Source organism: Candoia aspera, chromosome 10 (assembly GCF_035149785.1).
Source record: "Candoia aspera isolate rCanAsp1 chromosome 10, rCanAsp1.hap2, whole genome shotgun sequence".
NCBI lineage: Eukaryota > Metazoa > Chordata > Lepidosauria > Squamata > Boidae > Candoia > Candoia aspera.
The window spans coordinates 22788473-22916913 of record NC_086162.1 but is presented as its reverse complement, the minus strand read 5'-3'; the positions used below and the strand labels follow the sequence as shown (position 1 = coordinate 22916913).

The 128441-nt window shown below is 46.3% G+C and overlaps 5 protein-coding genes and 1 long non-coding RNA gene across 7 annotated transcripts; 1 reads left to right on the top strand and 5 right to left on the bottom strand.

Annotated features, from left to right (window-relative positions):
* Nucleotides 1-3734: 3734 nt before the first annotated feature.
* APOC1 (apolipoprotein C1) lies at nucleotides 3735-10277 on the bottom strand. The gene is made up of 4 exons (XM_063312205.1): nucleotides 10143-10277; nucleotides 8278-8346; nucleotides 5916-6066; nucleotides 3735-4006 (listed from the first exon to the last, which is right to left on the bottom strand). Exons 2-4 carry the CDS (start codon nucleotides 8333-8335, stop codon nucleotides 3931-3933), a joined length of 285 nt encoding a protein of 94 aa, XP_063168275.1. The 5' UTR covers nucleotides 8336-8346; nucleotides 10143-10277; the 3' UTR covers nucleotides 3735-3930.
* Nucleotides 10278-12414: 2137 nt separating this feature from the next.
* LOC134503409 (uncharacterized) lies at nucleotides 12415-20861 on the bottom strand. Its single transcript, XR_010068538.1, has 3 exons — nucleotides 20805-20861; nucleotides 20283-20365; nucleotides 12415-12564 (listed from the first exon to the last, which is right to left on the bottom strand). It is a non-coding gene; the product is annotated as an uncharacterized LOC134503409 (long non-coding RNA).
* A 4800-nt stretch (nucleotides 20862-25661) lies between these two features.
* Nucleotides 25662-31170, bottom strand: APOE (apolipoprotein E). Its single transcript, XM_063312533.1, has 4 exons — nucleotides 31150-31170; nucleotides 30676-30734; nucleotides 28831-28981; nucleotides 25662-26772 (listed from the first exon to the last, which is right to left on the bottom strand). The coding sequence occupies exons 2-4, from the start codon at nucleotides 30716-30718 to the stop codon at nucleotides 26142-26144; spliced, it is 825 nt and encodes a 274-aa protein (XP_063168603.1). The 5' UTR covers nucleotides 30719-30734; nucleotides 31150-31170; the 3' UTR covers nucleotides 25662-26141.
* A 12744-nt stretch (nucleotides 31171-43914) lies between these two features.
* LOC134503326 (apolipoprotein A-IV-like) lies at nucleotides 43915-47175 on the top strand. Its single transcript, XM_063312099.1, has 3 exons — nucleotides 43915-43964; nucleotides 45543-45690; nucleotides 46560-47175. The coding sequence occupies exons 1-3, from the start codon at nucleotides 43928-43930 to the stop codon at nucleotides 47113-47115; spliced, it is 741 nt and encodes a 246-aa protein (XP_063168169.1). The 5' UTR covers nucleotides 43915-43927; the 3' UTR covers nucleotides 47116-47175.
* A 9766-nt stretch (nucleotides 47176-56941) lies between these two features.
* On the bottom strand, nucleotides 56942-67230 carry TOMM40 (translocase of outer mitochondrial membrane 40). Its single transcript, XM_063312530.1, has 10 exons — nucleotides 67151-67230; nucleotides 65205-65417; nucleotides 63891-63958; nucleotides 62828-62920; nucleotides 61905-62006; nucleotides 60981-61086; nucleotides 60696-60818; nucleotides 59559-59635; nucleotides 59162-59264; nucleotides 56942-58198 (listed from the first exon to the last, which is right to left on the bottom strand). Exons 2-10 carry the CDS (start codon nucleotides 65407-65409, stop codon nucleotides 58059-58061), a joined length of 1017 nt encoding a protein of 338 aa, XP_063168600.1. The 5' UTR covers nucleotides 65410-65417; nucleotides 67151-67230; the 3' UTR covers nucleotides 56942-58058.
* A 3064-nt stretch (nucleotides 67231-70294) lies between these two features.
* NECTIN2 (nectin cell adhesion molecule 2) lies at nucleotides 70295-125571 on the bottom strand. Of its 2 annotated transcripts, XM_063312290.1 has the most exons (9): nucleotides 125355-125571; nucleotides 97119-97472; nucleotides 95875-96168; nucleotides 93523-93640; nucleotides 91380-91528; nucleotides 73580-73724; nucleotides 72631-72694; nucleotides 71627-71731; nucleotides 70295-70774 (listed from the first exon to the last, which is right to left on the bottom strand). In XM_063312290.1, exons 1-9 carry the CDS (start codon nucleotides 125410-125412, stop codon nucleotides 70571-70573), a joined length of 1491 nt encoding a protein of 496 aa, XP_063168360.1. In that variant the 5' UTR covers nucleotides 125413-125571; the 3' UTR covers nucleotides 70295-70570. The 2 variants fall into 2 exon arrangements, with proteins under 2 accessions (XP_063168360.1, XP_063168361.1); XM_063312291.1 differs by lacking the exons at nucleotides 70295-70774; nucleotides 71627-71731; nucleotides 72631-72694; nucleotides 73580-73724 and adding an exon at nucleotides 89323-90734.
* Nucleotides 125572-128441: the final 2870 nt, after the last annotated feature.

Sequence of the window (128441 nt, the reverse complement as noted above, 5' to 3'; positions counted from 1 at the left end):
GTTCAGACTGTAATGGCATGGGAAAGCCAACCTTGCAGTGACCTTTGTAGCATGATGGAGGAATCTGGAAGAATATCGGTTCTAATTAAAGGTACCCTTTAGGGTCTCATGAGGGTGAAAACTTTGGAACACCCACCAGTTAGGAGTGGTATGAGCCACTTTGATTTGGTTAGTTATGTGCCATCAAGCTGTTGACCCTTAGCAACCACACAGATAGATTTTCTCCATGGTGATCTGTCCCTAACTTGGTCTGTTAGCTCTTCCGATGGTGCACCCATTGCCTCTGTAACTGAGTCCATTCACGTGGTGGCTGGTTGTCCTCTTTGTCTCTTTCCTTCCACCCTTCCCAGCATTAGAGCCTTCTCCAGAGAGCTGGGTCTTCCCATAATGTGTCCAAAGTAAGATAATTTGAGCCTGGTCATTTGTGCCTTGAGTGAGAACTCTGGGCTGATTTGTTTGACGATCCATCACTTGGTTTTCTTGGCTGTCCATGGTATTCTCAGGCATTTTCTCCAACACCCAAGTTCAAAAGCTTCAATACTCTTCCTATCCTGCTTCTTCAAAGTCCAGCATGAACCACTAGGAACTAGGAAGTTCTGCCACCCATGTCACCATATGGGATATGTCCTGTCAAATCACACATTCTATTTCTTTTTATTTACCAAGTTTTTTTGGCTGCCCCATGCATATTATTATTATTATACAGACTCTGGGCAGCATACTTCAAAATAAAACCCAATAAAAGAGCAGCTAAAATAATAGGAAGACTCAACTAACTATGATTGTTACCCAAAGAGAGCGTAGGGGCCAAAAGTTCATTGGAACAGAACTACTTTAACTTGCTCCCTAAAAGCAAAGAGGGTTGAGGCCATCTGTTGTTCAGGGATTGAGGTATTCTGCAGAGTGGGGGCCACCACTGAGAAGGCCTGTTATCTTGTCTACACCCCAAACCAGGACCGCCACTGGATGGTAGCAAAGTCATAGACCTTTTTGCAGTCTCCTTCTTACCATCTACTGGTTTTTTTTTAATATCTTCCATCCAAGATATGGCAACTCTGCCAGCCAGAAGCCAGCCAATCCTATCTTTCAGGGCAGGGAAGGAGGCAGAAGATCAGGAAGGGAGGCAGATAGGAAGATCCGAGGTGGTTGCAATGACCCACACCCTATGCAACGTTGCAGGGAAGTGGAGAAGGCATTCCACCAATAGCATAATCTTGGCTTCTGGGTGCAATTCAAGGATTTTTTTTTTCTGGGATTATCACCTGGAAAGCCCTTCATGGCAGGGGGCCTGGTTATCTGAGGGAGCATCTAGCCCCAGTAGTTTCTGCCCATCCAATTCTACAGGGTCATCTGGTGGGACCCACAAACCAGGCACAACACCTGTGCCTTGGAAGAGCGGTCCCACTGGGCTTTGTATGGCTGTCACCCTGCCCTTATTTAGCCAAGTCCTCAAGACCTGGCTGTTCCCTTAGCCTTGGGTTCAAGTGAGTGATAGACTTCTGCACAGTATTTTCATTACTAGTCAGGGGTCTTTCTCTGGACACTTTCTGTGTAGGACAGGATTCCTCAACCAGGGTTCTGTGGCACCCTCAGGTTCCACGAGAGGTCACCAGCAGTTCCCTGGGAGATCACGGTTTATTTAAAAAATTATTTCACATTTGGGCAACTTCACGTTATAGAGGTAAGTTTCATCTTTTATTTTCATCTTAAGAACACTGTGAATGCATCTATGCAGGCCTACCGTGAAATGAACATAATAATTTTGTAACTTCTGGCCTATCTTTGAGCCTGAATGTGCAGGGGGTCCCTGAGGCCTGGAAAATATTTCAAGGGTTCCTCCAGGGTCCAGAGGTTGAGAAAGCTAGTCTAGGTTATATAGTTCTGTGTTTTTACTGTTTCATTCTGTAAGCTGGCCAGAGTTGTGATAGATTGGAGCGGCATATAAAGTCCATAAATAAATAGATAAATAAATAAACCATCAACCTTGACCACACATGATCCAAGACACTGCTATGCTTGTTTTATTATTCACACCCACTCTGCTTATATCACACAAAAAACTCCCAGACAGAACTTCAATCGCGCCACTGTGGCCACCATCTTGAGGTGTTTTCTGCCCCTTGCTTGTAACAGGACCTTTTATGACATTTTCCAAACCTGGCACCCTTGGCTCCTGGTGATAAAACTTTCTGAAAGTTTTAGGGCAGTGTTTCTGGAGGGCGCCAGATGGAAGAATGTTGAGTTGCATATGCACGATCCCATAGTTATAACTAGCATCCTAGCAGGGGCATCCACATTGTGTGTCTGTGTGTGTCAAAAAATCAAGATGGTGCCCATGACTGCGTGGTTATCATCCATGGAAAAAAAGGACAGGGCTTTGATGTGTGTAATTGCAGCTCCCATCTTGATTTTTTTGACCCCCTCCCCCGGACACTCCTGCATACAGTAATGGCAAATAAGGGTTCTGTTGGAAGATAATATTTCTTCCCAACTTCCATGTTTTTATGACCTCCCCTGAGCTCAGAAGGACCTTGTCTTTGAAAAGTTCCCAACAGCAAAGCTTAATAGCATCTGCAGGTCCAAAGGAGTGTTTACTCAAGGATCCAACATGATGAGTAGACAGAAGTGAGCGAGACAAGGACAGTTTGCTTAGATCTTAAGCAATATTTGCTCCTGGTCACTGATCAACCAATTCTATTCCAAGGAAGCGTTCAAAAATGTCTTGTGAGACCAGCTGAGTTGAGCTGTTACAGATAGCCATGGGCAGTTTCATTTCAGAATGTAAGGCTTGCTTGGAAAGGCCTGTGTGCCTTTAAGGCCAAGAATCAAAGCATAGGGCAAAATGTTTTCCTTCCAGATCACACATTTTTAGGCTTCAGGAGTTAAAGCTTCCAATGGACGTGGCTGCTAAGCATCTTGATTTATATATGTTAAATCAAGCGCATCTATTGCATCCTCTTTGTGGAACTTAGATGCTGTATTCACCCACCATCCTCAGCTTGCTTCGTTTTAGCTTCGGTTATGTGTTTGTGGGCAGAGGTATCCCCAGAATCTACCACTTTTGTCAAAATGATGAAAGCATCAGCACTCGTCCACTTCATGATGCCCGTATAAAAGGGGCAGAATTTGTGTGGTGTCAGTGCAATGCTGCCTGCATCATTCTGCATGATGCTGCACTCTGGGTGTTCATGCGGTTTAGTGCGTGGTGTGAATCCAGGCCATTTGGTTAGGCTGCGGTTTAATATGTTGTGCAAACTCAGGAAACGGGTGACTTTGATATCCAGCTTCTGTGTTACCTGGATGTAGCAGATCAGTATTTGATGCTGTATCACTTTCTGCTAAAAGACCAGAAAGGATAGTGATGTTCTTTCATTCCTTACTCAGTGAAATTTATAGGGAGCTTCTCCAGATGCTCATCTGCAAACCAGGGGTGGGGGTGGGGGGCAATGGGGGAGCTTTGGGTGCCTTGATAGAATGGGGAGGACAGGATTGTGAAGACTGATTTATTAAAGACACAAGAATCTGAGAGAGATCCAGCTCCCTTAGCTTCCAGCCATGAATGCACAGACGTACATTTAAAGGGGGTAGCAGTTAAAATCCTAGTTGTACGGTCCTTAGTGCAGTGTGTCTCAGCCTTGGCAACTTTAAGCTGTGTGGACTTCAACTCCCAGAATTCCCCAGCCAGCCATACTGGCGTTTGGTAGTTTGGAAGGAATGATTAGAAACGATGTTCCTCTTACTAAGATTTTTCTCTTTATTGATGTCTAACAATGGATTGCAAGTAAAAATAGACGGCTGCAGACAAAGAAGGTAGAAAATGAAAGGTTGGGGCATCTGGTCAACACCTCTTTGGATGTTTTTCCACTGCTATGTTGGGATTATATGAGCATCCTCCCTCCCATCACTGATGGACGCAAGGAATTGGGGCATTCAGTCAGACCCCTCACTGGAGGTTATGGCCTCGAATTCGTCCTTCAACTTCTGGAAGGTCTTAGAAAGCCAGTCCCTGTCAAGAACAAGAAAATGGTGAGAGGTCTTGCCACCCCCAAGCCCTCCAAACTCTTGTGTTGATGTAATGGTATGTGGGAAAGACCTTGGGAGACGGGGACAAGAGACGCTGCCTAGGGACCGGTCAGATAAGAGAAAGCATAGCCCGCAGCTGGATAGTGGGTGGAGCAAGAGGCTCAGAAGGGACCCTCCCTAGTTTCTTGGGCTATAAAGGAGATGGCAGGAGATTTGTACTTTCAGACTTGCAAGATTCCGTCAATGTAGCTTTACAGTAAAGTAGAATTAGCTCATCTGGTTGTGATTCCTCTCTGGTTTAGCCTGTGAGGCCAACAGTTAGTCTATGGTAGCCAAAAATCAGGAGTCTGGTATCACCTTTTCCAACCAACTTAGCCACTCCATGAATCTGATGAGCAAACAGCAGCTCACGAAAGCTTCTGCCTATTAATAAACTAGGTTACTCTGAAAAGATGCTACCAGATTCATTCAGATTATATCATCACACATGGTTCTTCTCATTGTCCCATGCTGCCATTGGGTCTGCTACTTCCAAAGGACAATTAAAATATTTTTCATCTTGGACTTATGGGTTCCCCCTCTCCACACCCATTAGTAGGGAGTCCATATTACTTAAGACAACACACCTCTAGAAGACCTTTTCCAAATCACAGACATGCTGATTTCATCCCATTCAGGAACCCAAGTACATTTGACTGTTCCTCCAGAGCCTCCAGCAAGAATCCCAGGTGATCCAGCCACTTCCCAAAAGCTGACTGGCATTCCTTGGCATGAATTTAGAAAACAGCTGCCCTGGGCACCTAGGAAGCCGGCAGTGCGATGTTGCGAAACTTCATGCAAACCAGGCAACACTGGGAAAGTGTGTGTGTGTGTGTGTGTGTCAAAATGGCTGATGGCTTGCTGGAGAAGGTCGGGGAACACATTTCCAAAAGGTGGAAGACATTTGTTCCCAGGTGAAAGGGGACTTTATTTGATTGTCTTTAATAGTTGTATTTGTTTTTGATGTTTCTCTCCATTAGAATCTTCTCAATAGAAGCCTTTTAGCTGCTCTGTGTCTCCATCTAGTGGTGGCTGGTGGATCTGTCTACAAACTCTCTGAGTAAACAGAACTTCGCTCCTTTGGCTAATCTAGACGCCCTTTCTGCTTTCAGTCCTGAAAGATCCGTCCTCTTCTGGTTGATTGAGAAAACAACGCTGAATTCAGGAAAGACAAACCTTGGGCTTGCCTGTCTCTTGCTGAAGCTTTGCACCCTGGGATCCCAGGTTCTTAAAAAGCCTCCGGGTTGATCCAGAATTCATGAAACTCAGTCAACAATGGCAACTCAAAGGAACTTACCCAAAAGGTTTTGCACAATTAGCTCTGCATATGCCTGTTTAATGTCAGCTGTTTAAAATGCTAAGTCTGTGCGGGTTGGGCTCTACTCCACGTGAAAGCAGATTAAAGCTAGTTTTTGTCCTGTCAGCTCTGCAGAGCTTGTGGGCGGCCTGCTCCCGGACTGGCAGGAGATCTTGTCTCATCCTGCCATGAGTTCTTGAACTCAAGACTCCATTACTTCCTTACCACCCACCCTTCAGCCCAGAGTTCCTAAAGCTGGTCATTGATTGCTATTGTCACTGACGTTTTGTAGCTGCCTAATTGTTTTGGAGTTGGGCATCCATAATAAATCTAATGAATGAATAAATACATTTAGAACAAGCCTCCTCCTTTTCCCCAATTGATGGTTGGGACTACTATGGAAAGTGTTTCATCATCATGATCACAGAGATTGTTGTCTTCAATAAAGGAATGGTGGCCTTGCAGGCAGACAACTTCCCACCATATCCATTGCTTGGATTTTTCCACTTCCCTCCTAATAGTTACAGCTGGAAGAATATTAGCTAAAAACATTCACCTGGTTTTGTTGCTGAATTCAGTGTTGTGGAGGTCACGAAAGGCAGCTCTGGTCTTCTCGCCAAGGTTGTCAACAAAAGTCTGGATGTCCTGCTGGAACTTCTCAAACTTCTGGGCCATGGTGGGCTCTTTCCCTCCATTTTCAGTGGAATCTTGGGGATAATAAATTAAAACAGCAAGCATATTGCTTCGTTTTACACAACAGTAAACCTAAACTTAATGTTGTATTCACACAACAGGCACTATGCCCAAACAAATAAACCATGTTATGGCTTAATGTGATAGCCTGGTTCACAGAATATGTTTGGACAATATTTGATGCCTCACAAAACACTGAGCTACAAGCTACCCAACTCTGTTTAGCCTAGTCCAGCATGTTGTGTGAAATTGACCCTAGTGTTAAAAAAACTCAGAACACCCAATGGATATTTTGTGTTGGGGTGCACACATTTTTGCATTGTGTATTCATCTATCTGTGCAACATAGGCCTATTTGAGTATTAAAATGAGGGTAGTATAACTCCCTTCTCCAGATCCAGAGCTTTATTCACTGCCATATTTCACTGCAATACCCTAACAGGGCCGTATGTTGAAGCAAAGAAAATCCAATGAAATCCGGCATTTTAACAACTGCTTTGATTTCTAAGTTTCCAGAAATGACTCAACTTCCTGTAGTATCTGAAAAGCAAATGCATTTGCTGTCACATTTGGTGGATCTAATTGATTAGCCACTGGGCTGCCCAAAGACTCGCTGGTTTTTACCGTGGGGAACCAACCTAATTGCTACCCCCACCCCCAAAACAGAAATCAACCTAGAGACCTTCAGAGGTGTAATTCAGAGCCAGGTGTGGTGTCATTGTGAAACTTTTGGACCGACATGGGAGACACCTGGGGTCTAGTCCACCCTCAACCATGGAAGCTGAGTTGGTGATTTTGGACCAGTCCCTCTCTCTCCACCCAGCCTATCTCACAAGGTTGTGGGGAAAAATGGGAAGGTACATTGCCTTGAGCTCCTGCAGGAAAGGTGGGGTATAAATCTAACCAATAAATGCAGAACACAAATAAATACATAATTCAACGTTCATTGAAATAGAGAGTTCAGCTCTACCTTTCAAACAGGCCGCTCCCCATCCACAGAGACACTCAAGTGACAGCATGCCTGCTAGGGCACCAATTCCATAATTGGCCTCAGTGGCAGAATGACATCATGGCTATGGCTACACCAGCCTCCTCTAGCTTTGTATCCTCCAGATGTGTGAGATGTCAACTCTTACCCAATCCAAGCCAGCTAGAAGTTGAAATCCACCACACCTGGAGAGCATGAGGTTGGAGGAGGCTGAACTACACCTTACTCCAGAGCCTTGGAGAGAAATGAAGGCTGTGACTTCCACTCCTTTCCCCATAACTTCCAGATTGGCCTCTCTTCCATTAGGGGAGGAGGAGGAGGAGGAGGAAGGAGAAAGACCAAGTAGATATGATTCAACCTGGCAGAATGGCTGTATGGAAAGAGGCTGGCAGTGGATTCTGAAGATGGTAGAACTTGCTGAAATGGCTAAATTGACTTGTCTGATAAAGGAAGGAACAATTACTTTTATAAAAGACTGGAAACACTTTATGGGCTTTTTGCTGAAAATGGACAAAAAATGAATTCGTGATTTTGGGATTTACTCATTCAAAAGGGTTGTTTATGGGAAGAAGTAAAGCAAGATATGTAATTTGGGAGAGTGGAAATGGTAATAATCACGCTAGTGATTATTCTGCTGCCAAGAAGATCAGAAGTCACTTCTTTAGATATCTTTCTTTTTCTTTTTCCTTATCTCTAATGGTTTCTTACTGTTTCTTCCATCTTTTTATATCTTTTTCTTTTTTCTACTTTTTCCCCCTAAGCTTCTACAGTTTTTTAAATTCTGTGTAAAATTCTTTTCCAATGATAGATAGATGATAGATAGATAGATAGATAGATAGATAGATAGATAGATAGATAGATAGATATAGATAGATAGATAGATAGATAGATAGATAGATAGAGGCTGGGAGAAACCCAACATCCTGTTCCACGCTCCTGTTCCTGGCAGGGGCTCTGTGCTCTTAGCAATTCTGGAATTCTGGAGCAGTTACATTTCCCAGTGAAAGAAGAAATCCCACTATCTACCTATTGGGGAAACAGTAAAAGAACCAGCATCTTGCAAGGAAACTAACATGCCACTGTTCCCTTCACTCCCACCAGTTTACTGGATTCCCTATCAGTTTTCCAGAGGTGTTGGACTACATCCCCCAGAGTTCCTTGCCAGCAACCCATCATGCTGAAGGAGGGGGGACTGTTTTCCCCACAGTGAAAGCAACCCCTCCTTCCCCAGGTCTTACCTGCCACAGCCACAGACAGAGCCATCAGGACCACTGCAATAGAGACCCCCAGTTTCATGGTTGTACCTCCTGGTGGAACAAAAGAAAATAGGGCTATCGATGGACGAGCGGAAAATAACCCACACTATGTTCAAGTGCTCCTTCGATTACACAGATGAATCAAAGGCTGCAATTTCATTGTAAATTCCCAGAATTTGCAGGTGGCACGGCCAAAGTCATTCTGGGAGTCGATGTCCCAAACATCTCGAAGTACCAGACAAGGTACAGATGCTACGTGCGGCTAATGGTCTTCTGACATGGCCTTTCTTAACAAGGTGTTCCATCCAGATGTCTTGCATAACCATCCCCATCATGCCCAGCTAGCAGAGCTGCAGAATAACAGGATTGGTAGCACACCCAAGCCAAAGGGAGGTCCTGGTTGGGGACAGCTCCCTTAATGGGTGATCTCCTGGATGAACTGTTCACCATTGAAAAAATGGAGAAGGGAAGTCCAGGATACAAGGAACAGAGAAATGCAATAAGAAAATGGAGAAATAGCAAAAAGTGGGTGTGTATCCATCCTATTGGTAATTGCCTCCATTTAGAACAGCCTTTCTCAACCTTTTGACCCTGGAGGAACCCGTGAAATATTTTTCAGGCCTGGGGGAACCCCTGCACATCCAGGCTCAAAGATAGGCCGGAAGTCACAAAATTATTATGTTCGTTTCATGGGTAGGCCTGCATTAACAGTGTTCTTAAACTGAAAATAAAGAATGAAACTTACCTCTTTCGTGTGAAGTTGCCCGAATTTTTAATAGTTTTTTAAATAAATCATGATCTCCCAGGGAACCCCTAGTGGCCTCTCACAGAACCTGAGGGTGCCACGGAACACTGGTTGAGAAACCCCGGTTTAGATCTTCTTTGTAAATAAAGCACATATTGTAAAATCTTCATGAGTTTCTCATTCAAAACCAGAACCATCTGCTGGGGGTGGGGTGGGAGTGTCAAAAATATAAGGAAGAGAACCACAGTCGCCTGGTTGCTATCTGACTTTTTTGACCTCCCTGGAGCCCCCTTGCTTCTTGCAACCTTTCCTTCTATGCCTTTAGCAGCATCTGCTCCTGTTTCTTAAGAAATGTTCATTTATGTTTCAGCAGAGAGAATCATCCTAAATCGGTGGAAAGAACTCTATCCTCCTGATGTTGAGGAAAAGGCTCGAGAAATGTGTTCTTCACTGATTTTTGAAATCTCTTTGTGTTGTTAAAATGAGAAGATGGAGCAAGAAATGGTCTAGATTTAGTCAGATGTTAAAGGACTGAACTAGTTCTACATTAACATTTTATGGGTATATTTTTAGCCTCTTCAAATGTAATTCATGTTAATCGCTGGTCTGTGTATTTTTTTATTTCATTAGCAAAATATATATTGTTGATCAATTGTATTTTAATATATTTATTAAAATGCATTTTGCTTGTACTTCATTACGTTTGGGGGGGTTGTTCTATTTCACTAATATATAAAAAAAATAAATGTAAGCAATCACAGGGGTCAACCAGGCGAAGAACTTCCCAAGATGAAATGCAGCAGAGTTGGAAAACCTTTCTACATTTCCAAGTAACATATGCTGCTACTGTTAAACACGAATGCCCTTTTGCATCGTCCTCATCCTCACCATGATCGTCCACACAACACACAACACATTCTCTGTGAATCCCCAGTGCCATTTCTTTTGCATTAACTAGACCAAAAATCTAGACATTTTAAAATGAAAAAGAAATCATCATAGTTTTTTTCAGCTGAATGGTCTGATTGGAACATTCTTCCCTCTCCAGGCTAACCAAGCTGGCCTTAGGTCTCCCCAACCCCCTTCACTGCCCTTCACTTACTTGTGGCTGGGAGCAGAGACAATATTCCGAGGTGGAATCTGAATTCCCATCCCACTGCTGCTTCCTATAAACCTGCCACTCTGCTTCCGTCATCGGCCCCCGGCAGGCGTAAAACCTGACCCGACGGTTTTTATTCTCCTCCCTGCAATTAGGTTGCTTCATCTCTGCAGGAAATGAAACGGCAGCCAGAGATGATTTTTTTTTTCCCTATGTGTGCGATCCAGTTTCTTCTCCAATAAAGACTGTCCACTGCAGGAAAAGAAAAAGGAAGAAGGGACAAAAAAAAAAAGGAAAGAAAAGAAAAAATATTTCCCCAGTTGTTCACAGCTTAAGGCTGTCTGAGCACGTTTCAAAGAGGGAAACATGAAATCTTTCCGCCTTATCTGTTGGTTAGAGTCAAATACGCTTCAAAGGCCTTTACGTATGGGATAGAAAACTTTGGTCTAAAATCTACTGGATTAGGGTCCTGATGATTAGCTGCAAGGCCTACTTATCCCAGAGTTAATTAACTTTCTTCTCATAATGCTGAGTTTGCAAAACTCTGCTGGAATTTCAGGAGGTGGCATCTCTCCTGACTAACACATTTTATTAAAGGCACCCACTTTTGTGAGCAACGTAGATCATCAGATGCATGAAGTGGGTAAACACAATGTCTTTTTTTAACACATTAAGATTGCTAATTGATGAGGTGCTTATGATAGGTCTCACACTGAACCTGCATCTGCATAACCTTGGGCCAGTCACTTTCTCTTAGCCCTAGGAAGGAGGCAATGGCAAACCACTTCTGAAGAACCTTGCCAAGAAAACCGCAGGGATTTGTCCAGGCAGTCACCAAGGATCGGACATGATTGAACAGCCCCCCCCCAAAAAAGCATCTGTTAAGTGGGCTGCAGCTTACAAAAGCTTCTGCCTTTTAATAAAATTTGTTAGTTGGAAAAGGTGCTGCTAGGCTCCTTCTGATTTTTTTGCCACCATAGATTAACACACTGCTTCTTCTACAGCACTGGAATTTCAGTGGATCTCCTTTGAATGTAATTCAGGGTCAACCATCTATGGTGGTATTTCTCAGCCTCAGGAACTTTAAGATGTGAGGACTTCAACTCCCAGAATTCCCCAGCCAGCCATGCTGGCTGGGGAATTCTGGGAATTGAAATCCTCACATCTTAAAAGTTCCTGAGGCTGAGAAACACTGGTCTATGGAATGAACTTCATCATGTAGGCCAACGTCAGTAACATGCAGAGGTAGATGGCAAAGTAGGTCTCTTAAAAAATAAAAAAGTTTGCATGCTTTGCATCAAATTCCTCATCTCTCCAGTTCAGAAATCCTCCCCCAGCCCCCATGAGATTGGCCCCAACCCTGTTGGCCTTCCAGAAGGCCCTCAAAACTTGGTTTTGCCATCAGACCTGGGGATCCCATGGAAGCATGGAACCTGTTCAATGGCTGGTCTACGTTTAGACTGCATTCTTCCCTATCTTTCTGGTATTATTATAGGTTTTTGAATTGTTTTGAATTGGTTTTAATGGGTGAATTATGTTGATCGTTTATTTTTTTGTTTTAATTGCATAGGCTGCCCAGAGTCGCATACAAGTGAGATGGGCAGCTATATAAATTGAATAAATACATAAATAATATGTAAATAAGGGATGCGGTGGCGCTGCGGGTTAAACCGCTGAGCTGCTGAGCTTGCCGATCGGAAGGTCGGTGGTTTGAATCCGCATGACGGGGTGAGCTCCCGTTGCTAGTCCCAGCTCCTGCCAACTTAGCAGTTCGAAAACATGCCAATGTGAGTCGATTAATAGGTACCGCTTCAGCGGGCAGGTAACGGCATTCCGTTTAGTCATGCCGGCCACATGATCACGGAAGTGTCTACAGACAAACGCCGGCTCTTCGGCTTTGAAACGGAGATGAGCATCGCCCCCTAGAGTCAGACACGACTGGACTTAATGTCAAGGGAAACCTTTACCTACCTACCTACCTACCTACCTACCTAAATAAATAAATATTAGGCCACAAGTAATAAAAAAGAGACGCCTTGTCCTTAAGATTCTGTTGGTCAGATCCAGCTTAAGACTGGACTGTAACTTCCAAACAGAATAACCTGAATTCCAATATAAAACATGTTGGCATTCCTAAGATGCTAACTATTTTCCAGCCAGGGTGCCAGTTGCATATTTTTAGATGTGCAGAAAAGCAAGCAAATTTTTACCTCTGATATATTAAATCTAGCAGATGCTTTTGCATTCCCTGGTTGGGAAAAAAAACCAACCCAAAATAGCTGTTTTGCTTTGGATTTTTGCTCTTGTTTAATAACATTTTGATTCATCATCAAGTGTTTTCACGGCACGTTGGAAAGACAGACGTTCCGGTTCGTTAGCATGAATCCCAGAGCCTGCTAACTGTGCCAAGAACAGAGCCTGGGAGCTGGGAGAAAGAAAAGTAGAAAGCTGTTGTTAGCACCAAGTAAAGGCTGTGAGCTTCTGCATGCTGAGTATCCTGGAAGGGGTTCAGTGGTACAAGAGGCATTTTGCCCACACAACGTCCTGGGTTCAAAACTTTGTATCACCAGCCTTTCTTTTGAAAGGAGCCCTTAGCAAGCAATGAGAAATACCTCTTCTTGATATTGCAGAACATTTTTTCCACTAGATACACTAAGGAGATTCCTGTGTTATTGGAAGAAAAATGCAGTTTCCAGATCTACTTAAGAACTAGTAGATCATGAAAGGATAGAATATTCTCCATTGCATGGCTGCGGTTTCTGACACTCAGCAGTGTATTTCCTCTGAATGTGGAGGATCCACTTATCTATCATAGCTAAAAAGCTTGGAATGGGCAGATTTTAAAATTAATTTCATTTAGCTGCCCCCGTTTTATTTTCCAAGCCATTCAGGTTGTTGTTTATTCGTTTAGTCGCTTCCGACTCTTCGTGACTTCATGGACCAGCCCACGCCAGAGCTTCCTGTCGGTCGTCAACATCCCCAGCTCCCCCAGGGACGAGTCCGTCACCTCTAGAATATCATCCATCCATCTTGCCCTTGGTCGGCCCCTCTTCCTTTTGCCTTCCACTCTCCCTAGCATCAGCATCTTCTCCAGGGTGTCCTGTCTTCTCATTATGTGGCCAAAGTATTTCAGTTTTGCCTTTAATATCATTCCCTCAAGTGAGCAGTCTGGCTTTATTTCCTGGAGGATGGACTGGTTTGATCTTCTTGCAGTCCAAGGCACTCTCAGAATTTTCCTCCAACACCACAGTTCAAAAGCATCGATCTTCCTTCGCTCAGCCTTCCTTATGGTCCAGCTCTCGCAGCCATATGTTACTACAGGGAACACCATTGCTTTAACTATGCGGGCCTTTGTTGTCAGTGTGATGTCTCTGCTCCTAACTATTTTATCGAGATTTGTCATTGCTCTTCTCCCAAGGATTAAGCGTCTTCTGATTTCCTGACTGCAGTCAGCATCTGCAGTAATCTTTGCACCTAGGAATACAAAGTCTTTCACTGCTTCTACATTTTCTCCCTCTATTTGCCAGTTATCAATCAAGCTGGTTGCCATAATCTTGGTTTTTTTGAGGTTTAGCTGCAAGCCAGCTTTTGCACTTTCTTCTTTCACCTTCATCATAAGGCTCCTCAGTTCCTCTTCACTTTCAGCCATTCAGGTAGGCAAGTGCAACTCAAGGAAAAATCTGATTTGAACTGGAACACTGATCCAGTTTTGTACGGATGCAGAAAACCAATCCCGTTAGAGATGGGTATTCTCACTGAACTGTCAGATTAGGTGGATTCAATTTGGATTTCCCAGTCAAGGAAAAGAAAAGTTTGATTTGGAGATCAGATCGAATCCCCTTCAAATTAACTCTGGGAGACAAAAGCGATTTATTGATTTTACTCTTTTAAAGGATAAGCTACCCAGAATGACTTGGGAGTCAGGTGGCCTTTAAATATAAATAAAACCATCTACCTATTCTACCCGGCTAGCAAAAATGTAATTATATATTTTTACAGTTATTTGCATACTACCTACTCAATCAGTTCTAGAGTTCAAGCAGTGAATTCCGTAAGCTATCCATGGGTTGGGTGAATTAGAGTGAATGAATGAATGAATAAATAACTAAATACATGAATGACTTACTGAGATCATGGACCACAACATAACAAAAGAAATCATGGACATTTACAGTCACTAATAATTACTACTCATCTTTGGGCAGACTTGACACACAAAGTTACAGAATGTTGTGACATTTGTGGAAATAAAAATATATTTATCATCTAATAGAATATATCAGAGCCCCCAGGATCAATACTCCCTTTCAACCCATCTAACTGCTGTTGGCCACTCTAATTGGATGACCTGATTTCCTATAGCAAATATGCAGTTTACAATGTTATAATGCTTATTGGGGGTCCCATCACCACTGAGCCCTTAGCGATGGTTTTCATTGATCATGTAAGTTGTGTGTTTGTGTGTACATGTGTGTATTTTTATGTGTATTAACTTGTGTTTATTTCACTCGAGAGGAGGGGGAGGGGGGAGGAGGAGGAGGAGGAGGAAGAAGAGGAGAAGGAGAAAGGGAAGGGGAAGAGGAAGGAGAGGGGGAAGGGAGGGGGAGGGGGGAGGAGGAGGAGGAGGAAAAAGGGAAGGAGAAGGAGAAGGAGAAGAAGGACCTGACCACCTACATGATTTTATGAGGAAGGGAAACCTGGTTCCAGAAAGTCAGAATTCTGCCTAATAAGGAGAAACAATCAGATTAAATGTGTGTAAGTGTCCCGACAGGTTTGATGAGTGTTGCCAAAGACAGATGGGACAAGTCTTCCAACGTTTCAACATTTGTTCTGGCAAGTTTCGGTTCCTGGGAACCAAGGATGTTTGGAAGGTTTCTGGGAAAAGGTGCCTTCTTGCTTTCCTCACCTTCAGCCATGTTCCTCACTTCCCTTTTGAGGTTCCCGCTTGGACAGGATCGCTAATGGCAAGCCATGGGGCTCTAATAATTCATGAGAGTAATGACGATCACTTATTAGACTTTAGGGTGTCTGCGGGAGGATCCAGAAAGTCAGGATGGCACAGAAAGGGAGCTAGGCTCTGATCCTACAAGGTCAGCGTTGACCATAAGCCTAGCAACAGAGGAGAGCCAACAGCGAGCTCTTCAGGTCTGTAGGGCCAGCCCCACCATTAGAGGGAGGCAGCCACTTCAGCTGGCAGGCAGTGGAGTGTGGTCAGAGATGGGGGGGGGGGTTGTGGGGAGGCTGGAGAAGAGCGCTCACAGCTTGCCCTGCCCTCCATGGCTGCTTTTGCTTGGATCAAAGGATTGTGTGGTGTTGGCTCCAGGGTGCAGACCTAGGGTGAAGAGCCATCCTTGGCTTTGCTGCAGGCAAGCAAATGAGTTGGGCCGATCCTGGGAAACTCTGCTTATTCCAAAAACTGCCCCTAGGTTGGAAGAGCTGGTGCTCCCATTTCCACAGGCATTGTGCAACTCCCACAAAGAGAACGGGAGCCCTTTATTTTCCTGTGCATGGAACTCCACGGAACAAACTGTCCGATCCCACAATGCGCCTTTTCTCCTTCGGTTATGCCCTGGCAACCCTGCCTGATGGGAAAGGAGGAGCTGGGAGTTTACTTGCGTTCATTGCAAAGTGTTTGTGCAGAGATCTAAACCTCCTTTCCTTCCCCTTTCCACCCACAGATGCTGAACGAGAGTAACCTTATCCCTTTAGGAATCTTTCAGGATTTGTTTTATCTTGAGGTCTGCATTTTCAGATAAACAGCCTCAGTTAAGAAATCTTTTGTTTTCACTGGGAAACTCAGCTTTCCCCTCCCACAACTCTGCATTGTAGAATTTTTTTTTCTTTCTTTCTTTCTTTCTTTCTTTCTTTCTTTCTTTCTTTCTTTCTTTCTTTCTGCTCCCTCCCTTTTACTGTGGAAACTTCCTCTCTTTCTCTTCTTGAAAGAAAACAAAGAAAAAAAATTTCCACAGTAAAAGGAATGTGGGAGAAATCGGGTTAAGATTTTAGTCTTAAGCACAAGTTATAAAGCACTAAAACCCTCAGGTAAACGCAACTGCATTCCATGGTGTCCTAAACCAGGTTTTTTGTTATGTAGGATGAACAAGTCATGGCTGCCAAGTTCACACGTAGCATTAAACCCAAATAACAAATGAGATTGGGCTGAGTCCGCCCATTGCACTAAGGCATGGCTTTCTTAACTGTGGCTTGTTGACTAAGCCACAGTTAACTGGGTTTGCAGAACAGCCTTAAAATCTATTGGAGCTCAGCTCCCACATTGCTCTGGGCCACAAAGAAGCAAACCATGATGTGTGAAACCAGCATGGAGGATAACGGGTGGAGTCACCTGTTTTTTGGACGTAAGAGTTACTGTAAGATACTAATGTCTCTTCAAACACTTGCTTTCTATTTCCATTTTTCGATATACCGTACATTAAAAAAAAAGACAGATGTGCATGCACATGTGTGTGCACATAAATGTGTCTGTGTGTGGGGGGGGTCAACTATGCACTTCAAAATAAGGAGGGGCTTTGATGGACAACTGTGGCCTCCATCTTGACTGCTTTACATACAAACACCCAAAGCTGATGGATATGCATAAAATATTAGAGGGCACTTCAGCAAAGGATCGTTACCTTGTCGTGGTGCTGGAGCTAAACCGTGAAGGGCCACCCAAGACAGGAAGGTCATGACAGAGAGGTCAGACTAAATGCGATCCCTGGGGAAGGTAATGGCAACCCACCTCAGTATTCTTGCCGTGAAAACTAAATGGATCAGTACAACCAGAGATATGTCGGTATACCATCGGAAGATGAGACCCCCAGGTCGGAAGATGGTCAAAATGCTACTGGGGAGGAACAGAGGATGAGCTCAACTAGCCCCAGACGTGATGACGCAGCTAGCTCAAAGCCGAAAGGACGGCTAGCGGCCGACGGTGCTGGTGGTGAACGGCAAATCCGATGTTCTAAGGATCAACACACCATCGGAACCTGGAATGTAAGATCTATGAGCCAGGGCAAATTGGATGTGGTTATTGGTGAGATGTCAAGATTAAAGATAGACATTCTGGGCGTCAGTGAACTGAAATGGACTGGAATGGGCCACTTCACATCAAATGACCACCAGATCTACTACTGCGGACAAGAGGACCACAGAAGAAATGGAGTAGCCTTCATAATTAATAGTAAAGTGGCTAAAGCAGTGCTTGGATACAACCCAAAAAACGACAGAATGATCTCAATTCGAATTCAGGGCAAGCCATCTAACATCACAGTGATCCAAATATACGCCCCAACAACAAATGCTGAAGAAGCTGAAGTAGAGCAGTTCTATGAGGATCTGCAGCACCTACTGGACAACAGGCCTAAAAGAGATGTTATTTTCATCACAGGAGACTGGAATGCTAAGGTGGGCAGTCAAATGACACCTCGAATTACAGGTAAGTATGGCCTGGGAGAACAAAACGAAGCAGGACACAGGCTGATAGAATTTTGCCAAGACAATTCACTCTGCATAACAAACACTCTCTTCCAACAACCTAAGAGACGGCTTTATACATGGACTTCACCAGATGGACAACACCGAAATCAGATTGATTACATCCTTTGCAGCCAAAGGTGGCGGACATCTGTACAGTCGGTAAAAACAAGGCCTGGAGCTGACTGTAGTTCAGATCACGAACTTCTTCTTGCACAAATTAGGATCAGACTAAAGAGATTAGGGAAGACCCACAGATCAGCTAGATATGAGCTCACTAATATTCCTAAGGAATATGCAGTGGAGGTGAAGAATCGATTTAAGGGACTGGACTTAGTAGATAGGGTCCCGGAAGAACTCTGGACAGAAGTTGGCAGCATTGTTCAGGAGGCGGCAACAAAATACATCCCAAGGAAAGAGAAAACCAAGAAGGCAAAATGGCTGTCTGCTGAGACACTAGAAGTAGCCCAAGAAAGAAGGAAAGCAAAAGGCAACAGTGATAGGGGGAGATATGCCCAATTAAATGCAAAATTCCAGAGGTTAGCCAGAAGAGATAAGGAATTATTTTTAAACAAGCAATGCGCGGAAGTGGAAGAAGACAATAGAATAGGAAGGACAAGAGACCTCTTCCAGAAAATTAGAAACATTGGAGGTAAATTCCAGGCCAAAATGGGTATGATCAAAAACAAAGATGGCAAGGACCTAACAGAAGAAGAAGAGATCAAGAAAAGGTGGCAAGAATATACAGAAGACCTGTATAGGAAGGATAACAATATCGGGGATAGCTTTGACGGTGTGGTCGGTGAGCTAGAGCCAGACATCCTGAAGAGTGAGGTTGAGTGGGCCTTAAGAAGCATTGCTAATAACAAGGCAACAGGAGACGACGGCATCCCAGCTGAACTGTTCAAAATCTTGCAAGATGATGCTGTCAAGGTAATGCATGCTATATGCCAGCAAATTTGGAAAACACAAGAATGGCCATCAGACTGGAAAAAATCAACTTATATCCCCATACCAAAAAAGGGAAACACTAAAGAATGTTCAAACTATCGAACAGTGGCACTCATTTCACATGCCAGTAAGGTAATGCTCAAGATCCTGCAAGGTAGACTTCAGCAGTTCATGGAGCGAGAATTGCCAGATGTACAAGCTGGGTTTAGAAAAGGCAGAGGAACTAGAGACCAAATTGCCAATATCCGCTGGATAATGGAAAAAGCCAGGGAGTTTCAGAAAAACATCTATTTCTGTTTTATTGACTATTCTAAAGCCTTTGACTGTGTGGACCATAACAAATTGTGGCAAGTTCTTAATGGTATGGGGATACCAAGTCATCTTGTATGCCTCCTGAAGAATCTGTATAACGACCAAGTAGCAACAGTAAGAACAGACCACGGAACAACAGACTGGTTTAAGATTGGGAAAGGAGTACGGCAGGGCTGTATACTCTCACCCTACCTATTCAACTTGTATGCAGAACACATCATGCGACATGCTGGCCTTGAGGAATCCAAGGCTGGAGTTAAAATCTCTGGAAGAAACATTAACAATCTCAGATATGCAGATGATACCACTTTGATGGCTGAAAGTGAAGAGGAACTGAGGAGCCTTATGATGAAGGTGAAAGAAGAAAGTGCAAAAGCTGGTTTGCAGCTAAACCTCAAAAAAACCAAGATTATGGCAACCAGCTTGATTGATAACTGGCAAATAGAGGGAGAAAATGTAGAAGCAGTGAAAGACTTTGTATTCCTAGGTGCAAAGATTACTGCAGATGCTGACTGCAGTCAGGAAATCAGAAGACGCTTAATCCTTGGAAGAAGAGCAATGACAAATCTCGATAAAATAGTTAAGAGCAGAGACATCACACTGACAACAAAGGCCCGCATAGTTAAAGCAATGGTGTTCCCTGTAGTAACATATGGCTGCGAGAGCTGGACCATAAGGAAGGCTGAGCGAAGGAAGATCGATGCTTTTGAACTGTGGTGTTGGAGGAAAATTCTGAGAGTGCCTTGGACTGCAAGAAGATCCAACCAGTCCATCCTCCAGGAAATAAAGCCAGACTGCTCACTTGGGGGAATGATATTAAAGGCAAAACTGAAATACTTTGGCCACATCATGAGAAGACAGGACACCCTGGAGAAGGTGCTGATGCTAGGGAGAGTGGAAGGCAAAAGGAAGAGGGGTCGACCAAGGGCAAGATGGATGGATGATATTCTAGAGGTGATGGACTCGTCCCTGGGGGATCTGGGGGTGTTGACGACCGACAGGAAGCTCTGGCGTGGGCTGGTCCATGAAGTCACGAAGAGTCGAGTCGGAAGCGACTAAACGAATAAACAACAAATTAGAGGGCAAGTCATATGCAAAGGTATCCGAGCAGAAGACTTTTTGTTATGCAGCTGAATCTGCCATTTCTTCCATTTCACCGGTAGCAAAAGGGGCATTTTGGTACATGCCAGTGTTAAGCATTTCAAAGGAAGGTAGAGACAGCCTTGGGGAAGGAATGCAGGAGCCATCAAGGGAGGTGAACCGGCAACTGAGACCTGGAAAAGTAGAAAGTTAAAACAACCGTCCCTTGATTCTATGTGGTACAGAAAGAGGAACAGAGAAGCTGACAGGTGTTCAGAATTCTGATATTTCCTTACAACAATAAAGTAGCATTCTGACCTGGCCTACCTCAAAGGGTTGACAGGTGTGGACTTTAGGCTGTTCTTCACCCCCTTCCTCTGGAACTTTAGAAGTTTAACCAGGAAGAGCAGCTGGTGAAATAAAACACACACACACACACACATGTCTCTGGCCTCATCTGTGTGAGCTGAGCACCTCCAGATGTAGCACTATTTTCACCGTGCATTTTCCTCCCTCTGATTTATTCTGGGTTCTCTATTCCAAGAAACGATAAGCACTTTGGGAAGTCCAAGACTGGGAAACATTTGCATTAATTGATGGTGGGAGGAGATGGGTGGGGACAAATTTAATAAATAAATACATACATACATACATACATAAAAATAGCATGTAGGCAAATGAATACATTGCATTAAAAGGTTATTAGATCGGTGTCTTGTCCCCAAATATATTTTCTCTCTCCATCTGCAGTATCCATCCATCCATCCACCCACCCACCCCACCCAGACCTGTCTGGCTCCACTCTTCTGTCTGTCCGTGTTGTGAAACCTTTTGTCCCTCCCCCTGCACCTTGCAGTACAAGCTGAATCACCAATCAGAAAAAAAAAACCCTAGCAAAACAAAAGCGCCTTCAGAAAGTGCCGCATCGCCGCTTTCCGAATCAAAGCCGGCGAAGGACTAGCATTAGAAACAGCTGCAGCTCAGCTGGCACAACAAAAGTCAAGGCCATTTCCAAGGGAGACTTTTGCTCAGGAACAAAGTTCCAACCAAGTGGCCAAGCCAGAGGTGTTGCTTTGCCTGCTGAGAGTCCTCTCACCCCCACAGATGCCTGAGCTCAGCTCTTCTAGAGCCCTGATCCTTGGCTTAGAACGAGATGGATTTCGCCAGGGAAGCATTTTCCATGTCCGGGGAAAAAAATCACGCCGTCACCAGCGATGAAAGGCCTGGCAATACGAGCAAGAGAAACGAGAGGCTGCATGGGAAAACGTGGCTTAACCCATCCCATGGTGTCCCCTGTGTGAGCTGGTTTGCTGGGGGCTTCTTGGGAAAATGTGGACACATCAGAAAGCAAACAAAGAGGTCATCAAACAAATCTGAGTTCTTGCTCGGGGCAGTAATGACCAGGCTGAAATTATCATAGTTTGGACTCGCCAGCAAAGCAAGACCCCGCTCCCTTGAGAAGGCCGTAATGCTGGAAGAGTGGAAGGCAAGAGGAGAAGAGCCAGGCGGAGGGACTCAGTTACAGTAGTGTGGGTGTACTGTTGGAGCACTTGAAGGACCATGTTGGGGACAGGTCATCCCAGAGAATGTCTGCCTACATCAGTGTTTCTCAACCTTGGCAGCTTTCAGATGTGTGGACTCCAACTCCCAGAATTCCCCAGCCATTCCTGGCTGGGGAATTCTGGGAGTTGGAGTCCACACATCTGAAAGCTGCCAAGGTTGAGAAACACTGGTCTACATGATCACTAAGTGTTGACACCAGTTGACACCTAAGCAAGCAAGCAAGCTGGGAATGGAGGTGTCTGCAGGTTATGGTCCAAAAAGTGAGGACGCAATGCACATAAAAAATAGGCAGAACTTCCACTGCAATTGCAGCTGCCATCTTGCCTTCTTTGACCTTACCCTGAAGACACCCCTGGCTGTCACAACTCCCAAAGGGTATAAACAGGTAAATCTTCAGTTCTTCCCCAATTCGGTTCCACTCATGTCGCTCCCAGTCTCTTATTTTTACAAGTGCCTCATGTTCTGCTTGTTTGTTTAAAGCTGATATTCACAGTTAAGTGGTTTGCCATTCGTTTCTCCAGTTTTAAGCCTTTCGGCTAGCAATTTAGCCTAACGTGTGGGTTTTTGTAATGCCAGCTGTTTTGGGGGATGCAATGGATTTCATTCATTATTTTGTTCAAAATACGCCTTTTGGTCTTTTCCCCTAATATTCCGTTTTTAACTGGCAAAGTGCACTGCAAAAATTCAGAGAAATATCAGTTTTGAATGATAGTAAGATTTTTGGTTTACATATTAGTTAAAAAGCAAAACTGGATAAATTAGCCTTTCAAATGTGACCTTCTTCCTTTCGTGAAATTGTATGCACTAATTCACCCTGTGTGTGAAACATTCTCTTGCTCCTTATTTGATCTTGTTTCCATACTTTCAGCCAACCCCCTTGGAAGAATTCTCCACAAAGGACTTGTTTTTCAGCCCCCTCCACAAAGAAATCATCTGCATTTGGACACAAATCCAAAACAGCCAGAACTGTTTTGGAAACACACTGGATGTTGCCCCAGCTGTTTCTGCAATGTTTTTTTTAAGCAATCTTTATTTTATAGAGATTCAGCCCTGCATTCCTTTTGGATCCATTCCACTGCATCAGTACAGTTTGCTTAACCATAGTTCACCTGATAAACCATGATTAGAGCCACACAACAGGCTAAGATCAAATTGTAACATTTTTAGAGCAGGTCACTAAGCCAAAGTGAATAATCTTTTGGCTGTAAACTCAGCCTACAGGCTGGTTCGTGAAACATGCTAAGCTTTTGTGTGATGTGTTTGTTTTGTTAGTTTAGCATCTTGCGGGAACCCAGCAATGGTGGTTTGTAAACCACAGTTTATGGCTTCCTGTGTCTGACCGTGGTTTAGCCAGTAAGCTCTGGTGAAACCCACCTACCTCGTGGAATCAGTCTAAAGATGGAAAAGCCACCCGCAGTTTATAACTTTTGGCCAACCTTCGGTGCCTTGCTGGCCTCCAGGCATGTTGGGCACTCAGCAACTCAATCAGCAGGGCCCCAGCTGGCTGGGAATGAAGGGAATTGTACTCCAATAACATCGGAAGGCTACCAAAATGGGGATGGCTAACTTTAGGCTGTGTCCTAGTTCAACTGTTGGATAAAACACCCTGAGACGTCCTCTGGGTGCGAAGAATGTTCCGAGGTGGCTCTGCTTGGGGGATGCTGAAAGTGAGAAGAGAATTGTGGATAGCCATTGTGGGGAGTGTGTTATGGGAAAGGGGAGAAAGAGAGGAGGCAAAAGTTCTACCTGGACTTGAGCAAGGACCCATGCCTGCACAGGCTCATCTGTGGAGGAAGGTGGGGAGAGGCACTGATTTGTAGCAGCAGGCAGGGTGCTGAAGATTTATCTTTTTCCTCCCTTCTGGTTAGAGCAGTATTTCTTAACCTCAGCAACTTTAAGGTGTGTGAACTTCACAGACCAGAATTCCCCAGCCAGCACACATGGACTTCAACTCAGAATTCCCCAGCAAGCATCTGTGGACATCAACTCCCAGAACTCTGTGAGTTGAAGTCCACACATCTTAAAATTGCTTTGATTGCGAAACACTGGGCTAAAGCAATCAGAACTGGGCTGCTGAAATCCACTGACCACACGAGAGTGGCAAAGGGCTACCAATTTCTGTATCTCTTGGCCACCACCCTAGCCACCTACACTTTTTGCAGCTCAGATCTGGTGGTCCTGCTCCTGATACAGCTCCAGTGCTTTTAATCATAAGGCGCTGTGATGAACTCTGGCAGGAGATATTTTTTACCTTTTTTGCCATCCCTGCCTCTCTCTGCTGGGAAACCCTTCGCTTTCTGCTCAGTTGGTCTGTTGAAGAAGCCATAATTGGCTGGGTTAATCTATGACCTTCAGCCATAAACCATGGTTTCCAAACCACAGCGGCTGGGTTTTCATGACACCCTGATGCAAAACAAACAAACCACAATAGGGGTTAGCCCAGCCACTTATCTGCAACTCAGGACTGAGCTGACCCTGACTCTATTTGAATAGTCAAGACATTAAAGCGATAACAGAACACACCAGATGCTCACCCACTCACACGAACATCTTCAGGGAAGGGTTGAGCAAGTCAAGATGAAGGTCACACCTGCACAGTCAAAGCCCTACTACCCACTTTTTTTCAGGTGTGTCACATGTGCAAGGCTGCAAAAAAGTAGCAGGGGTTCAGTTGCAGTGTTGTGGCTACCGTTTGCACTTTTTTGACACAAAACACCCCAAGGATGCCTCTGTCCATTCGAATATGTGAATTAAAATAGTGAAGAATTCTAAATGAAACCTTTTCTAGCCAGATAACCTGTTTTTAATAGTCTCGCTTGCTTGCTCGCTCCTCCCTTAAAGCACACCTATTCTGCAAGCTTAGATCAGTTTAAAACAGGTTTGATGTCATGCTTTCTCCTCAAATGCCATGGGTATTGTAGCAATATTGAGAAATTCGACAGAAAAGCCAAATCTTGTGAAATTTGGGCTGAGCCTTTGAAAGGCTGGCTTCACCAGTCACACTAAGACAAAGAAATCACATTTCGGATGGCTAAAGATACGCTTGTCGCCATAGCTGATATTTTATTAAACGTGGATCATCATTCAAAATTAAATCAAAAGGAGGAAGCCAGCTGAAAGAAATAAATGAGATTAGCTGCTTTTTGTAGTTTTTTTTTTTTATACTCTGGGCCAGATGTACACAAGTGTGGGTAAAAGCGCATTGCTAGGATCTCTCTTTTTTAATGAAAGCCAGACTTTCAAAGAGTAACATAATCTAGTATCCTGCTTCAGTAAGGCAAAGTAGGGTGAAAGTTTTGTGACCTTAACCCAGAGCATTTGGCAATGAGAATATAAGGTACTTCTAAGGAACTTTTTCTTGGGGTCTGTGGGCCTAGCAAAACATTAAGATAACAGGTTATTTGTTTATTTTATCTGGTGATTTATGGATTTGCCGGTCAGAAAGGGCTGAACGCAGGAAGAAGGGAAACTGGATGTAATCTTTAAGAGGGAGGTGTGTGGATTTGTTTGCTTGTCACTGCTGTAAAGAAAATTGGGAATCACTTCATTATATAATCTTCTTGTTTCTATTTATACCTTTTCTCTCATACTTTTCTTACTTTCTCACTTTGCTTTTTTCTTTTCTTTTCTGATCACTTTATATCACTTTAGGTTTATCTTTTATACCTGTGAAAATTTAAAATAAAAATTATTATTTTAAAAAAAGATTGTTTTAAATAATCAAAGCTGACTTCCTTCCAAATACCAGAATTCTAGATTGTAGGCACTGTTGTTTGTGAGTAAATACACTGTCGCTGGCCAGGTGCAGGAGTAAACCAATGTATTTTTTTCCCCGGCCTCTATCTTGTCGCGGTGTTTCAGTCCTAATATCTGGCTTTAAGTCAGAGTTATTTGCTGGTGACTAGTGGGAGGACAGGCAAGCAAAAACAAGTTGTATCAAGCCCTAATCATCATCAGTAGCCTCTGAAAATTGCACAGCCAGGTAACAAGGCTCAGCCTGCCAGTTGTGCAGAAGGGAAACAATGCTTTTTTAAAAAAATGACCACTGCATGCTTATTTCCCCTGTGCAAAAGTGTCTATGTATAGAAGTATACAGCGTGGTACCATCCCAGGCAGGAAAGAACGCTCTGTGGACAGGAGATGTTCATATCCAAAGTACATTTTATTGTTACAGATCAAAACGGAAAACACCAGTAAAGCTGAGGAATTGTGGTCAAAGGATGAAGGGAAGGGGAAAGGGGACGAGGAAGCATTCCAAGACCTTTCTAGGAATAATTCACAAGTGCAACGGTTGCTAATGCAAGACTTGAAAGGGGTAACCAGCAGAAAGGGCACAGAAGGTTAACAGGCCCGAATGGCAACAATCTGTAGGGGTTGTGCAAAGCAGCATGAGGTTAGTGCAGTCTTCCCCCACCCGGTGCTCTCCAGATGCGTTGGCTTGCAACCCCAATTCTGGATGGTGTTGTGCAACACATCTGGGGGTTTCTCAGCCAGTTGGGAAGGTTGGGTTAATACATGCCTGGCCTCTCAAGACCCATTCAACCAAGAAGCCTGCAGCTCTGAGGTCCCCTTGGCTTCCAAGGACATGAAGCAGGAGCTTTGCTGAAAGTGCAGGCCAATGGCTTATGACATCTCCTCCTCGTTCTGCTCTATCATGGTCTGGTACTGGGAGGTCATGTTCTCCAAGATGGGGTTGAGCCACTGGCGTACTTTCTCAATGGTCTGGTCAAGGGCGTCTTTCAGCTGCTCGAGTTTCTTCTGGAACTGGCCTTGGAGCTCCTGAACACGGCTGCTGAGCTGCTGGTGGACCATCCTTCCTTGCTCTCCTATGGCTTGTTGCAGGGCCTGGAACCGCTGCTCTCCCTTTTCACGGATGTTGGCGATGTAGGGCTCTAGGTTCTGACGCATGGCATTGACCTTCTCGTCAGTGTGGGTCCGCAGCTCTGCTGAGTAGGCCCCCAGCTTCTGGCGCAGCTCCTCGGCATCCTTGCTGAGGCGTTTCTTCAGCTTGCGCATGAACAAGTTGAACTGGGACTTCACCGTATCCAGGTTGTGGTCAAACATCAAACGGGCATCTCTGCTATATTGGATCAACTTGGTCTTGGTCTCCTCCATGTCATTTTTCAGTTTTCCAGTGAGGTTGGACACTTCGGTCTTAAGGCGCTCCTGCAGTTCTTGTGTGTAGGGGCCAAACTTGGAACGCAGATCTTCTGTGTAGAGGTCCACCTCGGCTATGGTGTCCGTGATAAGGCCACTGAGAAGACAGAGAAGTGAGCTGTCAATTTTCTCAGGGGCCTGAGATGATGGTGAACCCACAGAGAAAAGTGAAGGACTTTTTCCTTCATCCTGAACTAGTCTGGGTGCTACCACCAAATTGCTAAATGGTTCAAAGCATGTTTACAAGCCTACACATAAGTATGTTTGTGCTGGTAGTCCTCACTTAACCATTCGTTTAGTGACAGTTCGGACTTACAACAGTGCTGAAAAACTGATGTACAACTGGTTCTCACACTTATGACCATTGCAGTGTCCCATGGTCACATGATCACCATTTTCAACCTTCCCAGCCAGCTTCCGGCAAGCTAAATCAATGGGAAACCATGTGATTTGCTTAACAACTGCTGCAAAAAGGTCGTAACATTGGGTCAGTTTCGCTTAATGACCACTTCGCTTAGCAACCAAAATTCCGGTCCCAATTGTGGTCATTAAGCGAGGACTACCTGTATACACAGCAAAACCCCAACTAATCTCTCAGCAGGGGCTTTGAGGTTGAAAATGCAAAGTTATGGATCTTCCCAGTAAATCACAAAACAATAGACTTAAATAAGCATTTTGATACCCCCATCTCCAAAAATCTGCTGTCTGAAGCAACTTCCTCACGTTCCCTCATAGGATGGAGCTGATTTCCCTAAACGAGTGCCTCCTCTAGATATCTGGCACTACAATTCCCACCAAAGCCAACCTCACCATTAGTCATGCTGAGGCTTATGGGGTTGGTGATCTGATGTACTGGACAGACACAGCAGGGGAGCAGAGAGGTTGACACAGCCTTGCAGAGAAACTGGAGGCAGATGCAATACTGCTTCCCTTTGTGAGGGCCTTCTGATTCCCCCCCCACATCATTTGGAGTCACTGATCGTTTATAGCTGGTTGTATGGGAAGGGAAGGGAAGGGAAGGGAAGGGAAGGGAAGGGAAGGGAAGGGGGTGTGGGAAATGGTTCTAAGACTTGATGATGTTGACAAACCTAAGCCAGACATGACTCTTGTGGGCCCAGCAACCAATGTTATACTTTAAGCCCAAAACAAACTTTTCCTCAAAATTTGGCTCATATTTCAGGTGACTTTCACCGACTGATAAAGGGAAGATCCCTTCAAATCAGGGTTGTTCCCTGTTAATTTGCTTGGCAACAACATGAGAGTAGTTTGCTTCAGGGAAGATTTTTCCACTTCCCAGGCTAGTCCTGTAATCTCCTAGTGGTCTCCCATCCAAACATAGCCAGGTCCACATCAGCAGATCAGCCAAGCTCAGTCACATATTTCTTCATATCTGCCTAGATCTATGCCTATATCTGTACTTATTCCCTACAATGCATTACAGTCATTATCAACTTTACTGACCTGATTTTTAAAGGTTTAATAAAGTTGGTATTTTACATAGCCCTTAAAACCTGTTTTTTATTCCCAGACCTTGGGCTAACCAGTGATGGGGGTCCTCAACAATACTCTTGTTGAATCTCCTGTGTCATTTATTTCTGTGACCCCTGTTGGTATTTTTTATCTGTTTTTAACAATGTCCATGGTCGTTTTGAATTGGATGGCCTTACAAATGTGATCAATTACATTAAATCCAATTCAATCACCCAAGATTGTTGGAAACCCCAGAGCGCTGGCTGAAGCAAACTTTGGTTGGCGAAACGACAATATCTACATTTATTGCTGACTGGAAACCCCTTATGGACTTTTTGCAGAAAACAGGAAAAAAAATTATTTATGATTTCTGGTTTTGAGGATTAGACAGGATGGATGATAGAAAGAAGAGTTGTAACTTTAGAGAGAGAAGTAAATTTATAATTGTACTTATAACTGCTGTAAAGAAGATTGGAAGCCACCTCTTTGTATCTCTTTTTCTTTTATTTCTTTTTCTTTTCCTTTTTTTCCTTTCTTGCACTTTTAGCTGTCTCTTTGGCTTCTTCCTTTTCCTTTTTTCTTTCTTGCCTTATATTAGTTTTCATATTCTTTTTAAAACCTGTATGTATAACATATACAATTTATATTTTATATAAATAAGATAAACGGAAGCAAAGACACTCACTCCAGTTCCCTGCTGAGCTGTGACGTCTTGATCTGGGCGGTGATATCATCTGCCACGTTCCCAGCCTTGGTGACGTAATCCCAAAAGACGTCCATCGTTTCCTCCCATTTGGATTGTGGTTCCTCTTGGAAGATGGGGTTTGCCCAGGAGGCTGCACACAACGAAAAAGGAACAAAACTAAGCCAACGTGTCCTGAGGGGGACTTCCGAGCTAGGGACCCACCAAATGGAAGGCACACTTGGTCACCTTGAAAGGGGAGTCCACAGCTCAGGCCAGGAAGGACAGAGACGGGCAAAAAAACCGAACAAGGGACCCAGCCAGGGTGCATTCTTCATTTCTTTGCAAGATTTGTATGCAAGCTGGCACACGCGCCAGGCCCCTTCAATAGCCACTGGTGGACATTTAAAGGGGCATTTGGAAGGAAGGAGGCAATTGCCCCAATCAGGAGTGGTGTGTGGGACAGTGGTGCTTTGCAGAGGTGAGCAGGTGTGTGTGTGTGTGTGTGTGTGGGTGTATGTGTAAAAGTCAGCCACAACTGCATGATCAAAGCCCCCCCCCTTTTTTTTACATGCATCACATGAGCAATGAACTTTAAAAATTGATGGGTGGCTACACACATTTGTAAAATAAATACATGAGTAAGGAGTGGGGCTTTGATCACTCAGTTGCAGCCAACATCTTGATTTTTTTGACCGCCCCCCCAGATGTCCCTGCCTATTTCTTTGCATCAGAGGCTTTGCTCCATAACATGGATTGATTTTCAACTTTGCAACAAATGCCACCCTCTTCCCCCAACACGGTGCCCTCTAGAAGCACTGGGGCAGCTCCTCCAACCCTCCACCCATCATGACCATACCAGCCTGGGCATTATGGGATCTGAATTCCAACCCAGCTGGAAGGCACCAGCTCAGGGAAACAAGTGCTGAACTAACATTGATAAATGCATCGATAGGGACAGATGATCTAGCTGGCTAAAATATTTCCTCTTCCTTCTCCTAAATCCAAGCCCCCTGCCTAGGCACGCTGGCCTTTCCAAACCATTTCTTACTTTTTATCCCGTTCTCCCCCTGCTCCTTTATCTTCACAACAACCATGCAAGGTAGGATAAGCTGAAATATCATGACCAGCCCCAGATCACCATGGTGCTAACACGGCAAGCCACAAAAATGGTTTTGGTCCCCTTCTTTCTGTGGTTAATTATAGTGGTTGTCTGTTCTTACGCATAATGCTCCCACATATCTGAGAGGTCCAGGTTTGTGGTAGGGAGTACCAGAGGCCAGACGGGAAACAGGAAACAGACAGCTTAGAATGGAGACTAATTCAGCCTGTGTAATTTACTCCCCTCTGATGAAATAGCAGGTTGTTATTCATGTTTCAGCATGGCTAGATTCGTGCAGGACTCAAACCGAGCATGCAGGTCGAGTCACCCTTGGCTGAAAGGGAAGGCCTGCTACACGCAATGCTCTCATTCAATGGCCGGGTTTCCACAAACGACTCAGCCCCATTTTAGCCAAGCCTAGCGTATTGTGGGAATTCCAGTCTCCCTGAATCAAACCAAAGATTCAGCCAGTCCATCCTTCCAGGGTCCCAGTCTCCCCAGAGACACTCATTTTTACCTCCTGTTCGTCCCTGGCTACAGTGTCACCTGCTTTCCAGCTCAGAGGTACACTGCCCCTGTATATGGAAGCTCCATCTCTGTGAAGGAGAGGAATCATCTACATGCCAGCTACATTCAAGGGAATCAGGACAGGGCTGATCAGCAGAATGACTGGCTTATTTTACTATCTTTGTTTCCCCTTTTTCCCCCTGTTTCATAGAATTGTAAGTCCCCGTTTGGTTACTTACCACTGAGCAACGCCGCTGTGAAAAGCAGAGCCAAGAACTTCATGGTGATCAGTCTGTCTCTTTGGGGGAAAAAAAAGCGGCACGTTAGGGTGGGGTGGGGGGGATTGGGGGGAATTGGGGGGGGAGGGGATTTCTCTTTTGCCCCCAGGGGTTTGGCCCCTATCTAAGAGACCCAGATGCCCAGACCCAGGATCAATCATGGTTCAGCTCTATTCCCAGCCCTGAAAGGAAGTTACTGTCCTGCCGAATTCCCTATTGCCATCTCAACAACCCACCAAGACCTTTGGATCACAACTTGTTTCTGCTTTGTTCAAGTTTTTTGTACTGCTTTCACGAGCCAGAACAACCATCCCACTTTGGTTTCCAACTCCGTTTCTAACCCAGATTACAACCCCCAACCACCCCAGGCAAAGGCGCAGAGAACTGAAGCAAGCTGAACCAAATGAGTTGTGGATTAGTTATCCCAGTCTTTACCTCCCCTTCGGCTGACTCTGGGATGTTTTGTCCTGCAAGGCACTCTCGGCAGGCTTTTAAATACCCGGCTCAGCTGGTGGGGGGGGGAGCTGGGGAGGGAGAAAAGAGGCGGGCCTGGCAGAGTCAGCAGTTGGAGTAGCAAAATAGTTTGTCATGGTGGCGTCAGGGACAAAGTTTAATCTCCATCACCACTCACACACACTGTCTTAATCCTGAAATCACCAGCAAAAGAGGGAGAGGAAGCAGGGAAAACAGAGCTGGTTTCTATACCTAGGCGAGGAGGCTTTTTCCTGGATGTCTCACACTTCCCTGGGCACCCTTTCTTCTTCTCCTACCAATGACACATGGGGCGCCCGATTTCTAGTTTATTTATTTATTTATTCAAGTGTTTCTCAACCTTGGCAACTTTAAGATGGGTGGACGACAACTCCCAGCGTTCTGGGAGTTGAAGTCCGCCCATCTTAAAGTTGCTAAGGTTGAGAAACAGTGATGTATTTGGCTGGTATGCCGCCCGGCGCCCGAGTAAAAACAAACCAACAGAATGCAATAAGAAATGAAAATAAGGAATAAGAGATAGCAAGAGGACAGAAACTGGACTGGAACAAGAAAAAAGAAACAGACCTGCACAATGCAGGGGTGCATCGCTCACCCTCGCCAAAGGCCTGGGTGCAGAGCCAGGTCTTCATGGCTCTTCCGAACAACAGCAGAGCGGGGGCCATCTAGATCTCGGGAGGGAACCTTGTTGCAGAGGGCAGGTGCCGCTACAAAGAAGGTGGGTTTGGGCGTCCGGAAAGATGGCATTGTTTAATCAAAGGAACCCGGAGCATGCCAACCCTGCAGGATTGAATTGGCTGGGCAAATACTATTCCTTATTCTATTCTATTCTATTCTATTCTATTCTATTCTATTCTATTCTATTCTATTCTTCTGTTCTATTGTGTTCTATCCCTCTCCCTCTCCCTCTCCCTATTCCATCCATTCATTGAATGGGCGGGTCTCGGTTCCATGGTTTTATGTAACCAGGATCATCACCATTGGATGCAGCTAGTCACAATTAGTGCAAGTTCAAATAGTGCAATATTTGATTTAGTGCAAATTATAAATTGATACCAGGTCGCATCATAAGAGCCAAAGGCTAGCACATGTGCAGTTGCAGTTGGGGTTTTAGAAACCAGTCATTGTTTGTGCAAAACGTAAAAAAGGAAGGTTCGTTTCGAGGAAAGCTCAGAAAAGAAGAGGCTCATTTTGAAGAACGGCAGCAAAACGTAGGAGATAGCAGGTATTTTTTGGATATGGGTTTATCCTCTTTCAGTGTTAATACAGGTTGTCCTTGCTTAACAACCATTTGTTTAGTGACAATTCGGACTTACGACGGTGTTGAAAAAACGACTTATGACCGGTTCTCACACTTATGAGTGTCACAGAGTCCCCTTTGGTTACATGATCATGATTTGGGTGCTTGGCAACCAGTTCATATTTATGACTGTCGCAGCATCATGTGCTCACATGATCGCCATTTTCTACCTTCCTGGCTGGCTTCTGGCAAGCAAAATCAATGGAGAACCGCATGATTCACTTAACAACCACGTGGTTTGCTTAATGCCTGTGGCAATTCACTTAATGACCGCTGCAAAAAGGTCATAAAATCGGGTCAGATTCACATAACAACTGCTTTGCTTAGCAACCAAAATTCCAGTCCCAATTGTGGTTGTTAAACAAGGACCACTTGTACGGTATTTCATCAATAAACATACAAAATGTTATGTTTAAACATTTTCATTGCCTATTTCCATCGAGTAGGAACCAATTACTCTATTTTCCATAGAAAAATCACTTCGAATAGTGCGAATTCAAATAATACGACCATTTCGTGGGATTCACTAACCATACTGACTGAGGCCTACCTGGACCTTAAAAGCAAGGGGAAGGCTCTGCTTCTCCACCACCATCACTGAATTTGCAACTCTTTAGCAAAGACCCATGTCTGCTGCTGACTGTTTGCTTTGACCTGGAACATCTGAAATGTGAAAAAAATCACCAGCGCTCAGAGTGGAACATTCCGCCACCTGCAGCATTTTAGATGGTAGTGAGATGTAAGCCCCTGTAAACATTCCTGAGTTATTTGTACATTTGGGAACACGTTCAGAATTCCTGAGTTTCTTCGAGTGCACTGAAATTCAGCTTTCTCCGACACTGGCTGGGGATTAGGAAAGCTATAGACCAGTGTTTCTCAACCTTGGCTAGGGAATTCTGGGCTGGCTGGGGAATTCTGGGAGTTGAAGTCCACCCATCTTCAAGTGGCCAAGGTTGAAAAACACTAGTCTAGAATCCCTAAGTGGTTGTGTCTGTATGTGTGTGTTTTTAAGTTATTAATCAGAGAGAGAGAGAGAGAGAAGGGGAGGGGAGGGGAGGGGAAAATGATTCTACACATTAGGCCAAATTTTCCAGGAAGACAAATTAGGGTTTAATTCAGTGTTTCTCAACCTTAGCCGCTTTAAGAGGTTGGGACATCAATTCCCAGAATTCCCCAGCCAGCATGGCTGGCTGGGGAATTCTGAGAGTTGAAGTCCAGACCTCCTAAAGCGGCTAAGGTTGAGAAACACTGGTTTAGTCGGTCAAATGTTACAGTCGAACGGTAGCTCAACAAAAGCAGGATCTGAGCTTGGGCTGCTCAGAATAAGCGCCATTCGGTTCTTGTGACTCTGACTAACCACCTGCAGCGGGAACTTTCTAAGGCTCCTTCAGGCAGGCTGCCAAGTCAAGACACGACTTTGGTCTGCAAAACACACCACAATTGCAACACAGGTCATCCGAGCCATCTGATGCTCCCCTTCCAACATTGCTAACTGGGCTGACCATGCAGTGGCAGGAGGGGGGCCCTGGCTTGGCTGAGGCAGCTGTTGCTTCATGTCCAGCTCTGCCCTCCCATGCCTGATTATCCTCCCCCCCCCCACACCCTTATTCCACATGAGATAACAGGCCCAGCACTTTGCCTAATGGTAGGCCCAGCTCTGAGACTTTTTCCTCCAGCCCTCATTGGCTTGAGTGTCTGAGAGAATCAAAAATAATAAAACAACATTTATGTCAGAAAAGGTTCTACTGACCTGTTGGGGCATGTATGAGTGAGAAAGATTGAAAAGACTTTTGTCGCTGTGAGCTGCCCAGAGCTCTGTTTTTGGATGGGCGGCCATACAAATCTTTTCAATAAAACAAATAAAACTAAAGGATCTCAAGGCAAAGGATCAAAGCTGACTTTCAAAAGTTGGCAGCTGCAAAGGCTCTCCAGCTGATTAAAACAAGCTTCATCCAACCATTTGGTGGCAATTAATTCAGAATAACAGAAGGACATTTTAGGAATGTTCTCCCCAAGGACAATACTGCCTCTAGCCACTCTTGATTTCCTGAACATGTTTTTGCCTCCCATTTCAAACTTTGCCCTGAAGTAACCTGCCCTAACACCGAAATCAAAGTTCAGGATGATTTAATCAGAATTTGACAGTGACATGTGAAAAATGGCTTGAAGGTTTATTTTTCTTCTTTCTGAAGATAAGCAAACAGCTGGCTTTGGGCCACCAGTGGCTGGGAACGGCCTGTAGCTACAAGGTTTGTTCTTTGCCATGACAGGGGCCTCGCTTGTCTTCCATTTAATAATTGCTTTGTAGGCTGATGTTTTACAAGCTTCAGCCCAACAAGCCTGTGTAATAAACTCTCTCACTCCAGGCTGAGTTAAAAATAATTGCAAACTTCTTTGAAAGGAGAAACCAGGCAAATGATCCATTTCCTTCCCCGCCCTTCCAATGCAACAATGACATTTCTGCCTTTTTATTCGGTATGCAGTTTCACCCTCTAGGTTAATCTTCTTATCTGGTCTTCAACCCTCAGATTTGTGAAGATGATAGTTCCCAGAATCCCCAGGCAGCATGGCCAAGGGCACTCTGGGAACTGTTGTTCTAGGACATCAGAAAGGCACCTGCTGGGGGTTAATGGTGCACCTCCTATGGCATCTTAGGAAGCGATAGAAAACCGTGTGAAAAGGTAAGTGCTAAATTTCATGCACCATAAAGTAAGAAAACAGCCACTGAGACTGTGACTGGTCCTTCAAATTGGGGGTGGTGGTGGATCAGGATGGAAGAGAGGCTGTGTCCGTTTAAGGGCCTTTCATTAAAAAGACATTTCTAGATATCCCATTCTCCCATTTTTTTAAAAATAATTTATTTTAAAGAAGACATATAGAATTGGGATATACCGTGCCAGGCAATCTACTGCCAAGCCTATGTTTAATCACATAAAGGTTTGCATGTAACCACACCACTTGTCTACTTCTCGAGCAAAATTTGCCCAGATTTGGGTCATTATGCAATGGAGCTACCCACACCAATTCTTATTGTTCAAGCTATTCTTAAATACATCAAATATGAAACATGTACTTCTGAGTAATCCCTGATTTGTGCGTTGGGAGAACGGCTGGGTTGACAGAGACATTCACGACTCCACAGGATTTTCCGTGTCTTAAAAAGCTAGTGTTTTTTGACCTGGACTAAGAAAAATCACATCAAGTCACATCACAGGTTACCTGAGGGACCGTCTCATCCCCATGACATCAGCCCGCCCCACCCGATCATCCAGAGAGGGCATGTTACGGACCCAGTCCATAAGAGAACTTCATCTGGCGGGGTCCAGGAAGCGGGCCTTCTCTGTGGTGGCCCCCGCCCTCTGGAACATCTTGCCCCCGGAGGGGAGGCAGGCCCCCTCACTCCTGACTTTCTGGAAGGCCCTGAAGACCTGGTTCTGCCATCTCGCCTGGGGCGGGGCAGCGGGTAACCATTCTTGGGGGTGGCTTGCACCCTAGAGTCCCTCCCACCAGCCTGGATTTTACATCTTTCTTGCATTTTATTTATTTATTGTATTTTATCATAATTGTTTTATGTGATTTTAATGTTTATGTTTTGTGTGGGATTTTATTGTAAACTGCCCAGAGTCCCTCTTCTGGGAGAGATGGGCAGTGGCTAAATTTGAGTAATCAATCAATCAATCAATCAATCAATCAATCAATCAATCAATCTTTATTACAGGTTAAAGTCTCATGTGCCATTTTGGCCAAAGAGGGGGTAAAATGCACCTCAAAAGTTTATTTATTATATATATTAATTAATTAATTAATTAATTTATCACATTGATTTAGGATGTTACTGCTTTGGGGTAAACCTTTTCACTGGTTTTCAACAAATCTGGCCGAGGAATATAAAACTCCAGCAGGGAGCCGCTTTCAAGGCGCTGGTGCCAAGGAGTCATAAAGCTTTATTGTCTGGCTGGCCCTGACGTGGCATTCTCTTCCTATCTCAGAAAAAGGCTACAGAGTCCAAGCATTTCAACAGCGTGGCTTGAGAGTGCCCTAGTAGGCATAGCCAGTGGAACAGGAGGCCAGGTTGGATCCAGTTCTTAGAAAGGGCAGATCATCACAGATCATCTGTGACCTCTCTGTATCACCCAGGGCTGATGCCTCGCCAATTTAAACTCTCATTCAGCAACTTTTAGGTCCAGGGTCCAAATATGTGGCCCAGGAACCCTGGGGTATGGGGGGGGAGAGCTGTACATCTTCAAAAGTTGTTCTCCTGATGTGGTGCAATGGTGAAGCCAACCCTGGAGAGACCCAGGTTCAAATCCCCAATCAGCCAAGGAAGGTCTGTCTGTCTGTCCAGCCTACCTCATAGTGTTGTTTTTGGATTTGTGGTGGGTAGACCCTCAGCCATGCAAGTTCACTGGGTGTCTTTGGGCCACCACTCTCTCTTACTGGCCTACCTCAGAAGGTTGTTGTTGTAGGGGAAAGTGGGAAGAGGGTGCAGTATATAGGCCACCTTGAGCTCCTGAAGGAAAGATGAGAAATAAATCACAGCAACTGCATTAATTAAATCAGTTCCAAGACACACAGAATCCAGTTGTTATCCTGGCCTCCCCCTCATCTACTATCTACTTCTTGGAGTATAGCCCCAGCCTAGGACTCCAAGCCTTAGACACATTTAACAGATCTTAAAAAGCTACGCAGGGTTCATTTGGGGATGAGAGACCACCAGGTAATGCTGCGGCTGAAGGGTAACCTGGAAAGCTGGCTAAAGATCCTGGAAGAAGCCGAGAACAACCCGCTTTTTTATGGTTGCCAGGGAAACGCCACGGATGTGTCCCTAAAGTCATCTAGCATCATATTCAGCTTGAGGAAGCCTTTATCCTGACCGTGATGTTCAAAACCTTTGAAGAAATGTCACAGGTTCCTTGAAGGGATTAAAGATCAAGATTGTCAACAGTGAAGGGAAGGAATATAAAGTTGGTTTATTTGTTCAAGGTTAAAATAGATGTTGTCATTTCTGGTAACCCTTGATGGACTTTTCCTCACCAAGACTGAATCCCGAGGTTTAAAAGCTTTGTCTATAGATAAGAGATGTGATATGGGATGAAGAGATTGTAGTATTTTAAGAGAAACTGATGTTGTTAAAATTGTTTATACTTGTTGAGACGAAGGGGGAAGTGACTTCTTTATATTTCTTTTTTCTTTTCTTTTTGTTATATTCTTTTATTCTTCTCTATTCTTTCTTATTCTGAACAATGTCTAAAGCTCAGCGGCTTAATCTTTTCCCTTCCTGCCTTTTTTCCTGATTGGGATTAAATTCCCTGAGTTACTTTTGCACAGATGGGACAGAGGTGTCTGCAGCGGCGTCCAAAAGGACAGGATTTATCTTATCCAGTACGGCTGTGCAGGGCTTCAGATTCAGCTGGGAAGAGAAACTATGGAATGTGCAGGAGCACCAACCCAGCGGCTGCCTGTGACTTATTAAAGTAGCTGCATCCTTTTCCAGGACTGTGTTTGAAGCATGAACCAGCATAATTCAAAACATGTGGACTTCAGCTCCTAGAATTCCCCAGCCAGCTTGCTTGAGCCACACTTGGAAATGGGGCTGGTGTGACTCCAGTGTCTTTGCCAGCTGCAGCAGGAGACATCTGGCCGTGCAAATTGCTTTGGATCCTGTTCAGCAAGAACTTGGCGGGTGCTGAGGAAGGCTGGGGAACTCTGGGAGTTGAAGTCCACACCTCTTGAAGTGGCCAAGCCTGGGAGACACTGCCCTAACCCCTGATTAGCAGGGCTGAGCGCTGCCATTTCAGGGAATTGTGATGCATAAACGCAGGCCCTGGGACCTCTTCTTCGCAGCTCCTCCTAACGCATCCTCTTCTATTGGCCTCTTTCTTCCATTTCTCCGAAAGCTGTTCCAAGCTCCCCTGAGGATGAGCTGGATTCCAAAGTTCTTGGGGCAAACCCCATTCCCACCTGCCTGCATCTCACACCTTTAATCCCTTCTCCCCAAAGTGTTTCCCATAAAAAGGAACGGCATTGTTCAGATGCTCCCCTCCTTTCCCCAAAGCCCGGCTGCTCTGGCAGTGGAGCCAATCCACAGGAAAGCAGGGATCAAACCAGATGAAGCTAATCAGACACACAAAGAATTCCCTTTTCCTTCCTGAACGAAAAGGACTTTGATCTTGGGGGACTGAAAACTCGCAGATCTGGGAGAATTACTGGAAGAAGGAGACAACATTGTTTTGGGTTTTTCACTTATAGGAAACCAGAAGGGTGCAATGACTCACTCAGGGTCACACAGTGACTCAGAAATGTCCTAGCTTCACCACCCACTCACCCAAAACATAAATTCTGGTAGCAGAAGTCAAATCAGGAGATTATTCACAGCAACATCTTTATTTTCACTATGCATGGTCTTTCAGAACAGCCTCCCCAACCTGACTCCTTCCAGGAGACTCAGACTCGAACATCCACCACTCTCTACCAAGATGGCCCCTAGTTGTGGGTGTTCTAAGGTTGTCTGGAGCAAACTGTGATGTTGGGAGATTGGGGAGAGCCGTTTTAGAAGGACCCATAATGTTTTAAAGTTTCAGAGGTACATGTATGATGTTGATTACCTTCAGGATGAGAACTTGGTGACAATTTTTGGAGGGAGTCTGGAGGGGCTACGCTCAAAACATCCAGAGGGCCCATGGCCTACAGAAGTGTGTGACCCCTTGGAGTCTGCTGTGCATTCTACCTTGCTGAAATGCAACATTTCACATCTCTCTCTCTCTCTCTCTCTATCTATCTATCTATCTATCTATCTATCATCTATCACCTCTCTCTCTCTTTCTCTATCTTCTATCTACCTATCATCTATCTTCTATCTCTATCATATCTCTATCTATCTATCTATCTATCTATCTATCTATCTATCTATCTATCTATCATAATCTACCTATTATCTATTATCTATCATCTATCTGCCTATCATCTCTCTACCTATCATCCATCCATCCATCCATCCATCCATCCATCCATCCATCCATCCATCTCTATCTCTATCTATCTATCTATCTATCTATCTATCTATCTATCTATCTATCTATCTAGCTATCTTTTATTTAAAAAATTAACAAAACACCAAAGTACACTTAAAAAACAAAATTTAACTTTTCACCTCTCATCCTGTTTCTGTTTTTAACCCACTGTAACCCTGAGTTACATTGCCATCAGTCTAGGCAGTGTGACACTTCCCCAGACAGCTAAATTTGGAAAGCAGAAGCACCGGGGACATATGACTGTCCACATTAACCACAAGGGTTACAACCTCTAACTGGAGGCCTTTGCCTTTGCTGGGGTGGCTAAATAAGCTGATAACAGCAGTCTGGATATATGGCAAGAGTGAAAGGAAGGAGGGAGGGGTTGAGAAAGTGAAATGCGATGACTGATGCAGAATCAGATCCCAGAGTGGGAAAAGTTGGACTCACAGAGGAAATCCACCAAAGATCAGCCAGTGCCAGTTCAAACAGAACTCTCCTCCACGTGAACTGAAAGCATTATAGATGCCCTTTTCTAAGGTTTTACAAGAGGGATGTGATTTTTTTAATACAAGTTCTGCTCTACTCAATCCATTCAAATTAAAATGTTTGAAAAAGCAAAGAGTCCTAGCCGCCTTTCTGGCGATTAATGTTTTCATGCCTCACAATGACCCCACCAGGTTGTCATTCACAAAGACTGTTTCATTTGATTTCTTAATTTGGATTTTTTGGAGCTAAGGATTTGGGCCTAATCTACAAACTGATTCAACTGTTTATAGAACAATTGTTCTCTTTGTAAAACCAATCGATCCGGCGGGGAAAAAAAGAAAAAAATGTTTTGTGGAAGGGCTGTCTAGAATCCCACTGCCTCTTTTTAAGTACTGGGCTGTCCCAACAACCATCTGAAAACCCTCTTCAAATCAAATGGGATCTGCATTAAGCAAAATGCAATGACTGTTGAAGTCATAACTCTTCCGAAAATACTGGAATTTCTTATTGACATCCATTTGGTTATTGTTGGAAATCCTCTGATCTTTCCCAGGAGAAAATAAACTAAATTTAGTCCAGGTTACATATGGGTGACACCGCTAAAGGTTGGCTCAGGCATACTATCACATCATGCTTTATGTGCTAATCATGGTCTGTGTTCCAGATGTAAAGAAAACCAGGGTTGTGTCACTCTCTATCCCAGTGTATCTTAACCTTGGGAACTTTAAGATGTGTGGACTTCAACTCCCAGAATTCCCCAGCCAGCCATGCTGGCTGGGGAATTCTGGGAGTTGAAGTCCACACATCTTAAAGTTCCTAAGGTTGAGAAACACTGGTCTATCCTAAAGAATCCCCAGGCATCCTTAAGAGTTGCTTTGCTGTATAAGTGCTCATGCACACAAACCCTGGCTTGTTGGACAGGGTTACAGTAGATTATCCATTGTTTCACTTGGCAATCTCATTTCTGGATGAGTCCCCAGTCAGACTGCTGGCACAGCACCTACCTTTTCTATCCTAGGGACAAAACAGGTTTTGAAAGCAAAACCCCAAGCAAGATAGGAGTTCTGGTAAACAAGTCAATAAAAGGAGTGATTCATAGTGGTCCTGAAAGGGTTTTAGCTTTTTTTTTTTTAATTTAGAGCTGAGACCTTTCTAGGCTGTGACACTTACTGGCAGATGGAGAAGAAACCACGCTAACAACATCAACACAATCATACTAGGCAGTTTCTACCTTCCGACAGGGAGCAGGGGAGACCAGAACATTTGACTAAGTAAAAAACAGGTTATTTTGGTTGGGGTGACTTGCACTGTATTGTACTGCAGTTATAAGGAAGTCTCATTGCCTCATTCCGAGACAGCTGAGCTGGTGCTGGTGGGTGATCAGGGATCTTCAAAAGCAGAACTGGAAGAGCAATGCAAAAATGTTTTGGGTGTACAGAAAGAGGCCAAAGATTTCTTACAGTTACAATTGCTGTTGTAAAAGATCATGAACATTTCCATCTTTCGGGATTCTGCTGTGTCTAATACGTACATTTCCACCCTCAATTTAGCTCAGTGCAGTGTTGAACATTTGTGCACACTTTCCCTTAGCGGATGTGTTGTACTTTTTTGCTGGAGAACCCCTGCCAGATTTTGAAAACGCACAAATATCGCAGTGCACTGTAACCGTTTCCTTTGGCCGGTCAACATGAGAAATGTAAACCGGCTTGCGTTAAAATGCAAAGCCACAAAGCTCCTCATAGGGTCTCCCTATTGACCATGCTAGCAAGACGACGCCGAGCATGCTGATTGTAGCACTGGCGTCATGGGCAGAAGCATTTTGCACGAGATGGGAAAAGGAAGAATCAGAGTTACTCAAGGACTTAATGATCAGTGAGAAGTGGCTGCCATAAATACAAAGCCCATTGGAGGCAGTGCCATGCTCTAGTTGAGAAGATCCAGCTGGGTAGGGTTAGGGAGATGTGTGGAGGTCCCATTCCCAGAAAAAGTGGTCTTGGGGTGTCCAGACTGCAACAATCATTTTGGGATCAGAAATAGGTAGCAATGGAGCTCAGGCCTCTGGAGCTGTGTTTCTCAACCGTGGCAACTTTAAGATGTGTGGACTTCAACTCCCAGAATTCCCCAGCCAGCATGCATGGACTTCAACTCCCAGAATTCCCCAGCCAGCGTGGGGCTTTAATTGTGCCCCGCAGCTACCATCTTCACTTTTTAACCCCCAGTAATGAGATCATCTCAAATGCTGTCTGATGCAGGCAGAGAAGTCATCACAGCTCCCCCATCTCTTTCCTTGGACTGAACTGGGTCCATCTGGGTGTTAGGGAAGTAACTGTTGCAGCAGATGGTCAATCCAGTGCAGTCACAACCACTTTGGGGTTGGAGGGCTTAAACATGTTTGTAATAAATAGAAATAAATTTTCTATACATAGGCTCATAAAGAAACGCAGGGAGCATGGTGTGCCGAGGAATGATGACCTTAAGCTACTCAGTCTTCAATGCCCTCTAGTGGTGGATGGCTTTTTTTTTTTTAATCCATTCAATTGTGTCTGATTCTCGGAGACTGTCTGGACAAATCCCTGCAGTTTTCTTGGCAAGGGTTTTCAGAAGTGGTTTGCCATTGCTTCCTTCCTGGGGCTGAGAGAGAATGACTGGCCCAAAGTCACCCAGCTGGCTTTGTGCCTAAGGCGGGATTAGAACTCACAGTCTCCCAGTTTCTAGCCTGGTGCCTTAACCACTACACCCACCTGGCTCTTACTTTAACATTGAAATGCTATTTAAACAGTTTTCAGAAGAAATTCTCCTGCTCGCAATATACTTTTTCCTGCTGCCCTCAAGTATCCAGCGACTTCAGCAGTCTGTGTAAAATCAAAGTGGGGTGGGGGTGGGGATCTCATAAGAAGCACCAGGAATGCTATAGAAAATAGGTGGCAATGAAAAATCAAGGGCCCCATTAATTGTCCCCCCCTCCCCAATGCTGATCTGTGATTGCCACCATGTGCCCGTGTCTCCATGATGCCATCAGTTTTTAGGAATGCTTCTGCAGCTCCTTGTGGCTCTGTTGCTGTTCGGGAGGAAATAGTTCAAAGAAAGTTTTCCCTACTTTCTTAATAATAAACCGTCCACAGTAAATAACATAAAAATCCAGAGAGAGAGAGAGAGAGGGAGAGGGAGAGGGAGAGAGAAAGAGAGGCAGAGGCAGAGACAGAGACAGAGACAGAGACAGAGACAGAGACAGAGAGAGAGGAGGGATAGATTAGATATATAGAATACATCCATCCATAAATCAATTTCCCTTGGAGCTATAAGCATTTCTCTTTAGTAAGAACTCTTCCCTCATCCCACCTTCTGCTCCTTGGATCTTCAAGATCTCTCTCCTGGTCCTTCCTTGGACCATTGGACCTTATGCCCATTTCCCCATCCTTATCTGTTGAGCAGAGTGGCCATTTTGCAGCTGTGAGGACACTTGGCCAGCATTAGATGGTTTTCAGAAGGTTGGTTGTGGTGAAGCTAATTGGCATGTGGAAGACATGTTTGGTGGAATTGAATTCCAGAGTTAAGACACAAGGATGCCCACAGCCCATGCTGGTATGTGCAAAGACTGACTCATAGGGCTGGTGCTAAGTATCTCCAAGGTTATCACCTGGTGCAGATAAATCAGAGACAATGAAATCTGCCTTCTATGATGTAGTTTTACTTTCTTTATCAAAGCTTCTTCCTGTTACTGCATCTTCTTTTGTATTCCAGCTGTTTTAAGGACTATGGCGAAAAAGGACCTCTACCCCCTTTCATCCAGAGATACTCAGATCTCTGCCCTGTGTTAATGAATGACAGAAAGTAGAGATGGAAGTGTTCATTTAAACCCCCCCTTGGTGCTCCTGCTACTCATACAGTCCCTGCTATCATCTTGGTAGGTTCTCAAGAAGACACCATGAAATTCCTCCTTCTGGCTTTCACCATCTTCACAGGTGAGTGGAGGATTTAGCTGAGGCTGAAATTCTGAAATTTCTTTTGGTTTGGTTGCCAGTCTCCCTCCTGGGCCTCCCCTTAGGACTTCACCCATGTTCACTTGAAAGGACAAAGAGCCATTCTTCCTTTCTAAATGTTCTACTTACTCCAAGCTAGTTGATGCTTCTCAAAAGATTTGGGTATAATACCAAATCATTCAGAATTAGTTTTACTTGGATGGCCAGTGTAAAGAAAGTTAGCCACATTCTGATAGAGCACTTCTTCCATCAAGGAATCCTTCCAAACATTAAACTTCCAATGTCATGAAGGATCATTGAGATGGAATTATGGGGCAACCTTATATCTATGATAAGTGCTTGTTTGTATGAAACCTTTACTCCAAAGTGGAGGGAGGAGGTCACATTACCTTTTCCAAGTGTCCCTAGAATGTACAGGGGCTAAAAAGACCACATGGATAGCCAATCCCTCCATCACGGCCACACATTTAGAAGAAGCATGCCTGCCAGATGTGGTCATGGATGGTGTGGCTGCTGGGAAGACTTGATACTGCAGATGGACCCACAGGACATTCTTCCATAGCACGCTGGGAGATGTTGGTGGGACCTCTCTACCCAAAGCTGCATCATCACAATATCATGGGATATTGTATTCAGTATGATTCTAATTTACATCAGCTCTACAACATAGATTAGGTCAAGAGATTGCAACTCAGCTAGGATGAGTTCAGTGCCCTTCAGAATTGAGCGCAAGATTTGAAGATTTGGCTAAGATTGTATTTATTATTATTGCTGTCGTTGCTTTTAGTCACTGAGGAATTACACAATACAAAGATAAAACAGAAAGAATCACATCTTTCACTGCGGGTTCTTTGGAAATTTGAGTTCCAGCCAGGAACCCAGGAATTTTCCTGAGTAATATTGTAAGATACAGTAAGTGCTCAGCGAAGATATTTTATTCTTGCAAATCTGCAGTTAATATAGCTGAAATGTTTCATTCTTGCAAAAATGAAACATTTTCTTAGTCTCCCTAATGCACCAATAACTATATGGACGACTTTGAAGATCTTTCATATAATCTACCCATTTCAATAGTTAGATATTTGTGTATTATCACTTCTTCCAATTCTTTTTCTTTGATTTTGCTAGCCCTGGATATTGCCACATCTATGAAAATTACTTTTCTTTTCAGTTATTGTTATACTGAGTGTGTTGTGTTCTAGATGACAGTTGGTTTGTATGTGGAAATCTAATCATAGTAGCAGTAGTGATAATAATATTAAGAATAATAACACTGTGAACTGTCTAAAGCAGGGTTTCTCAACCTTGGCCACTTTAAGATGTGTGGACTTCAACTCCCAGAATTCCCCAGCCAGCCAGGCTAAAGTTGAGAAACACCGGTCAAAAGTCTAATGAGAGTGTGTGTACATTTCAACCCATTTAATTTGTGTAAATTAATTTTTTAAATTTAATTAAATTTAATTTCAACAAACATAAATAAGATGGGGATGTAATACCTCCCCCAAACCCCCTACTTTCTGCAACAGAAACAAGGCTACACTCATTGATTGTCTCCCACAGGGTCCCAAGCATATGTTCTCCGAGATGAGCAGTATCCGCACCTGGCCCAGTTTAACCGTGACATCATAGACTACCTGAAAAATATCACCTTGCTAGTGAATGAAAAAATTGATGACATCCGAAGACTGGAGCTCAGCCAGTCACTGCTGTAAGAAAGGCAACCTTACCCTGCCATGGGGGGAGGGGGGGAGGAGAGAACAAAGCGTGAGGCTGCCCTCATACACCCGTCTTCTCATCTGAACTCAGTCGTTGGTCAAGAGGAGATCTGTGTTTGCTCTCAGGGGTGTCCTTAGCAAAGCAGGGTAAGCTTTTGCATGTCCTGCCTTATGGGGGCATCGCCGCAGAAGCCCCTCCTTACATCCCTGTGCTGTGATGCTGCTGTGGGGTGGGACTTGCAGTAACATCAGTCGACATGCCCAGACTCTGGGAAAGCACATCTTGTTCCTTGCTTGCCAGCAAAAAACAGGCCAGCCAGCCCAGCCAGTTGGTTTTCTGCTGGCAATTGCCAACTACTGGCTGGGGGCAGGCTGATTGTACCCTGCTGCTGACCTGTTCTCCCCCACCCCCCCAGCAAAGGAATAATTAAAGCCCCTACCTCCCTCTTTTTCTTTTCCTTTTCCTTTTCCTTTTTCCTCTCCTCTCCTCTCCTATTCCCTCTCCTCTCCTCTCCTCTCCTCTCTTTTCTTTTTCTTTTTCTATCCCCTTCCCTCCCTCCCTCCCTCCCTCCGATATTAGTTGACTGCCCTGGCTGTAGTGTGGATGTCCACGTGCAGCTTTCTCTTTTTCTCTGAATGAACCCCGTTTCCCCAGCCATCTCGTATCAGGCTGGACTGTCCCTTCTGCCAATCACTCCCAGTTCCACACTGCCCACCACAGGATCATGGCTGAATCTTTGGTGCCAGGTCTGGGGCCTCACGATCCAAAAGACTGCCCTTCCAGGAATTTCTTGCTCTGTAACATAGCTCTTCTATCTTAACTGGGTCTCTCGAACCGCTTTTTCCTCTCTCTCTCTTGCAGAGACCGGCTTCACAACACCTACTTGGAAATCAGCAAGCGCGTGAATTACTTGGAGTCTAAATTGCCTCCTGAGGTTACAAAAACATATGATTTGGCAGTTGGGGTGTCTCTGGGCTTGGTGGAGAAAGGTATTAATGTCTTAAGCCACTTGAAGAGACAAGTGACACCAGTCACAGACAAGGTGGCTGAATCTCTGTACTCCATCATGGCCCCCTTTGCAAACTCAGTCCTGGAAAAGGTGGGTCCCTACACAGAGGCCCTGCGCCGTGCCCTCATCAGCCGAGTTAAAGGGCTGAACCCCAGGCTGTCTGAGAAGCTAAAGAAGCAACTGCAAAGGTTGACCAAAGAGTTGGCTCCATTAGTCCAAACCCTCCAGAATCAGTTGCAAGAATTCCAGGCTTCCTTAGAACCTTGCACCGACCATATCCAGGAGAAATTCAAGGAAGGCATGGAGAGAATCAACCAGCATTTGCAGCCATACGTGGCTCCGATTCTTGAGACCCTTGAAAAATACACCAAAGAGTTTAAGAATTGGGTTGACTCCCCAGATCTGTGACAATCATTTTTCTGCAAGCAAAGGCAAGTAGAACCTTGGTTGATCCCTACTGAGAAATCAGTGTATGACTGTTTTGATCAGAGCTGTTTGTAATTCCCCACTTCTTCAGGTCATATAATAAAGCAATTATTTCCAGTAGTGACCAGGTGGTGCTTTGGTTACTTAAGTCATGCTTCTTACACCATGATGACAACTCAACTACTACAGAGTAGTGAAAGAGTCACCTAAACAAGCTGGAACATTAGCCGAGGGCAGTGGTCCTCAACCTGATGCCTCCTCCCAGATGTGTAAGGACCACAGTACTCAGAATTCTCAGCTAGTTTTAACTCAAACACTTCTGGAGGACATCACCTTGGAAAAGATAGTTCCAAGTTTTTTCTGTACTGAACTACTCACATAATACACAGGTTAACCTCTCTCTTCTTCAGACAGCTGTATATAGTTCTAATGAAGTTTCTTGGTCTTTGCCCATAAAGGCAGAGATCGATAGATGATTGATAGATGATAGATGATAGGGATGTTCATCATTGTAAGTCATATATTGGTGAACACTGAAACTATTTGCAATCTTTTTTCGGAACAGCCAAGGATTATTGTTGATCAGTGCGGATGTCATTCAGCAAACTGGAACTCACTTGCCTTTCACTGTGCCTCCTATTTTTCTGAACTGGTCATTTGGGGCAATGTGGCCATGAATCTGGGGCATGGTAAAGATAACTGTCCACATTACCCACCATTAATGATTGACAGAAGGTAGGCATGGAAGGGACCAGAGTTTATCTTCTTTGGAGCCTTCACAAGTTCAGAGTCCATCCTACCTTCAACCGAGCAGGTTCTTATGAACATCTGTTGGGCCACTCAGCATAGAAAAGAGCATACAGTGAGCTAACGGTACACAATATGATTGTCTAAATAAATCTGTAGACTCACAAACATACCAAAATGCCCACTGCCAGAACACCTTGATACTTTAAACCAGTGTTTCTCAACCTTGGCAACTTCAGGATGTGTGGACTTCAGCTCTCAGAATTCCCAAGGCTGGCTGGGGAATTCTGGGAGTTGAAGTCCACACATCTTAGTTGGCAAGGTTGAGAAACACTGGTTTAAACTGTTGGGATGAGCTGATTTTTACACTAAGCTTGTCCCAGATTGGTCATCTCTCCTGGGCTGCAAATGGCCCTATTTTCCTGTTCTGGATAGGGGCAGTTTTCACCCCCCCAGAAAGAAATTCAGGGGCAATGGAATTTCACTCAGGAACGACACTGAGACAAGCTCCAGGCAGGTCAGACCAGGTTTATTGTTCCAGGAAGTGGAGAATGGCTACAGTGAGGGGCAGGGCTTGATCAGCAGACCCACACCAGGGGTTTTCCCCAGGCCTCCCCACTTGCCACTCTACCTGGCCTGCACCCACTCTCTCAGGGAGCTGTAGGGGTCAGTGGGAGATTTGAGATGGCCGGTTTAGCCTGAGGTTGGCTGATAGGGGAGTTTTGCTCAGTGAACCAGCTAAGGAACATTTTTCCCCTATGGAAGAGTTGCCTCGCAATTTCCTTCGTGTGGTCCTTCAGGTTCTCAGTAATCGGTTGCACCACACTGTTCACTTTGTCCATCGCCGTCTTGATGTCTGAGATCGCAGCTTGGTACCACGGCTCTGCCAAGTTCATCAGCTTCTTGACCTGGGGGGCAGCGTGTGCCTGAATCTGACTGACCCCTTCTTGGACCTTTTGTTTTGCATTCTTGGCGTACCGCTGGAGGTTCTGATTCAACCTCTGCATGTTGCTGGACTGCTTTGAGAGCTGCGTTGGCACCTGCTTCACCAGGTCCTGAGCCCTCTGGAAACCCTCAAAGGAAGCGTCTCTGTGGAAGAGCAGGAAGAGATCAGCAGAGAGGAAAGGGCAAGCACTTGGCCTCAGGGTCCTTCCAAAATGTCTCCTTACAGCAGAACCAGCTGGAGAGTAACTGAGTTTCCCACCTTGGCTGACCTCAGAGAATAAAGCCGTGTCGGACCTGATTTGTCTGTGGATGGAAATACACCAGGAAAAGCCAGGGCTTTATGCTAGATTGGGAAGTCAATAAAACTCCCTGGAAGAAGTCTACAGTCAACGGGGCCTGGGAATTGTACTCTTACCCTTCCAGAGGGTGCATGAGAGCCACATGGAGGCTTAATCAATGCTTCTTTACACTGCCATGGTTGACCCAGGGGGCTTAAACAGTATGATGTGGCCATTGGCTGCAATTCAGCTGTCTTGAAGTAAGCTCAGTGCAAGCCATGCAGAATGAAGCTACTGGAGGCAGTTGATCAAGAAATGGCCACATGCTATCCTCTGATGGTGTGTGTGCTCCTTCCCCGTTCTCCTTCCCTAACCCTAACCCTGCCTGTAGATTTTCAGGAGGACCTGGCCTGCTCTGCCAAATAATAGGCTGGATTAGATAGGCCTTTGGACTAATCTAGAAATGTGCTGGGCTCCCACATCATACGATTTATGAGATGCTTCACTAGATGGTTTCCCCAGCTCACTTAAGTTAGCAACTGAATTAGCCCATTTTCTGGGTTCCTGACCCATAAATTAACCAGATGGGTTGCCTTCATACAACACGCTGAACCGCCAAAACAAACAAGCCCCATGATAATCAAGGATTAAAGCTAACCAATACTATGTGAACATAGCCACAGATGTGTACGTACGCATTTAAAGGATTTATATGGCTACCCATCGGGTGTACAATAATCCTGGGCAACCAGGATTTTGACCATTAGAGTCTTTGGGACAATGTTTTCTTTATTTACTGAGGTTATCACATTGCTGGCTTCCATCCCACATTTCACATTGTAGATTGATTGATTGATTTGATTTATATAGCCACCCATCTCACAGAATTGACTCTTATGTGCCTAGATGGTGTCCAGGAATCCCAAACATTTTGAAAATGAAGGCGATGGTCATGAGACAGGAGACGGGATAGAAACAACAACTGTTGTAACAAGGTTACCATGGCTTTCGGTGATGCCAGATTCACTATGGGTCAGAACAACCTGTGACTTCAAGAGGTGGGTGGATATGAGGAGAGATCTTGCACCATGTTTGGTGAGTTTTGATCACTCACTTGAACTTGTCCAGGAACATATTTATCCTTTCTGCTGTTTGCTCTTGGAGCTGCTCCAGGGTCGATTTGGTAGGCTCATCACCAAGCACTGCTGCCTGAAAACCTAGGAAGGAAAAGGAAGCATGGATGAGGCCAAAAAAGTGATCCATTTTACTGTTCAGGAGCAACATGTAATGTGGCGCAAGTCTCTGTCTATCCCTTGAACAGGAACTGATGATGGCTTGTATCACTTCTGGAAGCTTTTAATTATTAATTGCATAAAGCTAAAATTCCCTTTTGTGAAGCTTGCCTTCTTCCGTTATTGTTTTTCAACCTCCCAGTCTAGTTCATCACCCTGGGATTTCCAGGAATCTCCCATCCAAGTACTAACCAACCCTGTTCCTGCTTAGCTTCAGAGATCAGCCAAGGTGAGCTAGGAGCATTTCCTTCCAAGATCTGCAGAGCAATGGTCTTATCTGTCTATTTGTGAACATCCCTATGGAAAAATGTTTAAAATACACACAAATGTTTTAAGGCAGAGCCCCACTTTAATCTCTTCGGGGAAAGATGGAAAAAAAATCATTGCCTCCCACAGAAACGTGACAAAGAACTGAAATTTATTTATTTATTAAATTTCTTTGCTGCCTATCTTGCATACAAAATAATGTTGAGGTGGTGCATGGGCCTCTGCGGGGCTGTGTGAGTGTGTCAGAAAGGTCAAGATGACAGCTACAACCACACAATCAAAGCCCTACCACAATTTTTTAAAAAAGAATTTTATTAAGGTTAGAACAAAGATAAAAACAACAAAAAAGAAAAAAACTACAAGAAGAAAAAAGGAAAAACTAAAAAAGTGTGAAACACAAGAAAAAATTTTTACAGTAGCATTCCCCTCTTCTTAAATGTTGATTTCATTTTTTTTTTTCCCAATCTTGTTCAGTTCCTTTTAGTACCTGGAGTCCCATTTAGGCATTTCTTATTACAGGCACACCTTGGAGATATTGCAGGTCTGGTTCCAGACCACTGCAATAAAGCAAATATCACATTAAAGTGAGTCACATGAATCATTTGGTTTCCCAGTGCATATAAAAGTTATGTTTACGCTATTCCAGTATTTCTCAACCTTGGGAACTTGAAGATGTGTGGACTTCAACACATGCTGGCTGGGGACTTCTGGCAGTTGAAGTCCACATACATTAAAGTTCCCAAGGTTGAAAAACACTGCTGTAGTCTGTTAAGCCTGCAGAAGCGTTATGTCCAAAAAACAACAACAAACCACAATGTACATACCTTCATTAAAAAATACTTTATTGCTAAAAAATGCTAATCCTCATCCAATAGACTTGCTCGAGGCAGGGTTGCCAGAAACCTCCAATTTGTAAAAAAGATGAAATATCTGCAAAGCGCAATAAAGCAAAGTGCAGTAGAATGAGGTTTGCCTGTATTTGACCTTATAACGGTCAGTGGCTTCGGAAGATCCTGGGTTCCACACTTTGCCAAGAAGGAATTGACAGATCATCCATCCTTTTCGGCTGTGTTCACATCCCATGTTGAACTTTTTAATTATCTCATTTTCTAAACGAGTGGTTCTCAATCCTTTTGGTCTCACGACCCCTTTACATCCTTAAAAACGATGGAGGACCCCAAAGAGCTTTGGTTTATGTGGGTTACATCTGTCAATATTTACTGTATTAGCAATTAAAACCGAGAAGTTTTAAAATACTTATTTATTTGACTTGACTCTCATCCAGCCCCCAGATTTGCAGCTGATCTGGTTATGTGCAAGTGGCATAAAACACAATAAAGCAAAATGACAATAAAAGAAAATGATTAAATCATGCTGGCATAGGGAGTTATTGGATAGCCTAGAAGATTTTTTTAATACAGTATGTGCAGTATAGAACTGCCAAATACTCTATGAACACCTGGGAAATATCCAATTAAGAATTGAGCTCAACCACCAAAAGGAGAAAAAACAACAACTTTTTTTTCCTTCTTCTTCTTCCTAGACTCCTTGCAAGCAAATTTTGCCTCGTGTAGCTATGTCTCCCCTTTCTCCTCCAAAGCTGTCCACGCAAGCTTTGTGTGCAAAGTGCTTTATGGACCCTCACGATTTGCTCCTTAGATTCAGAGACTGTATGCAGCAATGGTTAGTTAAGCCATGCTTTACTGAATAAGGTGGCTAGCCCCAGATGACAGGCTAAATAAAAACCATACAGATTAGAGCAATGTGTGAGCCCAGCCCTATCTTTGATACCTGTGTGGCAGGTGGAAATGCAACAGGTGCAGAGCTTTCCTGAACCCAGTGCCTGGAAAACCGGCTGAGCGTCCTATGAGGTTATCGACAGTCTTGGAGTTTCTGTAAGGTTTAGGGGCTGGGAAAGAATTGGAGGGTTGATCTCTAGGATTCACTGAGGTTGATCATGATTCCTCGAAGAGAGAGTCCTTCTACAACTGTCTGGTAGCACCTGCTTCTGATTTTGAGCTCCCATAGACTAGCACGGCTCTCCTGCTGCAGTGACTGCAGATAGAAAGAGATGGAAGAAGATGGAAAACCACCTCGGAAGACTCACCTGTGAGGAAGGCCAAGATAAGGAAAACTGCAATAGAATTCATGGTGGTATCAACCCACGTTCCTGTGAAGAATGAGAAAAGAATTGGGAATGTCTGCCAGGGAATTAAAGATCAATTTATGGGTGTGCAGGGCATGATGACCATCCTGTCCTATAACTCATTAACTTGGGCTCCAAAGTAGTTTGGGCAACAAGATTTTCTTGCCCCTCTTCCCTACCTATTCCTTGCCAAATCTTGGGTTTTATAACCAAGATGCATAAAAACGCACACCATCATTTGCTGTAGGGTCTTGCAAAGAGCGGCCAAGGGAACTTCTTTATGGCCAAAGAGTCTTGTGCCAATTTTTAAAAAATCCTCTTAACTGCATAAGTTGTCCACATGTCTTAAAGTTGGCAGGGTTGAAAAACCCTGACCTAGAGGATACATTCACACAACATACTGAACTTAATTGGATTTAACCTTGATGGAGTCTGTCCCCCCCCCCTCCAACTATTGGGTCAAGTCTGATGTGTCAACACAGCCCACATATTTCATTGTGAAACAACGCCCAAAGTGAACAAAGAATGATCTGAAGATCACTGCAGCATCAGTACTTTCTTGAGAGTTAACCCCACTTTATTTCTGAGCAGGCAGGCATAGAATTACACTCTACCATTGGACAAAACCGTTTTCATGATTATATTTACAATCCTGAAAATGTCTGCAGGACTGTTTGCCAAGATTGCATGCAGTGGAAAATTTCTGGACAGCTTCCATATCAAGCATTGTCCCCTTCCCTTCCCTTCCCCTTCCCTTCCCTCTTCCTCCCTCCCTCCCTCCCTTTTTGCATTTGCTGTTTTCACCTGGAAGAGCAGATTGAACTATAAATATTTTATAGGAGTGTACAGAATCAAAACAAATGGAAACCTCTTCACGCAAAACGTGAATGCTTGGATCTGGAAGCCAAGGAAAAGAGAGGGCCCAGGGAATTATATGTATTTAAGTTAAGATCTTTTGATTCGCCATCTTGGATTTTATATTTTATATTTATATTTTTATGAAGAATTTTGTTTTTATTGTATTTTAGTTATTTTAATTTTATTGCAAACCACCCAGAGTGGCTCTTAGTGAGACAGGCAGCAACAAAATATGGAAAATAAATAAATAAATAAATAAAAGAGCTGATCCTCACCACCACGTCTTCTCCCTCATTGAGCCTTGCAAGTTCCTTTTGAGTACCTGCATGAAGGCTTTAAGAGCTGAAGCAGCAGGAGACACAGCCCAGTATTTTTCCTTGTCTTATGGTTGAAGGCAAATAAGGGTGTATTTGTGCCACCCAGCCATAACTCCCAGGATCAGGACCCTGCTAGAGGTTGCCTCCTGTGAAGAGAAGCTCTTGGCCAACAGGAGAAAGTATGAGGAAGGCGGTTTTGTTGGCTTGGAATCCTGGAGCAGAAATACAGGGCTCCGTGGGATACAGCACGACCGTATTCGTCTTACCCCCAGGTTGAACATTTTCATTCCCTTCCACAGCTATGATGTTCCCAACTGGGCAGAGGCCTCATCAGCCTCCACCTGATTTGGAAGCCCCATGTTGCACAACACGGAATGCTTCCTCTCTGCATCTTCTCCAAACGTGGCCATCCCAGTTAGGGTTTTTTGTATGATTGGAGGAAAATTAATACCTAGAGCGTAATTGCGTTACCTATGTTTAAATCAAATCCAATTTTAGGTATGATGTTTTCCTGAATATTATGTGGAGCGTGGCTTCAAAGGCATTCAAAGGCCAAATGTGATCCCAGGACCCTAACAGAGGTGCATTGTGGTTCTAAGGTTTGTGGCATTTTGGCAAAAGGGAAGAGGGGGTGGGATGTGGCATCCCATCCCAGCTGTGACTTGCAAGCAAAGAAATGTTTTATTCTGGCATTCAGGGAATCCTGGAACTTTCTGGAAGTTTGGCAGAGTTCCTTCTACAGCAACCTCCTACAACCAGGTGCTCTTCTGAAGTGTTGGCCTACAACTCCCACCATCATTGGGAATAATGGCAGTCCAAACTTTTGGAAGGCACTGGAGCTCCTAAGCCAGCTTTCATTAAGTTGCTGCCCTCCAGATGTTGTGGATCTGCAACCCCCCCAACCCCACTAGTCATGCTGGTTGGGAATTGCGGCCCCATAGCAGATGCGGTCCAAAGCACTTTGGTCTCCCGCAAGAGCCATGCACAGCGAAGCCCACAAAGATCTCTGCTGCCAGTCAAGGTTGGCCACCATGCCACCACAATACTTGCAGTGCGGGGCTTGCTCAAAAGCTGCTGCCTGCCAGCAAGTCCCACTTTGGGGCACCTGGGTGACTAGGAACTGCCACAAGATTATTTGGAGCCAAGCCAACAAGCCTAAACCAAAAGGGAAAGATGAGCAGAAAGCATTTATCTTGTTTTTGCCTCTTCTCTGTGGCAGGCTGGTGTACAGGTAGTCCTCACTTAATGACCATTCACTTACTGATTGTTCAGACTTATGAGAGTAGTGAAAAAAACGACTTACAACCATGCTCACACAACTGTTGCAGTGTCCCTGTAGTCACATGATTACAATTTGGGGGCTTGGCAATCAGTTCGCATTTATAACCATTGCAGCATCCTGTGGCCATGTGATCATCATTTTTGACCTTCCTGGCCAGCTTCTGGCAAGCAAAATCAATGGGGAACCATGTGATTCGCTTAACGACCACATGCTTCACTTAACAACCATGTGATTTGCTTAATGACTGTTGCAAAAAAAGTCATAAAATCAGGTTGGATTCACTTAATGACCACTTTGCTTAGCAACTGAAATTCCGGTCTCAATTGTGGCCGTTAAGCGAGGACTGCCTATCCAGCATCCTCTTCATAAGGCTGTTTTTTTTCCCCCAGATGCCAGCCTAACTGAAAATGCTTGAGAATGACTAAAAGATTCATCAGAACCAGCCAGTATCTGGCTGGCTTTCTCCTAGAGTTATTTGCTAACTCTGCTGCTTGGACAAAACAGCCCATCTGCTTTGGGGCTATCTTCCATCTGAGAAGCAGGAAATGCATGTACGCTCTAACAACGTCCAGCTCGTGAAAAGCAGAACTTCCAAAATGAACACTCCAGGAGTTTTGAATTGACCTTTCAAATATGCAGGGATAACACAGTTTTCCACTATTTGGTGTCTTCTAGGTGAGTTGGGAGGTTCTAGAAACTTGGAAACATTAGTTTAAACTGTAAAGCACTGTATTCTACACACATTCTCTATGATCATGGCAATAATTTCACTTCGTTGAAAACCCTCCCCAATTTTTACAGAATAAAGTTGGAAAAAACAGGCCTCATTTTCTACAAAGCAAATTAAAGGCACTAATAGACACGTTAATTAAAATCCATTATATAAATACAAAGGCTGCACAGCCCTTTGGATTTCATTCTGGAAAGCATACAGACAGCCCATCTGCGACTCTTTAAAGCAGCTGCGTCTTTCCCCAAGATTGCAGAATTGTTGTGTGATCCTGGGATAAGGCTGAGCTACTTTTAAAGAGTTGCAGTCAAATCCCTCATCATTCCAAAGCACCTATCTGGATTATTTGAATCCAAGGCACTCCAGTGTCCTAATCAATCAATGTCCTGGTACAAATTGAACTGTAACAGCTACACTGGGGTGGGGTGGGTGTCCTGGCAGCAATTTGTACCGTGTGGCCAAGATTTGGAATCTGGATGTGACTCACCCAGCTTGCAATGTTACAGTACTTTCTATATTGCCCTTTTAAACTGCTCAGTACTTCCTATCTATTATTTTATGAGTCCTTCCAAGAGCAATGAAATAATAGATCGGTAGCTGGAATATAAATGGACAATCTGCTTGAAAAGTGGCCCTTTGAGGCCAGATTCAGATTAAATCAGCTGCTCCCTCCCAACCTTTGACACAATTTGTGCCAGAAAATAAATCAGGCTTTACTTTCAACGGGGATCGGAATACAAGTTGACCCAAAGAGCAGGCCCTCGCCCACTGCCTTGCTTCTCAATCGTGACGGATCTCTCAGCAAAATCTGAACAGGGACTTTGGGGCGCACGGCACAGGACTCAGTGACGGGGCCTGCCATGCTATTCCGTCCTCGTGGGGTGCCACGGGGTTCCTGCCATGGAGGATCCCAAACATCAGAACGAGAGGAGGACAAGACAGGAAGGATTGTAGATGGGTTTTATTGAAACCAGACATTCTGAACTTTGCAGAGAAAGGAGGTGACTCCCCTTGTGAGGTTGTTTTGTTTTCCATTTGTAAAAGATCCTTCCCCCCCCCCCATAACTTATAAACATGATTTACAGACAGTCTCTGGTGGCAGGAGGGGAGGAAAGTGCACAGAGATTCCCCAACAATCTCTGCAGGGCCTGGGAGTGGCGGCACGCAGGGCAGCAATGTCTCTCATTCTCTCTCTCACTCCAGATGGCCCCATGAAACTTTTATGCACAGGACGGGAGGTCTGAGCTGGAGAGGGGTGGGTGAGTATGGGGGGGTTGGGGAACACCGTACCAGCAAATGCCAAGACCCAAAGGCAGCTCCTGAACAACTTGATGACCGTGGTGGCACGGCAGGGAAGAAAGAAGAGAGGCCGCAGCGGAGCCCCCCGAAGCAGGCCCAAGGAAACCACGATTGCAATTCACCTTTTGCAAACCCAACAGGGAAGTTAGAACCAAACCCCCTGCCCAAAAACAAAAACAAAAAAATAAAAGGCAAGGGAAGGTTCCATACTATGGGAATGGAGGTTTTTAAATGCAGGAAAGTCCTGAACAGGACTTTCTGTTTAGAAAACCTTCGAAGTAGGATCTCTCCTTCCTGGCTGGTGGAAGCAAGTAGCAAACGTGGCAGGAAACAGGGGCAAAAGGGGGTGGGAGGGGATGCTAAGCTCCCCCAGCCCCAGACTTTTCGACTTCTCGCAGCCCTGTCCCTCAGAAAGAACGCCTTTCCCCATTCCCAATGCTGGAGCGCCCCCTTGTGGCAGGAGGGCAGCAAAGCCACGACTGTTGCCCTGCCTAAATCAGGGTTACCATTCTGATCTTGCGAACCGTACCTTGGGCCAAAGGCTGGAGACCCCAATCCCACACACAGCCCTGCCTCTGGGTTCCCTGAGAACCACCAGCTGCTCCTTGTGGGTGGGGGGGAGAAGGCATCCTTCCCGCTCCCCACCCCCATACGTCTTCCAGACCCCCTTTGTGCCCCACAAAGATGCAGGTGGGAAACAAGGGGGCCATGAGCTGCACAGAAGGGAGGTGAGGAGGAGGAGGAGGAGGAGGAAGAAGGGCAATTTAACCAATGGTGAGGCCAAAGCCGCACTGGAATTTGTTCTTGCGGTGATTCAGGAAGGCACCCATCGCTAACGTCAGGGGCAACGGCATCAGCTTCTTTTCCAAGGCTGCCCCCACGACCCAGTTGCTGTCAATGGAGCCTGAGGAGGGAGAAGAATCAGTCAAAAAATGCAGGGAGACGGGCGCAAACAGAGGAAGGAGCGAGCCTGACTCTCAGGGTGCTGGCCTCTCCCCACCTTTTGCCTTAAACAGAGTGCAAACCACTCCCTAAACCCAGGGGCAGTCAGAAAAGTCAAGAGGGTGGCTGGACACCATCTTGTAGGCTCCACGTAGACTATTTACTTTGGCCTGAATTTGGGGGCTACCCATTAGGCCAAAAACTGGTAGTCCTTGCTTAATGACCACAATTCGGTCATTATAGCTGTCTGGTTCCTCCTCCATGCTATTAACTATCAGCTGCTAAATGCTCTATGATTTTTTTGCAGTTTTTAAAATTTTCTTTTATAGATATAGTACTGTATGCCGGTCATTTATTGACTTTGGTTCTGGAGCATAAATGAATTTTGATTGATTGATGGTGGCTGCCACGGTGCGATCAAAGCTTTGCCTGGTTTTCATGTGTTTGACACACACAACGCACAAAAAAAAAACAGGAGGAGCTTTGCTTGCACCCTTTGGGCCGCCATCAGGACCGTTTTGGCTGCACCCTGTGGATCCCCCTACCATTGGAACTTTCTTCCATGTAATGGGCAAAATCCATTGTAAAACCAGCATTTTACCATACGTGTATAGCTCAATTTAATTCCGCAGTTATTTCATACCATTATCCCCCAATCATGTATTTAATAATGCTCGGCTCCTGTCAGACTAACGGTTCTGAGTTGGAGACAACACTGGGAGGAAACACAGAGGCTGCAGGTTATGGATCTCTGCTTTAAGCCCTCACCTGAACTGGAATGGAGACGGGTTCTGTTTTTAAACACGTATTTTACTAAGTTTCTGAACCAGTGCAAGGGGTAACGCGAGGGATCACCATTGTTTCGTTTTGTTTAACTCTTATTTAAGAAACTACGCGCCCAGAAATACATTCAAGCGTTCCATACCTCTGAAAAGGAGGTTGGCTTTGGGTAGATCCAGCTGGTACCCAAACGTCGCACTGGTGTCCTGCATGCGAGTGCTGGCTTCGAATTCCACCCCCACCTGCAACTGGGGAGCCAGAGCAGAGAGGACAGATGACGGCCAGGTCCGCGGCGCCTGGGCCCCGCCACAGCCCTGCCCACTGCACGGTGCCTTCGCCTACAAAAGACTCCCGCTCCACCCCCGAGACCAATTGCTTCGGGCGAACAGGCGTGGTGAACTTCAATTCCAGGTTACCTTGGCCATGGAGGAAGGAGAAGCCATGATTTAAAGGAGGAGAGGAGGGGAGAGGATCGTAGAGGGAGGGAAGGCGCACACTGGCTTCCATCCGGTTCCACCAGTCGTCTTCCAAAGGTTACTGACCTGCTCGCTAGCTTTGTGGTAATACGTGGCATGCGCACCGGCCTGTCCTACCGTCAGAGTCGCAATCCAATTTGGTGCTGCGGAGGACAGAAAAAGGAGAAGGTCTCCCTTGTGGGACCAAGACTCCCCAAGACCTGCCTTGCCCCCACAGAGCCCCACGCCAGTCCCCACCGGACTCCACGGCAGCTAAAACAACATCTGCATCTCAGAGGGACGACCGGGTTCAGAGGGCCAGCTCTTGTCTTTTTTCAATATAATTTTATTAAAGGTTTTTTTTTAAAAAGACTAAAAACTAATACAGGTTAATATAAAGTGAGAAAAAGAAAAGAAGAAAGGAATCAAAGAGAAAGCCAAAAGTGCAAGGAAGGAAAAAAAAGGAAAAGAGAAATAGAAAAGAAAGAAAAAAGATACAAAGAAGTAGCTTTTGATCTTCTTTACAGCAGTTACAAGTACAATTATATCTATCTCTTACTCTATGATTACAACATAACTCCCTTGTTTCTATACTCTGTTCTGTCTAATCCTCAAAACCATAAATCATCAGTTCATTTTTTTTTTCTGTTTCATGTAAAAAGTCCACAAGGGGTTTCCGGCCAGCAGTAAATGTAGATACTGTCTTTTCTTTGATCAAAGAAGTCAATTTAGCCATCTCAGCAAGTTCCATCATTTTCACCAACCGCTCCTCCATTGCGGTAAATGCTGAATCTTTCCATCTTTGAGCATGCAATAATCTCGCTGCAGAAAAAAGTTCCATGACTCTTTTCCAGGGCCAGCTGTTGTCTGGACAGCTTCCTTGTGGGCTTATTCAGTTGTTAGGGTTCCATCCTACTTTTTATTCAGGGGCCCAGGGTGTTGCACATATTGCTCCCTGAAACGGGCAACCCCATCAGGTAGATTGGGCCAAGACTGAGAGAGGCTGGCTCAGTGTCATTCAGGGAGTCCCCCTGAAGAAGGGGGCCCTGAATTTCTTCACCCCCCACCCCACTCTCTCAGGATTTCTCAGAGACATCTAATTCTCCTCCCAGCTGCCAGGCACCACTACCCCGCTAAACCACAAATATATCCAGGGTTGACTGAACCACCAAAGTCCCAAACAATTGGCCGGGTTCATACAAATGCCAAAGAATTTGTTGGTACCTGTGTACTTCCCAGCGAGTGACATGACAGTTCCCTCTTCACCTGGACGTCGATGGTACACCAGCTCCCCGCCCAGCGCCAGGCATGGCGTGATGCTCTGTAGGTAATGTGCCACCAGGATCCCTGTAGAATGCAGAAGGGGGCTGCTCAGCCTACTTACATGGAAACACGTCCACTGGACAGCCCTGCCAGGAAAGGTCAGGGGCTCAGTCAAAGGCCAGGCCGAGCAGAAAGCCTTCTCACCAGCAAGAGAAAGGAATTTGAGGATGGAGGGAATCTGCTCACCTGAGCCTACTAAAATATCGGGGTTCCCTAGTGTGACAGCAGCGGTGAAATCTGTACCCCGGTATTCACTGTCCACCTGCCAATTCACAAATTTCGCTTGCTGCGTCTGGAAGACAAAGGAGAGCATAAGCAAGCGCTCATCTGCATTTTAATACTTGTCTAGTATTAATGTGTCTAGCCTTCAAGCTAGTTGCAAATGGGGTGCTAGCAAAGGGGCTTCCCTGTACTAAGAGGTGGCACCCTCTTGCCAAAGAAGGAGAACCCAGCTGATGGAGCCTCAATGACATTCTTCAATAGTCCAGCCCTGAGCCAAAACCCTGCTAAAAAATTGCTCCCCACCCCCCACCCCCCACCCCGCATTCAAGAGAGGCTGCAAAGGAAGGATGTTTGCAGAGACAGGGGAAACCTTTGATATATTTAGCTTCATCTTGCAAATGAATGACTTTGGTTGGCTTTACAGCCAGCTTCCCCTTCAGGGATACTCAAGGTGGCAAACGTAAAAAAGTGGGGTTTTTTTGTTTTTGTTTTTAAAAAACGTGCCATTAAAAGGCAATCATAAAATAAAAGGCAAAGAGAATGCAGGTATCAAGCACTTGTACGCAAACCTCCAATAAATGTTAAATATGCTTATTTGGGAGGTACTGAAAATTGACCAGCAGGGGGTGCCAATCAGGTGTCTTGCAATAGACACTTCGACACACTGGATGTTGCAGCTGTGCGATGCTTTGCACTGGATTCTCAAAAGGTGTTCCAGAAATGGAAGGCAGCACCTGTCTACAATTCAAAGCAATACACAATCCTAGTGAATATCCCCTGTGGCTTAAAAGGGACAGATTCAACGTTAACGCTGCAGTTCTGGAAGAGACGACCGTGGCTAAATTTTATGGGGAAGAGGGGATACGGGTCAGCTCCAAGGCCACAGACCTGAAAGGCCACCTTGGACCGAATTTTATTTGTGAGCTGGTGGATAATCTGTGCATTAAGGCTGCCGCTGTTGTCCATGTCGCCCATCAGCACCGGGAAGGCCTGAGAGAAAGAAGCAGAATATTCACAATCAGTATAACCTACCTTTTGCCAGGGGAGAGTCTAAGGCATCTACCTCAGGCACATGAGTTACAATGCTTGGAACACAATAAAATAACGAAAGTCAAATTAACAGGAGCAAGAAAACAAAAACAAACAGCAACGAAAGGAGGGTAAGACTGTGATGGATCACCACTCAGCAGAGAGTTAAATGTGCCCAATTCCAACCCCAATTCAAAGTGTGGGTATTTCAGCTTTGTCAGGAATTAGATTCCTTGTACCAATTCAATTTATTATAGCTTATAATTTTACTCAGTGGTTTATACTGTGTTAGCCGTGGTTCCTAATATGTAACCTTAGCTTAAAGCTTAATAACAACTATTTGTGTTTTTTTAAAGCGATGTAATGCATATTATAATTTCATCATATTGATGATATATTGGAAAACAATCTCCGCGACATTTTAGACGTCTCGTATATTTATCTGTATTTTACTATTTGTATTTTACCCGTTTATTCTTTCATATAAAAGGATCTGAGGAAGACTACTGTACAATCTGATGCTGCCTCTAAAGTTTCATAGAATGTCAGAATTGGAGGGAACACTGAGATCATCTAGCCCAACCACTTGTCAGTGCAGGATCTGCTCAGGCTGTTTCTCGTTTTGCTAGCCAAGGCTCAGCAAACGAACAGCTCACGCTGGAAAAAGGAGATCCTAGCAATGGGAAAACAGACATCCAACTAAGAAGATACTGCAGTTCTACTGCTCAAGATGCACTGAAGTAGCATAAATCCCATCCTGGCTAGGTTTTATATAAACGTACCTCTGTGGCACTTAGCTGCTTAGTCCCAACATACGTCACCGCAAAGTGATAATTGGAGTCACCGACTGTGCTGAGGGCCACTGTATGATTGACCTGAGGAAGAAAACAAGTGTGTGAATTGCACCAGGGGACCTCCAGGTCACAAAACGGACATCTACAAGCAGGCTTCTAAACAGGCATGCGCAAGGTCAGCTGGGGCGAGTGAGAAAAACCACCAGGTGACTACACAGCAAAGCCCTTGAAACCAAGCGTGCTTATAAACTAAGCTGACACACCCCAAATGAGCAGCACAGAAGACCCTGGGCAAACCTACTGGACATATGACTCTCTCACAGCAGTGTCACCCCAGGCTACATCGGAGCTGGCCAATTCCTTTGTGACTTGTTTCCCCAAAAACGGTGAAGTGTAAAATAAGTAAAAATGGAAGAAAAAGATGGGGAGCCTCTGCAATGTGAGATTCATGACCATCACCTCTGTTTTGAACTTATGGGTGACAGGTGCATACTTACTTGAGAGTAAGCCACCCTAAACTCACTTGTTTTCCAATAAACGTGCACAGGAGCCCACTGCACGTTATTCCCAGTTGTGGAGTGAAAAAGTGGAACCCTGAAAGCAGAAATGGGCAATGCATGGCCCTCCAGAGGTGGACTACAAATCCTATCATCCCTCACCCCTAGTTGTGCTGGCTAGAGCTGATGAGACATGGAGTTGATTCAGTTGGAGGGGCCAGAGTCAAAAGCCTAGATGGAAATGAAATATTGAGAGAGGAAGGAGCCAGACAGTTTTGAGGAAACTTAAATTTGCTGCATGTTTTCTCAGTTTACGAGGATAATTTATTGCGTGCAATCAATTTCAAGGAAGGCAAGCCATTCAAAAGTTTAACAAATATATAGAGATAATTTAATCCTTCCTCCAGGCGCTGGGAGCCCTGGCCCTCCAGATCTTGCAGCATATATGTCTGCCAAGTGACTGGATTGCTGGGAGGCGGAACCAAACATCTGGAAGGCTACAGTTTGCCCAACTGATCTGCCAAGCCAAAGAGCAGGCATATCCACACTCTTACCTGGAAGCGACTGCTGAGACCTTTGTTTACCGTCAATTTCACCCCCTCCATCTGAATAGGGAACAATTCTGCAAGGGCAAGAAATGAAGAGGGAGATTGCTGTAAATGGTTGGTTTTCTCCTGCTGAGCCCCTTCCTCTCAAAAAATGTGTATTAGTTAAGACTAGAGAGAAAAGTGAAAGAAGGCGAGTGGAAAAGTTTTGCTGAAATGCCTACACTATATAAATCTCATCATTAGCTGAATTGACCAGTCCTTCAGATATTTTAGACCCAATTCCACAGTCTCTTGCCATTAGCCACACTGGCTGAGGCTAATGGGAGCTGAAGCCCAAAACAGCAGAAGGCCACCAGGTTACCTCCCTCTGCTTACGTACTTCTGGGAGAATTTCTGAAGTTGTCCCGCATGGCAATCCAACAGAGGAGCTTCACCATTCAGAACATAGCCTGGGGTTCTCACAGTCTGGAGAAGCGTGAACTTTCAGAGCACTATTTTCTTTCCATATTAGTCCCATATTCCTGGGGCATACCAGGAGCCTGAATTCGCTTAGCTGCTTTCAGTTCCATGAAGGAATCAAGAAAGGAGATAACTACGTGCTGTATAATTGAAGAAGCATCCTATGGGCCATGCACGTGTACAGAACACCTGCCAATATCCCAGAAGCATGCTGTAAAAAGTGCACCTTGCATGATCAATTACAAATCTGGAAATTTCTAAATCTATCTATATCAGACAAGCATACTGAAGAGCAGTATTTCTCAACCTCAGCCACTTTAAGATATGTGGACTTCAACTCCCAGAATTCCCCAACTAGCTGTAGAGGAAGGCAGAGGTAATATTGGTGAAGGAATGCAAGAGCCATCAGCAGATCAGAGAGACAATAAACAACACCTCAGTCCTGGAAAAGGTGGGAGCATGAGAGAGACTCAAAATAACCCTGACTTGATTCTGTAAGAGGAGGTTGAGGGAAAATTTTGGAAGCTTTCAAGATTCTGTGGTTATACCCTACAATGATCAAGTAGGGTCCAGTTGTCCTTGTGGTATCTGTTCCCTGACCTGGGGGACCTCAAAGGAGTGACACATACAGGTTTTCTTCCCCAGCTTTGTAAGAAGCATAGGAACCTCACAAAGCAAATCTATCTTTCCAACCCTGGACACTCTTGAGATATGTGGACTTCAGCTCCCAGACTTCCCAAACATACTTGCCACTGCTGAGAATTCTGGGAGTGGAGGTCCATGCATCTGGAAAGTACCCAGGGTAGGTAAGGTTGTGACTGATGCAGCGGTCCCCCTCCACAATGTTGGGCAGCTATTTACCTTTGCATTTACGATGACATTCCTCAAAGGTGCCAGGGTTAGGAAGCTGGTCACACTTGTCTTCTGCACTGCGATCTTGCACAGGGGGAACCAGTCCAGTGACAGGAGGCATGGAGAAACCCGGTGGCACCGATACTAAGCCAGAGCCCGGCCCTGACACTGCAGGAGGGGGGGCCGGAGAGCTGGCAGCCAGGACGTTGCCCATGGTGAAAACTAGACAGGAGGGAAAGAGCTGCTCATTACGTGGCCGAGGTTTTATCCCTTCGGAGGTGCCATTGTTTCAGGCTGGATTGGGCCTTCCACAAGGATACCAGAGTCTCAAGGGCAGTCTCTGATCCTCTTCAACTAAAACACTTTGTGCAAGAAAAACAGGGCAGACTGGCTGGTGAACAGGAGGCATTTCAAAGGGATCGCTTTCTGTACTCCTGTGTGCAAAGCAAATTGCACTGGCAAAGCTCCTTTCCTTCTAAACCACTGTTTCTCCATCTGGGCAACTTGAAGATGTGTGGATGTCAACTCCCAGAATCCCCCAGCCAGCATGGCTGGCTGGGGGATTCTGGGAATTGACGTCTACACATCTTCAAGCTGTCAAGGTTGAGAAACACTGTTCTAAATCATCACAAGGAACAGGATGTTGCACCATCCCCACTTTTGCATCAGTCCAGCAAAGAAAGGGGTTGCTTATACTGTGCACTCAGAGGAAGGGGCTGCTGCCAATCCAGGCAGGGCTCTCCATCAACTACCTTAGCTTGCTATGAGTTTGAGATCTTGCATGCCAGAGATCCTGTTTCCTTCACATTCATCTTTGTTTCTGGGTAAATATCTATGTGTTTGTGCGTAGTGCACAGAGTGATATCAAGTAGTCAAAAAAGGCTGCAAGTTGCCGACTAACCCAGCACTTGGACTGAAAAGGCTGCAAGTTGCCGACTAGCAGTAGCACTGAAATAAAATGGCAAAGGCTCAAACCGACAGCCTATTCCTTACTTATTCAGTTTTAAAGTGTGTCTGCGGCCCTTCAAATCCAGCTTCTCCCAGACTTGCTTCCAACAGACCATGATCACTCAATTCAATCGTAAAGAGTTAAAATGCACAACAGAACAGAGATTAAAACACAGAACTGGAGCACGAGACAAAAGCCAGGCAGCATGTGAAGGCTGCCAGTCCCCAACCAGGGAAAAAACTCAAGGCCTTGCTAGCATCAGCTGGGATTGCCTGCTGCTGATGCCTTGCAGCCTGGATCTGAACACCGCATCAAAGGCTCTAAGAAACCAATCAATGCTCTGCTTGTGTGGGCTATAGGAGCTCCTGCCTGGCCAAAGGAAGAGGCAAGGAGAGTTATTGCAGTGGCCTGACTTTGTGCAAAGGCTGCCTGCTGCTGACCCGTTTTAAAAAAAAACCTCTAAAACCAATCAATCCTCCAAAGGCCCCCCTTAAGGGGCGCGGGGGGGGGGGAAGCTCCAAGAAACAAACGGATCGTCGGGTTCGACGGCCGTCTTACTCCTGCGGACAAAAGGAGAGGCGCCCTCCACCGGGGGGCCGATCCGTTTCTGGAATGAAGCGCTCCACGAAACAAGTGAAGGGAGGCGTTCCCTGCTCCGTGGGGCAAAAAAAGAGCTGCCCTCCTGGCCCGACGCTGCGCAAAGGCCGCCAGTTGCTGACCCCCGGCGGGCAGGGCGGGCTCAGCGGGAGGAACCAAGAGTTTCCCGCCCGGCCCTCCCGGCCGCTCGGAGCGCCTCCTTCTCCCTCCTCGCCGCGGGGCCCATTTTGGCTTCCTCTCGCCACTCTTCCTCCTCGTCCTGCGGGCTCGCTCACCCCCTGCCCGACCTCCTCCCCTTCTCTCCGCGCCGGCCGCACCCCAACACCCAGGCCGGGCACCCCTCCGCCTCTCCCCCCCGCCGCCTGGCGGCCGGCCGCCCCGGCCCTTCTCCCGGTTCCTCCCCACTCACGCGGCGGCGGCGGGAGCAGCAGCGAGGGCTGGAGCCGGGAGACACCCGAACCCGCTTGCTCGGAGGCCCCGCCCCCTGGCGCTGCCATTGGTCCGCGAAGCCCTCAACCCCGCCCCTGCCCAGCCTTGCGTCGACGCTACTGGCTGGCGTTCCGTCAGGCCGCGCCCCTTCTCCGGGACCATGCAGCCCTCATGGACCTTAGGCCTCGCCATGTCCCACCGCTTCCTTCCCTAAAGTTGGCTTTCTATTGGCCGACTGCTAGGACGTCACACCCCGCTAGGCTGCCCTGATTGGGCAGATTGTGGAATAAATCTGGCTCGTCTTCGACGATTGGTCGCCCCGTTTCCTCTGGAGGTGCTTGGGCTGCGTTTTCATTGGTCGCTTTACATACCGAGGGGAATTAGGGCGCCACTCGGAGCTTTTCCTCGGAAAAAGGCGGAGCTGGGGAAGCAAGGTCAGCGGCGAAGATCGGGCGCAAGGTCAGGTGGCTATCCCAAAGTGCAGCGCGGTCACCGTTGAGTTTCTAGTCCGAAGGAGCGCGCAGAAACCATAGAGAAGTGGGCTGATTACTCCTTTGGCCCCGCCCCGCCAACGGTTTCCATAGAAACCCAATTAGGCGGTTTCTAGGCTTCTCCAGGCAATCCTTAGGAGGGGGCATCCGGGCTAAATATGCTTTTCGTTAGGAAGTAATTTCTCTCCCGTGAATTTAATTGCAACGGCTCTCAGATTTTCAACCTCACGTGCTGTATGGGACTTTCACAGGGCACTTCAATCCTATTTTCACTGCACCCCAGAAAATGATGGTTTCTAGGTCCCCCATTGGGGGCCAGTATCTAGTGCGCCCTGTCCTCAGGGCAAGGCCATCACCCTCTGCCTGGTCCATAGTAGAGGCAAGCCATCTTCATGCTGGTACCCTCTAGATGGACAACTCCCATCACTCACAGCCAGCCTGGCCATTAGGAGTAGCTGTCCAACACAGCTGGAAAGCATCTGGATTGGGGATGCTTAACTTAAAAGCTGAATCAAGATATTCTGGGCCCTTGGCCCATGAGAACCATAACAGGCTTGCAAGAAGATGCAGAATTTGAAGCCACTCCTTAAAAAGCACTAGAGGATCGACCAGCCGAGTTTTCTTGCATGGAGTTGCTGTTTCAGAATATGCACCTGCTTCTGAAGCTGATTTTTGCTTTTGCAGGTTTGCAATAATTTTCCCAGGCACACAACAGATCCACATTTATTCTGCTTTCCACTGCATGAAGTTAAGGCAAAATGCAACACTGACTTTTTTTCCCTCAAGAATGCCAGCTACCACTCTTCCTAAATCCTCCTGAAGTGTCAGACTACAAATGCAATGAGCCTGCCACCTGAGCAGGACAGGAATTTGGGTCCCACCTCTGGAAGGCATCAAGTCCGGAAGGGCTTACAAATATAAAATGAGATTAGTTGCTCCCTTTACCCACCAACAGAACACACTGTGGGAGCCACGTGGGTTTGGTAAAATTTATTTAAGAAACAGCCATCTGGAGTATAAAAATGCCCCTCTGTGTCCCTGCTGAAGTTCAACCATGCAAGAGTGTCAGACCAAGGCACGTTAAAGATAGCAGGAAGAAAAAGGCATGGGGTGTTTGTGTGCGACAATCGTTCCCTCCCCCTGACCCTAAGGTCCAGGTATTGTTAGTAGGATTGGTGAGCAACAGCTAGTACAAAAGAATCATAAACATAATTAAAAATCCCTCAGTGCCAATTGGTACCCGCATCTAGGAAAAACAGCAGCAGTGGCAGAGCGCAAGGAGACTTTGTCTTGGAATAGTAAATCAACTCTAGGAACGTAGTTTAAAAAATATTAGCTAAAAACAGCAATCCAAAAACTTTCACATTTTCAGATCAGGAGCCCAGAGACGCAAAGGGTTAGTGTAAGGGTCCTAACTGACCCTAATGGAGCAGGGCCCAAGATCTGGGGATGCAGAATCACAATTCAAGTAATGACCGGAGCCTGTGCCAGAATGATGAGAAAAGGAAGGCAGGGCCAGTTTGGCACACCATCTTTACTCCTCCAAGGAGAAGCTCTTCCTTCAGAAATTTGGAAGGCTCCCCATGGACCAGGAACTGCAAATCCTTCGTGAGAGAGCATCCAGGTCAGACTCTCCACGTCTGATGCCCCCCACAAGTCTCGGAGTACAAATCCCATCATTTTTGGCCACCTTTGTGCAATATGCAGGCAACATTACCACACGGTTTATTCCCAAATTCATTGAAGGGTAAAGTGAGTACCTAGTGGCAGGCATGCCATGAAAAGTGGAAGGTCTATGCTAATGCCTCCAGGGAAACTTTTGACAGCTGTATCCTTGTGGTAAGTTCTCCCCTCTCTCTTAGTAGCTCATGGCTAACCATACAGAGGGCCCCAGCAGATACTTCCCACGCCTTTAGCCTTCTCCGAACCATTCTTCTCCATGCAAAGCAGTGGAATTACGGTCAGGAGAAAGAAGGGGTCTTATAACACTGTTTCTGCCCTGCACCATTTCAGAATTGCATCAAGGCTTCTGTTTCCCTTTCTGGAAATTCTCCATGCATGGTTAGCTTGATGCTGGAAAGGTGACTTTTACCTGGTCTCAGGTGGGTTTTCTGCATGCTTTTTTTAAAAAAAACAAAAGGGTTTTTTTTTTTCTGAAGGGGTTTTTTTCTGAAGAGTTAGGATTAATCAGGCAATCTCTTACATAGGTTGGGGGCAAGAGACCTTGTGATGCCTGTGACCCTAACTGTAGCTTTAATAGGTGCTTTTGCTGTTCCCTGCAATTCAGAGCGTTGCAGTCCAGAAACAGTTTAGACCGGCTGATGTGAATCTTTCACCAAGATAGCCTGAAAGCATCACGGCAGGAGATAAATTCTGGGGGGATGGGAGACCCAGGGAGGCGAAGGTGCAAGATACATGCACCGTGCCAAACCGCAGCAAGACTGGGTGTGGAGGGAGCTTCCACCTCACTGTAAACAGATTAACAAGCATCCAACTACATTCCCTGGATGGCAGTATCCTTGTGGGCTCAGCAGCAGCACAGCTTGGCTGGAGGGTCTACCAGATCTTGGCAGTGGAGCCCTCCGCGGAAGAAAGATCTGGAATCGAAAGTCCCAGAAGTCAAGAGCACACATTAGGCATACTCTATCGTAAGGCTGGGGGTTGAGGAAGAAACACTGGCTCCGGTTCGACTGAGAGGCGGGAGGCACGAAGTGGTGAGACCCTTCGGATCAAGACAGGCCTTGCCCACCTGAGGCACCTGTGAAAGGCAGTGGGACGTCCAGGAAGTGGAGCTGGGCATCTAAGAGGATGTAGTGGACAAGCAGCAGCTTCTCTCCAGGACCAACACGAGATACCTTTTAAGCAGCATCCCCTTTTTTGGACTGCAGCTGTAAGATGAGCCAGGAGGTTTAGACATACATGGCTCTGGACATCACAAAGGCCTTATCGGTGGCCATGGGGGTCAAGGCCACATCGTCCTCCGTAGCCGCGAAGGACAGGGCGTCGTAGATGGGGTTGATCTGGTCTAGATATTCATCTTCCAGACTAGGGCCAGCCTCGCCTGCCGCCTCTCGCTCCTCCAGGGTTGGCAGTTCGTGGTACCGCGGCGCCTCCTGCAGAAGGGGCAGGGGAACGGGGAGTGGGGAGGCATTTATTACCTGGGAATTTGCCTCACAATGGGAAGTTCCCTGGGTCAAACATCAGAACTCTTAGAAACGCCAAAATCCCTACCTCAAACGCTACATAAGCAGAGCCCTCCCTGGTTTCATCTTGCACATCAGAAATCAGACCTCAAGGTGGGGTTGTCAGGGATGTGCACGTAAGAATCCGGAGACTCCTGGCCTTCTTTTTCCTTAAATAGCACAAGTTTCTAGTCCTTATGACTGGGGGAAGAAGTACCCTCTACCAAGTATATAGAGGTTGGAGAAGGCAGCTTCTGTGTTCTCCCTGAAGAGATACAATATGGGTGGCATCATAAATCACATGTTACAGCCACACCTTTAACTTGGGGTTTCCTTGTCTGCAGTTCAGGCCTGGCCACTCTGGCACTGCTTTTTGTAGATCTCTGGAGCTGGAGCACACACAGGAAGAGCCCACACGACGTCTTTGAGCTTATCTTTGGTTATCAAACACAACTGCTAGCTCACAGAACCCCCTGCGTCCGAACCAGTTGTACTTGGCATGGCTTGCGTAACCTCCTAAGGCAATGGCGGAGGTTTTCCACATCACTCTGAACAACAAGATACCCAATCGCATTTTAGCACAACCTAGCATGTGGTGTGAACCCAGCTAGCCACACAGTGCCCAAGGGCGCTTCTTCCCCCAGTCATAAGGACTAGAAACTTGTGCTATTTAAGGAAAAAGAAGGGTTCTGATGTTTGACCCGGGGAACTTCCCATTGGTAGGCAAATTCCCAGTTGTCCACATTAAACCTGTTTCAGAAGAGTTGTTCGCCAGCTCCTCACCTCTGTCGCAGTGGTGCTGGCTCCTCCGAAGAGGTCATCTGCGACACTGGGGTCATAATAGGGAGCTTTGAGTGGGATGCCTTCGGCCCCAGTGGGGTGAGGAACCTGGAATAAAGCAGAGAGGTGGTGAAGACAGGATCGCGCCTACGGTGCAGGATACCGGTTTGCCCCAGAGTCTGGGGCCAAATCCGGCTGCGGAAAACCCCTTCTGGCACCTCATCGTGTTGCTTTTCCAAGGAGGTTTTTCCCATTCATCCAGACCCCTCATATTCAGTTGCAGGAAGAAAAAGAAAAGCATGGCTATAGTTTGACTGCCGTTTCATTTCCAAGGTGTGGTTATTCCAGATGTGAAATACTGGGAATAAGATTAGGTCTCCTGAGAATCCCAGCTTTTCATCTAAACCAGTGTTTCTCAACCTTGGCCACTTGAAGATGTGTGGGCTTCAACTCCCAGAATTCCCCATGCTGGCTGGGGAATTCTGGGAGTTGAAGTCCACACATCTTCAAGTGGTCCTGGTTGAGAAACACTGATCTAAACACACACACGCACAGACAAGTTCCTAGACCTTAGATTGCCAGAAGAGGGTAGACTTCATACCCTGAAATTTTGGAAACGAAAGAGAAAGTCTGGACACAATTTCCAGTGACTGGAAGCAGACTTTCACTGCCCTGCTGTGTTCTTTGCCGTGTTCCATAGGTCAAAAACACGCAGGCTGAAAGCAAGCACCTTATAATGACGTACTTGGGTTGGGAAGATTTATGGAAGCCTCACCACAGGCTCATTTCGTCCAAAATATCCCTCTAGTGCAGAGTAGTAACAGCCCCAGTTGTTGCTTTATATTTTTAATTTTTTTTTGCCTTGGACTTAAGTCACTGATTTCATTTTGAGTCTGGGTCTGCCTTTAACGCAGCATTCACCAACTCTTTTGCCTGTGCTGGAGTACCCCAGTGGTCGGGGAAGGCAGATGCCCGCAGACCAGACAGCAAGCAGGGCTGATCCTTACCGGTTCCGTTTCTTCCGACAGTTGGCAAGGTGGGGGCGGCTTGTAGGCTGGGGGTCCTTCCAAACTGCAGAGACAGGAAGAAACAAGACCACGCAAAGGCATTTAGCAATCTATTTTGCATTTACACACAATGGTGACCGACATGGCCTGGTTGAGGCAGGACAGTTTGCTCTCATACAACAGGATTGGGTGGGGTGGGTGGATGGGCTGAGGCTCCCCAGATGTTGCCAAATTCCAACACAATCTAATCCCAGAAAGCATGAGATACCGGAAGGTCAAGCAACATCCGGCGAGCCTCTCCTTCATTTATTCAAGTTGTAAAATGTTATGCTGCCTTTCATTCAGGAGCATAAAAGCGCTCCTTCCTCATATTTTTCTTCACAACAACCCTGCGAGGGAGGATGAGATGAGAATGCCTGGCTCAAAGACACCTAGGGGGTGTCTGTGGCCGAGAACCTGGATCTCCCTGGTGGCCATCCAACAGCTTCATCACAGCACCACAGAGTCAGGGATGGCTCTACTTTTAACTGGAAAAAGGGGGTGTGAGAAATGGGGGGTCCCAGGTCCTCCCCTTCCTAAGTATTTGATCTTAGCAGATGCATTCTGGGTCTTGCAGCCTGATTGCAGGAGGCAAGACTTGCCCCGCCTCCTTCTGGTCCCACCCCTCCCGTTTATGGCTGAAGCCCCACCCATTCAAGCCATGCAGCTCCAGGGTTTATGGCCAAAGACAGCAAGCTGGCTGGGGAATTCTGGGAGTTGAAGTCCACCCGTCTTAAAGTCGCCAAGGTTGAGAAACCCTGACCAAAGAGGTGCAACCCTTGATTGAACGAGGGCTGACTGTTCCTGCTGCAAGGAGATTCAGGGGTGGATGGGCGGGAGGCCCCCTTCCCTCCACCTGACCCCCGCCGCCCTCTCCGCCTGGCTTCCCAGAACAAACTGAGCCACTTACTCGTCCTCCTCATGATCCATCCGGTTCTTTTGCTGCTGCCGACAGATCAGGATGCCGGTGGCCACCACAGCCAAGGCCACGATGGTGGCTATGAGGCCGCCGATGATGCCCCCAGTGGTGGCTGCGCCGGTTGTGTTGGGCTTATCTGGACAAGGGGGATGAAAGCATGAGGTCAGTGAGGCGGGCAGGCGATGCTGGCAGGAGCACCCTCCCCCCAGCAGGCCTGAGGGCGAGGGTGATAGCCCTACAGCCATGGGCTCCAGGCCCCCCCCACCCCCCAATCTCCAGCCCAGTGGCCCGGCCTATCCAGTATTTAGGAAATCCAAATCCTGCTCCAAGGTTTATCCCACTTTGCTACAGGAAGGAGTCACAGACCTGTATATGGCATGTTAATGTTTGCCTGACTTCTTTTCGCTTTGCAAGATACATGTGGTTCCTGCACAGGAGTGGGGAACATTTTCCAACGCTGAGGGTGGATGTCGGGGCCCACATGCAGGCAGTGGAGGGGCCAGAAACTGTAAAATAAGGTCCTGGTTGTGATCTACAAAGCTCTTCTTCAAGGTGTAGGAACTGATGTCACGTTCCATCACACCTGGTTACCTTTCTCCCACTGCTTCTGCCTGCCCCACTAGATTGGCAGAATGGGCACACTCCAGGTCCCATCCTTGCAGCAATGCCATCTAATGGGTACCGGGAAGCTTGCCTTCTTGGTCCTGGTGCCTACCCTCCAGAATGGCTTCTTCCCCCCAGAGCAGTGTTTCTCAACCTTGTCAACTTTATGCTGTGTGGACCTCAGCTCCCGGGATTCCCCAGCCAGCAATCTGGCTGGGGAATTCTGGGAGCTGAAGTCCACACAGCTTAAAGTTGACACGGTTGAGAAACACTGCCCCAGAGGTTCATGTTGCCCTGACTCTGCTGTCCGTTAAGAGAATCTGGAATACTTGGCTCTTTCCCCAGTATATTAGTCTTTTATTAGTTTTCTCCGGTCATACCATCTTGTTGGGGACTTTTTTAATGGGCCATTTTTATTGTAAGCCACCCAGAGTCAATTAAGTTGGGCAGCTCTATTAATCTGATAATTCTTTCCTTCCCTGGCTATTGAGCTCTCGTGCATAACATTCCCTGCCCTTTCCTCACTGGCACTGTGCTAAGCCATCACAGAGCATGCTTGATTTACACAGTGCCATTGTGTTAACCCAGATAATTGTGGTTTCTACCTTGTATGATTTAAGCAAGCCATGCCTTAGTGCAGTGGGTGAACCAAGGCATCCTCCCTCCCTCCCTCCCACACACACACACACACTGCAAAAGATGCTAAACTCAGACTTCCAATTATTGGGAATCTCACTTGGCTGTTGCCACTCCAGGGACTTTGACAAGCTGTGATTGGCACCTTTCCAAGTGTATCCTTGCAACCACAACTACTACAACTGATTTGCCCAGGGCTGGGTTCGAGGAGCCGTAACACTGTCCGCAGAAGCCAGCGGGAGGACATTTCAGTCTCTAGACATCCGCAGCAGGCTTGGAAATTGCCGTTCTCTTAAAGAGACACTCCAGCATGACAGAGATGAGTTAAAATGCATAACAAAGCTTGAGTCTGTTTGTAGGCCTGTTTACGTCCATTGCAGCAATACCGAGAAAGCACCTGGTGACGCCTTAAGCAGACCAGCGTTTGTCAGATGACAGCAGTAACAGTTTTAAAAGTTTGTGTTGCCTGATTTGGGCTAACGCATGATGACCATTTCCTGCCCCTCTGCAGGTTTCAGTTAACAATTTTAAAAAGGTGGCAAAATCACCAGGGAGTGCTGTTGCAAATGCTTTGGTTCAATTGGGCATTTCATTCTCACTCAGTCCTTTTGGCGTTCCGTTGCTATTTGTGTGACAGGCATGTGTCTGTGCATATACACTGATTCCCCCCTCCCCAGTCCACCGAGGATAACACTTTACACAGCTGATGACACAACCTCTACTTTGTGAGAGAGGATGCCATTCTTCCTTTGCCACTTTCAAGAAACGCCGTGGCAGCAATGATCCCCCAAAGTCTTTGTGGCACGTCATACCTTAACCCACATATTACAGGCAAAGCATTTCTGAACCAAACAGTCCTTTGCCTTTCTTTCTACAGAAATGTAGCATTTCTGCATTTCTGGAGCAAGACTGGGTTCAAGGATCTAAGCCCTTTGTTGCTGGCTTGCCTTTTGCACTTTTAGCCACTAGATGGCGCTTCAACCCTGCAAGGCGGAGGACGGGGTGAGTCTTTCAGCCCTTTCATGGTAGAACCTGCCTGGAGAATATCGAATTGCCTGTTACTCTCCACCTTGCAGAGGGGGAAAGCGAGGTAGGCACAGGCAGGGAGATACATTTTTGTTGGCTGCATCCTCTTACAGCTTCAGCTGTTGTGCCTTTTGAACTTCTGGGAGACTGAGGCAGACGGTGAGGATGGGAATCCCCAAAGTGATACCATCCCTAATTCTGGGCTAAACAGGCAAGGCGCTATGGGTATACTGGGGGAATCAGGTTTCCTCGTTTCTAAGCAACTGTACCATGCACAAGCCAGAGATGGTGCTGGACATAGGGGTTAACATGCAAAAAAGCCCTAAGCTTTCAAGCGTTCATTTTTTCTTTATGGAAATCAAGTTTCTAGTTCTTCGGGTGCGTGGCAACAGAGGCGGCCTTCTCGGGAAACACAGATCAGCTTCCCAGGAGTCAGAAAAAGGGGTTTTGAGTTTAGCCCTTTGCGTTTTTCCAAGATCAACAGGAGCAAAACATATTATGCAAAGCAGAGGCATATACAGCAACATAATTCAAACAGGTTAGAACGATTAGCTTTCCTCTGATTTAATTTCTAAGCAGGAAGTGGGTAAATGTGCAGTCCTGAGAATGGATGCTGGGATTGTGCCTTTTTCTCTCTCTGTAACAGCCTAGGGCAGTGTTTCTCAACCTTGGCAACTTGAAGCTGGGTGGACTTCAACTCCCAGAATTCCCCAGCCAGCAGAAACACTGGCCTAGGGACTACAGCTTATTTGCACTGTGGGGGAAGAGCCATCGGGATCTGCAGCTTGCCAGCCTGCTCTAGGAAAAACAGCAGGGCCTGGCAATTGAGTCACCACATCTGGAGGGACCCAGCTTGGAGAATGCGGCCTTAAATAAAATCAGCCTTGCTTTCCCCATTCTTACACTCGCAATACGAACATGATACTTCTCTGCCTGAGAAGGGGCTACCGTGGGAACGGCTGAAATCCAGAGACACTCTTAAGGAGGGCACCAGGTAGGAGAAAGGATCTCGCCCGAACTGCCCACCTATGCTTTTCGTAAGAGCTTGATGCACAGAGGTGAATGCCTATAGAACAAGCTGCTGTTAACAGGTGCAGATGCCCAGAAAACAAGTTGGCAGCCCTAAGCTGTAAATAACTGGGTGGCTGTTCTTTTATGGCCCATTTCCTGTTGCTCATCTGTGCACCAGAGAACAAATGCTTGTTCCACGCGGGGCAAAGACAGTGTCAGAACCCTCCATTCCCCTGAGGTCCATCCCAAGTTCCCCTTTGCATGGAAGCAGCATCAGAAACTCCCACATGGTCCACCTAGAAGCTGAAGCACAGCCTTTCCTGTGCCATCTGACTGCTGCCAGCTTGGCGTGTTCATCCAGGAACAGATTCCCCCCTCCAGCCCTCCTGGGAAAACCCATAATTACACACAGCCCCATACATTATGCATGGACAAGCTCAGAGCAAGTGGTGGCTTGTGGCCTCTTTTGCAGCAGCTCAAAATTATTATTTTTAGGTTGAGAGGTTGAGATTTTCGGTGGAATTCGTTTGACGCCAGCCCTGTTGCCAAGAAGCTTGGCCGGCTAGGAATACCGAAACTGGAGGAGAGGGCAAGAGAAAGAACCAAGGGGTGGGGAAGATAATGTTGGAAGACCATGGGAGATGTACTTGTCTCCCTTGGTAGAGAAGGGTTAGCCTTTTTTTAAGTAAAGAAATGAAGAAAATTGGACAGGGCAGGAACAGGGGTATGAACCTGCAGGAACAGGGAAACTGCCCTATAGGTTTAGGAAATTCACTTACTGGCTCTATCTATGATGTCTTCATACAGCACACTTAACTGGGCCAGTTAAAGACCTAGTCCATGTATTCATACAATACGCTAAGCTTGTTAGCGTTAACCCTGGTTAATTTGGGTGAGTGCATTGTGAAAATCCAACCTGTTTAGTTAGTTTATACTTCTACGTCTCATTGCAGACCCAGAAAACCCAGGTTGCAGAGGCTGTGCGAACGCAGAAAGAGAGTAAAACCTCCCTCAAATAATGTGTGTATGTGCATGTGCACAATTTAGGATGGAAGGAAGCTACCTTGGAGATAATTTAATCCAACTTCCTGTCCAGTGCAGGAATCGACTCCTACAAATGGCCATTTAGTTTGCTTAAATATCTCCACAGCAAACGTGCAAACTGACTGAACCATAGCTGGCTGAATTAATCCAGTTGCCTAGCACGCACCATTCACGGGACGTTAAACTGACCCCCAACTGGGGGCTGGGCTTCCACAAGTTACTGGGCTAAATGTGATTATGTGTTTCCTGCTCAGTGTGCTGGGTGAGCTTGGAGAACAGCATCAGTCTTGATCCCCGTGGATTAGCCCCATAGGTTAGCGGACTACTGTCTTACATGCCATGCCATCATCATGGAAATTCATCTACATTGTTTTGTGTGATTGCCTCATGATGCATGTGATACCATCCCAGCCTTTATGGAGACCAATGGTTGGCGTGTTCTGTGAAGCCAGCCACAGTTCAGTGAGACCTGGCTAGGTGGACCCCCCCCAGCGATCAGGAGCAAATGAACGCCTCTAGACTGGGTGGGGAGTCAAGTGTGTGGAGAGGGAGGGCCATTCTGGGCAACGCTACTGGGGGGTTGAAAGAAGGGGGGTGTCAGATGGATTAGAAATGGAGCCTGCTCCCCAAGCCTGGCCAGGAGGACACAAACCACTCAGGAGGGCACTGGGCACCCAGCTTGCCAAGCCAGGAGTAGCCTTAAGCTGTCTCTCTCCAGCCACCCAGGCGATGGGTGAGGGAGGGTTCTACTGTTCGTGCCAAAGAAAACCATTTCAGTATCTCCCCCAGTCAGTCCTCCCCAGCAAACTGGCCCAGAAGGGAGAAGACGTGTGTGCACACCTGTGGTGGTGGTGGTGTCATTTTCTACCCTTCTTTGTTCTGCATTAATTAACCCTCACTTCTAGTACATGCCCCACCCACTCTCCACCCAGGGGTCCAAGCATCACTTTCCTCGGGCTTTACAGTATAAACGAGCAGTGGAAAGAAAGGAAGGGAGGGCTCAAACTGCAAGACTGATGCAGGTGACTCAAGCCGCTCCAAGGCCAGCTGGGAGGACACGAGATTGTGTGTCAGCCTCTGACATCCTTTGGGCCTTGAGGAGGAAGCAATTTCAGCCACAGGAGTGCTGGGCGTTAGCTTCCAGGCACAACCTGGGGAAAGAGGGATGGGCTGGTCAGTTGCAAAGAAGCACCAAGTGGCCCTAAAGGCAGAGGAGCAACACTGGCCTGGCATGACTTTCCTTCCTCCCCACATGACTAGTGGCATTTCCTAACCAATCAGACAGTCTTTTGCCTCCGCAAGGGCAGGTGGAACCTCCAGGTGTGGCTAAGGGCGGGGCCCGATAGGACTTGCAGCCCCACGCGTTGCTGTCAGCAAGGTACAGGCACTCCTCCCTAATCCTGCACCCTCCAGATGTTTTGGAGCACAAATCCTAAATTCCTTTGCCACGGCCGCACTGAGCGTGACAGTTCCAGTCCAAAACATCTGGAGGATGCCAGGATGGTCACTCTTCCTCTAAAACCACTTGCACCATGCTGCCAGCTGCGAAGTGTGGACTACCATTCCCAGAATTCCCATCCAGCAGGCTGATGGCTGAGGAATCTGGGTACTCCAATGGAAGGCACTGGCTTGGGGAAATGGCTGGACGATGAAGCAGGCGTTTTCGGCCACCATGTTCCTGCTGCTGGGTCTAAAGGTGGCTTGGTTTGTAGTTCCCAGACCTCGTCTGTTGTGGATTTCTGTTTACATCCATCTCGATTTTCCCAGTGGCCTAAAAACTAACTTTGTCTGCCTCCTGTTCCTGAATTACAGTTCCTCTCCACTCCTGGCACTGGCTGGTCTGGGGCTGGCAGGCCCAACAACTTTTGGAGGCCCCCCGCTTCATCCCTGCCTTAACCACTGGGGAGCACCCCCATTTTTCAAGGCCAGAAATACCCTGTGCCCCTATTTCTGCCAGTGAGCCCAGCATCCTCGCCCATGTGCATTTGCGTTTTGTCATCCATTGGGGGTTCCATCCGGTCCTCAAGCATTTGCCCATCCCTGCAAGTTGGTCCTGCGGGCCAACTGTCACCCGTAATTCCTCCCTGCCGTGCAGGCCAAGGCTTTGGCAAACCGGTTCCTGGCCGGGAGGACCGTTGGCGAGCTGCATTTGAAGGGAAGCCTTTGGCTAAGGGAGAAAGGCTGCCTTTGCCAAACAGGCCAGACCGGAGAGGGTACAGTAATCCACTTTATCGGCTGGGATAATCCACTCTGACAGGTGGCTATGAGGAAATAGGCTTCGGGGAGGTAGAGTCGGAAGCGAGTCAGGGCCCGAGAGAAGGTAGGGCACAGAGAAGCCAGCAGATGGGTGAGTCAGATGGGCGGGTCGGGGAGGAAGAGGAGGGGAGTCGAGGGGAGCGAAACCTCGCCATCCTGGGAAGAGAGGGGGTTTCAGAGGGAGGGAAAAGGAAGAAAAGTGGGAGTGCAAGGTTCATTTCCGGAAGGAGCAGGCTCAAATTCCCCAAAGGTGACAACATGCGTGTGCCAGAATGTTACGCTCATGCCCTCCCACGCCAAAGACTGGCCACTAACGGGGGGGGAGGGGTTGACTAGAACTTGGCTCATATTGCCATCTACATTTTTTTCCCCGCTGCCTTGCAGTGCTCCTCCCTTGGCACCTGCCAATCCTTTCGCCTTGCAGCTCTCCCGCTCCCCAGCCACTGAGGATGCTGCTCCAGGCCGACGGGAGTTCCAGTTTTAAAGCCTTGGGAAGGGATCGGGTTAGGGAAGGTGCATGAACTGCCCAACGCCCCTGATCCTCACCGCTCCCCCATTCCGAAATATATTTGAAAGACATCTCAGCCCCTGCAACCAGGGCCACAACTTGGGTCTGTGTCACCCGGGGCAAACATGGATTCCACGCCTATTTTGGCACCCGCCCAGCACGGCGCCTGGGGCGCATGGCCCAGTTCCCCCCCACCCCAGTTGCAGCCCTGAGCAGCTGGCGGTGGTGCAGAGGCTGTTTGCCCAACAGAACCGCTTCCAGCTGCATTTCCTTCAACAGGAGGCCCTTCCTCGGTTTCAGCCCCTCCCTTGGGAATGCCTTCGCCTGTTTACATGAAACTAGACAAAAGGGTACTTTCGGCCTGGGGAAAAATGAGCCAAGTGATCTGCCCTCTTCAAGGAGCTCGGAGTGGGTTTGCTGCTGGTGCCCATAAGAACTCATTGCACGAATTGAAAGCAGGAGGGCAAAGCGTCAGAAGTCCCCGCTTGGCTTTAAACCAGTCACTTTGCCCCCAACTTCAGACTGCATTTTTTCTTTTTTTTTGGCCACTGCAGGGGGAAATCCTCTCCTGTCCTACCCTACAGAGCTGATGTGAAGAATTATTTCCAACCCTGATACGTGACATTTTTGGTTATCGGTAACTGTTACAGGCCTTGCATCATTTAATGTGGGGTTTTTTTTGGTGGGGGGGTGTTACTGGGTGCAGAATTTTCTCAGAGAGCCGTATTATCCCCTTAAATAGCTAGGAGGAGGAAGGAGTATTAGGGCTGTTCCCCACCTTGAGTCGTTTATAAAAATAATAAAGGCAGGATAAAAATAAATAAAAAATATAAATATAAAAGCCACAAGCAGGGGGGGAGGGGGAGAGGGAGTGTACTCCATTACCGTTTTTTCCATGCTAAGAGAATCTGTTTAACCTGAATGCAGCTCTTAAAAATAATCAGGAAGAAGCACTCCACTCATAATGGGACCGAGAGATCTTTATCTGAGCTAAGGCCTCCTTAGAAACATGGACAAATTTACACAGACAAAAAATAAGTCGACTGTTACTGGGCCAGGAGAGGAAAAATACCCAGCCTCGCCCATCCTTCACCTTTCACAGAAAAACGGCGTACACGAAGATAAGCAGGAGTTTCAGTTAAGATCTCTGCACAAAGCTGCCACAAAGCACGGGAGCAAAGGTCGATTTGTTGAGAAAACTGCCAATGCAACTACAGGTAGTCCTTACTCGATGACCACAATTGAGACTGGCATTTTGGTTGCTAAGCGAAGCTGTCATTAAGTGAATCCAACCCGATTTTATGACCTTTTCTTGCAGTGGTCATTAAGCGAATCACATGGTCGTTAAGCAAATCATGCAGTTCCCTATTGATTTTGCTTGCCAGATCCAGCCAGGATGGTTGAAAACGGCGATCACGTGACCACTGGATGCTGTGATGGGCATAAATGCAAACTGGTTGCCAAGCACCCAAATCGTGATCACGTGACCACAAGTATGCTGTGATGATTGTAAGTGTGAGCACCAGTTATAAGTCAGTTTCTTCAGCATCGTTGTCTGAACTGCCACTAAATGAATGGTTATTAAGTGAGGACTACCTGTACATGAAGAGAAGCAGGACTTTCAGTTAAGATCTGTGCACAAAACTGCCACAAAGCAGAGGAGGAACAGGTGATTTGTTGAGAAAAGTGCCAATGCAACTATTTCTTAAGGGTTACCTCCCTCCCTTTATTGACATCTTTGAGTGTTGTGTACAAACTACAGTTGGGTTTCCAACATGGCTTTTCTCTCCTCGTTCCCGCCAATTAAGCTTGGTCTCCAAAACACGTTCCATTTCAGTGCCAGTGCCGGGGTTTTTTTAAAACCCTGATCGTTTCACCTTGCAAGCCACCTCCCCAAATCAGGTGTCAACAGAGTCTTCATTTCCAAAGAACATGATTAAAAATTAACTTTGTGCCACCTTTTTCTCTTTCCAAATCTCCACTAAATATGCCCCTGCACATAACCACCGTGGTTATCCTAAAGAGCAGTGTGTCTCAACCTTGGCCACTTTAAGATGGGTAGACTTCTTAAAGTGGCCAAGGTTGAGGCACACTGCTGAAAAGGGTACCTTAAATGCCATGCTTTACAGAATTTCTGCTGGGAGACATTTATGACAGACAATTCCTTCTAATAGTTATAGGCCGCTGCTCAGTAACGTTTTGCTCATCACACAGCCATGGTTTGTTTAAGCCATTCCCACTTGAGTTCACACAGCACCCTCACTCATAAACTCTAAGTCACAGATCACAACGGCTGGGTTCATGCACTTTGTCACAGAGGTGCAAACTACACTGTGTCCGTGCATTATGTGAACGCAGCCCTTTAAGGCTACTATTGGATGGCAGCAGGACACAGGGGGTGGAAGTCCAACAGGTAAACATTTTTCTCTCCTTCTCCATGATGTTGAGAAACTTGCAACTGACCCTTCCTGTCCAGAACAGAACTGAGAACCTTGGCAATGGCACCCAGTTTTTCCTCTCCTGTTGTGAACCCAAAACCAAGAACTTGAAACCACAAAGTAACTGGGAAACAATCCTAGAAAATCTTGATCCTTCTTCCTGTGGGTGACAGAGGATATCACACTTTGCATCATTGACTCATCCTCCCAACCCATCTTAAGAGCAGACCCAGTCACCCCAAAACTGCCATCTCAGCTTTCTGCTGAGTTTGGAAAATCTCCCATATTAACCTGTTGCCAGATCTGCAGCTACGCCAGGCTAATTATAAATGCCGTCCTGGCTTGGCTATTAATATCCCAAGAACTGTACCATGCTTTGAGAGGAGCCACCTGATTTCTTGTAAATGGACCACGTGATGCACAGTGAAACACGGCTGCAAGTATTTAATACTTGTCGGTGGTATTTGTATGCTGATGCCAGCCATGAACTGTGCTTGTTTATTTTCAGTTTCCTGGTGAATTGATTCTGCTGTTCGTGAAAGGGCACCTCCCTATACTTTGAGTTTTGCTCCGAGCCATAACAAACTCAAAAGCTGCTTGTGGAGAAAGGGGAGATTAAACAAAAAAACTGACCATGTTTATACTTCACACTAAATTATAGTTTGTCTATCAGGTCTATTGAGCGAACCACAGCTGGTTAGGTTTGCACATGTTAAACCATGCACCAAGCTTTAAAAATCACAGCGTCTGAGTTCACAGACTGGGTTAAGCCAAACCAAAGCAAACCAAGAGAAGTTGTATTATCCGTGCCTGGCTGAATCAGGGTTGCTTTAATAAACACCATGAACCACATACACTAACCATGTGTGTTGGGTTTACAGAACACATGAATCCACAAAATAGTTAATCAATTTTGGCCTACTCAATAGTTTACTGCTGTCCTTAACTTTGGGAACTTTAAGATGTGTGGACTTCAACTCCCAGAATTCCCCAGCCAGCATGGCTGGCTGGAGAATTCTAAGAGTTGAAGTCCACACATCTTAAAGTTCCCAAGGCTGAGAAACACTGGTTTATTGTGATTATGGGCCAGCAGAACCAGCAGTTCAGGAGAGCGTTATGGATATAATACTTGAACTTGAGTCTTAAAAGGTTAGAGACTCGGATCACCAACAGCGGTGGGCCATCTTCCAAAACCAACCAAGAGACAGGAACATGACCTTCTCTCAACCTTTCTCCAAAATCTAACTCTCTAAGCCCTTTTAATAGCCCCTTAAGCAGAAACAGCTGTGAAGTGTGTCTTCCCAGACCACAGCCTGGATGGGGTGAAGGATGAAAATAATTGGTCATGGGCTTCAACAACAAACTCAAAATCCGCAGAGGGACTCGATATTCACAGCAGGGCCTAGCGGGATCCTGTCCTGATGTGAAAATAGATTACAACAGCTGGGCGAGAAGGGAGTGTCTGGTGCACTTGTGGAGCGCATTAGCCAAGCACTGTGGCCAACCCTTAATGGCACTGATGCGTTCAGTATGCTGAATTTCACAGAGTGTTTTCCAGTGGCAATTACATACAATGGGTATTTTAGCTAACCATATCAAGATCAGATGCAAAATATTCCGTGGGGTTCCTACAGAGACCTTTCCCCAAACTGCTAGCTATTGAAGCCTTGGGGGAGACCCTAACCCGTCCATCCTAAGCTTTCAACGCACCACCAAAACTCTTGCCGATTGGGGTGGCTGATAAAAATTGAGAGAGACAGAGAGAGAGAGAGAGAGAGAGAGAGAGAAGTTAAATAATGAAGCTACGGTATCCTTCAGTCATGGTGTGTTGACTCAAGGTAGAAGCAAGACCGGTTTGCAAGGAGAGAAAGGCATGGAGAGGTCTAGCGAATGAATAGTGCTGCCACAAACCAGTTTTAGCATCATGTTTCCTTTTTTTCTCCTTATCTTGTGCTTTTAACTTTGGCTTGGGCTATTTCTTCCTCCTTTTCTGCATTTTGCAGCACATCCCTGCTTACCCAAAGAGAGATCTGTGTGATGGGGACTGTTTAGTGCAGTGTTCCTCAGCCTTGGCAACTTGAAGATGTGTGGACTTCAACTCCCAGAATTCCCCAGCCAGCCATGCTGGGAGTTGAAGTCCACACATCTTCAAGTTGTCAAGGTTGAGGAACACTGGTTTAGCATAACAGTCACAGCATGCATCCTTTTGAATGCTAATTCTCAAGAAAACTAAATTTCCTTGAAGCCAGGGTTTCCCAACACTGGCAACTTCCAGATATGTGGGCTCCCAGAATCCCCAGGTAGAATGCCATTACTAAGAATTCTGGGAATTTCTAAGTCCACCCACGGATGGGAAACACCAGTTTAAACCAACAGAGCAAATTTCTGGCTTTCCTGATGCTGGGTTTCTCCAACCACATCGCAGAAGCATCTAGAAAGCTACATTCAAGGCATTCGTTTCCCTGTCCCAGTCAGCTGGGACAGCCTGACTGCCTCCTTAAATTGTCCCACTGGATCCCACAACCACAGGGCTCAAATCCACATTCTGCCACCAAAACTTCCCAACTCTCTGGTTGGGAAGTTCAGTCCAAGTACATCTGTTAATGCCAATGAACAGTTGCATATATTGGAATGGCCACATTTTAAGCACAACCCACCCTTCCTTCCTTCCTTCCTTCCTTCCTTCCTTCCTTCCTTCCTTCCTTCCTCCCTCCCTCCCTCCCTCCCTTTTTCTTTTTCTTTTTCAAATGCACAACAGAAACAGCCCTTTTTCTTTCGAACAAGGTGGAGATCAGTTCCCCATTTTAGCACAGTCATAGCCAAACTCCAAGCATACTGGATTATGACTCCCAGCCTAGTCATAGGCAAGTCATCGTCCTGGCCTAACAGGAAGGTTGAGGAAATTAAAAAAACAACAACACAGCATCCCAAGAAGCTGGCCCACAGTCACAGAACAGGCTGAGAAAGCGAGGCACATCAACAACTTGTTTAACAGCAAGGCTGTTGAAAAGCCCACTGGCCAAGATTAACTGGGTGGAGCTGGAGAAGGTGCATCCACACTACCAGAGTTACATTACAGGCACTATGTCTCCTAAAGAGATGGGAAGCAGTCAAGCATGCCTCCTCTGCTCTATCTCCATGCGTGTGTATGCGCATGCGCGCGCACACAAACATATTATCAGCCTACATCAAACCATGTATGAGAGCAGCAACAAAATACTCTAGCACAATGTTTCTCGACCTTGGCGACTTCCAGCTGCGTGGACTTCAACTCCCAGAATTCCCCAGCCAGCCATGCTGGCTGGGGAATTCTGGGAGTTGAAGTCCACACAGCTGGAAGTCGCCAAGGTCGAGAAACACTGCAATTAATCTTCCACCTGCTTTATCCCATTCTGTATTTCCCTTGTTTTTGTCTGTTTCTTCTATCAATTCATTACTGCCCATTTTCTACCCTTGCTGGACTGTTTTGGGATTCCACTTTGGGCCCACCCACCCCCGCATCCCCTAAAAGTTTGTTGCACTTCAGGCAACTCTGGGTGTGCCCTGATCCCGTAGATACCTCTCCTTCACACAGTGCAAGAAAACTGGGTCACTCCAGCTGTTACTGAGTTGTAACTCTCAACTTCAGCCAGCACCACTAATGGTAAAGATGCTGGGAGGTGAAGATTCAGCATCTGGAGCCCTACAGGTTTTCCAGCCCAACTGTCCCCCTCAGAGTATAAGATTCCCCCTGCAAGGAGGACATCCTAATTATTATTGTCTGCAAGTACAAAGAGGTGCCACCACAGCTAACGGCTCAGTGTTTCTCCAAAACAGCCTCTTGGTTGCACCTGCTGGTACGGCATGTGGCAGATTCCCTTGAAGAGCTGTGAGCTCCTTCCTGAGGTAGACAGGTGGTCATGGAGACATGCTGAAGTTGACAACTCAGACTGCCTCCAAGCCACAGGCACCTGCTCCCCACCAACAGAAGGTATTTTGAAGGTTGCTTGGACATTGCTGTCATGTAATGTTTTAGAGGGCTGCTCACTGCCCAGAAATCCAAAACACTATGAAGGCAACAACGGCTTCATAACCCAGTGAACCAAAGCTATTACTTATAAATTTTCAAGTTATTTTAAATATAGAGAGGCAAGATCTGAGGACAAAGCTTTTATCAAAGAACAGAGAAGCAAGCAGCTGTGTTCAGTGCAGTGGAGGAATTAAAACACCAGACTTAAATCAGGGGGAGTTAAGTTCAAATTCTCACTTGGCCACTCACACTCAGCCCAATCTATCTCACAGGATAAAATGGGGGGGGGGTAAAATGAGGGAAGGATACCCCAGCCAAGCAGCAATAAACAAACTTAAAGCCAATCTGCAGAGGTCATCCCTTACCACTGGCCAGCTGCTTAACCACCTCAGCTTACCTTTGTCTTTTTAAAGGGCAAGTGGGCACACTTCTGGGCATTTCCAGCCCATCCCATATTTATTTTCTAGGCATGTTTCTGGGGAGCTTTTGAGAGCCAAAAGATTACTGGGAATAAATAGGATGCTAGAACAGGGTTTCTCAACCAGGGTTCCGTGGCATCCTCGGGTTCTGCGAGGGGTCCCTAGGGGTTCCCTGGGAGATCAGGATTTAAAATATTATTTCAAATTCAGGCAACTTCACATTAAAGAGGAATGTTTCATTCTTTATTTTTAGTTTAAGAACCCTGTTCACGCATATAGACGGGCCTACCCATGAAACAAATATAATAATTTTGTATCTTCTGGTCTGTATTTGAGCCTGAATGGGCAGGGGTTCCCTGAGGCCTGAGAAATATTTCAAGAGTTCCTCCAGGGTCAGAAGGCTGAGAAAGGCTGTTCTAGAGGCTGACCCTTGGCATCTCAGCATGCTAGTGTCCTCACCCCCTCCCCCTTTTTTTTGTTTAAATTATGGGAATCCAGAGAAATAAGAGCAGATGGGACAAGAGAACTGGCAAATGCCGAAGAAGATGGTACTGGGCTCACTGGCACCCATGGGCATCATGCTGGGAAGAAAGAACCTAGGCTGGGTTAATACACATTGCAAAAATTATCAGGAGGTGTCTAACACTGGTTTTAAACCCGTTAGGAAAAAAAAAATCCAACTGCAAGTAAAAGTGCCTGTTTGACTGCTCAGAAGTGAAACCCACCAGGTGGTGCTCTTATGTGCCTGTGCATGAATACTGTGTATATCTGGACTTAAGGTTCAGCAACTGGATGTTTAGAGACTATGAAGAAACCGGGGGTAAAAATCCCTGTAGCAGGGCAATGGTTTGAAGAACTGTCAGTTGTTGCAGATTGTACAAGGTCATACTTGAGGTGGGAAGTCAAAAAATGCAGAACTGCCATCCAGTATATGCAGATCCAGAAGCGTGCATATGAAGGCCAGTACAAAGAAACCGACCAAGCCAGGAGAAAACCTAACTTTGATTTAACTCACATTTGAATTTCACTGAACAAAATTACACTGCTGACATGTAGTTAAGTCTCAATCCTCGGCATGCCAACCACCTGGCTGGCTTACGCCCCCAAATGTCTTGGGTGCGGCTCCCTGACCGCTCAAAGGTTGCCAGCAGATTTTGTAATTCTTAATGTGACACGAATAGAGATTTTCTGCATGGCTTTCATAATGTCCTCCAGGCAGCTGGATGCTCTCGCCGTCTAATTTATGCAGCCCTTGCGTGACATTAACTTCCCAGAGTGCTGTTTCTTTCTGTACGAAAGTAAGCGTGGCAGCTTCTCCCCGCTATACTGTAAACAAAAGTATTTCCAGATTAATATAAAGGAATCATTTTGATGCCTTTCCTGGATCTGTGGAAAGTGACCAATGACATTAGCGTGTCTGTAAACCACACCTATCTGTCCTGAACTCGGACAGATGTTGGACGTTTCCCTTTCACCAAAATGTCATCTTCTCTTACATTTCTTAATCTGAGTTCCCAAGTAAGGTCTTTCTAAATGCAAAAATGCATCAGCCAAACAGAACGTGGTGCAATGACAAGAACCTTGCTGTCACCCTATTAAGGACCATTTCACCTCCAACGATGCAGGTATTTGTTTACACCATCCCAGGCACCACTGCAACTCTTGCTGGCTAAATCCAAGACAGACAGATAAGATTTAGGTTTCCAGACAGCATTTAATTACACATGAAGCAAAGGCAGAGCCGATGGGAGCGCGGGGAGGGGGGGGCGGCGGCACAGCAAAACCTAATCTGAAAATAGCTCTGTGCCTTTGCTGTTTTTTTTTTTTAAGTGGGGGTATTTACAGACAATGGAAGGAGGACATATAAAGTACAGCATAAAGGTTGTGTAGGAACACGGAAGACAAAGAAACAGCTCTGCCTGTCCCGGTGACAGAGAACCATCCCTTTCTCTCTCTCTCTCGTGCGAGACTGATCCGGAGATGGAAGGAGGAAGTGGTGCACGGCCAAACCACAGAATCCACAAGACTGACAATCTCCAGCAATTCCCGGGTAATTCCTTAACCAAAGAGTCTTTAAAAAACCAGGGGGCTCCCTGCACAGCTACACCGGGTTCCTCCTTTCCCCCCCAACCAACTCGTCCCCTAAGAGGAAAGGGTGCTGTCAGGCGCAAGAGCAGGGCACCTCAGGCCCTGCTTCCCCGGAGCAAGGGGTGGCGAAGGGAGGCCCAGGGTTTTAAAAGCAGCTGAGCCTCTCTCGATCAAGGCAGGGGTGCCAGTTCCAACGGAGTCACTTCGGAGGGGGCGTCAGAGCCTCCGTCCCTGACCCAGGAGGCTGCTTTGAGTCCCGTTTCACGGGGATGCTGGATAAATTAAATTCCTTTCCTGCGCCGCTCCAAGTCCAGGTATCTCCTCTAACATTAAAAACAAAGCCAAGGTTTAAAAATCCTGCTAAGGCAGCAGCACCACACAGATCTCCAGGAGGGACGTCTTGGAGGCTTCAACCCCAGCTCGGCTTTTTCTCCTTAATTCCCCTTTCCCCAGAACACCCTGCTGGTTTTTCCTTGGATTCCCCCCTGCCCAGGCGGCGGCCTCGCCTTTCTCGAGCAGGGCGTCCCTCGGCAGGGTCCGTACGTTGAAGAGAACGTCAAAAACTCTTAAGGGAGCGTCCGACGGTCTTGGGGAGGGACCGCTGTTCCCTCGCTGTCCCAGAGGGGGTGCCCAGACGGAGCTCACACGTAGACGGCCGTTTTGGAGATGATGGAGCCGTCGTGCTGGGATTCCATGTCGTCGTACTCGTAGCCATGCAGGTCGGGGCCAAGCCGCAGCATCGGGCCCAGCTGGTCGAACCGTTCCTCCGTGTCCTCCCGGTGTCGTGGGGCGTAGCTGTAGGGAGGGTGCCGCCGTCCTTCGCGCACCTCCTCCCCATCATAATCCTCCTCCTCCTCCTCCTCCTGCTTTCGCCCTGAGGCAGGTTTGAGTGGCCGGTCGAGCTCGGTGAAGTCGCGAGTTGGGGGCTGAGCGGTCCCGTTGCCAAAGACCCGGGTCTTGGGGTCAAAGGAGCCTTTGGAAGCCCGGGGGTGCCGGCGGTGCAGGATGAAGACGACTATGGCCCCCAGAACTGCCAGGGCCAGGATCCCTCCCACGATACCCCCGGCCAGGGCTCCAACGTTGCGGCTCTGACTCTTCACCGGCTGGTCTGAGTAAAGAAAGGAAGACGGGGAAGTCACTCCGAGAAACGCGAGTTATTAGTAACACCAGCACTGGGGAAGGGGCAGAGCCTCAAGTGGATCCCTGAAAGAGGAGACCGGGGGGCCCTGAGGACCCTGCCGTTCCGTCACCTTCACTAGCGCCATCCCTCGCAGGGGGCCAAGGGTCCCCTGAACGTCCAGAGAGACTAGGGTATCGGAGGGTCCAGAAAGCACCGTTTGTCCCAAAAGCGATGCACCCCGGCTATCCTTCTCCCAAGCCGCTCCGCACCCACAACGCATCTGGCGCCCGGCATATCCGAGCCCAGGGCTTTGATCGCCATGCCCTGGGCTGGGTAAACCTCGCAACGTTTCTTGCTGCCCTTCCGTGCAAAGCACAGCTGAAAGAAGAGGACACGCTCACACCTTCGGTCCCCAGGTGTAGGTTTAGAAAAGACACTGGTTATTCCGTTGCACACGGGATGAAACTTCAGTTCATCTCTCCCACAACCAGAACAGATGCACACCAAGCCGGATCCTGCTTAACATGCCTGCCCCACAAAGCAGCGAAGGGCCACCGAGATCGCCAACCATCCTCTCCCAGCGCTCCGTAAGCCCCACACGCATTGAAAATGTTGCAAGCCCACGGCTCTTACCCCGGACAAGGATGACTTGCTGCGTCGCAACCTGCCCCACGCGATTGGTGGCCTGGCAGATAAAGGTGGTATTCACAGAGTGATCCACATTCCTCACTAGCAGTCGGTGACCCTGGACTTCCACTGACTTGGGGAGCGACCCGCTGGACCTGGGCAATCAAGCAAGATGAGTTAAGCCATAAAGAAAATCTAGGAGTCCAACAGAGAGAGAGACAGCCAGCCAGCCAGCCAGCCAGCCAGGCGCTGCCTTCTTGTCCAAAGTGAACTCTCCTGGGGCTTCTATATTTCCAATACAAGAAACATGAAATATAGGAATAAATAAAGTTCTAAACAACTGGCACTGTGGCAATCAGTTTGGAGGTGCCCAGGATAGTCCCAAAATGGGGTGTGTAGAATAGAAAAAAGGCAGGTGAAGAGAGAGCAATTCTCATAGATATGGAGGCCCGCTGCTACCCAGCTTATCCATTACAAAGTAAAGCTTCAGTTTAACAGAAAGAAGGAGGCGTCTGTGAAAGAATGAACAGACTTTTTTTTCAAGCCCCCATATGCCACGGGGCATGAAAGAAACCTTGCTTTACTGATAATGCTGAATATCCATTTTGAAGGAAGGAGCGCTTGAACCGATTCCCCCGCCAACGGACTTTGTGTGTTGTTTAAAGTTTATTATTGCTCAACAATCAGACAAAAACCAGATTCAACAGGGTATATCTGTTCAGTCTGAAGTCCACTAAAACGAGGTCCATTTAAAATCAAGGGTTTTTTTTGTTAAATACAGGATGCCTTTCCCCCTAGATTTCTGTTAGGATCTTCCTGTGGATGCTAGGCCCTGAATAGCTTGGGAGAAAAACTTTTTCTGATGCCCCTTGAGATCCTTATGCGGCTCCTCTGTGCCAGCTTTCTGACAATATGACAATGCATAAAAGGAGGCTTTCTTTCTGTATAGAGCTTGGATTTTGCAAGTACCCTACAATGCTTCCCTCCATTGACTCTGGGTCCCAATGTCCATGCAGCAATGGGAAGCCCTGAGTGAAAATCACGTAAGAAAAAAAAAAGGTTGTTTTGGTAAGGCTGCAGAACTGCCATGGCCTTGTTCTGTACATGTAGTCCTTGACTTACGACTGTTTGTTTAACGACGGTTCAAAGTTACAACAGCCTCGGAAAAAGTGCTTTATGACCTGTACTCATGCTTACAACTGTCGTACCACCCTGCAGTCAAGTGATTGCAGTTCGGGCACTTGGCAACCGGCTCGCATTTACGACTGGTTGCAGCATCCTGCGGTCACACGATTGCAATTTCTGACCTTTTTTGTGGGTTTCTGGCAAAAAACATCCATTGGGGAGGCTGGATTCACTTAACGACAGTCGTAAAAATGGTCATAAAATCGGGTCCAGTCACATGGTGAGTTGACTTACGACCACAGTGACTTATGACAGAAATTCTGGCCCCAATTATGGCCGTAAGTGGAGGACTACTTGTACTCATCCTAGTTTTCCCTGTGTTTGAGGAAAAACACTTTGTCTGAGAGAATGTAACTGAGGCAGGTGGAGATCACCATCCTTTCCAGCAGGAAATTTTGACCTATCAAAAGCAAAACATAAGCCACCTGACATTAGCGCAGCTTCTTCCATGCTGGAACCCGCTCTGTTTTGTTCTGCTGCCATGTGGGCCATCCCCAGTTATACAACTGATGCACAAGCTGTCCACCTGACTTAGGAACAGCTGTAGCCCTTTCTTCCCCAGCCTGCGACATCCTTCCAGATGTGCGGACTTCAACTCCCAGCATTCCCCAGCGAACACGGCCACTGTTAAAAATTCTGGGAACAGGATTCCGCCGATCTGGAGATGCCCAGATTGGGGGATGTCAGCAAGCAAAAGATTTGGCAGGGCAGGGCGGGAGAACAAAAAGAAAGCCACAGTACAGATTCTTGCTTTTACATTGGGAAGATTTAAGGCTCCTCAGAGGAGGTGGACTAGAGCAGCCGATAAGCCTTGCACATCATCCGATGAATTTAAGGACAAATTTAAGGACCCCGGTGACCTTACGGCTGTAGATGCGGTTAAGACCTAGCCAGCGTGTGAATCCTCTGGCCTGTCACTGTTGGGGTAGAGCTCATGAAGGGAAATAGCAAGATTAGGACTCACGTGGTCCAAGAGAAGTCCACCGGGGTGGGGTTCCCCCTCGCAGTGCAGATGAGCATGGCCTCGTTGCGGGTCAGATACCAGTTGTCATCGTAACCCTCTATGGTAACCTCAGGAGCATCTGCAGGAAAGACAGAAGAGCTCACCCTTGGCTGAAGGCACATGGACGCACAGATGCACCCATCCCCACAAAATATATTTTCTATGTGCCTCAACCTTCTTGAACATGAGCTATGACAAATAGTCCAGCCGCTGCCAAACGCCTGACTTTTCTCCACGCCAAACGTCCTTCGCCCCTGTCCTCCAAGCTGACAGCAGAAATCTCCTTTCTTCCCTGGCCTTTTTCTCTATTTTCTCCCCCCCCCCCGCCCCAGCACTGCTTAATGGAAGGGCAACAAAAGACCCCTTCTCCCCCCTTTCTCATCCCCCATGATCCAACCTTGAGCCATCGGATGCCACTTCCCTTTGTCCAAGCTCGCAACGCACACTGGCGTATTGGCGTCCTTTAAGTCTTGCAAGGCAAGGCTCGGCTCTCCCTTAACAGGGTATTAAGTCGTGCCCAGGGTGTGAACAGAAAGTAAATCCAGCATCAGGACTTTCTTTTATTCATCACTTTAAGGCTGGTTTTCAAAGAATAATTTGCGTCTTCTTCAACCGTTCTTTGCTACTTAAAGGAAAGATTGGGGTTTTATTTAGGATTGTCACTTGCTGAGATGGGCGGCTATAGAAATCGAATGAATGAATGAATGAATGAATGAATGAATGAATGAATGAATGGTCCTACTGCTTGCCTAAACGACCCAGTCAATCCTGCATCATTTCACACCCTCCAAAAGGGTCGCACATCAAGTCCCATCATTCCCAACCATCAGAATTCCCTGCTCACATTCTTTACCTCATTAAGACATTGGGAAAATCCTGCAGGTGTACCAGAGAGAGAGACACCCACCCCATGGCAGGGGTGTGGACAGCCGGTGGCCATTGCAATTGTTGCGGAACTACATCTCCCACAGTTCCAGCCAAACTAAGCAATTGCAAGGGATTCTAGGAGCTGTAGTTCAGCCACCTCTGGTGGACCACTGTGATGTAGTGGAGAAGGTGCTAGACTAGGAATGGAGAAACCAGGTTCTAGGCCCCGCTTGGCCATGGAAGCTTCCAGGGTGACTGAGGCAGTACCTCTCTCTCTGCCCAGCCTGTCATATAGGGTTGCTGTTATGAGGAAAATCTATATAAATGTAGGGATTAAATACAAGGTAATCCTCAAATTATGACCACAATTGGGACAGGAATTTCCATCGTAAGTCGTTGCGGTCATAAGCCGACTCACATGATCGGATCCAATTTTACGACCGTTTTTACAGCAGCTGCTAGGCAAATCAATGCTGTTGTTAAGCGAATCCAGCTTCCCCGTGGGCGTTTTTTGCTGGAAAATGGCAAAAAGGTTGCAAAACGCGATCACGTGACCATGGGACACGGCAACCAGTCATAAATGCAAGCCGGTTTCCAAGGGCCTGAAATGTGATCATGTGACTGTGGGGGAGGGGGGGCGAGACGTTTTGCAATGCTCAGAAGCGCTTTACAGGCCATCAAGCACCCATTCCGAGGCCGTTGTAACTTTGGACCATCGTTAAATGAACGGTTGTAAGTCGAGGATTGCCTGTATTTAAGTCTAGGTATACATAGTCCTGCCAACCTAGCAGTTCGAAAACATGCCAATGTGAGTCGATTAATAGGTACCGCTTCGGCGGGCAGGTAATGGCGTTCCGTTTAGTCATGCCGGCCACATGACCACGGAGGAAGTGTCTGCGGACAAACGCCGGCTCTTCGGCTTTGAAACGGAGATGAGCACCGCCCCCTAGAGTCGGACACGGCTGGACTTAATGTCAAGGGAAACCTTTACCTTTACTATACATAGGCAGGAAGGCTAAATTCCTTGGAAGCCAATGGGGTGTAGTGGTGAAGAGGTTGGATTAAGAGTGGGGAGACCCAGGTTCTAGTTCTCCCTTAGGCACCGAAGCTGGCTGGGTGACTTTGAGCCAGCCCCAATCTCTCAGCACTCAGAAGTCAAAAAACACGATGGCTCATGGGTTGTAATTTCAGACGACAAGAGAGCCCGGTGTGGCGCAGTGCTGAAGTAGGAGTGGGAAGACCCAGGTTCTAGAAACGGAAGTGGCCTGGGGTAGTGTGGACCACTCCCTCTGTCTCAGCCCAGCCTACCACACAGGGTTGTCGCTGAGGGGCAAACATGCAAGGCAGGAGCATTACACGTGCCAGCTTGAGCTCCTGAAGATCCAGCCAAGAACAAACTCCAGGGCCAAGCCATCCTGGTCCCTGAGGCCACGACAGCCCACTTACACAGTATGGAAAGCCGGACAGGGAAGGACTCCGGCTGCGGCAAGGTCACGTGTTCTACCAGGCAGGTGATTTGCTGCTCGTTGGCCTCCTTGGTGGGCACCACGTTGTAGCGGCTGGTGACAGTGACGGTGCCGTCCGGATTGTTTGCCTGCGTAACATTTGCGTTGCCGCTCAGCCCCGACTGCCAGGTGATGCGCGCCGGCGGCTTCCCATTTGCAGAAGTGCAGACAGCCACAGGCTGCTCCGTGTTGCTGGCTTTCACCTCCTCAGCCTTAGCGCTGCTCGTGGGCTTGGCTGGAAGAGAAACAGATGTGTGGGTGAAAGGGCTGCATTCACAGAACATACTTAACCCTAAGTCCAGGCTGACAGCACACTAGAGCAGTATTTCTCAACCTTGGCAACTTTAAGATATGTGGACTTCAGCTCCACTGAATTCTGGGAGTTGAAGTCCATGCATGCTGGCTGGGGAATGCTGGGAGTTGAAGTCCACACATCTTCCAATCACCAGGATTGAGAAACACCAGCTTGGCAACTTTAGGGCAGCTGATTAGCGTCTTCAGAGGGGTGGCTGTTGCTTTGGCTGCACCTCTAAAATTCTCTCTCTCACTTACAAACAGCAATTAATTTATTTAACACGTTTTTTCTATTGCCTTCAGAAACTCAAAAGCTCCCAGGATGATTGTTATTGTGAGTATAAGCCTAAAGCAGGTAATACGGATTTCTTTCAGCGTCTTTTCAGACTCAAAAGTCAGGTTCTGACAGCCCTTCAGGGCAGACCAGGTCAGGAAACAGACACCACAAGGAATACTAGAATTCTATTTTCTTGATGTAGGCTATAATGGTCGGGGTCTTGAAAGCCTGATGGTGTTTCTCCTTCCCACTCCCTTATACCAAAGAGCATCAAGGCTGGGCAGTCTTGAGCTTCTTTTTCACCCTCTGTTTTCCTGGGCTAAGCTCATGTTTTACCAATAGCTGCCACATACCTTCTCCAAGGCTACCTCTGTGTTCCCTTACAGGTTCACACATTGCCCTAACATGGTTTGCTTGGCTTTGCCCTCACACGCAGCGTGGACTGGATCACCATAATCCTACGATTTGTAGCTTGACCCAACGTGTGGAGCCATGCCTTACGAGTTCCTCCACAAAACACAGCTCAGCCGATCCTGACTTAGTTTGGGGTCTGAGCCTAGCATAGCTGGCGGCCTTTCACCTTTAGGCTGAAGGAAAGAAAGGCTGGTTCTTACCCAGGATGACCAGGTTGGTGGTGCCCACTTCATTGCCGTTGGGATATGTAGCAAACTCGCACGTGTAGGTGCCCTCATCCGTCATGAGCAGGTGTTCGATGACCAGTGTGGCATCCGCCAAGGACTGTGTGAGGAAACGGATCCGCCTGCTGTTCTTCTCCATTGGATAGCTTTGCCCGTGGATTGGATGGTACACCGCCACATTCTGCTTCCTTCCACCAACCCCCTTCCCCCAGGTCACCTGGCTGATCTTCATCTCAGGCTCAGTGGCCGCAATGTTGCAGGGCAGGACGACCTTCTTCCCCAGGTAGCCTGTGACCTCATCTCGAACTGTCACTTGCTGGGCAAGCACGACTAGGGAAGGAAAACACGAGAGAGCTGAGTGAGCGGTTGGATCCTGCACTTTGCCACTTCCTGGCAACTGGGATGCCATTTTTAAGGCAACCTCGGAGATGTTTTGTGGCAGAATTTTATTTTTTAAATGAGCCATTATTTGGCCAAATCTTGACACTGATGTGTACACACAACACGCTAAACTGTTAAGCAAACAACTGCTAAGTCCACCTAACAAGTGATACCCAAATGAATAAAACTTACGATGGCTTAAAGTGATGGTCCAGTTCATACCACAGACAGTGGCTGCATTCCCACAACACACTGAACCCCAAAGAGCTACATTTTAGCCTAGTCCAGAATGTTGCATGAACCAAGCCAGTGAAAAATTGAAATGGGAAACGGCATCCTATCAGAAAGGAAAATATTTACAGTAAAAAGAAATAAGGCTGAAGCAAAGTGTGAACTCCATGTAAGCGCTCTGCATTTAGTGTGCAAACCACATCCTGCACAATGGAGTGAGGGGTGGGGCGGGGAGTGTAAAAGCACCTCTCCAGTAGGTGGCAACAAAATTCATATTGCTTTTTAAAAATATATATAATTTTATTGAAAAAAAAAATAACAAGATAAAAACAATGCAAATATTAGAAAAGCAACAAAGGAAATAAGAAAGAATAGCAAATAAGTAAGAAAGATACTAGAAAAAGAAATAGAAAAGAAAAAGAAAAAAAGAAAAGATGATAACGAAGAGGTTTGCAATCTTTTTGACAGCGGTTATAAATGTATTTATATTTTACCTTCTATCTCTTAAGACTACACCATAATTTCCTTCTTTCCGTAAACTACCCTTTCTAATCTTCAAATCCATAAATCACAAGTTCATTTTTCTCTTTTTTCAGCAAAAAGTTCATAAGGGGTTTCCAGTCACCAATAAATGTAATTGTTGATCTTTCTTTAAACAAGTTAATTTTGCCATCTCTGCTAGTTCCATCATCTTCACCAACCATTCCAATATGCACACACCATTTTCTTTTCCTCTCTCTTTTAGTTATCTTTGTTTTCCGCTTCTTTATGTAATGTTTTATATTAGCTGTAGGTTTTTTCCTCTTTCTCCTATTGGTATATTGTTTTAGGTATAGCAATTAAAATAAGAACAATATTAATTTAAATACATGTATATAAAAGCCACGTTAAACCAATTGTCTATGTCAGGCCTTCTCTGGAGTGGCCCCCACGCTGTGAAATGTGCAGCCCCTGGACCCCCTGCTCCTGACTTTTAGGAAATGGCTCACATTTTCCATTTTAAACAGGCCTGTGATGCCCTAGTTGAGGAAGGAGGAGATGGCCATCTGATTTTTTTACTGCTTTATTGTTAAAAGTTAGTTTATGTATATTGGCAGATGGCTTTATGCTGAGATTCTTCCCTACAACGCCCAGAGTCCTTAGAAATATATGCTGCCTGACCCCCAGTGGCTCCTGTTCTTTGCAAATATAAATTAAAAAAAATTTCAGGGCAACATGTACATAGGATAGTATACCTGAGCCAATAAAGCAACCTGCTTTTCAACTACCACCACCCTGTGAGATAGGTTGGGCTGACCCAAAGCCATTCAGTCAGCTTCCATGGATGGGAAGGGACTTTAATATAAATCTCCTCATCCAACCCTTTAATTATTACCATATTCTTTCACTCAACTTCTTTTTCCTCTTCTGCTTCTTTGGGCAGAGATCATGGGTGTTTCTCCGGTTGCAGGCACAAGTTAAGCGGCTGATGCTATACCATGCTGTCAGCAAAGGTGTTCATAAAACACGCAGTGTTTCTTTACATGTTGCAACAGGGCAGCCCAGTATGTTGCAGCTTCTATTAATTCATTGGTTAGATCAGTGTTTTTCAACCTTTAAGATGGGTGGACTTCAACTCCCAGAATTCCACCCATCTTAAAGTTGCCAAGTTTGAAAAACACTGGGTTAGACTGAAATCCTGCCTTTTGTTCAGGAGCTCCAGGTGGTGTTCAAATCCAATGAGCTTCCATGGATGAGTGGGACAGCATTTATAACAATTACTTAAAGTATTAGGGCGAGAGCTGCTGGGCATCTCCAGCTTTGGAGAGAGATCCCAGGATAAAACGGGTTTCACAACCACCTCCCCACTCCAGGACAGTCCTAAACTCTGCCGAGGCGCTTCCTTAACCAAGATCAGTGGGTAAGATTGGCAGCTGTTTCTTATGAGTGAGATCGCCAAGGGAAAGGCAGCTTAGCCAGCTGAGTAGGCCTGCCCCAATTCTCAAGAAAGGCAGGGTGGCGTGGCGCAACAGCTTCAAACGATGCCATGCATTGTCCAGGCAGGATGCCGCCTCTGTGGAGTCAAAACACCCAGTTGATTGTTTTTAGGATAATGAATGTAAACATCTGGCAGGAGGGTTTTTCAGCTGTCAATGAAAGAACAGCTTCCTCTACAGATGAAGGGGCCTTGCCATCACTGAAAAGCAGTAGAATTGAAGAGAGTGGGCCTACGGGGGAAGGTTTGAGATGGTCTGGGAATCACTATGGAGAGAACAGGGGAAAACCACAATCAAGTTGGCTATATAGTTTCTACCACCCCATGGAGACCTAGAATCACAGAATGTAACAGCTGGAAGGTTCCTTGGAGATCATCTAGTCCAACCATTTGCGGCGCACAGGAACCCACTACTGCGACACTCCTGACAGGTGGCCATCCGGTGTCTCTTTAAGCACTTCTAGCAGAGAACCCACCCCTTCCAGGGTACTTTCTTCCACTGCTGCACAAGCTCTGGGTGCTGGGATTTTTTTTTCTCGATGCCCCTCAGTGGGTCTTAAAGGCACCGCTGCCTCGATGCGCTGCTTTGCAAGAAACATACAGCTACCTCAAGAAAGCTTTCCTCTGCCTTGCAGAGAAGAGCAGCACAGCGGTACCTCCAGTGGCCGGGTTGTGAACAAGGAGCAGCACAGGCTATTTACAAAGGGTTAGCATGCTCTGTCCCCAGGACGGAGAAGCATTCTCCAGAGTGCGCCACAGACGAGCCACACGGTGAAGGACCTCTTAGCACTACTCTTTGGCTCTTTGGATCACAGTGACAGATCAGGCCATGCTCCATTTAACACACACCCCTGTGCCCACTTGGTTAGCAGCACTGGCTGGCTAAATGGTGAAAATGGATGCTCTCCCCAGGAAGCCCAATACCCCACCCCCGAGAAAGGGAGTAAATGTAATTTCAGAAATATAATTCGCTTCCCCTCTCCTGAGGCAGCCATGTCTGTTCCTGCCCTCCTCCTCGTCAAAAGCAATCTGCGTGGAAACCTACTCGGCACCAGTGCACGCAAATTTGTGCCATTTGTTAAAATGAATGCGCGTGTCCAAGTTTTAACCATGAGAGACGGATTCTATGAGTAACAGGGGAAAGTGGTACATCATGCACCAGCTGCACATCTCCAGCACCTGATCAAGGAAGGTTGGGGGAGCAACGAAGAACACTTATGTTCACCCAGAGGAAGGGAAAAGCTTGTGGGTGAAGAAGGGTTGGGCTAACAATGTTTTCACACTTCCACACTTCATAGCCTAGCAGAAACAAGATGGAGATGATGGTTAGGCGACTCCTAGTAATTCCCACTGCTGTATGTTGCACATGGCAATTTAGAAATTCCATTCATTGTATTTCCAAGAATGGCTCCATGAGAGCCTATCTTACCCTCCAACACACACACACACACACACAAACACACCCCGAGGGAGGGAGGGAGGGAGGGAGGGATCAATTCTCCATTAAGCCAAGAGACTCAGCTTTCTTCTATCAGGTGATGGGCAAGGCCAAAGTTCCTGTTGACAAAACCTACTGGCTGTTCATCAGGACTCCACATTTTCAGCCCTCTAAGTGATCCACTTCTTGCAAAGCGTCAAGAAAAAAACCCAACAATTCCTAGACCAACTGCAAAGTCAGGAACGGGTCAGAACACACAGGGCTAGGAGGTAGACTGGTCACCCACCCAGGACCGACAGATGAGTCAAAAAGGAAAGAGATCCCAGAAGGGAGAAGATTCAAAACATTTTGGTTATATAGCAGTAACTATCTCAAACCTTGGACAGCGAACTTCAAGAGGGTGCCCTCCAGATGCATCAAGGCTCTACCTTGTATCCACAAAACAGTAGTAAAAGATTTGCAAGCTCTTTACTACAACCAGCTTCCTTGCTGCTGCCCAAACCTGCTGTCAAAAAACAATCCAACTCTGAACTCACACTATTTTCATGTCCTTCTGCTGCTCTCCCAAACATTATTATATCATCCAAAGAACACTGTAGTCTTCAGGATAATGGACATCATTACGTCTGTGTGTGACTGCGGGGCTGACAGGCAAACTGTTAAACACAAGTCTTACACAAAATGTAAGACTAGAGCCTACGACGGGAACTTTGATTTCCTGAAGGCAACTGATGCTGCAAAAGACTGTATTTGTAATCTTAATGTTCATTTTTAGTTATAATTGCCCTATGACCAATGTATATTTTCTATATACCTTTTCATATTCCCAATTTTTAAAATATAATGTATTTGTAATATGTATGACGTGCTGCCGTATGATAAATAAATAAATAAATGGACACACACACACACACACACCGCTTTGAAAATCACAGCTGCTGACCCAAGCCCACAGAGGACAGGTTTAAAACAAAACAGCCCACTGTGTATAATAAATGCTGTTAAGTTCTCTACCGTCTTCATGTAAATTGAGGGTTTACATGAAGCTATTTGCCCCCCTTAATTCTGCAGTCACTTCCTCTAGAATCTAGACATCCCCCACGCTAAGCAAGGCTGCCTTAGATCAACTCACACACCAGCTCACCCTTCCTTCATCACCCAGACTCAAGGTCTGCATGACCAACCTTTTCACTGCCATCAAGCTAGGAACTTCAACAGTGCCCGTGAACGCCATTGTTCAAGGGAGGGGGACTGTCCCCGTTTCAAGCCACCCCTTTTCCTTTCCCTTCTCTGTCAGCAGGGACTCTATCCAGATGAAATTCTACCTCTCTAATTTCCCCTCCTTTGAGCAACGGGTTGGTCAGCCTGCTATGGAGATCTGTACTGCTGTGACAACACTGTATGAAGACACGTGTACAGGTTTCTTTCCATGTGATGCAGTCTATTCTGCACATTAAGAAATTCTTCCACGGTGGGGAATTCTGAAGTCCACACATCTTAAAGTTGCCGAGGTTGAGAAATACTGCTTTAGAATGAAATCACTTCATGAGAGTCAAACTTCTCTGAAAATTTGCCCCTTATGAGTTTTCTCTCCCAGCCTATGGATCTCTGTGCTGCAAAGGATGATGCAGATGGAACTGGGAAGACAGTGGGCAACCAAGGACAAGAAACAGCATTTTGGAGCAAGCAAGAAGCCTCTAGCTTAATTCATGGCTTGTTCACCCTAATTTACAGCTCTGCCAAGAGCAATCTGCAAAAGCCAGGCCAATTTGGGGAGAGGAAGGAAAAAATGCAGGAGTTGCACACCATGCGTAAAACAAGGGAGCCTGTAGCAGACGAAGAGCATCACGGAGCCCGTACAAAGCCCAGTTGTGAACGTGGTTTTCCCTGCACTACAAAATAGGGAGGGAGAGGGGGAACCAGAGATACAGGAAGGCCATCAATCTGCACGAAAGAACAGACCAAACTTGGGGTCTGCGAACACCTGTGTGCTACAGGATAGAGAAGCTCAAAGGTTAAATTGCTGGGGTGTCCATAGCCTTTAGGAAAGTCTGCCCCATTTAGCTTTTTTTAATAGATTGATATTCTATTGTTCCTCTCCCCCCCACCCCCAAACAGATGGTTTCCTGTTTGATTTGGAAGATGTTTTTCAAAACAAAGAAAAAGGCATAGAACAATGCAGAAGCAATCAAAGAGGGGGAAATAGATGCCTGAGGGTTTTTTTTTAAAAGGAGAGAGTGAGAAAGACACAACAAGGACAGAACATCTGGCACAGCATCAGCCTCCCACATTTTCCGATGGGTGGAGGATGGGGACGAAGAACCCAAGTTGCCAGCCCCGAGTTATCACCACATCATCATGTCAGCTCTGGAGATGATTGTTTTAGAGCTCATGGAAGCCCTTTAAGCAAAGGGTGGGATTCTGTGCAAAGGCACAGCACTGCTCCCCCACCCACCCACAAAAAAACATCCTTCCCCTCTTTTCATGTGACAGCATCCAGCCGTTCAGGAGCCAAGAACTGGAGGCTGAGCACGTTCACAAGGAGTGAAGCCCGCTGGGTTCAGAAAGGCCGCACTAATAAGAGGGCACGGCGGGCACTGAGATGGTGCTGAAGTGGCACGCTGGATGGTCTCCATCATGCCTTTGGCTTCCTGGGCACACAGACAAGGATGGGAACTATCAAGGAAATCAAAGGCATCCCAAGTCTTTCTGAACCCAGAGCCGCAGGCAAAGGGTTCTAAAAGTTATAACCATTATTTTTCCCAACCCGTTTAGAGAGTGGGCAGTTCTTATAGTACAGGATGGGCAATTCTTTGAGGCCAGGATGCTGTTATCGTTTGGGGGGAGCCAATATAAACTGGCCGAGCCATGGGGCAGGATTTTCTCTTTGTTTGGCATTTGGAGTTGGAGAGAATATCTCTAACTCTTTAAAAAGAAATCGTACGTTAATTACAGGGCTTAGCCACAGTTTGACTGCATTCTCACAGCACACGAATATTTGACTAAGTGCCTCGTGGGAACCCAACCACTGTTTCAGCCTGTTGCATAAAACAATGTTAAGCCATCGAGGGGTTCATTTTGTTCGAGCAATTCAACCTCCAACTCAGGGATTTTTAAACTGAGTTGCTCCCCTGGCTGCTGGCTGCCGGGCTTCAGTTCCTCATCCATCCACACCAGCTGGGCCAGCCAAGCATGCTAAGCAGAAAGGAAGGAAGCTGTGAAAGAGAAAAAGAAGAAGGGAAAGGAGGCCAAAATGTCATCCACACTGCACTCAAATGCTGGACATCAGGCGTTACACTTGGGGCACCTGCATGCTGCAGCTTCTCATTGTTCAAAAGAGTTGTGGATATTTTGCATCAGGGATTTGGCAGGGGCCATTTGGAAGCAAGAAGGGCCGACTTTCCCCTTGGGGGAGGCTTTACAGTTCAACACAGGTGCCTTAAGCAGCCACGTTGTTCCTGAAAAAGCAGGCCCCACCCAATCCAGCCAGGGCAGCCCCCCCCAGAATTCCTCCATTAAGCAAGGGTATTGCCTAAATTATTCCTGAAAGGCAAATTAAGTAGCCACTGCAGTAGGTTAATACTGGAAGAAGGCACATTCACTCATCAAGTCCCTCTCCTGCTAAAATCGTGAGTTAGGAGCCAGGACTCACAACTAGCCAATATTCCCTACCCTCCTTTAACGATGATAGACCATAATTGGCAGCAGAAGAGCAGAGAAGATGGCTCACTGTTTTGCCCCGGAACGGCAGCTCCTGCATCTCCTTTCTGGAAGGATAGTTTTAAAAATAGACTATAATTATGTTATTCTGCATTCCAGGAGAAAACCAAAGAAGAAAGCTTCAGGCAGGTTTTGCCAGACAATTCCACTCTGAATGAAAGATTTTGCTAAGGAAGCAGACAAGCTGCACTTCGGGTTTTTTTTTTAAAATAAAAATAGTCACCAAGCCTGCCCCGCTCCCGAACCTTGCACTTTCCTCCCGGCTGCCAGTTTCTACCATCTGAATGCAGTTTTGTTTGGAGAGATTTGCTGTATTTCAGGCAGCCCATCCCAGCCCAGGACAATCATCCCAGAGAGCCTAACGCACAAGTGTTCCTAATGGGAAGTGACATTCTGGTCCTAAGTCCTGTGTTTCAGTCACAGCAATTTGAACAGCATGAGTGAAGGCCGCTTAATTTGGTAAGAAAACAGATCGGGTGTGAAGTGGAAGCATTAAGAATTCAGCTTACGCGTGTGTGTATGGAAGGGGTTTTTTTTTTCTTTTTTTTGGAGGAGCAAGTTAAAACGAGGGCAGCTGTGGGAACAACTTACCTTTCTTGAATTTGGTGCACTGAAGCATTCTTGTTCCATGAGGGCACTGGGGAGAAAATCCGTATTTTAAGGCACAACTACATGAATGTGGATCAGAGAGTGGCTTCGTGTGTATGCTGCAGTTTTACAAAAAGGCACAGGATACAACTTTGATAAAAAGGGAATTTGCAAGTTTCCAGCCCTCAGGATTTGTTAGACCTGCCTCCACTTTGGCTGCCCAAGACTTAGGTACTACCTACTCACAGCATCTTGTCATTTCTTGGAGGAACCAAACCAGAATAAGTGAAGCACCTAGGAAGTGGCAGAAACATTTCAATAAATGTGCATACATTTATCCAAACTGCAGAACCAAACTTAGCAACTAATTTATCCAAAAGAGTAACACTGCAGAATTAAACAAGGTGTTCCCTATCTCACCTCTTCTCCTCTCCCACCGTATCCTAAATTGAAGCTATCTTGCAATGACTAAAAGTTGAGCACCCCTCTGGAGCCTGCTGATTTGGTAGAGAAGACAGGATGAACTACAGAAACCTGGGAATCTAAAATTGGCCGGTGTTATTCTTCTGGACCAGTGTTTCTCAACCTTGGCTACGTTAAGATGTGTGGGCTTCAACTCTCAGAATTCCCAGCCAGCATGGCTGACTGAGGAATTTGGGAGTAGAAGTCCACACATCTTAAAATGGCCAAGGTTGAGAAACACTGCTGAAGAGGATAACTAAATGAAAAGAGAGAGCGCCACTTTGGTCTAGTGGTTAAGGTGCTGGGCTAGAAACCAGGAGTCTGTGAGTTCTAGTCCCGCCTTAGGCACGAAAGCGCTGGGTGACTTTGGGCCACTCACTCTCTCTCAGCCCAACCCACCTCACAGGGTTGTTGTTGTGGGGAAAATAGGAGGAGGAAGGAGTATTAGGTATGTTTGTTGCCTTGTTAGTTAAAATAATAATAATAATAATAATAATAATAATAATAATAATAATAATAATAACAGGATAAAAAATCTTTTAAAAATGCCATGCTTTACAGAATTTCTGCTGGGAGATGTTTAAGATAGACAATTCCTTCTAATAGTTTGTAGGCCGTTTTGTTCATCACACAGCCATGGTTTGTTTAAGCCACTTCCAGTTGAGTTCACACAGCACCCTCAATCATAAACTCAGCCTGCTGGCTGGGGAATTCTGGGAGTTGAAGTCCACACATCTTAAAGCGGCCAAGGCTGAGAAACGCTGGTCTAGGCCCTCTCTTGCTGTAGAATCCAGATGGACCAAATCAAGAGGGGTTGGGGAAGAGGCGAACTCCGCTTCTGTTGACGCTGTGGACACGTCCAACCAGCTTTCTTGGCAACAGTACCAAAGCAGCTAGCTATCACCTTCGTCTGGGAATTTAACTTCCTTGTCTAGCTTACGCCCTTGGCTTTCCATGTAGTCTTTGAGCGAAGGGCCAAGCACGTCTAGCGGATGAGTAAGAACTATAACCACACCTTCCATCTCTTCCACCTCTTTCATTCTGAATCCTATGAAGCAAGATTGGGCCAATCCCGAAATCCTCAGGTGGATCAACGAGAAATCCCAGTGCTCAAGAGCGGTGAGGAAGGCAACAAACTGCCCGGTTTCCAACTGCGGCTTGCCTGTTCCAGCCTTCTCCAAGCTGGTGGGAGTTGCGACTGCAGTTCCCCAGCCAAAAACACTTTTAGAGGGTCCTGAGTTGAGGAAGGCAGTATACAGGTAGCCCTCGCTTAATGACCATTCATTTAGTGACATTTCAGACTTACGATGGCACTGAAAAAATGACTTGCGTCTGGTCCTCGCACTTACGACTGTCACAGTGTCCCCGCGGTCACATGATTGCGATTCAGGCACTTGGCAACTGGTTCGCATTTACGACGATTGCAGCGTCCTCTGGTCACGTGATCACCATTTTTGACCTTCCCAGCCAGCTTCTGGCAAGCAAAATCAGTGGGGAACTGTGTGATTCGCTTAACAACAACCACCACCACTGCAAAAAAGGTTGTAAAATTGGGTCGGATTAGCTTAATGGCCACATCACTTAGCGATCGAAATTCCGGTCCCAACTGTGGTTGTTAATCGAGGACGACCTGTAGACTGATGGTGGATCGCCCTAAGTCCAGCCTCAGACCTTTTCCTTGATGATGCTGGGGAGGGAAGGGAGGACCCTTGCAAGCAAAGCACGCTAGCTCTTTCATCTTTTTCATCTTATTTCCAGTGCAGTATCACCACAACAAAGAATGGCACAAGAAAAGAAGAATATGGTAGGAGAGAACTCTCCTTTCCAACGAGGAATGAATGCAGCAAGGTTGCTGAAGTTTTACCTCATGCCCATCGATTTGACTGGTTCATTTAGAGCAGTGTTTCTCAAACTTGGCAACTGTAAGACCTGTGGACTTCAACTCTCAGAATCCCCCAGCCAGCATTCTTTCCTTGTCCATAACCCTGTTAAGAGTCATTAAAAGACATTCTCCCCATTTTTTAAAATGTATCTAATAAACTGCTAGTACAAGGGTATATTTTCAGAATACCCAGGCACGTTTAGGAGCATATGGTAGGAAAGAAAGCCCTGCCCTTACCACCCTTGCCCAAATCCCTTCTCTGAGCCAGCCTTATCATTGCTGATCGAAGGGTGAGGAAGCAAAGGCTGTAAACTGATCACGCTTGAGCAATGCAGCAATCAGCAACTTATTTTTTGCTGCCCTGCTGGGTCTGTGCCCAAAGGTGGCATGGGCCAGCTGCTACACAAGATTTGCGGGCAGCAGTGGGTGAGGATAGCAGCTTGGCAGAGTCGCAAGCGCCAAGATCTTCATACCCTGGAGTAGGTTGGAAAGAAACGTCCTAGAAAGTCCAGGATAGAGATGTAAATGTGACTTGCAACAGATCTCAGAAAGACAACAATGCCAGGAACTCAGCCATGCTGGGGAACAGTTCCTGTTTCATGACAGCTAAATCGTAATGCACGGATATCAGTACAAATATTAGCTTGATTGAAGCCGTCGGTGTTTAGAACAGCGTTTCTCACGCTCAGCCACTTTAAGATGGGTGAACTCCAACTCCCAGAATTCCCCAGCCAGCATTGCTGGCTGGGGAATTCTGGGAGTTGGAGTCCACCCATCTTAAAGTGGCTGAGCGTGAGAAATGCTGCTCTGGAGGGAAACTTCTCCATCCAATCTGTTCAGTATCTTCCAAAAATCCCACTGCAAACCCTTCCCATCCCACGGGCCGCATGAAAACCACCCATCTTCTCAGCCGCACAATCCCTCATTTTCTACTTACTTGCCCCAACATCCCCCATCCATTTCTCTGCTTCGCTGCCTGCTTCATTCCATTTTTAACCCTTCCCTTATCTTGTCAACAACCCAGATGACTTGCTGGGAAGTTACTGCTCTTTTCCAATGGAGAGCTCCATGGGCCAACCTTTGCCCATGTTTCTTGGGAGAATGTAGGCACCCGATGAGGCAGCCCCAACCCTTTTTCTTTCCATCTAGCAATGCCCAGCTTCCCCTTATGGATGGACGTTTTTTATGAAGAAAATGAAAGAAAGAAAACGATTTTGTGACTTACGCTTCTGATGAATCTGAGAGAGAGAGGTTTGATTAGAATCGTATGTAGAACGGCCGAGAGGAAGATGGGAAGCCACACACACACACATTCTCATGTTTTCTGTCCTTTCATTTTCTTCTTTTTCCTATCTTCTTTTCTCTTAGTCTTTTTGCTTCTTTTTCTTCTCTTTTTCACATTTACTTTACTACACTTTTTTTTCTATGAATGTATTTCTTATTGTCTGTCTAAAATCTTTTTAATAAAAAATATTTTTTTAAAAAAGTAATGCCCAGCTTAATCAAACAGTAACAGGGCCAGATAAAGCCACCTGCCCACTTTTCCAACAATGCCTTTCCAATGCCAAAATCATTGGCATATGCTCCCGCGTTAAGGGAAGATGCGCCATGAAAACCTCAAAAAGCGAGCCAACGATTTCACAACCCCAAGAAAAATATGCTCTTACCTGGCACTGGAGGCAAAAAAGAAAAGGAACAAGTAAAAAGGGGCAGAAAAGTCTGACCTAATCTTAGAAAGCACTAAGCAGGGGAACACCGGTATCAAAATTTTTACCGGCAATTCTATAACCTTTGGGGGCATAAAATTAAAAGGCAAAAACTGCCCCAAGATGAGCTTCACTTGACAAAAATAGGGAAAAAGCCAGCCATTGTTGTTCCCTGGGATATACAGGTAGTCCTCGTCTAACGACTGCCTTGTTTAGTGACCATTCAGTTACGAGGGTGATAAAAAGTAACTTTGTGACCAATCCTCGCATTTACAACCCTTGCAGATCCGCAAAGCAAAGCTGAAGTAAGACAATAAGCACAGTCGCAGTTTCACTTAACAACCATTTCGCTTAATGACCAAGATGCTGGTCATTATGGTCGCTAAACGAGGACTACCTGTATTTTTTTTAACTTTCCAATCCAGCTTACAGCTCCGGGTTCCCCTAGTGGTCTCCTATCCAAGCATTAACCAAGTCTGATTATGCTTCTCTGAAATCAGCCAAGGCCTGGTTTTTCTCCCCGTTGCCTCAACTCAATTCTTTATCTTCCAAGTTTCCCAGCTTTTATCACTGGATTAAGAAATGTTTCTTCTGCCTGAAAACCCAAGGAAAAACAATCCTTGCAAACCTTAATATCTACACACCTAGCATTTAGGCACGACCACTGAAGATTTTCACCCAAGAGCGGGGAGGACAGAAGTGAAAGGAGACATGCGCGTGCCACAGCACCTCACACTTGTCAGGGAAGATGGCGGCGGCGACAAAGAATATAGGCGCTGAGAGACAATCAATAAAATTTAATCAGAATCCAAGTATCCCTGGAGGGGGTGAATTTTACATACCCTTAATATACATGCAAATTGTCTGAGAGAATTTAGGTCACCCAACCACCCTCATCCTTACAGGCTGGAAAAAGAAACTGTGGAATATGGGAGATGTGGGAAGGGAGAAACCCCAGGCTGGAGGTGCAAAGGGACTGGCATACCTAAAGTGATGTCTGATGTTCAGGAGAATGACAATAATGGTTCTAAATGGAGCAAGCTGTCAGGGAAAATGGGTATTTAGAGAGAGGGAGGTAAGAGTAGAAACCCTCTTGCAGCTACAGAGCTCTGCATTCAGGCTGCAGGCAAGGGTGGGGGGGGGCAGAGGAAGAGGATGGGAAATCAACCAAGCACGAGACACCTTAGATCAGAAAGAACTGGGTGAGTGCAAGACAAGAAGGATGCTCAAGGGGCTAGAAAGACCTTCTAAATCTTTGTGCATTTCTCCCGTATTATCTTTAGCTACTTCTCCCAGGGACCTTCATTCAGCTGCGGCTGTTTCAAAAAGGAAAGCAGACGGATTGTGGGGTGGGGGGGAATGAAAAGATGATTCCCGAGGCTGAGCTGAGTCAATCTTTCCGGAATTCGACGGGATGTGATTGCTGATGCCATTTTCCAGGAACTTGGGTTGGCTGTGTTTTATTAAGGGTGTCTTCGCTTTTATTTATTTATTTATCCATCAAATTTTGCCACCGCCCATCTCTCCCCAAAAGTGGGACTCTGGGCAGTTTGCAATAAGCTAAAAAATTTAAAATACAACCATACATAATACATAAAATATAAATACAAGATATGAGTATAAAACAGAATCCAGATGGCAGTTAAAAGTTCTAATTCAATTCATGTACAAATGAGGACCGCTCTAAGGTGCCAGCCATCCCCAAGAATGACTACTCCCCTTCCTGCCCCAAGCAAGATGGCAGAGCCAGGTCCCAATAACCCAATGGCCTGGCCCTAGCTATGTTTTTTTTTAAGGACCATTTTCATGCTACGCAAAGAACCAAAACATCTCTCTTTTCTTTAAATAGAGAGGGGTTTGCTAGGAAAGGTTGCAGCACTCATTCACCCATCCAAGCCCACCAACCTGGAGTTCAAGATGCCAGCCAGAACTAACATTAGTTTTAAAGGAGTCAGCACTCCCTAGGTCTCTCCCTTGCCACCCAGCTTCTACGCGTACTTTTTCTATCCAGTTGGTACTCAAGATTTTAGAGTTGCCTTCAACAACCTGTGTTAGACTTTTAACTCCCAGAATGAAAGGGAGAAGCATTTGTTGGGGTCTAATTGGTCCCCCAAGATCCATCAGAAGAAATTATAAACAAAGAATTGCTGTGCCAGAGCCCTGTTTATGCTGGGAGATCAATGCCATCCCTACTTAGAGTCATTACAACCCACGGGTCTATACGGAGTGCTGTATGGTAATCTTGTACTTCATGACTTCCCTGGTTGCCATAGGCAACCAGGTTCTCAAGCTACGTGAGTGAAGATGCTGGCAGAGGGAAATCTCTATCAGCTTTCCTCTCTGGTTTCTGCACTAACTGGCCAGCCTTTCCTCCTCCACAGCTATTGTGGAGACCCAAGAGTCTAGCACGGTGTTTCTCAACCTCAACAGCTTTAAGAGGTGAGGACTCCAACTCCCAGAATCCCCTGGAAGCCCATGCATGCTGGCTGGGGAATTCTGGGAGTTGGTCCACACAGCTTCAAGTTGCCAAGGTTGAGAAACACTGCTCTACACACCCACACCCAATCCACGGCCCCAAGGCAGCGCAGATTTTTTACCCACGGTACTGACAGCAGTGAGTCTCCAGAAAGAATAGATGTGGATTCAACTCAGGGAAGCGAAGGGGAGAGAAGTGCGTGCGGGTCTGATGTAGCCTGAATAAAGTTTAGATCCTCCACGTCCCTAGAAATTACTCTTCCCTTAGCCACACCGGGCCCAAGGCACCGCAGAATCGACAGGGAGATTTTGACAAGCAGAGACAGTATTTCACAGTTCATCTTTTCAACTTCATGCTCGTTCTATTCTCCTTATCACCCCTCCCTTCTATCTGCCATCAAGAGGAGACCTAAAACTGGTGGAAGCTGCCAATCAAAGCCGGCCAGCAGGATTTTGAGAGCGTTTCTGCACAAGGTGGGGTTTGCCAAACACCCACCCACCATTAAACCCTGGCTCCAGATGCGCATGAACCCAGCCATCCAGCTGTCTTACAGCTTTGTCTGTCAAAAAGTCAGTGGTTCTCCATGAGCGGTGCATGGGCCAAGTCATGGAAGCATTTATTTACTTATTTGTTTAACTAATGTATATGGCTGCCCAGCTCAAACAAGGCAACTCTGGGCGGCTCACAACAGAACACAAACCATAATAAATTTCAGTTTCTTAAAATATACAGTACGGTCATAGGATTTTTTTTAAAAAAAATCAGATCCTGTAACTTTTGGCTTTCACTGCAATGGCACAAAAATTGGCCACCATTCTGGAAAACCATGATAAAAACAGCAAATATTTAAGAATGGTTTTATTCTATTTTTAACTAGTATTTATTCTTGTTCTTGTTGTAAACAGCCCAGAGGTGCTCTGTGAGTGAGATGGGTGGTGACTAAATTTGAAATATAAATAAATTAATAATGCTGATGATAATAATAGCCCTGGCTCATACTCATAGCCCCTTCCAAAGGGTTTTTACTCATCCCAGTCCCAATGCCTGGGGGAACAGTCAAGTTGTAAAGCAGTAAAACTGTTTAAACTTGGCAACTTTAAGATGTGTGGACTTCAACTCCCAGAATTCCCCAGCCAGCATGCCAAGTTTGAAAAACAATGTTTTAAAGCCTTTCCAAAGGCCAGGAGGATCAGGGAGGCCCTTCATTAAATCTTTAATACATACAGTAAATGATAATTGTAATAGCAGAATGTCTGCATGTGTGTGCACGTATTTCCTTTCTTCTTGGAAAAACTGGCCCTTTGTTTCTATGATGGTGGAATCCAGGGTCTTTGATACTATCTGGTGGGACTCCAGACATGAAAGGTTGGAAACCACTGCAATAATTTTCAGTTCGTTGGAGTCACCCCACAAACCATGGTTAACAAAACCTTGTTACACAAAAAATGACAAGGCAAACAACACATCCTTCTGTTTAGAAAACAGCAGAATTGGGGTTGGAGCAGGGCAATCTGCAGCACAGGCTGATTAGCTAAGAAATTCTGCATTTATAATGCAGATATTCCCACTCTTGTTATTATCACAATTTTGTTAATCTAGGGAGGAGTTGCCCTTTGCACAAACATTTTTTTTAACAATTGGAAGAGGAGAGCCTTTAATTATCCCATTAGCAACTCAACTGAATATAAAAGGATAATTACAGCTGCAGAATAACAAGAGTAACTAAAACATTTCAAACACTGTAACTGAGGATACTGCACATCTGAGTGGGAAGCAGTGAATTTCCAAAGATGGACAGCATTTTGAAGCAGATGGAACAGACAGGTCTCTCTCAGTGCCAGCATCTGAAGTATAAAACAGAGATGGGGATGAACATTTTTCCAGAGTCAGAATTTTCCACTTCAGGCAAGTTTGGCAGTTTCAAAGCCCTAGGATGTTGGCTTTTCAGCTGATTGTTAAAAAACCTGAGAAGGAAAGTATACTGCAATTGCATATTATTTTATTTCCAATTGCCCAACACTGCTTCCAACATTCCAACACAGATACTTTTCCTCTACTCATCCAAGTATTTCATTTCTTCGTACTGCTCAATTCTCACAAAATAGGCTACATTTATTTTCTTTCACATCAAGTAATATCGTCCCAATACTTGTGCAATTAATGAATATTAGGATGAACATGCTAACTGGAATCATACTAATTTGCATGGGAAGCTTTTCAGGGAAGGAAAATAAACCAGATTCAACATTTTCTGTAAAAGCCCCATCTCTGGCTTAGAAGTAAAATTTCTGTGGCACCTCTGGATAATCCGCATCCTGGATGAGAACCACCGACAAAAATTGTTATATACTCCCGGACGTGAGAATTTCATGCATGTGGGAAAGATTATTACCATTTTTGTAGCAAAGGAGTAAGGAACCTCCAACCTCCAAATGTTGCAGAATTTAAACTCTCGTGAGAGCCGTGTTTCAGAAACACACGGAAAGCAACAGGTCCCCCATCCCCTGAAGTAGGGAAGTGCCAAAAGGATGAAGGAAGTCAATGAGAACATGAGAGTCGCCCTTCTGGGTCAACCCTCAGCCCACCTAGCCTGCATTCAGTCTTATATGATGGCCCACCAGGTCAAGGGAGCCCCCTCCTCCCTTGTTGCTCCCAGTAGGTAGAAGTAGGTTGCTCCCACCATTAAAGCTGGTAGCCATTGACCGCCCTGCTCTCCAGGAACTTTTCTAGACCTCTTTTCAAGCCATCTAACCTAGCCGACCCATCTTTTTTCTGGAAGGAGATTCTACTGGTTGATTACACACCACATGAAGAAATATTTCCTCTTACATGTCTTAAACCTGTTGCTAGCCACATTCATTGGGTACCCTCTAGTTCTAGTATTACAGGAGATGGAGGAAGACTTCGCCTTGTTCACTCTTGTTTTACCCTGCAAGGGCTGGAATTCTTGCCCATCAAGCGTTACCTGCACATCAGGTGGCCTAGGAAGCCAAGCTCCCTAAAGGTCCTCTCCCGGCTGTCTTCCTGTTCATAACTCCGTCAGCCTTGCCTCTGACCTCTACTACACCCTCCCAGCCCAGCAGGCCACCACGGACTCTTCTCAGCGCCCCTTCTGGAGCCCAGCCCCGAAGACGCTTCCCCACGTGCTTTGTTTGTGCGTAGCCACATAAAGGGAGGAATTCTGACGGAGCCTCCACTGTTTGCCACAGAGAAGCTCCCTTTTCCCGGCCTTTGCCCTCGAACCAAATTCTTGGTCCGAGGGCAAAAATTAGTTGCAAAACTATTTCTTCCCTCCACGCAGGAGGCGGGTGCGTGGTTTTTATGGTGCCCTCTGCTCTTAGCTTAAACCAGAGACCTCCACCTTTCTACTTTGTACCCCGATGGGGAGGGGGGGTTCGCCCCTGCAGACTGTGCACGCTGTCAGACCCCAAAGTCTCCACTGCTCCCCAAACAAGGGCTGGCTCTCCGGGCATAACCTTTCTCCACCTGCTTTCGACTCTCTCCAAAGTCGCAGCTCACATGCAGCCAGAATCCCCACACCCAGTCTCCTTCTCCCCCCAGGAAGGCCAGTGCCAGGCCCCTTGCTCATCAGAAAGAATGAAAAAGAGGAGAGGGGAAGAGTGGGTGGATTCCCCCACCCCTCTTGAGGAATGTTATCTGCAAAGGAGACAAAGGGGTGAGGATTAAGTTTAGCTGGTGGGAAAGCAAAGAGGGGAGAAAGGGAGGTGTAGAGGGAAGAGGCAGATCCTGGCCCACCCCTTCCCAGAAATTTTCCTTAAAGCCTGGACTAAATCAGAACAGGAGATGGGTTTGCTGCAATTGAAGAACGGCCAAAAGAACACCCACATTCACATCACAGACACACACACGCACAACTCAGTGGCCCAAGAAAATGTTAATCTGCATTTGTGCACCAGGAAAACAGTATGGTGTGCTTGTTTGAGTCCACCCCCCACCCCTACCCCACCCCGCACACATGAAGGGAAAGGAGGTAGGAAAAACACTTCCACAGATCTCTTGGGAGAACATGCTATGGATGCTTATACTCAGCCCAAGCTTTTTAGAACAGGCAGCCCAGCTGGACAAGCCGGTTTTAAATTATTGTTCAGCTGCATTCCTGGAACAGCTTAGCTTAGTTCACAGGCACAAGGAGGCTGGTCAGTTCTAACTGCTACAGAGAGGAAAAGTATGTTCCTTAAGTTCACTCCCATCTGTTATGCTTTGAACTTGGAAGACGACTTGCACGTGGACGACTATTAGTGAGGCAATATTTGTGCAAGGGCATAAAAGAGAAGATTGAGATATCTGATACTTACAGCCCTCTCTCTTCCCATTCAATGGGGGGGGAGCAGAAAGTTCGCAGTAGCCAAGATTAAATTTTTCTACAGAAAGTCTAGAGAAGTCCCAGGGCCTTCTGTGGTCATTAGTAAACTTGGGTGTAGCCCCTTCAGAAGATTCCACTCAACTATGCTAATTCTTAAATACACCAGATCATTACCCTGGCACTGGATATAAGCAATTAAATTAAATCAAATTTAAATGATGTCCTACCCTTTCCACTTTCTGGAGTATGTCCCCAGAACTATCAGCTCCATCCAGTTCTTTAATATGCACCACAAATTTGTTCATCCTCAGTGCATGTTTTTGACACAGGATCTAGTTTTATGGATCTCACGATTCTGCTAAAAAATGTAGATCTTAGAAGCCTAAAATCTACATACCTTGGCTCCTGCAGAATGCACCACGTAAAGAAAAAAAAACACCCTCCAATCCCACAGTCCAAAGTGCTCCATGGTCTTGCCAGAGATGAAGCTGTTAAGCAAACAAGAAAGTCCATCTGCTAAAAAGTCAGATTGTGCAGCCTTTCCAACCATGTGCCCTTTGGCAGTGCTGTACTAAAACCCATCCTCCCCCAACCTTTAGAAACCAGGATTGTAAACATAGGGATGTGATGGAACGCATGTTGGGGTTATGCACATTATGACATCATCACAATCCACATTATTTGCCCAGTAAGGTCATGACACGCATGATCAATCATGTTTTCTTGCATTTGGTGACAAAAAGGGCTGGGGCTTTTTCTGTGCCTTCCTAAGACATATCAGCCCTGGATTTTGGAAGTTGGGTCAAGATTTTGCTTTATGTCTAGTTATCCACTGTGTGAGCAAGCATCCACGGTGCTCACAACTGATGTGACTGCCGGATGAGTCCGACAGCCCCCAACTGGCTTCCACACCCTTCTGCCCCTTCTGGATCAGTGTTTCTCAACCTTGGCAGCTTTAAGATGTATGGACTTCAACTCCCAGAATTCCCTAGCCAGCAAGGAGAAATACAACATCCAGAATGCTGGTGTCCATTCTATCTTGAGATGCCAGAATGGTCTCCAGATCTCCTAATTAGCTAGCCTAACACAGATGAGATACAACTTAACACTTCCATATCCATGTCAAGAGTTTCTGGGTGATTTTTTTTTCCGCATCCATGTATTCCTGAAAATACTGAGACAGTTGCACACCTGGTGGGATGCATAGGAAAGCTCATAATCGCTAGAAAAAGAGCTACATGACAGAGATGTGGGGAAGGAAAAGGCCTAGAAGAGGTTCCCGGTTGCCATAGCAATGGGGAGCGGGAAGCAGCAGGCCTGGCTCTCAGGACAAATTGATGCAACTTGCTTGTTAGAACACAACTCCAGGTTGGCCAAAAAAGATGAGCAAGGTTTCCTATTTCCAATGGAATCGCACATCGCTCTTTAGCCATGATGTCAGCTGCTTAGTTTGCAGCCTGATCTGGTTTAAACCACTGTGGTGGCTTAAACCAGTCTATGGCTAGGTAATCCCAACCAAGTATGTATCAAACAACAAACTATCATGATAAACAAGCTATAGTTTAGCATGACATTTAGTTGTCATCCTGCAACCTCTCCAAATGGACAACACACTTAACCCCCAAGCTAATCAAACACATGGATTATAGGAATGGTCATCCCACATCCAGAGGATGCCAGCTTGGGGGTGCTGGTGAGTGGGCAGCATGGCGGGCGAAATGAGGGCTTTGTGGACCAGCATCTCCTAAGAACCCCTCTCTTAGCATCACCTTAAGCCCCCCCCCCCCACCTCTGGGAATAGAAGCAAAATAAAGCACACACAACCATTTTGCTCCATTGACCTGAGTTTTTCTAGCAGGGGGTATGAATCTATCCAAGGCATAGCAGAGCCTAAAGATAAGAAAACCTTACTGAGATACAGTGGTTCCAGGGAAAAAAAAGTGTATCATTTTTTTAAAAGTGTAAAGTGAAGAAACACCAAGTGTGGGAAAGTCCAGAGGGGTTGCATGCATGCATGAATAAAACCTCTGAGTGTTTCTGGTTTCTAACATCCAACAGACTTCCAGCTCCTAAAGCTTTGCCCAAGATGATTAACCAACTGCAGGGCAACAGAGGGTTAACTCTACCCTGACTGTGGCTTGCAGACAGCTTTTCTCATGCTAATGATGAATCCTGGCTCCTAGGCAGACTGTGGGGAGGGGAGGGAGGCAGTGGGGAAGATGCATTCAGATAGATTTGGGAATAAGCACATATATCCCAGCACATTTTCTAGGAGGGAGAGAAAGACTATGCAGGAAGAGAGGGGGCCAGGGAAGATTTATCAGTCCTACCCAAGTATATATAGGCTGCTTCTCCATTCCCGTGCAGGCATGCACCATTAATAGATTAGGTTCTGCGTCTGGAATCCAGACAAGTTTGACTATATTTATCCTCAAAGGAAGATTTAAGCCCCCCACCCCTAAATAGTTTACTTTTAAAATGGGAGGGCCTTCTTAAAAATGTTGAGAATATGGTAATGGAGGTTTAGGAGGCAGGGTCTCCTGTCTGATGTTTGTTTTTGCCAGGGAGAGGGTACGGACTCGGTTTAAATTTAGTGTCCTGTTTGTTGAGGAATGCGCCAATGTACACACCAGGCTAGATGCTGCAAATGGCAGGGTATGGAGAAGCAGCACAAACATCCAGGATGTCCTAAGATATTTTGATCATGACGTCTGCAGTTCAGAATCCTTTCCAAGATGCTTTGCTGGAAAGTAAGGCTTTTCCTTTGAGAAAGAATGCTATTCCCAAACCAGAGCTGCCACCAATTTGTTGAGTTTTAAGTTAGAAAAGCCACCAGGGACAATAGACTTACAGGGAAACTTTTTTTTTTTTTTAAAGCTATTAACAAACTTCTTTTACAACTTGGGGATGGGGAACCCAATGAATAGCTTATGGAACTTACTGGACAGCCCACGCCGAGCTTTATTTGCACATAATAATCTATGCACCTTGGTGACATTCTAAAGTTATGCACTAAGCACACCCAGTGCAATCGTTCCCACAATCTACAAAAGGAACCAGCTGTCAGCCAGTGGCGCTCATTAATTCAGCTTTCTATTTTAACAGTTTGTCTTATTGCTGATTAATCTACTGGGGCTAGAAGGGTTCTGCTCCAGAGATACCATTGAAGCGAGTGTGAAATGTAGAATCCAGGCAGTCCTTCTCTTAGGACTGTGATAGTGAGCACAATTGTGGTGTGCAAGGGCTGGAGAAACAGCAGACAGGCCCAGAAATTAGATCAGGTATTCGGGGCCTTCCCACGCCTTCACCCCATCTCAGCTGGTCAGCCAATGATGAGTTCTAAGAAACGCTTTTGTGGCATTTGAGTTCACCCAAAGAAAAGCACTCAGCAACTGCAAATCGGGAGGTTGTTTACTAACAGAACACCACCCACCACAGCTTTCTTTGTGTTTTATTCTACAAAAGTGCTATTCATGGCCCGGGAGATGAAGATTCTTGTCAGCACAGCCTTGGAAAGTTCACAAACTATCATCCCTGCCCTGAATTTGGATACTTCCCTGCCAGTTCTGAAGGTCTGCAAGGGCGAACAAAATGCACCAAACAGCAAATCTCCACACCCACACAGTTAACCCTTAAAAGCATTTTGAAGTAGAAAGGAAAGGCCTGAAGGGTGACCAGCCAGACCCAGCTCTCAGCAGCAGAAAACTTTCTAAATAAAGATTCCCCCACTGCTTATTTGCACCAAGATCACCTCCTTTGGGATTTAGGATTTATTTAGCACCTCTGAGCATGTACAGAGTACACTTCTCTACTCTTTGGCAGGCACTTGTGTCCCAGCTGGTTTCTAATGGGCACAAAACGTCATCCGCTCTTTTAACAGGCTGTTTTCTCTTTTGGAGAGAGAAGCGAACCTTAAATTTCAACAGGGGGGCATCTCATTAAAATCATTCAGTGTGGTTGACATCTTTCTTACCCACCAGCTTCCCTTTAAAACAGAACATCATTCTACTGCCCCAGGGGGTGGGGGCGGAATACATTCTTGGTGACATCAGCCAATTTCACAAAGGAGAAATGGACATCCAAGTGAAAATCCAGACATGTCATACACACAACCCTGTAACCACAACGTTTTAGCACGCCATGATGGCAAGGATGGTTTATACTAGCATTTCTCAACCTTGGCAACTTAAAGATGTGTGGACTTCAAATCCCAGAATTCCCCAGCCAGCATCGCTGGGGTTTTACGTGACTTCCAACCCCCCCAACCTTGGACAAGCAAGAAGGGAGTTTTAAAAATGCTGTTGTAGATACTCTCCCAAGAGGAAAGTCAGTCTGGTTAACTTAAACGCTTGCGTATCTTGAGAATATCAAAGATTGCACCAAAGTTATTTGGAGGGGGAGGGAGAGACAAGAGATTTAAAAAGCTGCTTAGTGTCTGTGTTCCAACTAGTTCAAAATCAATACAAAATGCCTATCATTTTTTAAACAGCTGTTTTCCTTTTAAAGAGAAGCCTATCAGTTCCTTTCCTGCCAGACTTAGAAGGCAAGGAAGTGGACTGGTAAGCTGGCACTGACACAACCCAGGTGTGCAATTAATGGGTAATTTTCATGCACGGCCCTAGTTGTACAACCTAAGATCCCAGGTAACCCCCAAGGTTTGAGAGTGCCCCCAAAGATTCTGCTGACACTTCAGAATTTTTAAATGTGACAGAAAGGGAAAGGATAATAACTTATTAACTTATTATAAATTAGCCAGTTTGGTCTAGTGGTTAAGGTGCTGAACTAGAAACCAGGAGACTGGAAGTTCTAGTCCTGCCTTGGGCATGAAGCCGGCTGGGTGACCTTGGGCCAGTCCCTCTCTCTCAGCCCAACCCACCTCACAGGGTTGTTGTTGTGGGGAAAAGAGGAGGAGGAAGGAGTATTAGGCATGTTTACCACCTTGAGTTATTTACAAAAAATAAATAAAGGTGGGATAGAAATCTAAAAAATAAATTATATGCCACCCAACATCCAGCAACTCTGGGCAGTGGAATCATTTTAACAGCACTTAATTAAATTAAACCAATATCAAAGTTAGTTTTTGCTCTGACCTTCCCTACTTATTTTTATCCTATTGCCCATCCTCTGAAAAGCGCAAGATGGACTTTGGTACATGTGAAAGTACAAAAAACAAAGAAACAAGGTGGACCAAGCAGTGTAAGAAAAACCCTCACTTCCAAAACACCCTGCCCAGGATCTGAATTGCCATCTGGCACTGAAGGTTTTGGGTAAGCAGATACAAATATCCATCCATGATGACTTATACCAAGATGCAGCCAAAGTAAATGTTCTCCCAAAGGGCTGGGCCACTGAAAGAATAATAATCATTACTTCTGAGCACCAGGAAATGAACCGCAGCTTACCAAATTTCCAAAATAACCAAGCAGGGTAAAAAACAACAACAGTGTGGGCAGTCCTTCAGGGTTCGTGGGCATCCTGCAACCCTTTTTCTTGCCTGCAGGAACCTCCGAACCGGATGAGCGATCCAACAAAGTGCCTTTCTCTTTGGAGAGCCAAGCTATAACCCCACAATTATCTCTGCAAAAAGGAAAGGCGTAGAGAGATACATGCACAGGATATCCCATAACACCACCACTGCTAAAAGGCCAAATAGATATACCTCACCTACATTCCCTCTCAATTTATTTCTTTCCAGAAAAGAGCATTTCAGATGGGCTCTCCTCCTCATTGTTTTCAAGGAGGAATTCTCCACTGAGAATTCAAAAGCCTGGTAAATTTTACGGAAGGCATACCCAACTAAAGTTACTGGCTATTAGATGCGAAGCAAGGGAGAATTCCTTGGCTCAGCCTTGTGGGAATATGTAGCACCAGCTCTGCCGAAAACTCCCATGCACTTCCAGAAGTTGGGAATTGCCTTGCACCATGTGTAGTTAGAAATCCCTGCAGCTGCTCTGCACACCTTGCTTAGCTATTAGAAAAAGAAGAGGCTGCTTCTTAAGGATCTACTCTGAATGCTCTGAAGTCACCTGTTTGAATTCCTGGAGGTGACAATTTTTTTTTTTTTGCAGAGAGAAACCAAAAACCAAGAGCATGGAAGGTTTAACTGACAAAGCACACATACCAATTCAGTGTAATTTAACTTTATTTAGGAAGACAGGCTGTAAAAATTCTAATTCTGATTTTGATAAGGCAGCATGCATGTCTAAATATATATCCAGTTTCTGAAGTACAACGGGCTGGAATGCAAAGCAAACAGATTAGCATGACCATTAGTTTTAATTAGCAATTTCAAGTTTCCTTAGTGAATTAATCCATCCAGCCTAAGGCACTTCCTAGCAAAACACACTGATACAACTGGGCCATGGCAGACATCAGAAAAGAAAGTCACAAAAGAAAGTGCAAACTCACACCTTGCACCACAACCAGCAGGGTTGGCCAATAGTTCTAAACCATAAACCATAGTTTGTAGATCACTACACTTGGGCTCTTGCTAAGGAGAAACAAGACACACAGGGCTCGGCATGATACGCGAACTAGGCCAAAGTAACTTTCTTTCCAGAAAAACAAATTCCATACCTAATACAGAATTGTGTCAAATGCCAGATTTAAAAAAAAAAAGAACAAACAGCAGCTGAGCTACATAGAATTGCAACAGTGTGAGAAGAACATGTTCCCAGGATCAACCCTCTTGGAAATGCCATAAGTATGTGACCTGAGAAACACAGCAGCCCACTTCGGCCAAGAATTAAGACAAGCGAATCTTCCTCAGGGTCCACGTTAAGCAGGAACCTGGAAAATGACATCTTAGGCTAGTTCACAGACATTTTGTTCCAGCCCTGGAGAAACTACCATCCCACTCAATCTCACCTTCTGTCTCAATGGTCACCTACGGGGTATCACTTGGCTTCCATGACCCCACTTCCCCCATAAAGAAGATACGGGACAATATCCTGAAGCTAATGGTCCCAACCTGGCACCTTCCAGATACACTGAACATCAACTCCTGAAAAACCACCCCAGAATTCTCTGCTAGGGTGTTGTGGGAGATGTGCAAGGATTCTGCAGAAAACAAGACAGTATTTAATCATAGAATGAAAGCATTGGAGGGGATTTTAGAGATCATCTGGTCCAACCCACTAGTTCAGGATGGATGGATGGATGGATGGAAGGAAGGAAGGGAAGGAAGGGAGGGAGGGAGGGAGGGGTCAGAAGTTGCCTTAAACAAGTCGAGAGTATGGTTTATACACTGCCCTGAATCATGAATTATTTAATCATGAGATATGAAACAAACCACAAATTGGCTGGATTCACACAACATGCTAAGCCCAAAGAAACTCACCACATAGCTCAGTGTAATGTGGGAACCTAACCTACTGGATTCACACATCCTGCTAAGCTTCTGTGCATTTACCCATCTTTGACTTAATGAGGCATAATTGAATAGCTCAGACAATACAGAACAGTATTCTAATCCCTACAGGATATCAGGCGGGTCTCACCAATCTTCCCTTTCTGCTTTAAACGCCTCGATATTATGGGGGCATAACTCTAAACTTTCTGCAAGAGCTACTGTCTCTTTCAAAACTCTAGGAAGAGAACCATCTAAATCTATGGTAGCGAAAAATCAGCAGGCTGATGGCACCTTTTCAAACTAAGGCATTTTATTAAAAGTTCTAATTTTAATCATTTTTAATTTTGTCAGGCGTCAAATACTCACAAAAGCTTCTGCCTTTTAATACAAATGTCTTAGTCTGAAAAGGTGCTGCCAGATTCCGCCTAATTCCTGTCCCTTCTCAAGGGGCCCTGGTTTAGAAAACTATGTTAGCACCATCTGCTAAACCTGGATTAACAGAAGACGACCACTCGTGTCCAGGTCATGGGATGACCGATCTCCCATAATACTGATGCACAATCTACGCAAGCCCACCTAAACTGGGGTTAGCAGGTGGTGTGAACAGAGCCTCAAGGGCTGTTTTGACCCAGGAAGTCTGAATCCAGAAGCTGGAACAACAGATGGTAGTGGCATCTTCCATCCTTGGGCAGCAACCAGTTTAGCAACTACTTAGTCCAGGGGCTGGGAAGCACAGCAGGGAACCTGGGCTGCCTTTTCACCACCAACCCCGAAAGGCAGGAGTGCGCCAGCATCGCTGCTGGAGACCCGATCTTATGCCACACAGCAGAACCAGAGGTGCGCACACGTGCATGGAATAAATGCCGCTTGGACGGAATAAAGCCCGTGCTAAACAGGAGGAGCCCCTAAGACTTTAAGCTGGGGAGGGGATGAAAAAATATAGGATGAACTCTTCGGGGGGGGGGCGCTTAGAAATGATGGCTCTGAGTCACACCATGCGGAGATCCCGGCTCGTGCGCGCCACGGATCCGTTTTTAGGGGTGCCACTCACTGTTAAGCAGGATTGCCCCCCCTTCCGCGCCGCTTGGCGAGGCAGGGACCGGGAGGGGCCGAGCTCTCCGAGCTCCCCCGGGAGAGATCGCAACAGATCGCACGGAAGGACCCGAATCCTCCGGCGCTGCAGCGGGGGGGCCGGGGGGGCTCCCCAGCGGAGAATTCGGGCGGGCGAGCGCGGGGGCGCCCCGCTGGAAGCCGGGAGACGCGCTCGCCTCGCAGCGCCCGAAATTCTCCACATTCCTGCGGGGGTCCGGCGGCCGCGGAGCGCCGGGCGGGGGCTCGCCCCCCTCAATGCCGGGCCAGGTGAGACGGGCGAAGGGCGTCTCCCCGCGGCCGCCGCTGCCCGCCCGCGCCTCGCCTCGCCTCCCCGCGGCCAGCCCAGCCCGGGGCGGCCAGCCAGGGAAACAGGTTCTTGTGCCCTCGGCCATCTTGGCGGGGGGGCGGCGGAGGACGGAAACTTCGCCCGGCCATTTCGGGGAGGGGGGCGAGGCGGCCGGAGCGGGTTGAGGGGAGCGCAGCGGAGCGGAGGAAAGGGAAGGGAAGGGAAGGGGCCAGCCTGGCCGAGCCGAGTCGAGCCCGGCCGGGTGGGTGGGCGGGCGGGCGCCCCTCGCCCGCGACTTACCGGAGAAGCAGCCCCAGAGGAGGCTCGCCCAAGCGCACGGCCGCCGCGGCGCGCCCATGGGGCGGCGGAGAGGAGAGGGCGAGCACCGGCGGCGGGTCCTCCCGGGCGACGGCGCCCACGCTCGGCTGCGCCGCGAGTCTGCCTCGGAGCCCGCGGGGTCGCCTCTCCGCTGCTCTCCCCGGCTGTGCTGCTGCGCTACTCCCGTCGCGAGCGGCGATCCGGCCGCTCAGGGCGCCTCTGGCGGCGCTCCGCGGGAGGCGGGGCTGGGGCGGCCACGCCCATGCGGCGCCAGCCGCCCGCCCCCCCGCGTCTATATATGCCCTCCCCCGCCCTAGACGCGCGCGAGTCCGCCTTCCCCGCGGGGAGGGCGAGGTGGTGGCTGCCGCGCGGGGTCCGTCTGTCCGTTCATTCATGAATCGCGGGGATCGGGCGCAGGTAGTTGGGGTTGCGGGGAACTCCGTTGCCAGACTCTCCCCGGGAGGGTGCGCGCGTGTAAAAACCCCTGCCCGTGCAGAGGCGGGCGCCTCCCGGACTAAATGTCCTTTCCCCCCGGGGTTTCCCTAACTGGCCACCTTTCGGGGTGTCCTCGCACAAGCTGGGCTGAGGTGAGCGTCGTGGCGGATGATTGCCTTCCCCCCTCGTCACGCACACTGGCTTGGTTCCCACCGCAGGCTGGACCGCCGACTGGGTTCCTCCCGTGGCACTAAACCATAGTTTGTTGAATCAGGTACAGTTGGCTGGGCACAAGCCAAGGGGCTGTGTTCATACCGTGCGCTAAGCTAACCTGAAAGAAAGCACATGATGGCTTAACGCTATGGAAATACCCCCTCATGGCTGCATTCACACAACATGCATAAGAGAACATGGTTTCTATTTTAATACATCGTCTGGGTTCACTTGAATCAAAAACTAACCAACACAACACTCTAAGCCACTGTTAAGCATTAATGCTGCTAGGTTTGGTAGTGTCCTAGCTGTGCGGGTTGGGTGTTGTGTAAATCCAGTGCAGGAGGTTTTGTGAACACGGCCCCAGTCTCATCCAGTCTGTAAACCACAGCTAATCTCTTGCCTAGCACAACCTTTATTTACCTATTGTTTGTTCAGGAGCTTAATACAGAGTGCCTTCCTCTTATTTTTCCGCACCACAGCAACCCTGTGAGGTAGGCCAGTTACCCAAGTGAGTTTTTGTAGCTGAGGATGAAGGAGAACTTTGGTCTCTGCTGAGCCACCTAAAACTTTACAACCCAACAGCTGCTGGGTTGAGAGAGACTGGCTGGTTAAAGCCATCCAGGAAGCATCCATGGCTGGAAGAGGATTTGAACCCGGCTCTGCCCAATGTCAGCCCAACATCTTCACCACAAAATGCTCGCAACAGATCCTCTTTGCCTGAAACACAACACAGTCCTCCACACCTTATGTTCACACACTGACTTAGGTTGGTTGAGACTCTTAAGACCCCAGACCTGGTTGATTAACTTTAATATATTGTCCATCAAACCCCTAGTTAAATTTTTACTTCACTAAAAATAGTTCTGAAATAAGAGGCATTCTTTTCTGTTTATTACAATGCTAGCTAGTCTGGAAGAGGCATTCTTCCCCAAAACACCGCTAGCTGGCATTTTCACTGGTATGTAGAACCAGGCCAACTTCATGACTGAATTCTCTGCCTATTCAGAACGATTGGCTCCAATGGGTCTTACTGCCAGGAAAATGGGCTTAAAATTGGAAATGTGATCAAACTTATTTCTGTGTGTTTTCTACATAAATTAACAAACAGAATCTGTAGCCCTAATGCCAGTGTCTTTACAGCTAAAGCTAAAATGCTAAACTCATTTAATCTGAAGCCAGACCTTTGGGATGTTCCCTCTAACATATATTTTAGTATATGTATTTTAAATCGTTTTTGCTCTGCCCTTGTTTTTTCCAAACCATACTATTCAACTAAAAAAATGACCCAGAGCAACTTATATGACATAGTAAAACTGCAAGGCATTCCCTGCCTGCAGACTTACCATCTAAAAGGCACAGCACAAGAGGAAAGATAAATGAGGAAGGAAGAGGGAACTCAGTTACATGTTCTTGACAGTTGCAAACTGGCTGCACCGTAAATCTTAATTTTCCTATGCTGTGCAGTTAAGAGTAAATTCCACTATGCAAAAAGGTGATTGCTGTTCTCTGTCCCTCTCTTCCTAATTCCTATGAATGGTGTTGCCTGTTCCTTGGGGGTTCCTGAGAAGTAAATCTTGGAATGGGCACCCCATCTTAGAAGACCAGAAGACCACACTTCTCTGCTTTTCCCTCCTTAAAAAGCATTTTTTCCCCTCTTTCTGAGCTGTTTTTCAACCAGTGACGCATCATGTGAGAAATTTATTTGAGGAACCCTCTGAGATTCGCTTTCTCGTTTATGCAGTTCTCAGGAAACAAGTCTTTCAAGTGTGTTCTGGTCTGTGGTTGCATCACATGCACTCACTGGGATTTGGGGGAAAGCTTTAAAAGCACACCCAAATGCAGAACTTTTAGCTTTTCTTAATCTCCCCCTTTCTATGGTGTGGATTCGCCAAGGGAAGATTTCTGATGACCGCCATGGGAATTACCAGATTTGGTCGCTCTTAGGAGAACCATGGATTTCCCGGATACTTTAAAAAGTTCCCAGTGCTTAAAATGTGTCTGTTGTGATGGTGTGAAGGCACACAATGCAGAACTTACCAGTCAAGCACCCAAGGGACGTTTCCCAAGATTCACAAACTCGCCAGCATTGCCTGACAACGTTCCTATGTGGTAAACTGAGTTTCACTAGTTATATTATGGAGCGTAGCATTTTCTAATGTTCCCAGGTTGCTGTTTTTGATTTCCCACAAGTAGAAAGTTAGTACTGCAGGCAGCTGGCTGAATGATAGTGTTAGTTAATTAGTACAAGTACAACCTGGCTGAATGATAGTGTTTTCCCTGATCAGCTAGATTTCTACACGTGGGAGTTATTTTCAACTCAGGGCAGTATTCAGAAGTGCTGGTGGGGGCCAGCTGTTGTCTGAAGTGGTCGTTTCCTAGAGCAAACATTCATTATTCATTTTTTTCCTGAATCTGAAT

What these genes read in the sequence shown, in the direction of transcription:
- APOC1 (XM_063312205.1), bottom strand. Translation starts at nt 8,335, where the DNA reads ATGAAACTGGGGGTCTCTATTGCAGTGGTCCTGATGGCTCTGTCTGTG. An exon ending in TCTGTCTGTGGCTGTGGCAG is followed by an intron (nt 6,067 to 8,277) that starts GTAAGACCTGGG and finishes ATTATCCCCAAG; the next exon opens with ATTCCACTGAAAATGGAGGG. An exon ending in GAATTCAGCAACAAAACCAG is followed by an intron (nt 4,007 to 5,915) that starts GTGAATGTTTTT and finishes TGTTCTTGACAG; the next exon opens with GGACTGGCTTTCTAAGACCT.
- APOE (XM_063312533.1), bottom strand. Translation starts at nt 30,718, where the DNA reads ATGAAGTTCTTGGCTCTGCTTTTCACAGCGGCGTTGCTCAGTG. An exon ending in CACAGCGGCGTTGCTCAGTG is followed by an intron (nt 28,982 to 30,675) that starts GTAAGTAACCAA and finishes CGTTGTGTGCAG; the next exon opens with CCTCCTGGGCAAACCCCATC. An exon ending in CAGCTCAGCAGGGAACTGGA is followed by an intron (nt 26,773 to 28,830) that starts GTGAGTGTCTTT and finishes CTGTCTTCTCAG; the next exon opens with TGGCCTTATCACGGACACCA.
- LOC134503326 (XM_063312099.1), top strand. Translation starts at nt 43,928, where the DNA reads ATGAAATTCCTCCTTCTGGCTTTCACCATCTTCACAG. An exon ending in GGCTTTCACCATCTTCACAG is followed by an intron (nt 43,965 to 45,542) that starts GTGAGTGGAGGA and finishes TGTCTCCCACAG; the next exon opens with GGTCCCAAGCATATGTTCTC. An exon ending in GAGCTCAGCCAGTCACTGCT is followed by an intron (nt 45,691 to 46,559) that starts GTAAGAAAGGCA and finishes TCTCTCTTGCAG; the next exon opens with AGACCGGCTTCACAACACCT.
- TOMM40 (XM_063312530.1), bottom strand. Translation starts at nt 65,409, where the DNA reads ATGGGCAACGTCCTGGCTGCCAGCTCTCCGGCCCCCCCTCCTGCAGTG. An exon ending in ACTCGCTGGGAAGTACACAG is followed by an intron (nt 59,636 to 60,695) that starts GTACCAACAAAT and finishes TGTCCTCCGCAG; the next exon opens with CACCAAATTGGATTGCGACT. An exon ending in AGCCAACCTCCTTTTCAGAG is followed by an intron (nt 58,199 to 59,161) that starts GTATGGAACGCT and finishes CTCCCTCCTCAG; the next exon opens with GCTCCATTGACAGCAACTGG.
- NECTIN2 (XM_063312290.1), bottom strand. Translation starts at nt 125,412, where the DNA reads ATGGGCGCGCCGCGGCGGCCGTGCGCTTGGGCGAGCCTCCTCTGGGGC. An exon ending in TGTCCGGCTTTCCATACTGT is followed by an intron (nt 93,641 to 95,874) that starts GTAAGTGGGCTG and finishes TCTTTCCTGCAG; the next exon opens with ATGCTCCTGAGGTTACCATA. An exon ending in ATGGATCATGAGGAGGACGA is followed by an intron (nt 72,695 to 73,579) that starts GTAAGTGGCTCA and finishes CTGTCTCTGCAG; the next exon opens with TTTGGAAGGACCCCCAGCCT.